Raw genomic sequence first — 139,477 nt, 5'->3', positions numbered from 1 at the left:
GGACCCCTGGCAGAGTTTCCAGACCCCTCATCAGTGCATCAGCAAACCCAGCAGAGTGGGGCATGGGGGGCACAAGCCATGGGTCACTGACCCCGGGGTGCCCCTCGCAGCCAGGACACCCTGAGGGTCCCCCTGGCACTGCGGGTGCAGCTGGGGCAGTGCTGGCAGCACCCAGCGGGTTTTGGAGCCCAGCTGTGTTTCAGAGCCCAGAGCAGGACTGACAAGCCTGGCACCTTCCCCTCCCTGTTGGCCTCACAGCCCCTGGGCTCGGGCATTCCGGGTGTTCTGCCTCTGTCCTGCACATCTCTGGAGAGCTCCCACTGCCCCACACCTGCCAAATGCTGTGACTCCGTGCTGGGGATGAGCCAGGTCACTGCCACCCGGGTCCCCACTGCCAGGGCTGCCCACGGTGCCAGGGGAGGGGACAGAAAGGGACAGTCACATCTGCACTGGCACACCCCACAGAGCACCTTACCTCAAGCTGCTTAGCCTTGGAGGGGTTACAGTCTCTGCACAGAAGATGTATTTAAATATGGGATTTATTTCATTTCCTGAGCAAGATAATCACTTCTAGAGCAAAACGTTGGAGTCACATAATTCTGTATGATGAAAACCCCGAGCTTATGGAAGAGGAGCTACGTGACAACCCTGGCAGAGGGCTCAGCCACGAGCCGAGCCCGGGCTCCCTGTGGCACCTCAGTGCCACCAAACCACCGTGACAACGTGCCCGTGTGCATTTCCCCCTGAGCAAGACAGCGAGCACTCATTAAATTACTTGCTCAAAATGCCTCATCAAGCAAATGTGGTTTAACACAGCTGCCTGTGACCACCCTGTGACCCCCCAGCCCAGCCCTGGGGCCACTGCAGCCACCCCGCGGCCAAATCCAGAGCCAGCAGGGCCAGGGCAGCAGGGCCAGGGCAGCAGGAGCTGCCTGGGGCTCTGCACAAACCCTTTCATGGCCCCAGGGCTGCACCCTGCAGGAGCAGCACAATGCACACCCCACGGTGAGCAGGATGGAAACCCTCAAAAAGGAATAAATGCTTTGTGCAGCCATGGTGGGGTCTGTGCAGAGCTGGAGGGGCTGTGGGGCTGGGCTCAGAGTGGGGCTGAGGGAGGAGCCCTTCCCTTCCCTTCCCTTCCCTTCCCTTCCCTTCCCTTCCCTTCCCTTCCCTTCCCTTCCCTTCCCTTCCCTTCCCTTCCCTTCCCTTCCCTTCCCTTCCCTTCCCTTCCCTTCCCTTCCCTTCCCTTCCCTTCCCTTCCCTTCCCTTCCCTTCCCTTCCCTTCCCTTCCCTTCCCTTCCCTTCCCAGCTCCTGCAGGGCCGGAGCTCCAGGGGCAGCCGGCAGCGCGGCTCTGGCTGCAGCCAGAGGCAGGAGGATGCTTCTGCAGCGCAAAAGATGAACGTGAATCAAGGTCCTGCAGTCTGGGCTGGGTGAAACCTCGTGAGCTGCTGCAGCCCTGGCCCAGCACGGCTGGAGCTGAGCACACTGATTGCTCCTTCCTTTTTTAAATGTTACCTTATAGTGGAGCTCCTTTGAAAGAGGATGCCAAGTCTGGCTGCAGATTCTGCTTCTCGTGGCTGCAGTCACAGGCTAAATTATTTACCCTCCTGCCATGGCAGGGCATTGGGACTGGGTGGGCTTTAGGGCCCCCTCCAGCCACAGCAGCCTGTGATTCCAGCAATCCAGGTCACAGTAACGATGCCAACCCAGCCTGCCTAAGCTCTTTAACTGAAATTCTTCCATGTGGAGAAAGGACAACAACTGAATTTAGCAGCAAACCTGCAGCAGTGCCCATGACAGGGGTGGTGGCTGCCCCTGGATCCCTGGAAGTGTCCAAGGCCTGGTTGGAGCAACCTGGGACAAGGGAAGGTGTCCCTGCCCATGGCAGGGGGTGGAACAAGGTGCACAACAAGGTCTCCTCCAACCCAGACCATTGTGGGACTCTGGGATCAATGTTGGAGGCGTTCCCTCTGCTCCCAGTGCCAGAGGGTCCTGCCCTCCCCACGGGCAGAGCAGCCCCAGGACCAGGAGGTGCAGCAGGGTGGAACAGCCAGTGCTCCCAGGCTGGAGACACATCAAAAATATGGTTTCAGCCTTCACGAGGAGAGCTTTAACCATGCTGGACACTTAGACAGCTGCTCGGTGAGAGTTTGCATGCCATGCCCTTGGATGGACCAGACCTCGGGGGATGGCATGGCGGCACTGAAACACTGCTGGCAGTGCCATGGGGCAGGATCCTACTCCAAAATCTGAGCCCTTGGAGCTTCTCCACCCCAAAAAAAGCCTTTCTCTTTTTTATCCAACAGCCCAGAGCTGGCCACAGCCCCCACATTCTGTCCGGGGCCCCAGAGCCACATTCCCCAAAGCCAGCACAGGCACTGCGGGCAGCAGCCTCTCTGCAGGAGTGGGAGAACGATCCCAAACCCCTGAATTCCAGACACAGGAGTGGGAGAACGATCCCAAACCCCTGAATTCCAGACACAGGAGTGGGAGAACGATCCCAAACCCCTGACTCCCAGACACAGGAGCAGGAGAAGGATCCCAAACCCCAGATTTCCAGCCTGCCCCCGTCACTGCGGCAGGACAGCTCAGGGCAGCCCTGCCCCATGCCGCAGCTCCTGGGGACAGTTCCCTGGGGGAAAGCTGCCCGGGGCCGCCGGGACAGCGGGGACAGCCCCAGCCCGTGCCCGTCTCCTCTGCCCGGAGCCGCTGGGCTGGGTTTCCCGCAGGGAGAGCCCCGGGCTGCGGCAGTTCCGTGCCCTGAGCGGAGGAGCGCTGCCCCCGCAGCAGGGCCGGCAGCTCCCAGCGGCTTTCCCGGGATTAACCCCGCTCCCGAGGCAGGTTCTGCTCCAGCCCCCGGTCCGGCCGGCAGCAGCGGCCCCGGGCGGTTCGGAGCCCCCGGGCGCAGCCGAACCCGCCGGGAAAGGCTCTTTTGGCTCTTTCTGATAACGCTGCTGGAAGCTGCGCGGGGAAATGAGCTGCAGAACAAAAGCCCGGCGCTTATCGAGCCCACAGCCATCACATTTCCGCGGCTTTCACATCAAAAACTCCATTTGCGTTTGTAATTGCACTTGAGGAAAACTGATCCAAATTCCCATTAAACGGTTTTTAGTTAAAAGGCGTCATTCTGGCAGGGTTTGAGCCGGGCTGGGGACACTGCCCCACCGGGTTCCTCTCTCTGGTGACACACGAGATTGTCACCTGCGGGACCCGCGGTAGCTCCGAGGGCTCCTGGGATGGACCGAACCTGGGGGTGTGACAGCTCCGAGGGCTCCATCCCCCGGGATGGACCGAACCTGGGGGTGTGACAGCTCCGAGGCACGCTGCCCTGCCAGCGCTCGGGATAAGGCTGGGCTGGGATCAATCCAGCAGCAGAGCAGCTGTGGCTGCCCCGCATCCCTGGCAGTGTCCCAGCCAGGCTGGACACCGGGATTTGGAGCACCTGGGGCAGTGGCAGGGGTGGCACTGGATGGGCTGGAAGGTCCCTCCCAACCCAGCCCAGGCTGGGATTCTGTGCTGCTCTAGATCCCAACTCCCATCCCATCCCCAAGCTCCCCAGGGTCCAAGGCCAGCCCCACCCTGGCTGTGGGGGCACCCCTGGCCCCAAGGGAGCCCCGAGGAGCTCTGACAACATTAAATAAATAATCTCCCGATGCACAGGAAGGAATCAGCCCTGTGAGGCAGCCCGGAGCTCTCCGTGTCTGACACGGAGGGTGGAACCCATCAGAGCCCAATCCAATTAATGGGCCGCTTGTCCCCGCGGAGACAACACGCCCCCACGGTGCCTGCTGCCCATGAGCTGCTGGAGCCCTGCTCCGGAGCAGGTAATTCAATTGTTCCATGCTATCTATTCCATTTCTCAGCTGACTGCAAGCCAGTGCCTCACATGAAGGGCTCCAGAAGTCACCATTATATTAATGTATCGTGCTACGCTGAGCACTTAATGGCCTTTAAGGTCCCTTCCAGCCCAAGCCACTCTGTGATTCTGCGATATCAGAACACTGAGAGCTGCACGAAGCTCCACGGCACAGTACAAGAGGGTTTTGTGTTTTACTCCCCCTGGGAGCCCTGACAGGGTATCCAGGCTCTGAGCATCCATGCCAGGCCTGCAGCAGAGCAGCAGCAGCACCTTCGGGCACTCAGGGCTCTTGTGCCAGCTCGAGGCCAAGAAATGATTTTCCCTTCTGCCATACTCGTGTTCTACCCAGGGCATACACAAAATGCACAATTGCCCCGTGTGCTTCGCATCACCTGATGGATAAATATGTTCCAAATAAAGCTCAGGCCAGGCTGTGTTCTTCGAGCTTGGCTGTGCTTGTTGAATAGCAGATTTCAGGCAATTATGAACATTGCTGTGTTATCCACACACGTCAAATCTCACCCGAGCATTGCTTGTAACAGCTTAGTGCTCCAAATTAACTTGTTTGGAGAAGGGCTGCTGAGGAGGGGGGTTTGGATCTGGGTAACACACACATCTCCAGCTGCATGCTCTGGGACACGCTGGAGCACACAGAGAGCAATTATGGAGCAGGAATTTCTGATTCTGTGATGTTAGCTGGCAGAGGGGCAGCACAAAGATCAGCTACAGCATGCTGTGCTGTTTGGGAAACTCATTTCCAATGAATCCCCATCAAAAAACTTCCTCCTCTTCTGGAATCCCTCAGTTTTCACCTCCTCCTACAGCCAAAGGAGGGACTTGGCCCCTCTGAGCAGCTCAAGTGTCTCCATCAGTCATTGTCTTATATAAGTCACCCCTGCATAATAAGCACTATTAAAAATACCACCTTCCCAAATTGCATTTTTCAAAGAAGAATTTTAAGTCTTCTCCTGAGAGCCTCCCTTTCAGCTGCAGCAGCATTTCTAATTATTAACATGAGTGACACAGGGTGTGCATCCCATCAGCTGCACACAAGCCCTTGCTCCCTGCTCCTCTCCCCCCCAGCACCCCCACAGAAGCAGGCATCTGCTGGAATCAATCCCCGAGGAGAATTAGCAGTCACCCAGGCCAGTGGTGCTGCTGAAACCCAGCAGATTACCCGGGAACCATCCTCAGCCCCATTAAATTTAATGGATCCCTTTCCCTCTGCCAGGCTGCTCTTGGGGGGAGGGATGGCAAACCTGCTGTGTCAGCACTCCCCTGCCTCGCAGTTACCAGCCCACACTGCTGGTTAAAAATCAGCATTTCAGGAGCTCTGGATCTGCTTTTCACCTGGGCAGGTGCAGGCGCAGCGCTCTCTGCCAGCCAGGAGCCTGGCGTGACTCTTTAGCTCCCAGATTCTCCTTTGCTCTTTTCACTTCCAGAATTCTCTGCAAAACCTTTTCAATTTTTTTAAGCTTTTTTTTTGGCCCACGAGGCAGGAGCAGGATGTACCTCAGAGCAGCACAATGTCATGGAACGGTTTGGGCTGGAAGGGACCTCAAATCCCCCTGCCAAAGGGACACCTTTCCCTGTTCCAGGTGCTCCAAACCCCAATGCCCATCCCTGGGCACTGCCAGGGATGCAGGGGCAATGCCGTTTTGGTAAATCAAGTGCATCTCTTCAGGTGACCTCCAGCCACTGCCGAGCACGTCCAAGCCGAGGATTTCTGCATTTCCCAGGCCAATGCTGGCCGGGCAAGTAGTCCCTGATCTCTGGGCACATCCCAAACATTGAACAGCCACTTTTGCGCTGGAAAGGCGCCCATTTAATTAACAAAAAGATTTGCAAGAGGATCATTACTTACTGCCAAATGCATAACCGCTCATTAGGCCCTCAGGGGAAATGAATAATTGCTCCTGCAATCTACAGATTGTGTCTTTTTCTGCAGTGAAAAGACGGTTTCCTCTCCCCAGCTGGGTGGGACACTGAGGCCTGGGGAGAACCCCCAGCCCAGCAGCAGCTCCCCCAGCAGCCTCAGCCCCTGGACCCCCCAAGGATCCCCATGTTCTCCACAAACACCTCTGGAAAAAGCAGCAGCCGTGCCCTTGGAATGATGGAAACACTGTGCTGGCTTCTGGAGCCTTTCTGGCACAGGGGTGAAGGCAGCAACTGTGAAAAGACGCTGAAAACAAGGAGCAGAAGGCTTATCAGGCAGTGACAGGTCTGCACAGGAGGTTTGTCCTTTCGTCCAGGCTCCCCCTCCCCGCACCAGGGCAGAGGCAGAAACAGAGGGGTGCTGCACTCAGCGTGGGGAAAGCCAGAGAGCAGTGCAAACACATCTCAGCTGAGTGCTCTGACTGCCTCAGACTGCAAAAAACCAAGTTCTGCCTCAAAGAGGGGCGCAAAGAGCAGCCCCACCTGGGCCGTGCCCACCTGGGCCGTGCCAGGCACAGCTGGCACCAAGGCTGGTGACACAGGATCCACTCTCCCCTGGCACTGAGCCCTGCCAGGGCCGGGATTTATCATCATTCCTAAAGGAGGCAGCCTTGAAATAAACCTACAAGCCACGGGAGGAGGTTTTGCTCCCAGATTTGCTCAGCACTTTGTGTCGGCGCAGCATCCGGCAGCATCCCTTCCTCAGCACATCCCAAAGTCAGCCCAAAGACTCCAGACAGAACCTCTTTTAAGCAGGCCCACGTGGCTGAGCTCCATCCCGGAGTGCAGCCTTCAAAGCTGTCTATAAATACCCGCAGGAACATCCCAGACTCCGGAGTCAGCCCCGTGCGGGAGCGGCTGCAGCGGCAGCGGGAGGCTCAGCAGGAGCTCCTGCCCAGGACCCGGGATGGAGCAGCTCCTGCCGGCCCAGCCCGGCCCCACGGGGGCAGCAGGGCTGGGGGAAAGCACCAAAAGTGGGGAAAAGCTGCAAAAAAAAAGTGCAAATTCCTGCTGGGCAGCAGCCGGAGCAGCCGAGGGTCAGCTGGGATCTGCTGCGGCAGTGGGGAATGGGGAGGGTAAAATGGCAAAATCTGCTTGGTTTCCCCAAAAAGCGAGCGCCTACAGCATGGGAACTTCCCACAGGAAGGTGGGAATGGCCCTGGAAGCAGCAGCACAGTGAGCCTGAGCACGGCTCTGTGAGGAGTTTAGGGAATCGTCATGGAATGGTTTGGGGTGGAAGGGACCTTACAGCTCATCCATGGGCAGGAGAGAACCCTACAAAAATAACAGAAACCCCAAGGAGCTGAGATCATCGGGAAGAGGGCCAGATGTGGGGAGGTGTCCTGTCACCACTGCACCAGGTAGCTGCTGGGCACTTTGGACAGGCTAAAAAAGAGTGAAAAACCACTTAGGATGCCTGGCAGGGACTATTAGAAAAGGGCACAGCTGGATGCAGCCCCACGGATCAATCTGCACGGGAAGCAGGGGAAACATTAAGGCTGGGAGATATGTCCCAATAAATATAATGCAGCAGCACTCAGAGCAGATGAGGACAGGATTACAGGGCAGGATTACAGGACCCCATCAGGAGCCCTCCTATATTTTGCCATCTAAAGATTAGATATTTTAAAGCTTCAATGCACAAAATGGGCCTCGCTGAGGAAGCCTGGAAGAGCAGCTATGGCAAAGGGATTAATCCCAAATTCCCCTCTTCTAGGGTAGCTCTGCAGGGGTGTAAACTCGGGGTTAAATCTCTCCTTGGTGCTCAGCACCTGGGATGCAGAATCACCCTTGGCTGATACCTGGTAACATCCTCAGCCTGCAGGAGTTCCAGCACCCACAGCGCATCCTGTGTCAGAGAGCTCCCCAATTCCTTTACAGAGCCTGGGAAAGCTTTCCTGTGCTCAAACCTGCTGTACAAAATGTCCTTTGCTCCCCCTGCCCCAGTTCCTGTGCTGTGGGACACGGTGAGTGACTGGCTGCAGGCTGTTCCTGATTTAACACATCTGTAATCCCTGTCCATCATCTTTCCCTAAGCCAAAAGCCTGTTTAATCCCCCAGGGCAGGACAATCCCATCCCTCAGACCCCTGCCAGAGCCCAGGTGGCTGAATCCCCTGGGATGGGATGGGATGGGATGGGATGGGATGGGATGGGCAGCCCTGGCCAAGGGTTTGTGACAGCTCCTCACAGCTCGCACGGCAGGAAAGGGAGAAGGAAATGGAAGAGGGAAAATGGGCAAGGAGAAAAGGAGTAAGGAAAGGGAACATCCTACAAGGGGCTGCCTGCTGGCCAGTCTCTGCATCAGAGTTTCACAATCCTCAATTGCCAGGTTTTAATTCGTTGCTTTTGTTGGTTAAGCAACAGAAGGAATGTCACAGACACTTTTCACAAAAAATCCTTTCCTTAGGATTTTTCCTCCTGAGAAGCTGAGAGGCCCCAGGAACAAAAGGTAACCAATGGTTATCTGCTGCTGTGGAATGCAACAGGTGCATCTGTGATTGGTCCATATTGGTTTGTTTGTAATTAATGGCCAATCACAGCCCAGCTGGCTCGGACTCTGTCCGAGACAGAAGCTTTGTTATCATTCTTTTCTATTCTATTTTTAGCTCAGCTAGCCTTCTGATGAAACCTTTTCTTCTATTCTTTTAGTATAGTTTAAATGTAATATATACATAAAATAATAAATCAGCCTTCTGAACCATGGAGTCAGATCCTCATCTCTTCCCTCATCCTGGGACCCCTGAGAGCACGGTCACAAAGAGGACAGTGCTCTCTTGGGATGGGCTGCAGGAGCTCAGGGGGACGCCCCAAGGAGGCTGTGGGTTTGCCAGGCATGCCTGCTCTTGCAGACACATGCACTCCTCTAAGGTTTCCCCCCCGAGCCCTGAGCAGCTGCCCGGGCTCACAGACCCCGCGGGAATCAGGAGGGAGCGGAACCTGGGCAGGCTCCACAGCCAGAGCCTCAGCCCGGCAAAGTGCGCGGGGAGGAGCTGCGCAGTGAACAAACACCTCCCTGGGGAGCAAAACACCAAATGTGCTCTGTGAATGGTGCTTCATCCGGGAGAAATTCTGGTATAAATGGTGCTTCATCCGAGAGAAATTCTGGTATAAATGGTGTAAATGGTGCTTCATCCGGGAGAAATTCTGGTATAAATGGTGCTTCATCCGAGAGAAATTCTGGTATAAATGGTGTAAATGGTGCTTCATCCGGGAGAAATTCTGGTATAAATGGTGTAAATGGTGCTTCATCCGGGAGAAATTCTGGTATAAATGGTGTAAATGGTGCTTCATCCGGGAGAAATTCTGGTATAAATGGTGTAAATGGTGTTTCATCCAAGAGAAATTCTGTTGTCACCAGAAACGAGCCAAGCTCAGGCACTGCTGCACTTTGGGCTCTTCTCTGACAGCAGAACTGGGCTGCACTGGCTGAAGCAATGAAAGGGAAAAGAGCTGATCAGCCTGCAAATGAACCGGCTCACAAGGGTTTAGTAAGTGTTCCTTGTTCACAATTCATTACTTCCCACGTGTAATTGAATAAATCCTAATAAAAAAGGAGCTGCTGCTGTGCTGGCTTCAGACTGGACCCGCGGAGAGCTGAAAGCACATCCAGGAGGCAGAAGAAGAAAATGCCCAAGCTCACAGTGAGATTGAAGAGTCCCTGGAAGAGAAATTCCCTGTGGGAGCAGCAGGTGGGAGCTGCTGGAGCATCCCTGCCCTGAGCAGAGCCCTGTGCCCAGCCCCTGTCCTACAGGATAAATCTCAGTAAGTTACAGCTGCTTCTGTCAGCTGTGAGCAATGTGCACACTTAAAGTGGAGCAGGGGCTCCAATCCATCAGCTTCCGCAGAAATTAAGCTTTATTTCCCCACGACTGATGGCTCTGCTGAATGAGGGAAACTCCACTGCCAAAGCCAAGAAACAGAGGTGCCTGAAGGAGTGGGCAGGGGCTCCTGCAGCCCCAGCTGCCCCCACACCAGCCTCTCATTAATTACATTCTTCTGTGGCTTTAAAACTCCCTCTCCATCCGTATCCAATCCTATAGAAATTTTCTCCCCAAGCTCTTTGCAGGTTTTTCCCCTGGGCTGGGCACCTTTTGGTGCAGCAGAACACAGAGGTAGAGAGCACAGAGAACACACTTCAGACAGGGGATCACAGCCCTTCGTGGGAGCACTCTGAGCCCACGCCTCTGCTCCTCAGTGAGGGGAAGAATTTAAATCGTGTCTGTGTGGGCTGACACCGTGGGAAGCGCAGAATCAGAGAGAAACCAGGTAAATGGGGATTTTCCTGTCCTGGAAAGGACACCAACCTTTTCAAACACAACTGCAAGGTGGGATTAGGGTCACCAGAAGGGGCAAAGGAATTTCTCATTAAAGGCTGTGGAGTTTCCAGGCCAGAAGCCCCGGTGAATGGGGGGATCTCTCTGGGGACAGCAGTGCTCTGCCAGCCCAGGATTTCTCCTGCCACAGCTCCAAGCACAGCAGCCCTGGGACGCCCATCCATGGCCCTGGGACGCCCATCCATGGCCCTGGGACCCTCTCCCATCTCATTCCCCTGCACTGTGGGCTCACTCCCTTTCTGTAACCCCAGCTTGCTCCAAGGATGCCCAGCTGGCCCAGCAGCACCCTGGCACAAAGCCCTTTGCTATTTCTGCTGCTCCTGACTCCAAAACTGCTCTTACTCATCCCTGGGCATTGTCACCAGATTTCCCCATCCAGCAGCGAAAGCTGGGACACGACTGAGCTGGATCCACAAAAACACCAGGCACGGTGTCTCATTTCAGTTTGAAGCTCACAATAGCCACAGGCAGAGATCAACCTCTTGGGAAAGCAAATGTTTCAAAGAAAATTTGCTTTTCTTAGAAGCAGACAGAACTTGTAGACTCTCCATGCAGGACATCATCCTTTTAAAGGGAGCCTCTCTGGGAGCAAGGCACAATGACAATTGCTGCACTGAGCACAGCAGTGTCTCTTCACCCACCAGCCCCAGCCAGACCCCCTGTCCCCAGGCTGCTGCAGCTCCTGCAGGGATGGCACCCTTTCCCTTTCTAACCCAAAACCCATGTATTTCCATCCTGAACCCAGCCAGGGGTTTGGACTCTCAGTCCATTTGCTCCATGAGGACAGAGAGGATCTCAGGGCTCAGGACCTGAGCTGGAAACTTCAGAGTGATTTTCCCCAGGCTGGAAGTGCTCAAGGCAGGGTTGGACAGGGCTTGGAGCAGCCTGTCCTTGTGGAAGGCATCCCTGCCCGTGGCAGGGGGTGGATGAGATGGACTGTCCCCCTTCTAACCCAAACCATTCCATGATGCAACACCACAGAAGAGAGACCAAATTCAGCGTTTTAAGAGAACAGCTCACAGGCATTCAGCTTTGCTCAAAGCCACCCTAATTCCCACAGCACCCACAGAAATCACAGAAGTCCCTGAGGCAGCCGAGGATGCTGCCAGCCCCCTGAGGTGTGCCCAGTTCTTGGTGGCACAGCCCAGTGCCTTGCACCTTTAACTCACGGTGCCATGGTGGCACAGCCCCCCTGTCCCCATACCTGTAGCCCATGGTGCCGCGGTGGCACAGCCCTGTCCCTGTCCCTGTAGCTCAGGTGCCACGGTGGCACAGCCCTGTCCCTGTCCCTGTAGGTCAAGGTGCCCCATACCTGTACCCCATGGTGCCACGGTGGCACAGCCCCCCTGTCCCTGTACCTGTAGCCCATGGTGCCATGGTGGCACAGCCCCCCTGTCCCCATACCTGTAGCCCATGGTGCCGCGGTGGCACAGCCCTGTCCCTGTAGCTCAAGGTGCCCCATACCTGTTGCCCATGGTGCCGCGGTGGCACAGCCCTGTCCCTGTAGCCCATGGTGCCCCGGTGGCACAGCCCCCCTGTCCCTGTCCCTGTAGCCCATGGTGCCGCGGTGGCACAGCCTCCCTGTCCCTGTAGCCCATGGTGCCGCGGTGGCACAGCCCTGTCCCTGTCCCTGTAGCCCATGGTGCCGCGGTGGCACAGCCCCCCTGTCCCTGTCCCTGTAGCCCATGGTGCCGCGGTGGCGGGCGCTGTCGCCCAGGGCCAGCCCCAGCCCGTGCAGCTGCAGGAACTTCTCCAGCTGTGTCCCCTCGGCACAGGGGCCGCGTGCCCCGGGCCAGCCGGCAGCGCTTCCCGTGCCCGCGGGGCCTTGCCTGCCCGCCGGGCACACACCCGGGGCGGGGGCATGTCGGTGCACGCCGCCTTGTACAGGTGCATGGGGACACGGGGCCACCGGGGCCACCACCGCGCTGGCACTGAGCAGCTCCCGCGGGGACAGAGCCCGGAGCCGTCCCTGTGCTGGGTCCTGGAGCCGTCCCTGTGCCGGGTCCCAAGCCCAGAGCCGTCCCTGTGCCGGGTCCCAGAGCTGTCCCTGTGCCGGGTCCCAGAGCCGTCCCTGTGCCGGGTCCTGGAGCCGTCCCTGTGCCGGGTCCTGGAGCCGTCCCTGTGCCGGGTCCCAGAGCTGTCCCTGTGCCGGGTCCTGGAGCCGTCCCTGTGCCGGGTCCCAAGCCCAGAGCCGTCCCTGTGCCAGGTCCTGGAGCCGTCCCTGTGCCAGGTCCCGGAGCCGTCCCTGTGCCGGGTCCCGGAGCCGTCCCTGTGCTGGGTCCCAGAGCTGTCCCTGTGCTGGGTCCCAAGCTGGGCAGGGCTGCTCTCCCAGACCTTCTTCACCCCACAGCACCCGGCCCCTTTGGGGAGATGCCCAGCATGGATTTTAGCCAAGATCAGCAATCTTGTTCATCTGCTGAGACCTCTCCTGGCCCGGCTCTCCAAGGGGTGAGGGCTGCTGGTGGGAATAGAGCACTGACCCCATTCCCCAGGTCTTATATTTAGATAATGAGAAATATTTGCCTGGGATTCAACCCAAGGCCAATAAACATACAGCAAATACTCTCCCAGGGTGTATTTTGGGCCCTGGGCTGGCCAGATGAACTCTGCAGGCATCTCCTCTGCAGCTCACGGGAACATCTTGTTCTGTCTCAGGGCATTGCCAGCTCTCACAGCTGGGGTTACCTGCTCTGGGAACTTCTCCAGCATCTGCAACCTCCTGGGGTGTGACAACTCATATGAACTAAATGATGATGTTAACAGTGATTTCACCACTGCTGAACAGCAAACAAAAAGGTGCTGGTTCACAGACCCACAGAATGGTTTGGGTTGGAAAGGACCTTACAGACCATCTCATTCCAAACTCCCCTGCCATGGCAGGGACACCTGCCACTGCCCCAGGCTGCTCCAAGCCCCAGTGTCCAACCTGGCCTGGAACAATCCAGGGATGGTTTTTATGGTCTTCATCCCAGAAGGGCCACAGTGACCTTTTCTGGTCACAGCAGACAATCCTGCCAAGGTTCATGCCACTGAGGCAGATGTTGAGACTCTTCTATTTTAAAAACTCACCCCATTTCAGCCCCAAATACATTAGAAAAATAAGTTAAATAATCAAGTGATGGATGTATCATGAACTCAACTAATCCTTAAATCTTTCAAAGCAGATAAAGAAAGACTGATCCCAGCCCCAGAATATATTTGAAAAGCCCATAATTCAATGTCACAGAGGGGAGTTTGGCAGGAGCAGTGGCATTACCCATTATTCTTGTGTCACTGTCACACCAGGGCGTGGGTGGCCCTGGGTGTCCCCGGCAGGGTCCTGCCCAAGGATGGGGGCCCTGTTCTCACAGTGCTGATCCCATGGGGGTGCAGGGGGATCTCAACCCTGCAGCCCGAGGACATTTAAGGGAGTGTCCCCGGGCTGTCCCTCTTGGGGCCCCGTGGTTCCTCCCCGCAGTGTAACTCCAGGGCTGTTCCTGTGATCTCTGCTGCAGCTGCCTTTGGTTTTACCTCCTGCCAGCCCCAGCTCATCTATAATGCAATAAAGGTGAACCAGCACTGAGAAATATCCATCTGCAAGCTCCTCTGAGTTCTCTGGACACAAGGGTTTTGCTGTTTGGAGGATCAGGGTTTGTATGGATCTTTAGAAACTCAGCTCTCCCAGAAGTTATTCCCCAGCCCTTTGTTTTTATGGCGCTGTTGGAGCCCCTGGGTGCCAACCACAGGCTGGAGGGGCTGGGGGGCACCGGGCCCAGAATCTGCCCCCTCCCAGCCCCAGACCCCTCGTGCTCCCCTCAGGTGCCCGTGAACACTCCTGCATCAATACCCGCTTGCTCCTTCTCCCAGTTTTACTTCCTTTTCCTTCCACTTATCCCATTCCTAATTGTTACTGTCCTGACATTCTAGTTCATTTCTTACCCAAGCACATCTGGGAGAGCTCGGTTTGTGCCGGGCACTGCAGGCACCCCATCCTGCCTGGGGCTGGGGAAGCTCTCGGCCGCTTCTCAGCCGGAATCCCGGCTGCCACCGAAGGGAGGTGGGGGAGAGCCCAGGGGAGGCGAAGGAGAGCCCAGGGCAGGCGAAGGAGAGCCCAGGGCAGGCGAAGGAACCCTCCCGTCCCCGCGGTCCCGGAGCTGCCCCGGGTGCGGCTCCCGGGGCTGGGCAGCATCAGCCGGGCCGTTCGTACTGCGGTTCCGATTTCAGTGAGGGTCTGACCCCGCACAGGAGATTAGAGACTCGCACGTCTAATTTCCACTAATACCAAGATCCCCTTATATTTTTTTAAAGGAGCAGATCAGATTCTGGAGGCTGCGACATTTAAGACTGATGGGATGAGAGATGCAGCCTCTGCAGGTTCCCCTTCCCTGGGGCTCCTTCCCAGGCTGAGCCCCCGGGCAGGGAGGGGGGACAGGGACCCTCCCGCCACCCACACGGTCCCTGCTCGACAGCAGCAACTTTTCTACTCTATTCAGACAAAACCACAGTCACCTGGGCAAATTAGAAACAAGGCTCAACAACCACGCACAGCTCGTGCTGGGGAAGTTCTGGGAACCAGCAGATAAGTTTGCAGGATATTCATCTCTGTACAGCGTGAATAACCAGAAAAATCAGACTCAAAGCCAAAGATCTTTCTATGATTATTGCTATCTCTGTGATTATTATTGTTGCTGCCGTTATTATGATTATCGCTGTTGTTATTGTGATTATTGTCACGATTACCCGGGCAGCAGCACAAGGACAGCGGGCAGGACGTACCTGTGGGGCATGCCGGTGGTGTAGGCGATGGTGAACTCGTGGGACAGCTCGCACACCCGCAGGTACCAGTTCATCTCCAGCTCCCGCAGCAGCGCCAGGCGCCGCGCCCGCTGCTGGGGCTGCCCGGGCCGGGCCCGGGCCTGGCCCTCCTTGCTGCTGTCGGCCGAGCTGCGCAGGGCTCGGTCCCGGCTGCCCAGGGACAGCACCGACTGCTTCCTCAGCTTCAGAGACTCGTCGGCGCTCTTGCCGCCCACGGTGCCGGTGCGCGCCGCCAGCATCTCGGAGCGAGCGCTCAGCCTCGGGTCATCCGGAGTGACCGCGGCGCTCCCTCTCCCTCCGCAGCCTCACGCCGGCCTCAGAGCTGTAATTAGAGACGTGCCTGCGGGGCTTAGCCGGCGAGGAGAGCCGCGACCTTCTCACGGAACCATCTGTGGCGGCTGCGGCGTGCGGGCGGCTCCGCGGCCGGGCCGGGGACGGTCCCCAAAGGCATCACCCCGGGCACAGCCCCTGCCGGCCTCGCAGCAGCGACGGCTTCCTCTGGAGGCTTCTGGAACACCCGTGCGGCTGCCCGGCGCCGTAAACATCGGAGGTGAAGCCACACGTGTCACCTTGAGGGCGAGCCCTGCCCCTCGTGGGCTGGCCCGGGCAAATTGCAGCGCGGTTCGTGCCCCGGAGCATCCCCGTGCCCAGCGCTCCCCTCCTCCGCCTCATGCAGCTCCTCGGGTGCCCCAGCCAGCAGGAGCTTCCATTCTCCACGGGATCCGTAGGAATTTGGGCATTTGGTCCCCCTTAGGATGAGAACGAAGCTCCGGCCGCTCCCGAGCAAGCGGTGTTTGTTAAAGGCACGAAAGGGCGGACACGGCAATCGCATTAATTCCCCTCTCGGGTCGGAAATGTAAAAGCTGGCACGGAGATTACAGCTCTAATCACAGCCGCCACTTCGGGAGCACGGGCACAGCCGTGTGCGGGAGAGCCAGAGCAAAACCCCTCTAAGGCAGCGGGATCTGAAAGCCACTGCCCCAAAAGCGCTGAGATCTCCCCAAAGCAGGGCCGTCACCCCCGTGCCCCGCAGGGTGTCCCGGCGCTGGGCGGAAGGGTTCCTGGGATGGGGCGAAGGGAGCTCGGGGGTCCCTGGTGCAGTGCCCACCCCCAGCAGGGCTGGCCCCAGCTCGGGATGGTTTTACCCCCGAGCCTGGAGGCTCCCCCGGCCCCTTCCCAACATCCATCCCAAGGCTCCAGGCTGTGCGGGGGCCCTGCCTGACCCCCAGCCAGTTCCCGGCAGGGTTTGGGTCCCCACGGTGACCCATCCCTGCCCTGCGGGTCCCCGCCCAGCCAGGAGGGACCTGCTGGGCTCTCCCCAGCCCCGGGGAGCCCCTGGGCCAGCCCCAGCGCTGCTGAGGGGTGCTGGGAGCCCGGCAGGGGCTGTCCTGCTCTGCAGGCACACACGGGGCTCGCTGTGCTGCCAGAGGGCTTACAGCACAGAAAAACCCTTTTTGGCTGCTTTTCCAGAAAACAGTTCCATCACCTTTCGGAACAAGTCCTACAAAAATTACCTCCAAGAAGAACTGGCGCTATCCAACCTGTTCAGCAGACGCGGCACTAAAACATTCACTGGAAACTTTGCAAAACTCTGGAAAAATGACTCAAACTTTGAGCTGTAAAACATTCTAGTTCTGTGCCTGATCCAACGTGTCTACCCTTCAAATTTAAAGTGCTTCACAGCAAGGAAAAGGAGTTTTTTTTCTGGAGTTTCCAGCAGCCTTTACACCAGCTGTGAGCAGCGAAGCAACACATACACAAGCTGAAGCCTCACGAGATCCTGCAGGTCCTTCCATGTGGAAGTTGGTTATCCAAAGCCAAATAAAGCTCCCAGAGAGCGGCATAAAGGCACACTGTGCTTCCCCAGCCTCCCGTGTTTATCATTCTGCTAACCACAGGGGCTCCCCGCTGCTCCCAGAGCCCTGAGTCTCTCTCAGGTGGACAAAGGAGAGCAGCTCCCAGAGCCCTGAGTCTCTCAGGTGGACAAAGCAGAGCAGCTCCCAGAGCCCTGAGTCTCTCAGGTGGACAAAGGAGAGCAGCTCCCAGAGCCCTCAGCCTCAGGTGGACAAAGGAGAGCAGCTCCCAGAGCCCTGAGTCTCTCTCAGGTGGACAAAGGAGAGCAGCTCCCAGAGCCCTGAGTCTCTCTCAGGTGGATAAAGGAGAGCAGCTCTCAGAGCCCCGAGTCTCTCAGGTGGACAAAGCAGAGCAGCTCCCAGAGCCCTGAGTCTCTCTCAGGTGGACAAAGGAGAGCGGCTGCCGGCGATTTGTCGCTCCGGGAGCGGCATTGTCGGGGTGTCGGGGCCGTTGTGCTCCGCGTGTTCCCTGCAGCGATGCTCAGGCCATTCTATAGCCCGGCCCGAAAGGAGAGCCCGGCTCGCCTTATAAAAATTGCAGCGCGATTGATTTCCTGAAAGCAAAGCTGCCGTGGAATGCCGATACTGGAACCCTCGGTGCCAGGGCCGGGGGCGGCTCCTGGGGGCACAAACGCCCCCAGACCCCTCCTGCTGCCGCAGCGATGGCACAGGACCGGGCGGGGATGCTCCAGGGAGCAGCGCTTCAAACGGATCCCTGCTCGGGGCTGGGGCTCCTCCTGCCTGCTCTATTCCTGCTGTATTCCTTCTTCTAGGCAAACATCTGTTCAAGTATTATATATTAAACCCATGCATTTCTAACTTGCCTGTCCACTGTATAAATGTAGAGAATCGTGTTTAGGAGCTCCCTACATGTAGTTCATTATGAATTATAAGTGATTGTTATATTATTTGTATGATATTATAGAACTGATATTTATTAATAAATTGCGCCGGGGTTTGAAAATTTCTCTGTCTTTTCTTAAAACGCTTTCTAAACCTGATTTTGATTCCAGCTGCAGGCCCCAGAGCTGGACACAGGAACCATCTCCTGCCCAGAGCTGTGCCCTGCATTTTCAGGGAATCCAACACAATCCCCAGCTCCTAGAGCCGAGGGAGGCTCGGGAACACCGAGGGGTGCAGGGGGACAGAACAGCCCTAAAAGTGCTTTGAACCCCCCAGGGCTGCTTGTGCCACTGGCTTTACAGCAGAACGTTTCAGTAACTCCCAGCCTGCAGCCCCCAGGATCAGAGCTCAGCATTAATCCATTTTCCTCTGGCTCAGGAACCCTTTCAGCCAAACCTCCTGTTTTCAGATGTAAATAAGAGCAGCTTCTAAACCCCCTGCGGCAGCTGTTTTCTGCTCGGGGGAGCAGGAGGGATGAGCGAACGCACTGCACACGGGGCCCTTTCAAACCTGGTTTGGAAATCTCCTGAGCAGTTTTCCAGCTGGATGTGCCATTCCAGCGACACCTCTGTGCTGGCCAGTGTGTGACCCCACAATGTCACACACAGGAAGCCCACCCTGACCAACATAACTTGACAGAATGAAGGAATGGTTTGGGTGGGAAGGGACCTCAGAGCCCCTGCAGTGCCACCCCTGCCATGGCAGGGACACCTCCCACTGTCCCAGGTGCTCCCAGCCCCAGTGTCCAGCCTGGCCTTGGGCACTGCCAGGGATCCAGGGGCAGCCCCAGCTGCCTTGGGAATCCCATCCCAGCCAGGAATTCCCAATTCCCAATCTCCCATCCATCCTGCCCTCTGGCAGTGGGAGCCATTCCCTGGGTCCTGTCCCTCCATGCCTTGTCCCCAGTCCCTCTGCAGCTCTCCTGGAGCCCCTTCAGGCCCTGGCAGGGCTCTGAGCTCTCCCTGGAGCTGCTCCTCTCCAGGTGAGCACCCCCAGCTCTGCCAGCCTGGCTGTGCCCCATTCCAGAGTGAAGGAATGCAGGACACACAGTCTGACCCTGCAATTCTCCAGTAATTCCACTAAAACACACTCACAGCTCATCCTCCCTTAAAATGCTCTCAGAATCCCCCCTGCCCTGCACGTCCCACACAGATCCTGCCAGGATCTGCTCCCCCCATGTTCCCAGCTCTGTGAGTTTCTTAATTAGCCAATGGCAGTAGTGTTATAATTGAAGGACCAATTAGCTCCAGCTGGATCATAACTGTCTATAAAAGCAGCGAGTTTCTTAATAATGATTTCTATAATAAAGAGTTGATCAGCCGCCTGTAAATCCCAGAGTCAGTGCCAATTATTGCTCATTTGGGGATGGCCTGCTGTGACAGTTGCAAAGTTATGTATTGCACTCTGTGCCAGAGAGCCACTAGCACACCCCTGTCACCCCAAACGCCAGAGCAGCCCCCAGAGCTCCAAGCTGCCTCCCTGAAGGGCAGCAGGGCACGACAGCCTCATGAGCCCATCTGCTGAAATTAAATCTGAAGTGGAAGTGGCTCTCTCCAGCCTTTTATCTTCTGCAGTAATTTCTAGATGTGATTGTGGGGCCAAAGGGCAGTCCCAGCACACCCCAGTGAAGAGGAGAACTCCTGGCTGTGTTAATTAGCTCGTTTTCCCCTCTTTGCTGAGTTCAGGGGGGTCACTCATGAGCAGCTCTTCGGGGCTTGCTCTCAGCTGCACCCAGCAGTGACCAGGCACCCCGTGATGGGAAAGGGGAAAGTTTTCCAGGGCCAAGGAGAGCCCAGGCACTCGGGCCTCTCTGGAGGCGCATGGGCAGAGCTGAGGGAGGCCTTTGGGCCCGATGGTCCCTGAGCAGCTCAGCCAGCACCACAAGGTGCAGAAGCACCCACACGCTCTTTACTTCTCTGCACGCATTTCACACCGAGGGCTGAGCTGCTGGAGCTGGGCAGGTGAGGGCTCCAGGATGGATTCAGAATGATGAATTCAGAATGAATTATGGATTCAGAGTAGCCCTAGCCATGCTCTGAGCAGTGCATTCCCTGCTGGGCAGGTGAGGGCTCCAGGATGGATTCAGAATGATGAATGAATGATGAATTCAGAGCAGTCCTGGCCATGCTCTGAGCAGCAGGTGAAGGCTCCAGAATGGATTCAGAGCAGCTCTGAGCAGTGCATTCCCTGCTGGGCAGGTGAGGGCTCCAGGATGGATTCAGAATGAATGATGGATTCAGAGCAGCCCTGGCCATGCTCTGAGCAGTGGATTCCAGGCGAGGGCTCCAGGCTGGATCCAGAATGTTCATTCAGGATGGATCCTGTGCTGGGGGCTGTGTTTGGGGCTGGCAGAGCCCCAGCTCTGTCTGGAGCTGCACCCAGGAGCAGGCAGGGCACACGGAGCTGTCCCTCCACCCCAAAGGCTCAGCCCTGCAGCCCGTGGTGCCATTGCCATGGCAATCAGCACCACACAGGGACTAAAAATAAACCCCAGCTCTGCAGAGCACCGAGATCATCCCGAATGAGCCCTGAGTCAGCCCCAGCCTGGGCGTGTGGGTGCTGCTCCCTGCTGCTGCCCAGCCCAGGGCTGCCCCCTCAGCCTTTCCTTCAGCCTGGCCCAGCCCCGGCTCTGCCCCTGAGGGTGCCCAGGAGCAGGTGGGCATCACTCCAGTGTTCACCCAGGAAACCTCCTCTTTTCCTCTAGAAGCCCCAAATTCCCCCAATTCCCGCTGCACTCCCGTTTCCTGAGCAGCATCCCCCTCTCCACACCACGGAACCCCAACAGCTGGGCCAGCCCCAGCCCTCAAAAGGGAAGCTGGGCCCTCATCAGTGACTTGCCCCAGGTCACCTTGCCCAAACTGTGACAGAATTTCTGCAAAAGCAGCGCTGGAAGCATTTCCCAGGGGTGAAGGCTGCTCGAGAGCATCGTTCACTCCTGGGCAGAAACCCACAGGAGCCACCAGGGCAGAGCCACACCCTGTGAGGAGCAGACACCCTTCCCCTTGATTAACCCACCACTCAGACCCTCTCCAAAGCTTCTTCTACCCCACAACATTTTTTCCCACCCTAAGTAACATTTAAAAAGGGAAGAAATCCTGCGAGCAGCTTTATATAAATCTCTGTATTCCCAACCACATGGGAAAGGAGAAATATTCTCTAAAGAGCTCTAATGGGGCTCTTGAGCAGATATTTAAATCAATTACATCCATGAAAACAGCTTCCTCAACCCAATACAAATTCCTATTCATAATATAGTTTTACACATAAACCCTTAAAAATAATAAAAAAAGAGTTACAAATAATAATAATAATAATAATAATAATAATTTAAAAAAGAGTTACAACAAGATTCAAACATAATATTTTTATTTGTGGATAAAAATTAAGGCTCACAGTACTTTATCATTTCACAAGCAGAAAAATGTTAAAAATTGAGACTGATGGGGAATGCCCCCAATACAAATTCCTCTAATTGCTGACATGTTTTACTGAAGACTCGAGGTGAACAATTGTACAGGGCAGCTACAGGTATCAGTTTGTAAACTAGGTGCTAGATAGAACTGGCTCTTGAGAAATGTGAACAGAGTGTGATGTTCCTCTCCACTCTGGCTGTCCAGTACACAGGGGCTGCACAGAAACACCCAGAGCTGCTGGGGTGAGCACACCAACCTCCCAAACCAGCCAGAGCTGCTGGGGTGAGCACACCAACCTCCCCAAAACACCCAGAGCTGCTGGGGTGAGCACACCAACCTCCCAAAAACACCCAGAGCTGCTGGGGTGAGCACACCAACCTCCCAAACCAGCCAGAGCTGCTGGGATGGATGAGCACACCAACCTCCCAAACCAGGGCTGCAAGGCATGGCACAGCTGCAGGCAGGGCTGAGGGGCACAGACTCCACTCCCATGAGACATTCTGATCCACGGTGCAATGGTTTACGCCTAGAATGTTCAGCACCCAACTTTCTGAGCTGAGGAAGGGCAGGGGGTGCTGCCCAGCTGCAGGAACACAGAGGGGAGCAGCCCAGGGGCTCAGGGATGGTGACAGAGCGCAGCAGACGTGGTGCCCAGGGTCAGCATGCAGCTCCAAGGACTTTGCCAGGGAACTCAAGCCAGGAGAGCTGCAGGGCTGTCCCAGGGCTGTCCCTGCTCCCTGCAGCCCCAGCCCTCACTGGGAGCACGTTGCACCCCTCAGCACACCAAGTGCAGCTGCACAGGGACAGCCTGGGCAGAATGCAGCAGGGGCTGGGCTGCAGAGCTCCCGGGATTATTTGCATTATTTTTAGTGATTCCCTCAGCTTTGCTTGTTTGCTGCTGTCAAGGCAACACAGCAGCCACGAGGACGAGCCCGTTGCTGTGAGAACTGAGGGGGTTCTGCCTCTCACCAGGGATTCAGCTCCTGGCTCTGCACCCTTTGCAGTGAGACACCACCCAGCAACGACAGCAGCTGGCCCAGCCCCTCCTGCCAAAGCTGAACGCACAGAACTCCACTGGGAGCCCCTGTGAGGTCAGCCCTACCTGCAGGCCAGGTGCTGCCCCGGCAAACCCCCCCTGCAGGGTGCCAGCAGGCACAGAGCCACCCTGCAGCACAGGAATCAATAATCTCTGACATCACTGCAGCTCTGAGAGGCTGTGACAGCTGTGGGTGCACATCACCACCCCCTCTGGGAAGGAGGTGACTGACTGAGCAGTTCAGCTCAAGCTGCCCAGGCTGCAGAGCCCTCCTGGAGCAGGGCTGGGGGGAGGCAGAGCCCCCCTCCCCAATTCCTGCCCCCGTGTCCCCAGCAGCCCTGGGAGCACTGGCTGGGACATGGCACCTCCTCCCCTGGTGCAGAACTCCCCTCAGTGACACAGGCAAGAAAACACATTGACACCAGCTGGGCATTTCCTAGGAGCAGAAATTTCCAAACCCCATTTCCATAACGTGTAGGCAGGGAATGTAAGAGCAGGAAAATGTGTGCCACCAAAAATACAGAACAAACACTTTCAGTATGATTCCAGTTCACAAATGCAGGCAAGGGCAGAAAGGAGCCACAGCCATGAAATACTGCATGTTACTGAACAGTTCAAAGCAAGTATTTCACCCCATAATACTGCAGTGATCTCACAGCTGAACAAAACACAACTGCTTGAACTGAGAAACCAGGGATAAGAGGGGTGGGTGCAAATTCCAGCTGCCCCAGTGGGAAGGCTCCTGGAACCTGCCCAGGTCAGAATCCAGCTGCTCCTGTCACAGAGGCTCAGGGGGATGGAAATGGCTTTGCCTCAGAACACCAGAAAGCTCCTGTCCAGCAACCACCTCCAATTATTGCTTCACTACCAGCAGCAGGACCGGAGTGACAGGAGGGGCTGCAGGGCTGGGGAGCTCACCCTGAGCAGGGCTCCACACCAACACCTGGGATGATCTCACAGACTGAGCTAAGCACAGCACACCCCAAAACCTGCCAGAGCAAAGCTGCAGAACAGAAACCATCACCAAAACCCCTGGCAGAGCCAACCTGCAGAACACAAACCATCACCAAAACCTGCCAGAGCAAAGCTGCAGAACAGAAACCATCACCAAAACCCCTGGCAGAGCCAACCTGCAGAACACAAACCATCACCAAAACCTGCCAGAGCAAAGCTGCAGAACACAAACCATCACCAAAACCTGCCAGAGCAAAGCTGCAGAACACAAACCATCACCAAAACCTGCCAGAGCAAAGCTGCAGAACAGAAACCATCACCAAAACCCCTGGCAGAGCAAAGCTGCAGAACACAAACCATCACCAAAACCCCTGGCAGAGCCAACCTGCAGAACACAAACCATCACCAAAACCTGCCAGAGCAAAGCTGCAGAACACAAACCATCACCAAAACCCTGCCCAGGACAAAGCTGCAGAACAGAAACCATCACCAAAACCCTGCCCAGGACAAAGCTGCAGAACACAAACCATCACCAAAACCCTGCCAGGAACAGAAACCATCACCAGGTGCAAGGGAAGCACAGGGCAGCGCTGGGACACAGGAGGCACAGCCCAGCAGCTCTGCCTTGCCAGCTGCACGCCCAGGTCTGCCTCCTGCCAGCCCAGAGCCACGGGCAGGAGGAGCTGGGAGCTCTGCTGTGGCCCAGAGGGACAGACACACGGACAGGCAGTGCCAGGAGAGGCCAGCACTGCTCCCCCTCGCTGCCATGCCCAGGAGCACAGAGCACGGGCACAGCACACACAGCCGCTCCACGACTCAACAGCACCCACCACTGCATTTGGCAAAATATTTATTTATAATAAATCCGTCCCAAAGCGGTTGGTCACAAAGAATCAACTCCTCTTACACGTCCGGGCTGTAACAATGCTTTTGGTAGAAGTAAATAAACTGCTTCTTTCTCCACAGTGTACAAAAACAAAGAGACACCGAAACGACAGGTAACAGGACACGGGGGACTCGGGGCACTGGAGAGGCAAAGGCAAAGCAGAGGGGCCTGGCTGGCAGCGCTGGCACCGTCATTTACCCGTACAGCCTCAGCCCTGGCTGGGCAGCTGGTGCCCTGCAGCAGCTCCAGTCACTCTTTCACAGTACTGCATGTCAACACTGGGAATGGTTTCTGATATGGTTTAGACTGCACACAGTACTTGGATAGGGAAAAGGGAGCTACTCCCACTCCGTAGTTCCGGGGGGCTTCGATGTCAGGTCGTACATCACCCGAGAGATGCCAGGGATCTTCTTGATCTCTGCCACCATCTTCAACACCACCTGTGGGGCAGGGGAAACAGAGTATCAGGAAAACACCCTGTGAGACAGACCTGATGAAAATCTGTCGCCCTGATTTTTTAAGACTTTCCAAGCCTTCTGATGTTTGCATTCTTCTAGCAAACTTTCTCACACACTTTCTGTAAATAACTTGTTGTTTTGCATTCTTTTATAAAAGAAGAGAAATCTGACAGAGTGTTGATTTGTCCAGTGTCATTGGAGAGGTGGCACTGTCACCCTCCAATCCACGGTCACTTTTAGAAATCTGTAACTGTTAAGAGTCAGAAAATAAACCCCCTCTTTTCCACCTTATGAACAGTGGTATGTGCACTTGTGTTACTTTGTGTCCTATAAATGACAAAAATCACCCTGGAAAAGCTGGAGGGCAACCTGCTGACACCAGTTGTGCTGGACAACACAGCCTGTTGGGACCAGCACATTGCCACTAGGTATGGAATAAAATAACTGGAAGAAAACCTCTGCTTTCCTGTGAGAGTCATCCTCCAGAGCTCACAATTAATCCATGTCAGCTGCAAGATTCCAGGGGAGAATTTGATGATCCTGAGAAGTTCAGCTTCCCTAAAAACCCCCCAGTTCCCAACACCACTTACATGAGCTGCTGTTCTGTTTATAGTGAAAGCACAATTTAACACTGCATTGCTCTGCATAGAAAAACTTGATTATTTCCCCCATAAATATGATTTATTTATTTATGATTATTCTCTATAACCTCTATCACTTAGCCACCACACTACCACCTATCCTTAAAATGACCATTTTTCATTTTGAAGAATGCAGGGTTTTGTTTGGGGGTGGGTTTTGTGGTGTTTGGTTGTTTTTAAAGACAAATGAATCCTCATTTTATACAGTGGGATAGTAGTTCACATGGCAACCTGAGCTGTTCTTTTCATGGATAGACTGCCCTACAGCAGAGGACTTCAATTATATACAATTACTAAACAATGCTCATATGCTCCTGAAGTGTGTTTAAAATAAAAGGTCAGTCCTACTCCTACAGTGCATTCCCAGAGGGACAAAGTACTTGACTGGCCATGGATAAAGTTAGGGAAAAAAGAAAAAAAAAAGCTTGAACCTGACTTTTAAGTCCCCTTAGTGACCTAAAGAGCAAACAGGGCACTCAGATGATAAACTGCAAGTTCCAGTAAAAGCAGAAGTGCCAAAGAAAAGTAATTCCTGAACTCCCAACGTCAGAAAATTTCCAATTATGATGCAAAAATTAACTCCAAATCCCAGGAATGGCTGGGGTACTCTTTCCTTTTAACTGGTTGTATTTTAGCTCAGCTCTGCTGGAGAGCCTTGGAGTTGTCATACCCACCTGCCAGCCCTTCACTTTGTCAGTTCTTCTTCCCAGAACGCCACAACTTTTTAATGATTATTTATAACAGAGAAAAACAGCAATAAACTCAAGGTGAAGGCAGCAGGGGTGAGAGGAGAGTGCAGTGAGCAGGGGCTGAGGGGAGCAGGGGCTCAGGAGGGGAACAGGAGCTGGAACACCAAGGAACAATGAGTGCTCCAGGGATGAGCTCCCTGACTTGGGAATATGCATCCGTCCAGAAGAGGCCAGCACAGAAAAAGATGTATTTCTGTGTTATTTCCACCAGAATCACCTTTTGTGCTCTGTCCAAGATCATCTAGCACCAAAACCAAAATACAAAACACACTGCTGTATTGATATGCAAATATCTCATGGGATAGACATGAAATAAGTTATGGTCAAAGTATCCACACTGAAATCCACATGGGGCTTCCCCAACATTTCCCAAATGTAGGACAGATCAATATTTAAAAAACCATCAATTCTTATTTTTCAGCAGTGCTGCAGGAGAAGAGCCAAGGTGCATTCTGTGCGTTGTGATGGGTGCACACAGGATCCTTCCTGCTGGGATGCCCTCACCTCCTCGGGCACCTCGCTGCCCGGCGTGGCGGCGATGCCCGTCATGAAGTCGCTGGTGATGAAGGGCCTGATGACCACTGACCTCTGGCACGAGGGCTGCTTCTGCAGGGGGTCCCGGTCGAAGTGCAGCGGGGTCAGGATTATTGGCATCTGGCTGATCTTCCCAGCATAGCCTGCAGCACACACGGGGCACGGTGACACCAGCTCTGCACTGCTCCCACCTGCGCTTCCCGCTCGGAACCACGAGTGCTCCTCACCCTGTGGGGTCTGCTCCCTCATCCTGTGGGATCTGACCCCCTCACACCCCATGGGATCTGCTCCCTCATCCTGTGGGATCTGCTCCTCCATCCTGTGGGGTCTGCTCCCCTCACCCTGTGGGATCTGCTCCTCACCCTGTGGGATCTGACCCCCTCACACCCCATGGGATCTGCTCCCTCATCCTGTGGGATCTGCTCCTCACCCTATGGGATCTGACCCCCTCATCCTGTGGGGTCTGCTCCCCTCACCCTATGGGATCTGCTCCTCACCCTGTGGGATCTGACCCCCTCACACCCCATGGGATCTGCTCCCTCATCCTGTGGGATCTGCTCCTCCATCCTGTGGGATCTGCTCCCCTCACCCTATGGGAGCTGCTCTCTTCACCCCGTGGGATCTGTTCCCCTCACACCCCGTGGGATCTGCCTCACCCTGTGGGAGCTGCTCCTCCATCCTCTGGGATCTGACCCCCTCACCCTGTGGGAGCTGCTCTCTTCACCCCATGTGATCTGCTCCCCCAACCCCATGGGATCTGCTCCCCCCAACCCTATGGGATCTGACCCCCTCACCCTATGGGATCTGACCCCCTCACCCTGTGGGATCTGCTCCCCTCACCCCCTGTGGGATCTGCTCCCCCAACCCTATGGGATCTGACCCCCCTCACCCTGTGGGATCTGCCCCCCTCACCCTGTGGGATCTGACCCCCTCACCCCTGTGGGATCTGCTCCTCACCCTATGGGATCTGACCCCCTCACCCTGTGGGATCTGCTCCCCTCACCCCCTGTGGGATCTGACCCCCTCACCCTGTGGGATCTGACCCCCTCACCCTGTGGGATCTGCTCCCCAACCCTATGGGATCTGACCCCCTCACCCTGTGGGATCTGACCCCCCACCCCCTGTGGGATCTGCTCTCCCCGGTCCCACAGCAGTCGTGCAGCTCTACAGCTGCAAACCAGCACTGGGAGAGCAGCTGCAGCTGCCCCATCCCTGGAAGGGTCCAAGGCCAGGCTGGACAAGGCTTGGAGCAGCCTGGGTTAAGTGGAAGGTGTCCCCAGGGCCTGGAGCAGATGATCCCTGATGTCCCTTCCAACCCAAACCGTTCTGAGATTCTATAAATTGCCACTTGAGATGATCCTCAGCCTTTGCAGGCACGCAGAAAAATCCCAGCTAATCTGTGTTATCCCTGTAATTCACTGTGAATCAATGGAAGAGCCACTTTCCTTCTGACATAACATAAAACCAGGGGGCTTTATCAGTCCCCATTTCAAGCCCAATAAAGAGATATTCCCAAATAAATCTTTGAAATATTCTTTGAACTAGTCTTTGAAATACTATTCTTTGAACTAGTCTTTGGAGCACACAGGAGACAGCTCTCCCGCATCCCTTGGTGGTGGGCAGGTAACTCCAGACAATCCCCTTTCCCTCATTTTCCAACATCTCCTCCTGAAAGGCAATGCACAGCTCCCCAGGTTCCCTGTTTCAAGGAGCTGAAGGTCCAAAATGCAGGTGTGAGGAGCTCATGGTGCTCAGGCTCCCTCCCTGTGCCAGCCCTGGCCTGAGCTGCTGCACAGGGAGCTTTTCTCACTGAGCCACAACTCCAGGCTTATTTTTAGGAGCAATTCATTCACACAGAGCCAAGTGTCACCAAAAGTTAGCGAGGCACAGCTACAGCTTTACCAACACAGCCAACAGTGTTATCTCAGCCTTTTGAGGTTAATTCTGTACAAATTCTGTTCACACAGCTCTGCAAACTGAGTATGGATCCTCAGACAGAGGGATCTGCTGTAACTTGATTTATAGCAGATACAGGCAGGGCTGATGCAGTGCTTCCCACACAGATCACATCTCCAAAGGTAATTAAGTAAAAACCTGAAGAGGCTGAACCTCAGAACTGTTTATTCCCAGGCTCTGCCCGTGCAGCACATCCAGGGGACCCCCCACTCCCTGGCTGTGCAGGGTTGGGGTTGCAGCTTTGACTGCAAGTTAAGAAATCTGAAACCACCACAGGCTGTGAGCATCACCCCCATGAGAAACCTGGCATCTGGGCTTTCCCCAAAAACAACACCACTTAAAAACTGTGTCAAGTCCCTTCACCTCAGGTAAACACTGAACTCAGCAAAGAGAAGGGATTTGGGTGACTGAGCTGCCTGCCAGTACTTTTTGCACAAGTCTGCAGTGAAGCACCACAGCTTTGAGCTTCATGATGTGTCAGAAGCAAGTCAGTCCCCAAAATCCCCTAAAATTAATTCCGGGCCTTTGGCTATCAGCTTCCACAAATTTTCACTGCCATTCCACTAACTGATCACTTTTTTGGACTGCCATTCCACGAACTGATCACTTTTTTAGACTGCCATTCCACTAACTGATCACTTTTTTGGACTGCCACTCCACTAACTGATCACTTCTTTCGAGATACCAGCTTGCAGATTTTGACAGCACCACTCTGATGACACCCAGTGGGTTTGCAGGGGTCTGGAAACACGGGTGTGACCCCCGGGATGAGGTGCAGCACCTACCAGACTCCCTGAGAATGTTGTGAGCCTCGAAGTCAGCTTGCCGTAAAGTGCTGAGGACTCCTGTGGTCAGGAAGGTGGGGGTGACATCCGTGGGGGGCTCCTTGACAGGGGGGCCAAACACATACACCACTCTGCAACACACAGAACAGAGCTCGCTGCCTCCAGCTGCTGCTGCAGGGCAGCACAGAGCTGGGAACAGCAGCAGGCTTCACTCTGCTCACAGCTCTGAACAGGAAAGCGCCCACCCCCCATTAAACGCTGCACCTCGTTGCTCATGAAGGCCTTCAGCACGGGGCACTAACTGCAATTTATAAATCTACAGAAGTACACCTGCAACAAAACATCTTCTGCATTCAGAGCAGTCACATCAGCTTCGTGATTTTAATGTCATTCCTTGTGTTTCAGAAGCTGCAGGAGGAGCAGCAGAGTTGGAGTGGCCTCGTGCATGGATCCACCACGCGGTGTGTGGGCCTGCAGACGCAAACCAGGAGTACCTGTCTGAGGCCCAAACCACACAGATCTGCCAGTTTGTACTGTGCATTTCTGTGTGGAACGCAAAGCCAGCTGGGCAGGAGCCTCCTCAGCGTGCCTGGAACAGCAGAGGAGCCTGCAAAGAGCCTGGGGACAGCAGAGCTCCCAGAGCTGTGGGACGGTCAGGAGGGCACTGCTGAGCCCAGCAGAGCTTACAGAAATCAGCAGTGCTCTGAAGCACAAACTGGCTTTTATTTTCATTTTCTGACACACTCTGGAACTGCACAGGCAATCCTGATTTACGCCTTCTTTTGTCCCCTCTGCACTTCATTTAAACAGGTGCCTTGCAATTCCAGGTGTCACCTTTCAGAGTAAGAGCCCTGTCAGTAGGTGTCACTTATGTGAGAAAATGAAGTTTTGCTATAAGCAATTCTAAGCAGCTCTGGCAGAAATCCCACAGCCAGGCAAGGAGGGTATAATTCTCCAGAGCTGATTTTGTGTCTAAGCACCTTCAGCTGCTGGAGAAGTCATGGACTCGAGTGGGCAGGAAATGCATCCTCAGAGAGCTCGGCTGAGATCAAAGTGCCCTGCTTTGGAGCCCTCCCTGTGCATGAGAACTGACAGCCCCTCACAAATCCCTTCCTGACACAAAGGCAAACCAAAGTGCCGCACATCACAGCTCAGCCCCAGCCTGGAGCCTTGCAGAAGGGATTTGCATAAATTATAGTGGTGCTGCCTAATCCAAGGATATAGGCCAGCAATTTCTTTTCAAGCTGGAAATAAATCCATATTTTGATTCACTGTGTATTTGTGACCTCTGTATGATACACCTGTCCAACATATAAAAATATCAGACACCAGATTAAACAGGGAAATGTGTGCACATGCTAAACTTCCACATACGAATCAGACAATTAAAAATAAAGGTAGATCCATACTCACCTGTTGATGTTGTGGCACATGCGTGGTATGAGCCTGGCAAGGAACATCAGGGACTCCCAGTGTGGGGCATCCTTGCTGGAGATGCCACAGACGTAGCTGTAGGAGCGACAGTCACCCTGGGGGACACAACAGCCACACTGAGCGCCAGCCCTGCTGCCAGAGCCATCACAGCCCCTCCTGCCCCTCCTGCAGCTGACAGCAGCACAGCTGGGACAACACCTAGCACACACTGAGCTGCTGCCACCAGTGAGAGACTCGGTGGGTCAGAAAATACACAGCGAGACGAGAGAGCTGTGAAAGGAAACATTCCGGCTGGGAAGACTCATCTACAGTGCACAGTGTTGGCATTTTGGTGGCAAAGCACAGAAATTTGGTGACACTGCAGCCTGAGGCAGTAACCAAAGCTGACTGCAGAGAGCCACACGCAGCATTAGGCAGGTGAAGATACAATCCCTGCGCCTGGCTGTGTCTGCCCCACAGGCAGGGAAGGGGACCCAGCTGCTGCCCAGGTCCCAGGGCCCCGCACTGCTCCAGCTCCTCCCTTCCCCAGGAGAGGGATCAGCACAGCTCACAGTACGGAAAGGGCAACAGGCAGCCCCAAAGTACCAAAGTGGGGTTTTACACAGGGCAGCCGAGCTCTCCTGAGCCCGGCTGGGGCCAGCAGGGTGACAGCAGAGCTCAGGGGCTGCAGTGACCCCCCTGGGCTGGACAGTGCCCCCAGAGAGTCCCTGGCACCGAGCTCAGGGATCCCAACCCGGCCTGGACCCACCAGGACAGGGCACAGCCCCTGCACCCACCAGGGCGGGCTGGCACATCCCCTGCACCCACCAGGACGGGCTGGCACAGCCCCTGCACCCACCAGGACGGGCTGGCACAGCCCCACCAGGACGGGGCACAGCCCCTGCACCCACCAGGACGGGCTGGCACAGCCCCTGCACCCACCAGGGCGGGCTGGCACAGCCCCTGCACCCACCAGGGCGGGCTGGCACAGCCCCTGCACCCACCAGGACGGGCTGGCACAGCCCCTGCACCCACCAGGATGGGGCACAGCCCCTGCACCCACCAGGACAGGGCACAGCCCCTGCACCCACCAGGATGGCTGGCACAGCCCCTGCACCCACCAGGATGGCTGGCACAGCCCCTGCACCCACCAGGATGGGCTGGCCGGCCCTGCACCCAACGGACAGGGCACAGCCCCTGCACCCACCAGGGCGGGCTGGCACAGCCCCTGCACCCACCAGGACGGGGCACAGCCCCTGCACCCACCAGGACGGGGCACAGCCCCTGCACCCACCAGGACAGGGCACAGCCCCTGCACCCACCAGGACGGGCTGGCACAGCCCCTGCACCCACCAGGACGGGCTGGCACAGCCCCTGCACCCACCAGGACGGGCTGGCACAGCCCCTGCACCCACCAGGACGGGGCACAGCCCCTGCACCACCAGGACAGGGGCACAGCCCCTGCACCCCCAGGACAGGGGCACAGCCCCTGCACCCCACCAGGACGGGCTGGCACAGCCCCTGCACCCACCAGGACGGGCTGGCACAGCCCCTGCACCACGGACAGGGCACAGCCCCTGCACCACCAGGACAGGGCACAGCCCCTGCACCCACCAGGACGGGCTGGCACAGCCCCTGCACCCACCAGGACGGGCTGGCACAGCCCCTGCACCCACCAGGATGGGGCACAGCCCCTGCACCCACCAGGATGGGGCACAGCCCCTGCACCCACCAGGACAGGGCACAGCCCCTGCACCCACCAGGATGGCTGGCACAGCCCCTGCACCCACCAGGATGGCTGGCACAGCCCCTGCACCCACCAGGATGGGCTGGCACAGCCCCTGCACCCACCAGGACAGGGCACAGCCCCTGCACCCACCAGGACGGGCTGGCACAGCCCCTGCACCCACCAGGACGGGCTGGCACAGCCCCTGCACCCACCAGGACAGGGCACAGCCCCTGCACCCACCAGGACAGGGCACAGCCCCTGCACCCACCAGGACGGGCTGGCACAGCCCCTGCACCCACCAGGACAGGGCACAGCCCCTGCACCCACCAGGACGGGCTGGCACAGCCCCTGCACCCACCAGGACGGGCTGGCACAGCCCCTGCACCCACCAGGATGGGCTGGCACAGCCCCTGCACCCACCAGGACGGGCTGGCACAGCCCCTGCACCCACCAGGATGGGCTGGCACAGCTTCCCTGCTGAGCAGGCTGCATTCCCAGCCCTGCAGCTGCACAGGGGCTCCCCAAGCCTGCCCAGCTGGAGCAGCCCTGTACCTGCACTCCCACAGTTTTGATGGGCAGCAAGAAGGCATTCAGTGAATGTAGGCTGGTGATCTGCATCAGCTTCTCCTGGTCCTCCTCACTCGTGCACGCCTTCACCCTCTGCAGCAGCGTGTGGGGCTGCCAAGGATGCAGAACCAAAACTTAAATACATTAAATTAAACACAGCTCCCAGCCCCTCAAACACAACCTGCACAGCACAAATCAAATTGTAATTTAAGTAACTGTTTGCTTAGTCTACATTTACCCCTTGGAGCTATTTAGAGCATAGCTCTCATCTGACAATTAAACATCAGCTGAGGCACTTTTCTGTGATTACACTGAGTTTGAAGCTGAAGCTCTCCAAGGCCATAGGGGAAGCTCTGTTCCTGTGCTCATTTTCTCCTTCACAAAGCTGCACTTTCCAGTTTTATGGCACCACAATTCCCTATCTTTTAAAGGAAAGGCAGATGGAAATCCCTGCCCTTCAGGATTTACCAAAAAGGTTCTGGAAGTTGTTTTGAGCTCACACCTCAGAGCAGACCCCAATAATGCCTGGCAGCCACCACAGGGGTCAGCACAGTTAGATGTGGAAATCAAACATCAGCCACTGGAAATTCCAGGGTTTGGATCAGGGCACCTGGCCAGTTCCTGGCTCCTGCACTTGCATTTACACACCCAGGGATTTTGGGGTGTGCAAACCTAGAATGTCACAGCTCCCTCAGGGAGGGAGGGAGGACCTTCTCCTGTCACTGTGTGATCTCATCTGCACAAAGTTTAACTACAACAGGATTTGTTTATTATTTGAAAGGTAAATAAAGTTCTGTTTTCCAGGAATGATTCAAAACACTTGCAACAGTCACAGCACTAAAAATTCCACTGTACAGTTCCAATGGAGCTGCACTTGGAGGCAGCATTCCTCAAGGAGCACAAACCAGCCCTTTTAACCTTTTAGCAGGCTAAACCTCCTTTTAACCTTTTAGCAAACTAAACCTCCTTTTAACCTTTTAGCAGGCTAAACCTCCCTGCAGGTCACTACAGAACCAACACTCAAAATTAAAATTTAGGATTCCCTTACCTTCTTCACACTGGCAGAAAAATCTGCCACTATTTTCAAGATGTTGTTTGTTTCTGGGAAGTCTTTGCACACGTAAGGTTCCTCAGCACAGATCACTCTGATTGCTAGGCCAGGACCTGCAAAGCAAGGTTGAAAAGATATTATACCAAATAACAAGAAGCTGGGTTCAGCTGGAAGTGTGGAACAGTGAGTCAGTCACTGAGCTCTGTGCATTCTGCCATTCTATCTAAGCTTCAGCTGTCTAAACACCCTCAAGGACAGAAAGAAACCAACCCACAATTGCCAGCTTTGCTGTTTTCTAGTGTTGGAAATGTTGAGTATTTACTTTCAAGACAGCAAATGCCCCTTGGAAAGGCAGTGCCAGGCCATTATTCCAGCTCAGATCCACGTGGCAGCTCAGGCAGAGCTCACCGCACTTACTGAGAACCCCCCCTTTGGCTTCTCCCACCAAAGCCAAACAAAGCTCAACAATAAAACATTATGTCTATTTACCAAGCTGCTCTCAAGTTATCTTTCCTGAAAGACTGTGCTTAAATGAAAACCTAAATCGATTTTTTCTGTGTTTAAAGATCAGTTTCATACTGCAGTTACTCTGGACCTGCTGAAGAACCCTGCTGTGACCCACCAGCTCCATACCTGGGAAGGGGTGCCTGGACACCAGCTCTTCAGGCAGACCAAGCTCCCTTCCCAGCACTCGCACCTCATCTTTGTGGAAGTCTTTCAGTGGTTCTATTACTTTACCCTAAAAAAGAAAAAAAAAATTTAAAAAGAGGCAATTTACACTCCAGTTCACATATCCAAAAAAAAGGCTCAAATGTTCAGGTTCTGGCACCTAAACTGGCCTGACCTCACAGCACCAGTGCCAAGGATTCCATTAACAGTGGAAAGAAATCCCATGTGAATGCGGGCTTTGTAGAGCAGCTGCAGGACAGAGGGTGAGACCAGGAAGCCCCAGGTTGTGCCAGAAGAAGCTGTGGCTCCAGCAGAGCCGACAGAGCTGTAAGGCCAAGCTGGCTCTGCCTGCAGGAATTCAGACCTTTCTTGTCTCTGCTGGATGCTCAGGCCAACCCCACAGCCCTGAAAACACTTTGTGCAGAGATCAATACTAAAAATGGGATTATTAGTTGTCTCCTGTGGGGAGTTGGTAACTGAGCACCTTCCACCAGATTGCTGGGTGAGGTCCCTCTGCTGTGCTGGTTCTGAGTATAATACACTTAGAGAACTCATCATTCCAGTGCCAGAAAACCAAACCAGGCAGCCTCCCACCTTTGCTCAACATGCTAACACTAAAGAGCTGGGCACAGAAAAGTGTTTAAAGGGCTCTTCTGGACTGCACATAACAGACCCTTGCTCTGTTTATCTGATAAACAGAAGAAATGCAAGAATTACAAATGACAATGGGCTCTCAGGGGCCTTGTCACAGCCAGGTACCATCAGTGCCAGTGCCAGTAGCAGAGTTGCTGGTTTGGGTGCTGGGTGTATGGCAGAGGCAGGGGCAGGCAGGAGCAGCAGAATCCCTGTTTTGGTGCTGGCCATGGCAGTGCCAGCAGCAGAATCCCTGTTTCGTGCTGGCCATGGCAGAGGCAGTGCCAGCAGCAGAATCCCTGTTGTGGTGCTGGCCATGGCAGTGCCAGCAGCCCCGGGCTCACCTCCTCGCGCAGCTTGCGGATCAGCTCGGTGTCGTTGTGGTGGGTTTTGATCACCTCAGCCTTGCCACTGGCCACCAGGGAAGCACTCTCGATCAGGTCAGGCCTCAGGGTGCCCTGAGCAAGGAACACCTCCTCGGGTTTCAGGTTCATCTCCCCGATGACCTCGTTGGCAATCTGCAGGAGGGGCACAAGGAGTCAGAGTTCCGGCACTTTTGGGGCTCTCAAAGATCTCAAGAAGGAATGAATTTTACAGCAGGGAGCTGGAAAAGCACAACCAACCAGCAAACTCGTGATGCCACTGTCCCACTGCTGAAACACTCCAGTAACCCCATCTTGTGTTGAGCAGAAAATGGAGAAAACATCCCCAGAGCACAGGAACATCAGTGCATGTTAAATATTCTCCCTGTCTTCCCCAAAGGCTTCTGGGGTCATCCACAGCTCACAAAAACACTCACTAATTAGCCACCACCACTGATTAAACACTGAAAGATGTACCCAGGAACCACAGTATTTAAAAACTTCAACCAAACAACAAATAAACATTACCTTAACAAAGGTGTCACCGATAATTTTCCTCTTTTCTTCAGGACTTGTAGTCATATTTAAGGTCTTGCTAATTCTTTTACGTGGAGTTCTGTCCTCGTCTGAGATGGGCAGAGTTGTTGTGCCATTATAGAACGAATGGGCTGCATTCACCACTGCAGGAAATCACAGGGATTTGGGTTTTTTACAAAATCAATAAAGATTTTTGTGCAGGTTACAAAACAGAAGCTTCACTTTATTGCTTTAAAAAAAACACCCCAAAAATAAAAATAATTTCCTTTGACTATTAACTGCATTGAATAGGGCTGCTCAATATCTCAAAAATTAATTTTAACAAGAGGCTTTTATTTCTCTTATTGACCTATTACTTTTACCATATTGTGAGATTAGGCAGCCACATGCAAGTCCAGTTCTTGCTTCCCTCTCAGATTATAATTTACTTGCTTTAAACTGTTTACAGACAGTGTTTCCCCAAGGCCTTTCTGCAACCAAAATTAAATGATGCACTATTTACTCATGCTACATTATGCCACTTAATTTAGAGAGGCTCCCAACCCAGAGATCAGCTGGGAGGCTCTCTGGCATCCTTCACCAGCACTCAACTCCCTGACCTACAGAAGGAGCACTTGCAGCAAAGGGATTCCCTCAATTTGCTCCTCTGGCTGCCTGCCAGAGCCCAGGTTTATTGCTTCACAGACTGCAAGAATAAGACATGGATTTTCTACTAAAAAAAAAAATAAAGATAAATGTAGAAAAATGTGTTTAGAATGAAGCAGAGGGCACTGCAGCCCAGGCTGCACTGTGCCCGTGGGAAGCACTGCTCACCCAGTGCCACAACACAGGAGAGCCCCTGGGCAAGGCAGAGAGCCCCAGGAGAGGTGGCTGTGGCTCAGGAGGTCACCAGGGAGCACAGAGCAGCTCGTGCTGCTGGCACAAACTTGTCTTCTCTGACCTCCTCACACCTGAGGTACCAAAGAACCTCTGAGCCTTCTCATCAGCCATGTCTGGGCACTGTCTGCTCTCTCAGTGAGCTCCTTCACAGAATCAAAAAGGCTGGGAAAGACCTCCCAGATCACTGAGTCCAGCCTTTGATCAATCAACACCTTGTTCTCAAAAGGTCACTCCAAATCCATTACAATGCACCTCTTTCAAAACAAGAAAAAACGCTTTGAGAGTCATTTTGCCTATACTAGCATTCAATCACCCAAATGAGCTCACAGGTGACAAAGAAAGAGACTCAGGATAAGAAATGAAGCCCAAAGTGTTAATCAAGATACTGGGAAAAATGGAAATGCAGTGAGGTCTGTGGCAGCCAAACAGGATCAGAGAAATGACCAAGGCACAAATCCACTGCTCTGCAGTGCCTCACCTGCACAGACACCAACATCTGAAGAGATGGGGCAGCTCACTGTATGCTCCCATCACGGAAACAAGGCCTAACACACCAGGTTTAGATTCTGTGCCCAGGTTCAGGTGGTTCCACATCACCAACCCCGCCTCGGTACCAGAGTCTGGAACAGCAGCTCAACAAAACCCGACCCTAGGGGTGGATTCTGGGAAAACCAGCACAAGTACCAGCGGTGGAAGGAGCAGGGAGCAGGAAGGGGGTACCTTTGACGTGGATGCCCAGCTTCCTGAGGGCCTCCTCCACGGCCTGGCTCTCCCTCTTGCGCATGAAGCCGTTGTCGATGTGCACGGCGATGACCTGCTCGCGGTTCAGCGCGCGGTTCAGCAGCGCCGTGCACACCGTGGAGTCCACACCCCCGCTGAGCAGCACCTGCAGGGACAGAGCCCCCCTGTCACAGCTGGGCTGGGGCCAGGGGGCCAACACAGCACCCGGGAGGGGCCAACACAGCACCCACCTGCAGCGAACAACACACTGCCCCAGCTGCGCCATGTCACAGACATGTTTTATGAAAAATCCTTTCCTTAGGATTTTTCCTCCTGAGAAGCTGAGAGGCCTCAGGAACAAAATGTAACCAATGGTTATCTGCTGCTGTGGAATGCAACAGGTGCATCTGTGATTGGTCTCATAGAGCTGTTTCTAATTAATGGCCAATCACAGCCCAGCTGGCTCAGACTCTCTGTCTGAGCCACAAACCTTTGTTATCATTCCTCCTTTTTCTATTCTTAGCCAGCCTTCTGATGAAATCCTTTCTTCTTTTAGTATAGTTTTAATGTACTATATATCATAAAATAATAATCAGCCTTCTGAAACATGGAGTCAACATTCTCATCTCTCCCCTCATCCTCGGAGCCCTGAGAACACGGTCACAGCGTGGCTCCCCCAAAACCTGGGCGTGCAGCACCCAAACCACCACAATTCTCCACATCAACCCCAGCCAGCCCCTACTGCAAGCCAGCCCCCAGCTCTGCCCCTACTCACCAGGACCTTGGAGGAGCCCACTTTGTCCTTGATGTCCTGGATGCACTGGAGCTCCCTGTTCTCCACGGTGAAGGTGCCGGGGCACCCTGCGATGTCGTAGAGGAAGTTCTTCAGGATCATCTTCCCATTCACCGTCAGGCTCACCTCAGGGTGGAACTGTGCCCCATACAGCTTTTTAGACTCGTTTGCTATGCCTGGCATACACAGCAAAACAAAAATAAACTGAGCTGGAACTGAAGGCACAGCCAAGTCAAGCAGGAGACTCAAAGCGGCTCTTTGGGACTGGCTAACTCCAGTGGCTTTCAAACCCCAAATTCTAATGTCCCACAATTTCCTGTGACAATCTCTGTGTGATGTTAAAGCCCTGTACCTACATTATTTCAGTACCTACATTATTCTTGCTCAGTTGAACATTCATGCAATATTAAATACAGTAACAAGTTAATAAAGCTTTAATAATTAAACAGGGCCTGACTTGTACTGTGACAGTGCACAGCCCAAACCCCACTGGCACTGCACACCACAGTGCAGGTCTCCCTCTCCCCTGCCTTAAGGGCACAGGAGATTTTATTTCTAAGACAAACAACACATGCATGCTTCAAAACAATATAAACTGTATAAATAATGCTAATTTTAACCACATTTAAATCAGGACCGTTCCTTTTAAAGTCTATTTCTTTATAATCACGACAGCTTGACATACAAACACACTCCAGAAATTGTTCAAAACAAGGGCTATTACTCTGCTCCCATTTAGTTCTAACTCCTCTCTGCCATAATTCTTTACTTTACCAAACACTATCAGAAGACAAATTCAGGATAAAATAAATACCTGCTATGATGTTCCCAGACTGTGCCACCACTTTGAATCCATCAGCCACTTTATCCACACTATCTCCATGAGTGAGGAGCACAAGCTCTTCCTTCTGAAGGCCTCTAAACCAGGATTAAAAACCAGAATCAATTCAAGAAAGAACAAAGACCTAACTCTGTGCCTTTCCAAGAGATGCCCTGAGGGATACCAACAAAAGCACATCTCCACAGACCAGGACATTTGAAATGTCTGCAGGATTTCCTTCCCAGGAACAGCCATCTGCAGCTTTGAGATGCCATCCCTGGAAAGTGCCCAAGTCTCTGTCCAACACACCCCTCCTGCAAGAGGGAACTGACATTTATTCTGAAGGGTTTGTGGGTTTCCATCAGGAAACTGGGAGTCTTGCTTTTTATTTCAACAAAGTGAACTTTTCTTGCTCAAAACTAAGTGTTTTCAGGACAATTTGGGCACATCAGACAGCTCTGCAGGAGCCCTAGAGGGAAGGTGATAAAACTGGAACACCAGGGATGAGTAAACTGTCAGACTTTTCACAAGGAACTTGAAAGCCATCCACAGAATTATCAAGAAATCTATCCTGGTTTATAAAAAGGAAGGTAGAAGAGGAATGGGTTTGGATTTTCTGTGCCCTTTCCAAAAGTGGATGGGCACCAACAAATACAAGAGCAGCGCACAGCAGGAGACAAGAGCTTAACTCAAATATTCTCAGATCATGGTGCACTTACAGTGTCTCAGAGAAGACTCTGAAATAAGGAGGTTATACAATATTCCCAGCAAATACACCTGCTTTTTTAGAGTCAATTGGAAAGTTATCCCTGAGTATTTGTTTCAGCGAGTAACCTGCTTATTTGTGACCACACTTGTAGAAGTTTTATTAGAAATTATCAGCTAATTTTGCTCTTTAAAAAAAAAAATAACCTTCCCCTCATCCAGACAGCCCTTCCCAGGCTGATAGTGCTTTGATAAGTGGAAATGTGTGTGCACCTGAAGAGTGAGCAGGTGTTGTCCAGGGTGATGCTGAACACTCCGTCCTCCCGAACGCTCTTCTTGTGCACCGTCCCTCCAAACACCTTGTTCATCATCTGAGAGCAAAGGGATCCATCAGAAAGCACCTCCCCACCCCTCATCTCCAAACACCTTGTTCATCATCTGAGAGCAAAGGCATCCATGAGAAAGCACCTCACCCCTGCACCACCCCACCCTTCACCTCCAAACACCCCACCACATCCCACAGCTGTAAGAATTCCCTTCAGAGTTAATCCTGGCTCTGTACTGGGCTCGTTCCCCTCTGCCAGCAGAGCTGGGGGCACTGCCACACACAGAGAGCAGAACCCCCCAGGCAGAGATTTGCAAAATTATGTATATTCCATAGTGTGCAGCCCCTTCCCTCAGAAACGGCTGCTCTGCAAACCAGCTGAGTACCTGAGGCCACGTCAAAAACCTGAATTTATTCCCTTGGTTTTATTCTGGGACTAACCCTGGACAAACCAAGATGCAGGAGCAGAAGTCATGCACCTAAAGCAGCCCTTGTCTCCCTGGAAGTTGGTTTTGCTCAGCTGGGATCCACCAGATCCCTGCAGGACCACCAGTGAATCCAAAGGGAAGTAAGGGTTATTTCTTTCTTTGTGAGGGAGTGTTAAGCACACCGAAGAACTCTGCTAGGAACAGCCCATGCCTGAGACACCGCTCCACTTGTTTCCAGGAGAGGTGCCTTTTTCAGCACCAGCTGGGCAGAATTAATGAGTGACTGACAGGCTATATTTACCCTGACAAAAACAGGGAGTGTGGAGCTCAATTCATAGCTCTGCAGCAAAGAAAAACCATTTATGCAACTGATCCCACAGTGGTTTGGGTTGGAAAGACCTTAAAGCTCATCCCATCCCACCCCTGCCATGGCACGGACACCTCCCAGTGTCCCAGGCTGATCCAAGCCCTGTCCAGCCTGGCCTTGGGCACTGCCAGGGATCTGGGGACAGCCACAGCTGTGCCAGGGCCTGCCCACCCTGCCAGGGAAGAGCTTCTCCCTAATCTCTAACCCAAACCTGCCCTCCTTCAGTTTAGGGCCATGACAGGGTAAGGCAGAGCCAAGAGGAACACACAGCACGCTCAGCTCATCAGTGGATGCTGCTGTGGCTCTGCCCTGGCTGCAGAGCAGCTCCTCCAGCACTGCCCCTGCAGCCCACACACAAATGAGGCCTGAAGGAGGCTGTGCACAGGCACACTTCATGGCTGCACTGGCTCCTGGACGTGTTTCCCAGCCCCAAGGACCCTGTGCTGGCCCCCAACAGCACCTGCATGCCATAGCAGATGCCAAGCACTGGTTTTCCTATTGTGAATATGGCTGGGTCGAACCATGGTGCATCTTCTGCATACACAGAGTTTGGTCCTCCAGATATGATGATGGCTCTGCAGACAGAACAGAAGAAATCATTAATCCAGTTACACTGGTTACCTTGAAATCTATTTACTGTAAGCACTGGCACTGCCTCATACCAGTCTTAGAACTGATGCTTTCTAACAGACATTTTAACACAAATATCATTACACATAACTTGATTTTTGCTGTCAGACCCAGCAGGTTTTCAGGGAGGGATTTGCCCAGTCTAAACAAAGTCAAACATAAACCATCATAAAAAGTGCCTGTATTTTATATTTCTCATTGCCAACCAGCAGCTATGAGAGAAGCAGGATGGCTGGCACAAATGTAGAGTATTAGCACCAAGATATATATTTTTATATATGTATATATATACACACAATTTATCAAGTCTGTGACATCTGGAGGAGACCTGCAGTCAAAAAAAAAACCGAAATCCACTCCCTAACTCCTAAATCTGCTGAAAAAAAGTCCCTTCATCCATTCTGGTTATGCAGAGATGGCATTAGCAGCAAGCTGAGAATTACAAGCACAATATATATGATCATGTAGGGTTTGGAGCTAACATTTCACACTATAAAAGAAAATTAGACCATCTCAAAGGGGAAGAGAGCGTTTTTGCAAACCACAGTGGTTTACAGGACCATGAACTGCAGAAGCACCAGTTGGGCAACACTTCTGGCCTGGTCCTGGGACGGAGCAGGGCTGTACCAGACCTTGGACTCAGAACTGTTTGTTTCACAGGGAACATCAAACTTGCTCTGAGCCAGAAGTGCCAAACCAAAGCAGACAGGAGCTGCACAAATGGGATTAACAGAGCAGAGTTTTTCTGGCTCTGAGCAGCAGGAGCTGTGCTGCCCACTCCTGCCTGTGCCACCAACAGGAACAGCCCTGCAGGACCAGCCCTGGCACCAAGGCCACCTGCAGCCTCTCAGCCAGCAGGGATGGAGCTGGAAGGGGCAGCATTTGTTCCCCTGCCTGCTGGCATCTCCAGGCCAGCTCTGGAACCAGCACAGCTGACGTGGGGGCAGTTTTACACTGAGCCACTCTGAAAGCTGCTCCCTGCAGCTCCTGCACAGGCACTTCTGCTCAGCCTGGAGACACGGTGCGTCTCCTGACCCTGGACTGCCATGAAGAGCCTGAACTCTCTCGGGGGCTGCTGGTGCTCTGGTGCTCCTGCTCCAAATAACTCCACACACAGAAGCATCTGCTCAAGTGCCAGATGTACAGAACACTATTTAATATTAATTAGAACCACAGAACATGCTCCTGGAGCTCAGGGCTGTGCCCATTCCCTGGGGAGCCCGGGCAGAACCTTTCCCTGATCTCCAACTCCCCTGACACAGCTCCAGTGCTCCCTGAGGTTCTAGGAAGGAATTGAAGGAATACAGCCACACCTACAGCCTGAACATTCTGATGAGAAGTCAAAATAGTTACACACTCCTCTAGTCAAAAAGCAGAGTCTTAAACACCTGGGTTTTTTCCATACCTATTGAAATTTGACATAATACAGAGAGGTCTGCAATCTGTCCAAGTACTGAAGTAAAAAAAAAAAAAAGAGTTTAGGCTGAGAGAAGGACTTGCATCTTCTCAGCTGTGCAGGAGAAGTCAGAACCTGCACACGATGCAGACTGTGCCAGCTTTCCTGCAGCACTGTGTAATTTCCCACACATTTGTCGGTGTTGGTATGAATATCCCTTTCTCTGGTTTACCCTAAACCCCTTCCCAAACAACCTGACCCAGCTCTGGAAGGCCCCTTTGCACTGGATTACAGGCCCCTCAGGAACACATAAAAACACCCAGGGAAAATGTGTGCTTTGATACCCCCAGGTCAGGACTCCTGCCAGAGCCCAGCCTCAATCCAGAGCCAGGATATTGTGGGAAATGCTCATGCCACGTGGGTGACACTTGTCACTGGAGAGTGCTCTGACCACCGAGGAGCTGGCTTTTCAAACCCACCACGCAAACATGATTTAGCAAAGTGCTGGCTCGTGCTGCCAGCTCAAAGCTCAGCACGGGTGCAGCTCCTCAGCCATCCCATGTTGAGCTGCAGCTGACTGCGCCCAGGACATGGAATATGCACCAAAGACTGCAGTGAAACCACAGACTCAGTCTGACAGTGGCCACAGCTGTTGATCTGTTGGGCTTGCTGACTGACACTGGACACAAACAGGTTTTGTGGACACACACACAGTTATTGACCAGCCAGGGTGACCTGAAACCACCACCCTAACCTTGGGAAGTGACCTGGGGGAAGAGGCTCTGCCACATTTCGGAAAGCAATTATTTGCAATGACAACTCCCACAGGTCTAATCCCAATACTCTGAAAAACTTTTCAGCTGTTCTGAATTCTTCCCACTGCAAACCTGCATCAACACAAACTATTTACTGCTTCACTAATTATCACTGATTGGAAAAATGCACTTCTGCAGTACTGTGTTATCTGTTACAGAGCACAACCAAAATCCCATGTGCACCACATTTCTGGATTTGTACCAAACTGACAAGTAAGTACAAATCTTTGGTGATTTGTAGACTTCAGGGCATTTATTCTCCACACACAGAAGAGATGTGTATCCTAGAAAGCCTAACAAAACATGAAAAATTAATGTACAAACTACCAAGTAATTGTGAGACCTTTCTTCGCTGCAAACAATGAGTGGCAGTGTAAATTAGGGATTTTTTTAGCTGCTTCCCAGGAACATCTGGCACAATTTACCACAATACCTTCACTGTCCATCTTAGTTTAATTAAAAAAAAAGTAAAGTTAAAAAAATTTTAGAAGCCCACAAAAAATTCAGCAGGTAAAACAGCAAAATCATCTACGTTTTGGCAGATAGTTAAAATGCAGCCTCCTGAATGATGCTCTGCAATTGAAATTATCAAAATGACATTAGGAAACAAATGTCCAAAAAGGCATGGAGAGACAAATGTACAAGATGGATCTCTGCCCAAGTGTCCCCAGCACAGCTCAGGTGTTCCTGTGGCCATGCTCAGATGAAATCATTCACACCATTGGCATTAGAGTGTTGTATACAGGCAGAGATATTATAAAAGAAAGGCTTTATAAAATCAGGGCTTAAGCCTGTTGCTTCTTCTAAGTGTAGCTAACCAGCTGGCTTGTAAGTTCCCAAAGAATCAAAGAAATAAGAAGCAGTTAGCACAACAACCTATTCTAGTAAGAAAAATAGGTTGCACCTGTAATAACAGATCTGTCCCATAAAAATTCACAAAGAAAAATGTAAACACCTAGGTGAAGAGAGAATCTTAGAAAAATCTAAACGCTGAGATGAAAAAAGAATCTTAGCATGCACACAGAAAAACACCTTTGAACCAATGAATTGGGCAAGAAAACTACCAGGCACTTGGAGCTGGACACAAGGTCTGTGAAAACTACATAAAATGAGTTACGTGAATAACGAATTGGCTTTTCCTATGTGGAGACACAGAGTCCTGTGTGCTTTATTGCAACATCAGAGCTACTGCCCAGGAGGTGAGGATGGAACAGAGAGCAAGGAAGGGCCGAGGAGGTGAGCACAGAGCAGAGAGCAGGGAAGGGGAAGAGGCAGGGGAAGGGCCCAGGCAGCGAGCACTGAACAGAGAGCAGGGAATGGCAGGGAAGGGCCGACGTACCTGAAGCCCTGCTCACGGATGGCGAAGGCCGGCGTCTCCAGCGGGAAGATCTCGGACTGCACGAAGAGCTCTCGCACGCGGCGGTCGATGACCTTGCCGTACTGCGCGCCCGCGTCCAGGATCACCACGGCGCCCTCGTAGTGGTGCTGCCCATCCTTGGGCTCTGCCCCGGCGTTCTCGGGCTGCCAGCAGTGTCAGAAATCACAGAGTCACCCACACCCACCCAGCAGTCCCATGGAACCACCGAGACACGAGGCTGGAAAAGGCCTCTTTGAGTGGGCAGAGTCCAGCTGTCCGCCCAACCCCACCACCCTGTCACCACTGAACTGTGCCCTCAAGTGCTGCTTGCATGTATTTTAAGAGCCCTCTCAGGGATGGTGACCCCGCCACTACCCTGGGCAGCCCCCCTGGATGCTTTACAAACGTTTCTGCCAGGAAATGTCTCATGATATCCAGCCTAAACCTTCTCTGGCTTTACACTGACAGCCCATTGACTAAGCCAGATCTCTTTAACAACTAACATGTGCAAGGCTTTGCTAATTAGCTATGCTAATTTATGATAAAAATGACAAAGACCGGCCAAGAAACTTCAAAATGCAAAAAAAGGAAAAAAAAATCTTCACGATTATAAGGACCAGTTGAGGCACTGGCAAGATAAAGGTGCTGGGCACCAGCACAGAACATCCACCCCAAGCAGACACACAGACATCCCCATCCCCCAAACCAAACAGGGCACAAATTAGGGAAGAAAAATGCTAATGATCTAATGAAGGCAGAGCTTTCCACAAGCAAGAGCTCATACGCCCTGATCACCATCTGCAGCCTCTCCATCTCTTTCCATTTGCCAGTTCCACATGAACCCCAGCACAGCCCATGAGAACTGAGAGCAACAGCCCTTTTCTCAGGCACAAAATCAAACAAAAAATGTTTTCCCCCCGTCATGCTGGCTCATATGCTGAACTTCACTTGACATTACCTCCTGGAGAGAATAAAAAGGGGAAATTGAGAACAAATGTCCCTGCTAAATGATTAAAAAAAAAAACAACCAACACATTTTGAGCGCAGCATTTGAGCAGACTGCACATCAGAACAAAGCAGTGGTTCCCTCTGAGCCCCTCACACCTGAACTGCCTGGCCAACTTCAGCCAAATCTGAAAGAGCACTAAAGTACACAAGGCCCAGTTTCCTCATTAAACAAACTTGTGGGGAGAGCAGCTATTCCATGGAAGGGTCCTTATCAGAGCACCTCCAAGGAAGAATCAACAGCCATGCTCCAACACCAAAAATCTGCTGCCTAAAGAATTGACTTCTCTCAAGGTGTTCTTCCCCTGACTTAAAGCTTACCCTGTCCATGCCAATGCAGCTGGGTGAAGGACAAACTGGGAAGGGTTTTACTTTGGCAAACGCTGCCTCCAAACACCTTGGAGCTTCAAGTTTTACTGACAGCAGGTTGGAGTGGTTCTGCTGGTTTGGACCAGGCAGCAGCACCTCCAACCCAGGATTTGTCTGTGCTCCCATCACTGCTGCTCAGCCATGTCCACCTGGGGCACGAATTCAGCCCAGAGCAGCCACAGGTGACTCTGGAGAGCATCATCCTGCTGGGACACAGCCTCCCAACAAACACACTGGAAACGTCCAAAGTTCACACCAGCTGCAAGAGGTTTTATCTTAATTAAAGGACATAAGTGGGGGAAAAATAGTGCTAAATCCCTCAAAAGCCTAAATCCAGGTTAAACTCAGATATTTAATTTTTGCCCTTCAGCTGGCAGCCAAGTTGCCTGATGGGGAGCTCGTAATGACATTTAGTCCTGGGTTACACAACAAAAAGTACACATGCTGGAAGAGAGCAGACTTTAGCAGCCTCACCAGAGCTGTCCTCCCTTCCAGTGCAGGGAGGGAATCACTTTTACAGTGATTCTGGGCATTTCACTCGGCAATTTCTAAATTAGCAGCTCTTGACAGACAGACCCCCAACATCCTTGTGCTTTCCTGAGCCCATCTTGGGGAAAACACTATTCCTGGCAGTGCTATGTTTTTATTTCAAGCCTTTAACTGTTTCAGGAGCAGTAGGTTGTGTCATTTAGGGCCAGAGCTCTGCAGCCCCTTCACCAAAAAAAGACTAAACAGAAGTTACTGTTGGTGTCAGCTCAGCTGGACTGATAGCCAGGCATCCACATCTGTAGCTAATAAATAAATAAATCTGGTCTTCAGTGCCCTACCCTGAGATGCTTTGGGCAGGCAGGTGTGGTTAATGGGGGCATGAGCAACAGTTATGGGGGAGACAGGAGAGTGAAAACAGAAAGAGCCTGAAGTTACATCAGGAGTAGCTTGAGGAGCACTGTTAAAGCAGCATAAGTTGGTCTGTGTCCTGAACCTGCACCTCCCTCAGACCCCAGCAGAGGCAGGACAGCAATCCAGACTCCTCTGAACTCCCCAGACAAGTAGAACTGTAAGGGGGCTCAGGACTAAGAGAGCCCAATGTACACCACCATAAATCACAGGCAAAAAGAGGAAAGGAAAAAGGGCAGAAAAGTCATCACAGGACCGGGCTTTACTTATTGAAAGGCACAGTTGCAAGGCTAGGGGTTTTAAACCCCCATTTACCACGGGAAACTTCACTTGATGAAATCCCAAAAGGAACAGATGCTGTTCGTGCGCAGCCAGCACGGCAGCTGAGCTCTGCACACCAGGGTGTGCCAGCTGATTTAGAGGACACCAGACAGCCCAGCTCCCGCAGGGACAGACGGGGCTTATGGAGCCAGCACCCCCTCCTGCTGGCGGCTGACAGTCTCTAATGAAAGCTCCTTTTCCCCCTCAGTACAGGTAGAGCTAGAGCTCCTTGTCTTCTGGTCAATTCACACAAAATTCTGGAGAACATGCCGGTTTTGAGAGCTCCTGTGGGAGCTGCTCTGACACCTGTCCCAGGCGGTCCAGGCCCTGGGGCAGAGGCACCACGCTGCTGTCCCCAGAGCAGGACTGAAAACAGGGCTAAAACCTTCTGCACACTGAGAGAAGAAGGTGTCTATTCAGCTAACTCAAATCACAAGTCACCTGAACACCACGGACCCGGCACACGGCACCAAGGTGCCACCTGAGCCGTGTGCTCACCCCAGCTGTGCTGCCAGCCTCATGCCACCACCTCAGCTCCACCACGCTAACACTGGAGGGCAAAATCTTCCATCACTGCTGTTCTTCTGCATCCAAAACAAATAATTCCGAGTTCTCTGGTGAGCTGAGGTAGAACTGGAACCAGGCTTGGGTTACCAGCCACAGACACCACAAATCCTGTTCCTCACATACCTACCTAGTGCCTTAAACGGAGTGTGCAAGCTCCTAGTAGCCCACTTGTGCAGAATCAGGGGATTTTTCAGCATTTCACACACCCACATGCTTGCAGATTGGTCATTAATGCAATTTATAAACCACATTTCCATACAGACCAGTTCCATGCTGGAGTACTGGAAAGCAGCAGCAGTTCCTCTGTCCGAGCCCCCGGCCCTGAGCTTTCACCCACACTGGTAACGCCTGGTAAGGACAAGCCTAAACCAAGAGCCTTGATCTCGCACTTTCAAGCCAGCACAGGTTTTACAAGAGTTTAACTGTTTCCCTGTGGTATTGAAATTAAGCAGGTCTAAGAACGCTCACTCACATTTCACAGCATAACAGGAAAGCAGCTCCCTCAAACTCAGGCCATCCCCAGGAGCGAGACAAGAGCCCCCAAATCTTTCTATCAGGGAAGCCTTAACAGACAGGTGTCGGTGGGCTGCAGGGAGCCGGGCCCTGCACAGTCTGCTCTCGCTCTGCAGGATGAGCCGGAGCTGCACACCCCACGGCCAGGAGAACCGGAGCTGCACACCCCGTGGCCAGGAGAACCGGAGCTGCACACCCCGTGGCCAGGAGAACCGGAGCTGCACACCCCGTGGCCAGGAGAACAGGAGCTGCACACCCCGTGGCCAGGAGAACCGGAGCCCCAGGAGCAGCCCCGGCCAGAAAAGGAGCCTGCGACCACGGCCGGGGAAAAACGGGCCAGAAAACTCACACAGGGACGAAGCGAACACTCAAAAACCCCCCAGAGGCACAGCTTCTTACAAACGAGATACGGAGCCGAAAGGAGGGAGGAGAGGAGCAGCCCCGGCCAGGAGGGGAGGTTGCGAACACGGCCAAGGGAAAGCGTGTCAGAAAACTTACACGGGACCAAGCGGGCCCTCAGAACCCGAGCGCCCGAACCCGCCGAGGCACGGCTTTTCCCAAACTAGATAAAGAAACCAGAACAAGTCTTTTATCCCGCTACAGCAGCGGCTGGAGGCAGCTCGGTGGGAAGGTGCATTATCAGAAAGCGCTGGAAGTTCCCGCGGCACACGGCTCGCTCCATGCCCCGCTGTGCCCGGCCCACACGGACACGCGGCCGCAGCGGGACACGGGCGGTGCGGGGACAGCGGCGGCAGCCGGGCCGGGGCTGGGAGCCCTGCCCGTGCCGCTGGACGAACCGAGCCCCCGGCCCCGCTGCGAGCGGGGACACGGCCGGGCGGGGTTAGGGTTACAACAGCCCCGCTCGGGGGGTTAATCAGTTAATTAATGAATTAGCGCTCTGCGAGCAGCCAGGGCTGCGGCTGCGGCGCGGGCGGTCCCGCTCCCCTCCCGGGCCGAGGGGCCCCGCCATGTGCCCGGCCGGGCCGGGCCGGGCCGGGCCGCAGCCCCGCGCCCCGCGGCCGCAGCACTGACCTTGGTGTCCCCGTTGCACAGGGCCATGGGGGCGGCGGGCCGCGCGAAGAAAGGGCCGCGAGGAGCCGCGGCCGATGAGCTAATGCCGCCCGCGGGAGGAGGAGCCGCCCGGCACGGCCGCTCCGGCGGAAGGGGAGGAGCGGCGGCGGGGTCAGGGGCGGGCCGGGGACGCGGCGGGGACACGGCCCGAGAGCCCCGCACCCCCGCGGGGTTTGGGCTCCGACAGCGCATTTTGCTCGGTTATCGGGGTAAAAACAATCAGAGCTTTGCAGTGAGTGGGGTTTTGTGCGTGAGCATCCTGTGGTACCATGGGATCGCTGGCTGCTTTGGGTTGGGAGCTTAAAGCCCATCCCGTCCCACCCCCTGCCGTGGGCACGGACACCTTCCATCGACCAGGTCCATCCTGGCCTTGCACACTGAACCTGCTGTGCCTGCTGGGTGAATTCCCCAGCGGACACCGGAGAACGTGACTGCAGCCGTGGAACCCCCTGGAGAGGTCCCGGGGCGGTTTTGATGCCTTTCCCTGAGCATCAGTGCAAATAGAAGGAATGAAGGAATTCTGGTTAAGGAATTCTGATTGTGCTGTCAGGTTCCAAACAGTTCTGACATGAGGCTGATAGAAATGTACAGGTTTTGTTCAAAATCGGGGTTTCTTGTCTGTTGTTTTTTGGGATTCATTTGTGTCATTCTTTTACAGTTCTATTTACATTGGCATTCAAGCAGGGTTATCTCAGAGCACATGGCACAGGATTGTGTCCAGACAGATCTGCAGTATCCACAATAAGGAGACTCCACACCCTTTCTGGTCTCTGTTACAGTGTTCGCAGCAAAGATCTTCCTCTTGTCGAGGTGGAACTTCCTGGGCTCAGTCCCTGCCCGTGCTCCGGTGCCATTGCTGAGCCCCCGTAGCAGAGCCTGGGCAGAGCAGAGCTCTGACCCTCCCTGCACCCAGGGACAGCCATGGCTGAGGGCCCTCTCGAGGCTGAATAGCCCCAGCTCCTTCAGCCTTTCCTGGGCACAGAGACGCTCCAGTGATCCCCGATCCGCATCCGATCCCGGTTCCCGTTCCCGGTTCCGCTCCCGCTGCCCCTGTCCCGTCAATCAGGGTCAGGGGGCGTTGTGATGCATGACGTCACCCCCGTTGCACCAATGAGGCGCGGCCACGCCTGGCCCGCGCGGGGCGGGGCCGTTCCCTCAGCGCGGCGGCGGCGCCGGGGCCGCTCCGGGCCGGGCCGTGCCGTGCCGGACATGGCGCCCGCCATCGCCGCCGAGGAGGGTGGCCGGCAGCGCCGCGCCGCCACCCGCCAGCACAGCCTGGACCTGACGGGCGACCCGCCCCCCGACGGGCTGCCCGGCGACACCGAGGCGCTGCTGCCGGCGCCGGCGCGGGCGCGGGGGTACCGCGCGGAGCTGGGCAGCATCCTGCTGCTGCTGGTGCTGTACGTGCTGCAGGGCATCCCGCTGGGGCTGGCGGGCAGCGTGCCGCTCATCCTGCAGAGCAAGAGCGCCAGCTACACCGACCAGGCCTTCTTCAGCTTCGTGTTCTGGCCCTTCAGCCTGAAGCTGCTGTGGGCGCCCTTGGTGGACGCCGTGTACCTGCGCGGCTTCGGCCGCCGCAAGTCGTGGCTGGTGCCCACGCAGTACGTGCTGGGGCTCTTCATGATCTACATGTCCACGCAGGTGGACGCGCTGCTGGGCGACGGCCACGGCCGCGGCCCCGACGTGGCGGCGCTCACCGTCACCTTCTTCCTCTTCGAGTTCCTGGCGGCCACGCAGGACATCGCGGTGGACGGCTGGGCGCTCACCATGCTGTCCCGGGAGAACGTGGGCTACGCCTCCACCTGCAACTCCGTGGGGCAGACGGCCGGCTACTTCCTGGGAAACGTGCTGTTCCTGGCCCTGGAGTCCGCCTCCTTCTGCAACAAGTACCTGCGCTTCGAGCCGCAGCCGCGGGGCATCGTCACCCTCTCAGGTACGGCCGGGTGTGCAGCCCGGTGTGCTGGGACAGAGCCAGAGTGCGCTGCTTTGGAGGGGACCAAATTGATTCCCACGGCAGGGACACCTCCCACTGCCCCAGGTGCTCCCAGTCCCGGTGTCCAGCCTGGCCTTGGGCACTGCCAGGGATGCAGGGGCAGCCACAGCTGCTCTGGGCGCCCTGTGCCAGGGCCTGCCCACCCTCCCAGGGAAGGATTTTTTCCTAATTATAATGGTTATATTTTCCTCAGGATGCTTCTTCCCTGTGCCTGGACCCCTCTATGGTTTGATGCTGGGAACCAAACAGGTTTGGTTTGTCCCTTGCCCCGTGGGAAAGCACAGCCTGCTTGGAGGCTGGCAGAGCCCACTGCTGCATGCACTGTACTTCAGATTTTTTTTGGGCTAAAGTGTGTGGAAAACCTGCCTTGTCATTATCTTGGCTGACTTAAGCACTGTGGAGGAACTCTCTTTTTTTTTTCCTCCTGGTTTAATGGCCATGGACTAGATTACTCTTTAAGAAAAGCAAGCCAAAGTCTCCATGTGGGAAAAAGAAAGAGGGGAACAAAAAAAAAAGATTCTTCCAATATGATATTTTTCACAGAATAAAAGTGAAAGTGTTCAGGGTTGAGCATGTAGCCAGTTTCTGAAGGAAGGCCTTATTTTAGGGGGGGATTTGCTTTTTCTCTTTAGCTAATTAGATGGAGTGTGGTAATCCAAGCATAACTGGCTGTCAGTGGAGGGATGTTTCTGATTGCTGGGGTTTGGGATTTTTCTCAGTAAGGTTCTGTGTGGTGGTTGATGTTAGGGACGTTACCCTGGCGATGCTTGAAGTGCAGCTGGTTTGGTTGCAAGGTTGCGTGAGGACAGGAAATGCGGGCACCATTCTGGCTGCAGCCTCAGGGTGACCCTGGCGGTGAAGAGCAGCTCCCCATGGTCTCAGTCTCTGCTCCCCTCGCACTGATTGCCTTGCCTGTGCCATCTCAGATCAGGTATATGCCAGAACAGGCTGGAATTGTGTGAAGGGGAGCTTTGCCTTCTGTCCTGCCCCTTCCTCAGGGATGAACCAGGACAGCAGTGTCCACACCTGCTGTGCTTGCCTGGTCTCTGCAGCAATCACCACTGCTAACCAGTCCTCCCCTTTGCTCCCTCTGCCAGCCTCGTGCCTGGCCTGTGCCAAGGAGCACAGAGTGGCCCTGCAAGTGTCCCAGCTGGTTCCTGGCTTTCCCTGGGGCTGTGCAGCTCCTGGGCTGGCGTGTCCATCCCGCTCACTGCAGTGCACACTGACGTCTTTGCTGCTGATGCAACTTGCAGCCACTGCTGTTCAGGCAGCTTGGCTTGCCTGTACTTCCCTCACTGCCCAGGGTTTTGGTTGGTTGGGGTTTTTTCCCCTCAGGGCTGTTTGTATAAATGAGTTTGTTACTATTACAAAAGTGCTGTTTTTGAAAGATATTATCCCCAAACCCAAACAGCACCAATGGCACCTCCTTAACCTGCCCTGGTGTATTGATGTGGGTGGAGTAAGAACAGCAAATAACTGACACTGTAGTTGCCAGTATATGGTTTTTCAGATGGTAAAACTATAAGAAATTTCTGTTTCTCAGTCATGTGAGTGGCATTTTGTTGTTTCCCTGGAGCAGCTGAGAGCAGCAGGAGTAACCAGCTCACCAAGGAGCACAGGGGCTCACTGGTCCTTGCCCTGGCTGTAATGGGCTCGTCATGAGCAGGTTTGGGCAGGTAAAGCAGCAGAAAACTTCACTGCTGGAAAAGGTGAATGTTCTCTGCCAGCTCAGATCTCTGAGCACTTTTGTTGTAGGCTGAGCCCAGTGCCAGGGAAAGAAGAAGTCAACACTCCATGATCCAGAGGGTAGCACCCCAAAGGAGCTGGGTCAGGGTTGGTTTGGATAGCAGGTCAGGTTAGTTTGGATATCAGGGAAGGTTCTTCCCCCAGAGAGTGCTGGCACTGCCCAGGCTCCCCAGGGAATGGGCACAGCCCCGAGGCTGCCAGAGCTCCGGGAGCCTTTGGGCAGCACTGCCAGGGTCGTCCTGTGCCAGGCCAGGAGCTGGGATGCTCCTTGTGGGTCCGTCCCAACTGAAGATATTTTGTGATCCTGAGTCAGCTTGGAGTTGTTGAGAAGCAGCAGCAGCATTCATTGTTCTCATTAACTTCAGGAAATGATATGGACAAATGTAAACCCATCATCAAACTCACCAAACCAAAGGCTGTGCTGGGCTGTGTCAGGCTCAAGTGCCAGAGAAGGAAACAGGAAAAACCCTTCTGTGGGCTGATTGTCCTGGCACGTCCAGGGGTTTATTTAGCACTTGCTCTTCAGGTGACTTTTATTTTTTTAAAAGCAGGGGAAGCTCCCTGGCTGGGTTTGTGATTCCTGCCTAGTTTGCCTGTTCCAGGGGAAGAGAGGGAAAGGGAAGGACAGGGAAAGAGTGAACACAGGACAAAGGTGCCCCTTAAAGGCCTCCCCCACTCACCTGTGCCAGGGACTGTGGAGTACCCCTCCTCCTGGGAGGGGATCCTGGGTACCTTCTTCAGGTTGTTTTCCAGCCTGATCCATCTCTGATCTAGTTCAAAAACTTGTCTTGCCCTGTCTCAGTGGTTTGTTTTGTTACTAGCAGTGTGGCTGCAGAAACAAAATAGGGATGGGGGAAGCAGCAGTGGTGGGACCAGAAAGTTTGTCCTTGAAATCCCTTATGTAAACTCTAATTTCAGAGTTCTTCTGCTTGTAGCCTGCTAGTGAGGTTCCTTGCATTTGAAAGGAAATGTACCTTATTTTTGTGTAAACGGCCTACAGCCTCAAAAAACCCAGTTTTTCTTGTCTGAACTGCTCTCTCTCTCTATATATATATATATGGTGGGTTTTTTCTTTTTTCTTGCTTTGCTTTGTTGCTGATGCAGCCCCTGCAGTGCTGTGCTGCAGCTGACAGGGCTGGCCTGATCAGGAGCACTCATGTGATGATGCTCAGAGCTATTTCTATCCCCATCCTTGCACTGTGTGTCTCTCACTGCAGTGATAATGCTCAGGGTTATTATTAGAGAACTGCTCCTCTACATCCTTTGTAGCCAGCAGCTATGATTAGTGAGACTCTCAGAAAATGCATCTTTCCTTGAGAATGTCTGCTCAGGGCACCTTGTGTTTTTAAGAGAGAGCAATCTGACAGCGTTGCTTGTGAGGTCATGTTTATTTCAGGAAAAGGAAAAGTAGTAGAAATGATGTGAGGAGCCTTTTTTCTGTTACCTTGGGAATGGTGGGACACACCTGGAGCAGTCCTTGCACGTTTCCTTCCCTGCTGTGCAGGAGAAGCAGGCAATGATTGATCAAACCTTTGTCTCTGCCCTTTCACCAGCCCTCACTGCTCCGGCTGGGTTTCCTGGAGGCTGCTGGGGCTGCTCCTGACCAGGAAGAATAAAAGCTGCTTCTGTCCTACCCCCTGCACAGGCTGAGTTCTTTCCTGCCCCTGTCATAGAGGCACAGGATAGGATGCTCTTGAACTGGCCATTCACTCAATCAGAAAGTACTCTCTTGGTGGGTTTTTCCTGCCCCACATCCACGATTTAGCAGATACTGATCTGCTTAAAGCAGAGCACTGGAATGCTGCCAAGGATCCACTTCGGCCAGACAAATCTGAGGACTCCTTACAACTCTGTAAAAACTTTCCTTGGGCCATCTTCACCCTCCTAAATGCCTGTTTCCTACAGGTGGGAGATGGATATTAGATAGGGCTGTAGAGCTGAGGCACACAGTGGTTCCCTGACTGCAGGGTAAGGGAGGAGCTGGCAAAGAGTTCTGCCTCTGGAGGTTCTTCCCTGTTTTCTATTACATGTGGTTTTCCTCCTTTATCAGCCTGTAGTGGTTGTGTGAGTAATCCTTCAACACGTTCATTTTTGCCTCTGTTCCTCCTCCAACATGCTCTCTGTGGCAATAACCCACCAAGCAGCAGGGAGGTGACCTGGTTTGCTCCAGCAAACACCTCCTTGCAGAGGAGGGCAGAGCTGTGTCACTCACTGTATGTAGCTCTGTGCTTGTGGTTTGCGTTTGCTGCTTGTTTTTATTCCACTTTGATTATTAGGTTTATATTCTACAACTGTCAATCATGGCTGCTACAAAGAAATTTTTATTTTATTTTCACCTCCAGATTTCCTATTTTTCTGGGGAGCTGTCTTCTTAGTTACCACTACATTGGTTGCCTTTTTGAAAAAGGAAAACGAGGAGCTAATACCAGCAAAGGAAGAAACAAAAGGCATCACTGACACATACAGGCTGCTATTCTCAATAATCAAGATGCCAGCAGTTCTTACTTTCTGTCTCTTGATCCTCACTTCAAAAGTAAGTAAATAGATTTAAGAATTGTTAAATGCTGGCATCAGAGTCTGGAAGGCTGCTGAGTCCCCGGGATGTAACTTAGTTTTGCTGTTGGCTGTCACAAGAGTTGTGAATTTTCACATGAAATTCAAGCAGAATGGGTTATCTCATTGTGCTGAGCAGGGCTGTGCAGCAGAAAAGCTTTGTGAGAGCTTTTGTGTTTGACACAAGCATTGAAGAGAAGTTTGGTGGCAATGTGGTATTAAAGTACATTTTTAAACAGGCTGTGTAGCCTGCAGTTAAAAGGGCAGAAAATGTTTGTTTTTAGCTCAGAATCTCCAGCTCTGTCCGAGCTGGGTTTCCATGGCTGCTAGTTGGACACTGAGGATGCCAGCAGCAGGGAAGGCACAGGAATGAATGGCAGTGCTACTTAATGTGCCTGGAATAGTTTTGGCTGTGATGACAGTAAAGAGTGGTCAAGTGTAGAACATGCAGAACTAATCTGGAAATCAAATCGGGGCAGAAGTGACTTCAGTGACAGTGTGTTCTGTATCCCATTTCTCAATTTACGTGATAGGGAGTAAATTGAATTTCTAGCCAAACGTGCTGTTCTCCTCAGCTTATTTTGTCTCCCTGACATTGCAGATTGGGTTTTCAGCAGCAGATGCTGTAACAGGACTCAAACTGGTGGAGGAGGGAGTCCCCAAGGAGCACCTGGCTCTGCTGGCAGTTCCAATGGTTCCTCTGCAGATCATCTTGCCTCTGGTTATCAGCAAATACACAGCGGGCCCCCAGCCCCTGAACACCTTCTACAAAGCAATGCCTTACAGGTAAAGCCTCATTTTAGTGGAACACAGTAATATGTGCGCTCAGTTTGTGTGTTCAGATCACCTGTAGGGTTTTGTGTGTAACTCTCTGACTTCCAGGTCCAAAGAAGTGTGTCAGGATTGTCACAGTGAGTTGAACTATCTGGTTCATGCAGTGTCACTGTGTGGAAGCATGGGATGTGCATGTACAGCTGCATTGGAGCAGTGCTCTCCTGTTCCTAATTAACAATGTCACTGCTTGTCAAATATTTGATACCTAATTCTGAGATAGAAATAAGTGTAACTATTCAGATCTAAACTATTTTAATGTACTCTCTGTGGTTGTTCAGTGGTTGCTTTGTGTTGAGGAACCACATGGGAAGAATTACTTGGAATGACAAATCATCTTTCTCATCCCTCCAGATTGCTGCTTGGCCTGGAATTCGCTTTCCTGGTGTGGTGGGCTCCTAAAGTAAAGCATGAAGGAGGATTTCCTGTCTACTACTATGCTGTGGTGGTGCTGAGCTATGCTCTACACCAGGTAACAGTCTCAGTGTGGGGAGGGGAAATGCTGTTCCCTGTCTTGTCCTGGGTCACACTGGAATCCCTCCAAGCCTGACCTGTGCTGTGTGGCAGGACTGACTTCTAAAACTCTTGCCAGTGTTATTCCTCCCTATTCCCTGTGCTCCATTGGACATCATCTGGGAGCTACTTTGAATTCTCCATGTCTGCTGTAGTTCCCCAGATTCCTTTTTCCCCAGACCCAGAAGCTCAAAAGCACAGAGGAGCCGGAGAAGCCCCAGAACTGTGCCTGAGCTTGGTAGGCATACTGATGGTTGTGCAAACAAAGTTATGTGATCCTGGTCCTAGGAAAAAAGCTCACTTGTTGGAGGAACATCATAATGGATCTGTTCCAAAGACTTGGGAAACAAGCACCTGATACAGTGTGGTCTATGGATCAGAGCTGGAATGCAGGGCCTTGAGAGGTGATTTTTAAGTGCAGAAGGGTTGTGTTTAGGTGCTGTTTTAGCTGGCTGATTGTATTTCAGTTTGCTAACCCATGTCATGCCAGTGCATGTGAGGCTGGGTCTGTTGCAGCATGACTTGAGACGAGCAGCAGGGCCACTCCCCGAGTTAGCACAGGGACAGGCTGCAGGAGGAACTGCTGCTGCTGCTGCTGCTGGGATCATTTTCCAGTCCGTGCTGCTGAGCTCAGGGGAGCTCTCAGCAGGGTTGTGCTGGGGGTTTCAGTCCTGTCTGTGTGTGTGTCTGTGTGTCCCCAGATCACCCTGTACAGCATGTACGTGGCCATCATGGCCTTCAACGCCAAGGTCAGCGACCCACTCATCGGGGGCACCTACATGACCCTGCTCAACACCGTCTCCAACCTGGGCGGCAACTGGCCCTCCACGGTGGCCCTGTGGCTGGTGGACCCCCTCACAGTGAAGGAGTGTGCCGGGGCCCAGGGCCACACCTGTGCAACTGCAGCGGCCACAGAGGTGAGCCTGGGGCTGGGGAGTCTCTGCTCAATGGCTCAGTTAAATGGCTTCCTTTGGGAACCTTCACAATGTACAGCTTGTGCTCACAGATTCCCACTGATGGAGCTCATTCTCCTGTCTGATAAAATCCAGGCTGTTAGCACCTGTACACTTAGTATAAGCACCCCTTACCCAGGGTTTGCAGCTGCAGAGTAGTGAGCCCTTTGTCCCCATGCTACCTGGAGGAGAAGCAGCAGACTGGTGCCACATTCTGTGCAGCGTGAGGAGCCTGTAGGTGTGGTTTGAGTCAGGGGCTCTGTCCTTGGCAGGCTCTCTGTCCCTCCCCAAGGCCCTCCATTTCTGTGGTAGGTTTTTCTTCCTCCTGTCTCCCTGGAGGGTTCTTATCTGCCTGCCTTGATACCTTCTCCAAGATGCTGCTCTGCTCTCTGATTTTGGTGTCCACTTTCCCCATGAAATCAAGTGGGACTGGCTGCCTGCCCAGTTCTGGGAGCCTTGTGGAAGAGAACAAAGAACTTGCTGTACACAGATCAAACAACAGGACACAAAACTGCTGGGAAAGCAACATTTCAAATTCACCTCCTCACAGCAAATGAGACATTTGACATGGCTGAAGAGTAGAAATGTTTGGGGGTTGTTTTTTTTCTGTGCTTATGACTGAGATTTATTTCCCTCCTGAATGCCAGGATGCTCTAGGATGTGGAGGTTCTCTAAATGATCAAAGTGTTCTGGAGTCCATCATTACTTGTCTGAACTGGAGTTGCAGTTTTTGTTGGTGCAGAGGGGAAACTGCTTCTGTAGCAGATGCTTTCCCAGCCTCTTGCTCATTAGCCTGTCACTAATTAGATTCCTTGTGTCTCAGCCTCTACTGAGCTTGAGGTCCCTTCTCCTTTGCCTCACTCCTCTGATCTTTTCTCAGATCCTCCTGGTTGGTGACATTCCACCACCACCACCACTCCCTTCTTATTCCTAATCTGATCTTGACATGTCTCAGAATAATGAACATGCTGGCAGAGCCTCAGCTCAGAGAGTTGATTAATCCTAGGATTAGAGCAGCGTTGAAAGCCAAACAATAGCAGAAACAATCCTGGGCTGTACAATCACCCTGTGAATGCTGGGGCTTTGTCTTCCAGTTCAAAACCATCCTGGGTGTGTTTCTCCTAGACACAGAATCATGGGATGGTTTGGATTGGAAGGACCTAAAAGCCCATCCAGTGCCAGCCCCTGCCATGGGCAAGGACACCTTCCACTATCCCAGCTTGCTCCCAGCCCTGTCCAACCTGGCCTTGGACATTTCCAGGTCTGGGGAGTCCACAACATGGATGGCTAGAGAAAAAAAATCATCTTTCTCTGTGAGGTTGGGAGCAGTGGTTGCACCTGCAGGCCAGCACGGACAGCGGGGCTGTGCCTGTTTGCTGGAGTTTGCCCTTTGGGCTGATGTGCTCCATTTCCCACATGTTTAGGGCAGGTTTGGTACTTTGTTACTTTTCACGCTGCTGATAAGCTCAAAAGCCTCTCTGACCAACTGCATAGGAAACAAAGAGTAAAGAACTCTATTTAGTCCTGCCCAGGAGCAGGGAGACAGCTCTGCAGTGCTGTGTGCTCAGTGCATTCCCTGTGCTCTGTTTCAGCTGTGCACAGCAGCTGGGGGCTCCTGTGTGACCGCCCTGGACGGGTACTACGTGGAGTCCATCATCTGCGTCATCCTGGGCTTTGCCTGGTGGTTCTTCCTTGGACCAAAATTCAAAAAGCTGCAGGACGAAGGACAGTCTTCGTGGAAGTGCAAGAGGAGCAATTGATGCACTTAGGTGTTGGATGGACCAGCAAGGTGGTTTTAGTTTTATTACAAAGACGTACCCCATAATCAGCACCCCGGAATCTCGGTGTTCTGTGCCACGCCAGATCTGCGTGGCCGAGGCAGGGCTGTGTGTGGCACCACTGCCCTCCCCACAGCACAGCAGTTCAGAAAGGAATGGCCAAAGCAGCACCTCCGTGCCCCATGCTTACCCCTGACTCCAGAGCAGCTGGTTCCATAGGGCACCTCTGGGAAAGCTCCTGGTGCCATGGCTGTAGAGGCAGCAGCATTGCCAGCTGAGTGCCAGCTTTTATTTTCACACAGAAATGATCTGACAGGGCAGCTGAGCCAGGAAAGGATGCCCAAGGCATTCTGACTTGGAGGTTAAGCATGGTACTGTGGAATTCCTTGTGGGAAGATCAGTGTGAGATGTCTGTGGGCTTTGCTTCTCACTTTCTGAACTGTAATCGCGCCTCAAAGGATGAAATGTTCCGGAGATTCTTTTAAATGTATTTTCTGGCTTTTATAAGCTTTAAAGATTTATAAGAAACTATTTTTATAAGCAAATTACATTTGTTTAATTTATTTCCGCTGTTTCAAGGCAGTTTGATTTACGTTCAAGGTAATTTCTTGATGGCAAAATGCTGTAAGGTAGGGCTGGAATAACGCACAATCCTCTGAGCCTTGAGTCCTGCAGCTGGAGCTGGAGGTGCTTCCCAAGGGAGGGCACATGGGCCTTTGGAAGGGGTGAGTTGATAGGGGAAGACCAATCCATTGGTTTTCCAAAGTGTATTACTAAAATTTGAATATTCATTCTCAAAAGCAGTGGGAGCACCAAGAGTTCCCCCAGGCAGGGTGAGAAGAGTGAGGTGGTGATGACAAAGGTGCCAAATTCCCAGGGAGCTGGTGCAGGACTCGCCCTCACATCAATCCAATCCAACAGGCACAGTCCTGTGGCAGAGCTGCTGCAGAATTCACTGCTGGTGCCATGTGGTGGAAACATCCCCGCTGGATTTGTCTCACTGAGCTCCCTCCTGAGTGCCTTAGGGACCCACAGGTGCTGGAGAGGCACTCGGACCCCGCTGGGTGTATGTGGAACATTGGTATTAAAAAGGAAAACTATTAAACATCCCTTGCAAAGGTGCACGAGGTCACCTGCCGCGTTTCTTGTCAATATTTGAGGGACTGGGCCAGGAGGGGTTTGGGATCTTCTGCTGCGGTGTGTTTTGAGGAAAAGTAACCCAATACCACCTCTGGAATGCTTGGGGGTGGGTGGGTGGGTGTACAAAGGGTCTCCTTGGCATCAGGGGTACGGAGGGGACTGGCAGAGGACACTGTGACCTTGTGCTTCACTGGACACTGCCTCCTGTTCTCTGTCCCCTCCCTCGAGGAACACACCTCACAGTTGGCTTCAAGCACAGCAAAACCACTCGTGCCAAGTGAAATCACATGGATTTTACTGCCCAAGCCCCATGTCTTCCAGTTTCCCCTCTGCATAAGAACAAAACGTAAAAATATATCAGATTTATGTCTGCCGCTTTCAGTCCCTGTCCCACCAGCTCCACTGCATTAACTCTGTGAGGCACTTCAGTTCCGTATCCCCTCTGGAACCATGGGCTGCTTATTGAATTACATCTTGCATACCTAGAGGGGTTGTTTCAACTTTTCTGATTGGGAGGAAAAACTTCAAGTGCAGAAGCTGATAAATTAAATTTGCTGTGCATTAGATTTGGGTTTTACTTTGCAAAATTTTTTCACTATTTCTAACGGTGCCAGTGAAACTTGTCACTTATAAAGATGGGTTAAGGATTAACTCAATCAATAATTAGATTATCAACAATATCAAAATTGCACATCAACTCCAAATGGGTAGGAATAGATATGTTACCTTAAATAAATAACTCTGTCCTTTTTTCAAACTGGTAAAACAAGTTATGGATTAGTGCTTTTAATTTAAGTACCTATTTTGGAAGTTGGAAATGTTGCTGCTGTGCCAGCCCCTTAGCAGGCTGCTGAAGAGCACCCATAAAATTTTGATCTTGCTACTTTTTTTCTACCAACTCGGTTCAAAAGTGGTTTTTATTTTTGACATTAGAATTCGTACGAACTTTAGCATTAAAAAACCAAACAAACAACAAACTCCAAACCAACAAGAATAACAAACCAAACAAATTTGAAATGCCAAGAAGAAAGGAACATCTGAAGGGTTGGAGGAGGTGTGGTACAGGTTTGAGGAGCTCAATGCAGAGTTCAGCCTGGAGAGGAGAAGCTCCAGGGAGAGCTCAGAGCCCTGGCAGGGCCTGAAGGGGCTCCAGGAGAGCTGCAGAGGGACTGGGGACAAGGGATGGAGGGACAGGAGCCAGGGAATGGCTCCCACTGCCAGAGGGCAGGATGGATGGGAGATTGGGAATTGGGAATTCCTGCCTGGGATGGGATTCCCAGAGCAGCTGGGGCTGCCCCTGGATCCCTGGCAGTGTCCCGGCCGGGGCTGCTCGGGGCCGGTGTCACTCTGTAGCACAGTGGCACCGGGCGCTGTTCGTTCCCCGGCTCCGTGGCACGGCGGCACCGGGCGCTGTTCGTTCCCCGGCTCCGTGGCACGGCGGCACCGGGCGCTGTTCGTTCCCCGGCTCCGTGGCACGGCGGCACCGGGCGCTGTTCGTTCCCGGCTCCCGCGGGGGCGCTCGGCACGCCGCGATGTCGGAGCGGGGCGGCGGCGGCTCCGAGCGCGCCGCGCTGGCCCTGGCCCGGCTCTCCGAGTGGGCGGACGCGCACCTGGGGCTGCTGCGGGTACCGGGGCTGGGCGGGCACCGGGGCTGGGCGGGTACCGGGCCGGGGGGGCCCGCTGGGCCCGGCTGAGCCCCGTTCTCCTCCGCAGGGCCTGATCGCCGGCGCGGCCGTGGCCGGGGTGCTGCTGCTGGCGCGGAGCCTCCGCGTGGTGAGTGCGGGGCCGGGCCCGGGGGATGCGGGGGAGCCAGGCACGGCCTCCCAGAACCGGGGGGAGCCCGACACGGGCCCAGGGGATGCGGGGGAGCCCGGCAGGGCCGCGGAACCGGGGGGCGGGAGGCGGCACGGCTCCAGAACCGGGGGGCCCGCCACGGGCCCAGGGATGCGGGGCGAGCCCAGCACGGCCGCTCAGAACCGGGAGGTGGGGGAGAGCCGTCACGGCACGGGCTGGGGAGAGCCCGGCCGGGGGAACCGGGGGCAGTCCGGCACGGGCCCTCAGAACCGGGGGCAGTCCGGCACGGGCCCTCAGAACCGGGAGCAGCCCGGCATGGCTTCTCAGAACCGGGAGCAGCCCGGCACGGCTGCTGGGAACCGGGGGCAGTCCGGCACGGGCCCTCAGAACCGGGAACAGCCCGGCATGGCTTCTCAGAACCGGGAACAGCCCGGCATGGCTTCTCAGAACCGGGGGCAGTCCGGCACGGGCCCTCAGAACCGGGGGCAGCCCGGGCCGGCCCCTCAGAACCGGGGGCAGCCCGGCGCGGCCCCTCAGAACGGGGAACAGCCCGGCACGGCTCGTCAGAACCGGGAACAGCCCGGGCCGGCCCCTCAGAACCGGGGGCAGCCCGGGCCGGCCCCTCAGAACCGGGGGCAGCCCGGCGCGGCCGCTCGGGCCCGCGGCGGAGGGGCCGGGCCTGCCCTGCCGTGCCGTTCCGTGCCGTGCCCGGCCCTGCCCCACGGCCGTGGCTCTCCCGCCCGGGGCTGTTCCGGTGGCACCGCCAAAGCATGCCCGTGTTTTGTTCTGGAGGCTCCCGCGAAAGGCTGACCACTCCTCAGTACTTGACATTATTTATATATTTTAACAAACCATCAGCATTCACTGCTTACAAATTCCGTGACTTTTCTGTCAGTTCGCACTCGGCCCCTCTGTGTCAGCTGTGTGTGTGGTTTCTCGTGCTGATCAGCCCCAGCCCTTCCCTCCGCCGGAGCGCGGGGTCCCTTTGGCCCCGGTGCTCAGCGGTCAGTGCTCAGTAGTCGGTGGTCAGTGGTCAGCGGTCGCGCTGTCCCCCTGCTGGAATTGCCTTTTCCCCTAACGGCTCAGCCCGGCTGCCTCCTCGGCTGGTGGCTCCCGCCCAGACAGCCCATTCATCTTGGCATTGTCTTCCCTTTTCCTTAAAACTAAAGATTAGCCAAGCGTGCAAGGTTCACAATGCGGTTGCTTAATCATAACGGTCCTGCTACAGCTACTGATTAACAAGTGAAAAAAAGCCAGCAGTGTTTGATTCAGATCCTGAGGGGCTCGATATCGCTGTCCTGTGGCATCTCCGCGGGTGCCTTGTTCTCGCCTGTTCCTGAGGCCCCTGGGGGGAGTGGTGACCCCTTTGCCTGTCCCACTGCAGCTCGAGCACCCTCCCTTGTCTAAACACAGCTGAAACAGCCTCTTGCCTCAAGTATTCTCTGTCCTTCCACACGCAGAACTGCTTCTGAATGGTTTTAAACGTCACACAAACCTCCCCTCGCTTCCAGGATGGTCAGGGCACACTGGGCTAACACCACACTGCTCACTCCTGGAGAAGCTCCACGAGCAGGAGCCACCGTGCTCCCACAGGGTTCCAGCTGCTTCAAAAATCACAGTTACCTTCATCTTCCCCCTGCACAATTCAAAGTGATACAAGAGAACATTTGTGTGGTGTAAACATCCTACCAGAAAACCTGAACTACAAATGTTGCCAGAATGCTTTTTCTCTGTCTTTTTTTTTTGGTTGGTTTTGACGCAAGGGCCTGTGAATGCATTAACCTGGCTGGTGGAGCAAATGAGATCAGCTTTGAACAACTTTTGTTCCTAAAACCCTCCAGGTTTCCTGCCTGCAAGGTCCCAAATTCCCACGTTCCCAGTGGGAGGCCCTGTGGGCCGCAGAGGGGGAGGTTTGCGGAATAAATAGCACACAGGAGGCACAGCTTTAGTTGTGGTGTTTTGGGGGTTTATTTCCCAGCAGTTGTACAGCAGTGCTCAGTGGGTTTCACAGCTCTGTAGGTCAGTGCTCTGCTAAGGCCTCTTACAGTGAGACCTCAGTGTCTGAAATTTCTGGGGTCTTAATTTTTTGGGGTCTCATGCGTCCTTCTGCCTCACCCCAGACCTGTGGCTGCTCCATTCCTGTGCCACAGCCCAAGTCTTTGCTGCTGCTCAGCTTGGTTTTCCTGTGTGATCACATAACCATCCCCTTTGGATCCTCCCAGGCTGTAGTATCAAATTTAATCTTCTTGTGATCTTCTCAGAGCTGTTCACCTGCCTTTGTCCCTCTCCTGGTTTCCTCCGGCATGAAAGGCGGGGTTGTTTCTGCCCTGCCTGCTCCGCCTTTGTTTTCAGCGTGTCTGTCCTCTGGCTTCCTTTCACCCCTCTCCCAGCCCCATTCAGGCTGCTTCTAAAACACTCTTTTCTCGGGGAATCAAATGAACTTCAATAGGCATTGCTCAAAAAATGGCAGTTTCTGTTCTTTCTCTAAACCTGGTTTTTATGTCTGTGCCGACGTCGCAAGTCCCGTAAAACAGGGAAAAGGGTAAGTGTGGAAGAGGCTGGCACAGCTTCTGCAGCTGATCACTATTAAATATATATCTATATTTACTTGCCCATGGTGTGTAATGATAGAGGTGAAATTTCCCAAACTATTTTGAGACGTTGGATATAATGTGGCTGTAACTGCTCTGTATTTTTTCTTAAAATTTTGTCTTTCTCTTCCTTCCATTAATAGACAACGAAATTCACAAATCCTTTGGAAATACCTGTGGAGTTTGTAGAAAAGAATGTGAAATTGAGAGGGAAATTACATCACATCACAGAGAAGGGCCTGGAAGTTGAGCACATTCCCATCAGCATTCCTTTCATCTCAGCCATCCAGAGAAAATGTGAGTAATGAGGAAAAGAGTGTGAAGAGCAAGGGCAGAAATGAAATGTGCTGCTCTTAGAGTGGCTGCAAGCTTGAGAGGAAGGGCTGAGGCACATTTCCAGAGCTGCCTTTTGGTCTTTCTGTGCTTTGCAAGTGGGAAACTGGGAAATAAAAGACATGAGGAGACAGAGAGTTTGTCACTACAGTATTTGTGTTAATCCTTACAGTTACTATGATATTTTCCAGCAGCAGAAGTAAGCACTCAGGCAGTGTGTGAGAAGCAAGCACTCAGAGCTTGCACAGCTCATCTCATTCCTGGCAAAAAGCCTCTGTTGGGATTGTGCTTTTCTTTGCAGACACCATTTTTTGGGGACAGTTTTTCTGTCAGAAACAAACTGTCCATCAAGTCCATGGCTCACACTGGCCGTGCAAACACCAGCAGGTGCTGATGCTTCTGCCCCTGTGGATGAAAGATAGGGACTGAGAGTGGGAACAGATCTTTTTCTTTGCATGCACAATAAACCAAATTATGAATTAGGCAGCCTTGAATTGATATAATTTTTTTTCCCTGAAGAAGAAATGAGACCAAATTCCTGTTTGCTTTGAGGAACTCAAAGGGATTCTTTTAGTCCACAGGAATCAATTCATTCCCAGCAGCTGAGGGTCTGTGCAAGGCTGAGCTGTGCCCCAGCAGCACATGTGTCCCTTTCCCTTGCAGGGCAGCCAGAGGGGCTCCTGCTGATCCGCCTGGCTGGGGTGGAGCTGGCTGCAGGTGGCACAGCCTGGCTGCAGCGGGAGCTGCTCCCCAAACAGCCCCTGTGGTTCCAGCTCCTGGGGAGGGACAGCTCGGCCCTGGACTGCCTCGTCCTAGTCCATAAGGTAAGGAGACACAAACACTGGCTCTTGTCTGCAGCTTTAGATGTGACTGTAGTCACACAGTTCTCTCAGTGCCTTTAACAAATGCTATTGTTTATGATTTATCATCCTTGGTGTGAATTTTAAATGTTGCACTTGCAAATCTGATTGCAGGAGCAGTAGTTTTTCAGACTGATTCATGGCAGGAATGTGTTTCTCTGCCAGTGCCAAAAAGGCATCTGCAGTTCTGATTAGCCTAATGTTTGTTATCCAGTGTTCCCTCACAAATCCCTTGCATTATAGAATCACAGCATGGTTTGGGTTGGAAGGGACTTAGACCATCCAGTCCCAGCCCATGGGCAGGGACACCCTCCACTATTCCAGGTGCTCCCAGCCCCAATGTCCAGCCTGGCCTCGGACACTGCCCGGGATGCAGGGGCAGCCACAGCTGCTCTGGGCACCCTGTGCCAGGCCCTGCCCACCCTCACACTGGAGTTGGGTTTGAGGTCACCTGGATTCCTCTTCACTTCTAACTTCTCCTGCCAAAGTGCAGATACAGCCATGAGTAAAGCTTGTAACTCTGAGGGAGTTCACCCCAAACCCCAAATAACCCTGTTTCAATGGTGAATATCTATTTATTGTGGTTTTTCTAGGGTGGATTTTTCAGCATGTGCTTGAACGAAGAGCTCCTGAGCCAAGGGCTGGCCAGAGCAGCCCGGATTGAGGGGCTGCCTCACCACTCCCGCCTCTACTGGAAACTGCACAAAAGGCTCCTCCGGGCTGAGTTAAAGGCTGTGAAGAAAAATAAAGGCATATGGAAGGAGCAGAGCTACTCTGAAAGAGTCCAGGAGCGCATAAGCAGCAATAAATTCCTGCAGAGGCTGAAACAGTTTGTGAGCTGGGTTAGAAGCTCTACTGAGAGGTGAAAAGGTGGGGAATGCAGCTCCCCACGTTGGGATTGGTGTATGTTTGTGATCACAAACAGTGCTGTGATGTTGAGGGTCCCTGCCTCAAACACAAACCCCACAGTTCATGGTTACACAGAATAGAAACCCCCAGTCCATGGTTATTTAGAATACATCCCATATCATAACCCCCACGGGACTGAAGTTTAGTAGCAGTGTGCAGGCCACCAGTGAAAATGTTCTGATGCCAAACTTCTCCACAGTGATGTCCTGAATTAGTTGTCCAGTTTCCACCTACTGAACTCCTCCAGGCTGTGCTGCCCAGTGCACCTTTGAGGGGCAGGGTCCCTTCACACCCCTGTAATGTGCCACTGCTGCCAAGCCCACACTCGACACAAACCCCATGTCAGGCCTTTACAAAGCTCGTGGGATGGGTTTAAACACAACCTTTTGGTTTGAATTCTGTGCTTATGCTATTTTTGGTGTAATTTGTGGTTTAAAACTCATTCATCTTGATTGATGGGTTGCATTGTTAGTGATATAAAAGGTGATTTGTTATGGTTGATCTTAAAAAGCTGATAAGGTTGTAATAACTAAAGTTCCTCAGGGGAAAAACATCACTTGATATATCAAAGAATATAATGTCAGGAATCCAAATATTTCAAAGACAACTTTCATTTGAAGAGGAAAAATCTGTTTTTTTTCCTGAAGGTTCTGTATCTAAAATTAGATGAATATGAAACTTTAACGTGAAATTTGACAAGGAGGATCAGACTGCTAAGAAGTTGAATTCTTACTTTATTTTTGATACACATGTGAAGTATATGAGTGTATTACTATTTATGTTGTAAATATTCTCAGAATAAAGATTGAATTTCTCAAGTTCATTGTTACATGTTTTATACACCCAGCCCTTGACCCTTGTTTGACCTCCCACAGTCCCAATATTTATTTAAAGTGAAGTGTTTTACAGATTTTCTTTCTTTCTGTGTGGTTGCTTTCCAATGAAACACTGGGGAGAAGAGTGGGGGACAAAAAACCCTTAATAACTGAGCGCTGCTTATCTGGCAATTAGTTGCTGCATCAGCATTTTCTCTGCTGACTTCAGGGCAAAGTTGTGACTCTTGAGATCCTTAAAAAAAGCCAGTTTCCTTGGGTAAGAATAGATGTGAGTGGTTCTTTACTCCTTTTGTTCTGGTCCTCCCAGGGTGAGGCTGGTGCTAGGGAGCAGCGAGCCATGAAATACCTGCAGTGTGTTGGAACCCAGTGTGGGGCAGAGGGGAGGCAGCTCCGGAGCAGCAAACCAGGTGTTTGTGCCTGCTTGAAAATGGAAAACAAGAAAAGTGAGATCCCGGGTTTATGCATAAGACAGTGGAGGGCTGAGCCAGCCACCACCGTGGTTCTTGGAAGTGAAACTCATCAGGCAGTCAGGGATTTGGGATTGGCTGTGGCACCCTCCAGAGTGAAACTCTTGATTTTTAACCCCAAACTATGCATTCAGGCTCAGCAGCAATCCACTCCTGGGGGTTTATAGGTGTTCCTATGTCTGGGAAGTAGGAGGAGGTTTTCCAAGCTGGGCATAATTGTACACTGATGATTTATTTTCTGTAATTAAATATAATTCTGGACTTTGCACTTCTGTTTTGTAGATGAGTCACAGGAGGATTTATCACCAAAATCCACTGTAAAGCTGAGAGAAAAGTCTCAGGAAGCCACATGCTACATTTCTAGCAAGCAGAGGTGAGGTGTGGGCGAATGTGAACAGAGTGTGTTGTTCCCTCACATGGATTTGGGGTTGCAGTGACAAATGATTTCTTGAGGGTCAGGTCCTGCAATTGTTTGTTAATGCTGTTTTCCTTATCATGCAGGGCTTATCTTTAAAAAAACCCCAACCCACCAGCACACCCTCCCCCTCAGAAAGAGCCCAATTCAGTTCAAAGCTGTGCTTTCCATCTGTGCAGGGCTTGAGAGGTTGCAGATCCTGTCTCTGTGGGAGGCCTGGCTATTGGAAAAGCAGTAATAGGAGCAGAGACAAATATCTCTGCAGCACCCGGCAGGGCTGGCTGGGGAGAAGCAGCATTTTCCCCCCTACATAAACCCCCACGGCTGCCTCTCAGCAGCTCCATCCCTCCCTTCACCCGCAGCAGTGCCCAGCAGAGGGTTTCCAACAGAGGAGGCAGTTCTGTGACTGGGAATAGGGACAAGAATTAAACTGTTTAGCACTTAGCACTTGTGCCTTTGCTCTCCCACCTCCGAATGTGAGCATTGCAACATCTTCAAAAGACCACAGGCAGTGAAAGGAGAGACCCGGCCTCCAAATGGCCCAAGAAAAATACCTCCGACACTGCACAGACTTTTTATTGCTGGTGTGGCATGTCAGGCAAATGGCAATAAACATCCCCGGCCCCTCGGAGCCCACCGGCTGCGCGGGCACCGGGCTGCTCTTTGCATGCTTTGGGAACAAACTTCTGAGCAGGGCTATTGTGATAGGAGAACGGGGAAGGGCTTTAAACGAGGGGAGATCGGTTTAGATCGGATTTAAGAAGGAATTGTTTTACTCAGAGGGTGGTGAAGCCCGGGCACAGGGTGCCCAGAGAAGCTGCGGCTGCCCCATCCCGGGCAGTGTCCGAGGCCAGGTTGGACACGGTTTGGAGCAGCCTGGGACAGCGGAAGGTGTCCCTGCCATGGCAGGGGTGGGGTGGGAGGGCCGGGGGTCTCCATGGCACCCGCTGGGCGAGGGGCCGCCCCGAGGGGCCGCTTCTCGCTCTGTTCCCATCGCGTCCCACCGGCACCGCTCCCCGCGGCTCGGACGGGGAGCTCGGTGAGCCCCGCCGGGAGGAGACTCTGCCGGGCGGGCGGGGGTCGGGCCGGGCAGCGCTGGGGGGAGCGGCTCGGGGGGCTCAGTCCCGGCCCGGCAGCGCTGAGGGGAGCGGACCGGGGGGCTCAGTCCCGATGGTGCTGAGGGGAGCGGACCGGGGGGCTCAGTCCCGGTTGTGCTGAGGGGAGCGGCTCGGGGGGCTCAGTCCCGATGGTGCTGAGGGGAGCGGACCGGGGGGCTCAGACCCGGCTGTGCTGAGGGGAGCGGCTCGGGGGGCTCAGTCCCGATGGTGCTGAGGGGAGCGGCTCGGGGGGCTCAGTCCCGGCTGTGCTGAGGGGAGCGGCTCGTGGGGGCTCAGTCCCGGCCCGGCAGCGCTGAGGGGAGCGGCTCGGGGGGCTCAGTCCCGATGGTGCTGAGGGGAGCGGACCGGGGGCTCAGTCCCGATGGTGCTGAGGGGAGCGGCTCGGGGGGCTCAGACCCGGCTGTGCTGAGGGGAGCGGACCGGGGGGCTCAGTCCCGATGGTACTGAGGGGAGCGGCTCGGGGGGCTCAGACCCGATTGTGCTGAGGGGAGCGGCTCGGGGGGCTCAGTCCCGGCGGCGCTGAGGGGAGCGGGCGGCGCTGCCCCGCTGCTAGCTCGCAGCGCACACACAATGGAGCAATGGAGCAGGTTGAACGGGCTCGGGACCGCGGCAACACCGGCGCTGGATCTCGGCTCGGGCCGCCGCAGCCGCTCCCATGCGGACGGGACGCTCCGCTCCGCTCTACCGCGGCCGCTCCGGGTTTCGGCAGGGCCCGCGGCGGGGGCGGGCCGCGCCGGGCCGGGCCGGGCAGGGCGGGCGGCAGCGCTGGGGTTTGAACGGAGCAGGTTGTGCACCCGTACCGGGCTGGGGCTGTGCGTGCGGCCGTGGCGGCGAGGCACAGCACCGCACCGGACCGCACTGGACCGGACCGAGCCCGCCCCGGCGGCCGCGGTGAGTGAGGGCGGACGGGACCCCCGAGCCCCGTCCCCGTGCGCGGCGCCGCGGGCGCTCCTGGCGGGACGGGACTGTGTCCCTGCGAGCCTCCGCTGGGCTTTCCCATGCGGTTGGTGCTGGTTTCTCCCGTGTTCGCGGCCGGGGCTGAGGTGGGGGTTTGCGAGCTGGAGTTTATTTTCAGCCCGTTCCACAGACGGCTCCGCGTGCCCCGAGCGCTCGCTGTGCCGAGCCGCCGCGCCGGGGCTCTCCCGGCTGCCGCCGCCGTGCCTCGGCCGTGTTTGTGCTGCTGGGCACGGGGAGCATCGCCGGGACGAGCTGCAGCCGCTCCCTGCCCCGCTCGCCATGTGCCGGGGCGGCGCTGCCCCGCGGCGGTGCCAGGGCAGCGCCTGGGCCGCGGGCCGGGACACCGCAGCGAGCTGCAGCCGCCCGGCTCGGCCCAGAGCAGCCCAGCCCGTGTGCAGCGAGGCTCAGTGGAAAATCCCGACCCCCTGAGCAGCGCAGGACAGCAGCCAGCAGTGGGAGCGCGCCTGTCCCCACCTGGGAGGTGCTGGGACGGTGCTGAGAAGAGTCAAACCTCTTGCTGGATTGAGTCCTCCCTAAAAATACCTTATTTCTAATTACCTGCTCCATAAGCCATTTTTTTAAAAAATGATAAAGTAGGAATTAAACTCCATGCACGTTTTGTTGTGATTCAGCTACTCCGTGCAATTCTGGGAACTTCAACTCCAGCCGGCCAAAAAGTGTTTTAGAAGAAGTGTTATTAAATTCCAGGGAGAAAGATATAAGCCTTATCTGATGGACCAGTCATAGGCTCTTTGTTTAGAGTGTGCTTTAACTCCTGAGTTATAAAACACAATGTTTGCCTGTTTTCAGGGGGCCCTCCTGCTTTAGTTGTCCTTGGGACTTCTGGCCCTCATGTTGCAAAACTTAGGAAATGAAAGAAAAGTTAAGGTGTTTGTTCTGAAATGTGAAAGAATAATTGCAGGTAACAGTACTGAAAAGAGAGGCAGGGTTCAACCCTGCAGTGAGGCACCTGAGTTAAGATAATGTGAGATATGGAAAGAAAAGCCAGGCATTTTGCGAGGTGAGAGGCAGCATAGTGCATGCACGCTGTTAAAAAGTCTTCCTGGTTCTTTAAGCATCAGCTCCCTGCAATAAGTTTGAGAGTGCTACTTTTATAAAATCTGTTTTTAACTCTGAAGGATGCTCTTTTCCTACATTTAAAAATGCCCGTAGGCTGTTACAGAAAGAAATCTTGAGTTTTATCAGCTGAAGATGCACGATTTGTGAGAAATGATCCATTCACGGGTGCTTTCTGGTCCTGTGCTACCTATTGTCTATAAAACCGGGGATCAGCTGGTGGGTTGGGATCAAGTGGCGCACAACTCATTATTTTAACAATAGGGGCTCGGCTTGGGAGGTTGCCTAGGGAATTGATTTAATGCCGTTGTCCTTTCAGCCGTTGAGGCGGGTGTCCCGCCATGACTTTGATCAAAATCACCGGTATTTGAGAAGGAGAATAAAATTTTCACTCCAAAAAAGCAAAGGAGAGGTCACTCGCTATTAACAGCTCCCAGTTTTGCATGAGCTGATCTGTAATTTAAAACACTGTCAAGAAATACCCGTGACACTAAAACAGTTTCATGAGCATCAAAATGTAGAACGAAAATTAGTCCTCTGTTCAAGATTTGGCTTCCCCTTATTTCTGGGAAAGGCTTTAAGCTGTGTGTTTCTGTTGGGTCTATAAAATAATCTTAATATAAACGGAACAGTTTTCCTTTAATGAAATCTGAATAGGCTGAGGTTTTTTCTAAGGCATTACCCAAGATCCAATTCAATTTAAATTGATAATGTTGATGGCACAGTCAGGGCACAGCCACGTGGGGTAGTGTGGTGGTGTGGAGATTCGTTTTGTTTGTTTGCTCTGGGCTTTTTAATAACTTTAAACAAGCTTGAGTGTTAAAACAAAATCAAACTCTCCAAATTAGGAAAGTAAATGTCTATTTCCAGGTCTGCTGGAGACCTGCTGTACTGTCTGCAGTAGGAGAGCATTTTCTGCCTGTGCCTTCAGAGGGGGTGAGCCTGTCGGGCCTGATTGCCCTGGGGGCTCTTACAGGAACTCAGGAACGCAAGTGTGACCCTGGGTGCTGCGGGTGTGCTGGGCTCTGTGGCAGTGAGGGTGCTGTACAAGGTGTGCTGGGCTCTGTGGCAGTGAGGGTGCTGTACAAGGTGTGCTGGGCTCTGTGGCACTGAGGGTGCTGTACAGGGTGTGCTGGGCTCTGTGGCAGTGAGGGTGCTGTACAGGGTGTGCTGGGCTGTGTGGCACTGAGGGTGCTGTACAAGGTGTGCTGGGCTCTGTGGCAGTGAGGGTGCTGTACAGGATGAGCTGGGTGCTGTACAGGGTGTGCTGGGCTCTGTGGCACTGAGGGTGCTGTACAGGGTGAGCTGGGCTCTGTGGCAGTGAGGGTGCTGTACAGGGTGTGCTGGGTGCTGTACAGGGTGAGCTGGGCTCTGTGGCAGTGAGGGTGCTGTACAGGGTGAGCTGGGCTCTGTGGCACTGAGGGTGCTGTACAGGGTGTGCTGGGCTCTGTGCCACTGAGGGTGCTGTACAGGATGAGCTGGGTGCTGTACAGGGTGTGCTGGGCTCTGTGGCACTGAGGGTGCTGTACAGGATGTGCTGGGCCCTGTGGCAGTGAGGGTGCTGTACAGGATGAGCTGGGTGCTGTACAGGGTGTGCTGGGCTCTGTGGCACTGAGGGTGCTGTACAGGGTGTGCTGGGCTCTGTGGCACTGAGGGTGCTGTACAAGGTGTGCTGGGCTCTGTGGCAGTGAGGGTGCTGTACAGGGTGTGCTGGGCTCTGTGGCACTGAGGGTGCTGTACAGGGTGTGCTGGGCTCTGTGGCAGTGAGGGTGCTGTACAGGGTGTGCTGGGTGCTGTACAAGGTGTGCTGGGCTCTGTGGCACTGAGGGTGCTGTACAGGGTGTGCTGGGCTCTGTGGCAGTGAGGGTGCTGTACAGGGTGTGCTGGGCTCTGTGCCACTGAGGGTGCTGTACAGGATGAGCTGGGTGCTGTACAGGGTGTGCTGGGCTCTGTGGCACTGAGGGTGCTGTACAGGATGTGCTGGGCCCTGTGGCAGTGAGGGTGCTGTACAGGATGAGCTGGGTGCTGTACAGGGTGTGCTGGGCTCTGTGGCACTGAGGGTGCTGTACAGGGTGTGCTGGGTGCTGTACAAGGTGTGCTGGGCTCTGTGGCACTGAGGGTGCTGTACAGGGTGTGCTGGGCTCTGTGGCAGTGAGGGTGCTGTACAGGGTGTGCCGGGCTCTGTGGCAGTGAGGGTGCTGTACAGGATGTGCTGGGTGCTGTACAGGGTGTGCTGGGCTCTGTGGCAGTGAGGGTGCTGTACAGGATGTGCTGGGTGCTGTACAGGGTGAGCTGGGCTCTGTGCCACTGAGGGTGCTGTACAGGATGAGCTGGGTGCTGTACAGGGTGTGCTGGGTGCTGTACAGGGTGTGCTGGGCTCTGTGGCACTGAGGGTGCTGTACAGGGTGTGCTGGGCTCTGTGGCAGTGAGGGTGCTGTACAGGGTGTGCTGGGCTCTGTGGCACTGAGGGTGCTGTACAGGGTGTGCTGGGCTCTGTGGCAGTGAGGGTGCTGTACAGGGTGTGCTGGGCTCTGTGGCAGTGAGGGTGCTGTACAGGGTGTGCTGGGCTCTGTGGCAGTGAGGGTGCTGTACAGGGTGTGCTGGGCTCTGTGGCAGTGAGGGTGCTGTACAAGGTGTGCTGGGCTCTGTGGCACTGAGGGTGCTGTACAGGGTGTGCTGGGCTCTGTGGCAGTGAGGGTGCTGTACAGGGTGTGCTGGGTGCTGTACAGGGTGAGCTGGGCTCTGTGGCAGTGAGGGTGCTGTACAGGGTGTGCTGGGCTCTGTGGCAGTGAGGGTGCTGTACAGGATGAGCTGGGTGCTGTACAGGGTGTGCTGGGCTCTGTGGCAGTGAGGGTGCTGTACAGGGTGTGCTGGGCCCTGTGGCAGTGAGGGTGCTGTACAGGGTGTGCTGGGCCCTGTGGCACTGAGGGTGCTGTACAGGGTGTGCTGGGTGCTGTACAGGGTGTGCTGGGCCCTGTGGCACTGAGGGTGCTGTACAGGATGTGCTGGGTGCTGTACAAGGTGTGCTGGGCTCTGTGGCAGTGAGGGTGCTGTACAGGGTGTGCTGGGTGCTGTACAAGGTGTGCTGGGCTCTGTGGCAGTGAGGGTGCTGTACAGGATGTGCTGGGCCCTGTGGCAGTGAGGGTGCTGTACAGGGTGTGCTGGGTGCTGTACAGGGTGTGCTGGGCTCTGTGGCACTGAGGGTGCTGTACAGGATGAGCTGGGTTCTGTGGCAGTGAGGGTGCTCTACAAGCACTTTGGTGGCGTTTTCCTCGTGGCACGGCAGATGCAGAGCCTGCTCTGAGCAGCCGCGGCTGTTGCACTGGGAGGTGTCAGAGGCACTGGCCAGCAGCCAGCGGCTCCCTGGGCAGCGGATTCACTGGTTTGAACCTGTGTCTGTGGGCTGTGCCAGCGACAAATCTGGTTTTGTTTCCCAGCCCAGGAGCAGAAGGTGCTTCTGGTGGAGCCCTGCGGGGGTCAGCTGGTGCCAGACTGATCTAACGGCCAGCAGGGAGCTGTGTGCTCTTGTGTACTCCTTCGGGTTTGTTTTCCTCCCTTCTTGTTTATTTTAGGAAGCTGGAACTGTTTTCTGTAACAAAGGTGGCTTTCTTGTTCCAGTCTCCACTGGTCACGGCGGGCGCTGTTGTTACTCCAGAGATCTGAGCTTGCCCTCTGCTCTCCTGACTTTGGAGCCTTTTGCTGCTCATCTGACACCACAGAAGGACTGTCCAGGTGTACCTGGGCGCCTGAGAGTGCTGTGGAGCACAGATCTGAGGGATGGCAAGGCAGGGTGGGGGATGCACAATGCGAGGAGGTATCTGACACTGCAGATGGGCACTCACAAAGTCCCCCAGGGGCAGCGAAGTGCAGGGAAGCGGCAGGGAGAGGAGGGCAGAGTTTGGAGCAGAGGCCTGTTGCAGGGCTAGAAGAAGCAGGGCACAGGGTGCTGAGGATGCTATGTGCCCTCGTGGAGGCTCAGTCAACCACTGGAGGATGTAAAGCCATTCCAAGTGTGCTTGGTGTGCGTGTTACAGGTCTTGGCATGAGGTGCCCATGTGAGTCTCTTCAGGCTGAAGTAACTCCGGGCTGCTTGCAAGAAACTTCAAGTGGAGACAGGCAGTGGTTACGAGTGGTGTGTGCTCTGTTACAGATGTGATTTATTGGGACTGACACGGAGTTCCTGTTCCTTTGCACACCAAGTGTGACCCAGAGTGTGGCTGGGATGGCGTGGGTCACACCAGGCAGTGCTGAGCCCCACCAGCTTCTCCTTCTTTGCTTGGCTGTTCTTACACCCACAGGTGAAAAAAAATAAGGGAAGAATGTTAGCAATTACCAAGTGTGTTAATTGATGTTCAGCACAGAGGATCTTATGGTGTGAAATGCCCACTCCTGGGGGAACACACACACACTGGTAAGTGGCCTGGTACAAGGTGCAGGTCATCCATGTCCATGCCTCAGACGTGGCTGCATTGGCACAAGTCCTTTCCAGGTGTCCTGTTCTTATCTCCACAGTTTAGCACATTGTGCGTTGTCTCTGTACATTTCAGATTTTCATTTACAGAAAGACTCCTGCATTCATTTGCAGTTTGAAACTCTCTGTGCAGTGAACCCAAACCTGATTTGGATTGGTGAATGGGTGTACAGAGCTGGCAGAGGCAGCAGAAAGGTGTGCAGAGCACTGAGGTCTGTGTAAGGAAAAGATGGAAAACTCTCACTGATATTTACCCATCCCATGTCTGGTGGGATGAGTGTTACCCTGGACAGGGTGTGCAAGGCAGGTGCCAGCTGAAGCTGTGCCTGCTGAACCTTAGAGGCAGCAGCACCCTGCCCTCCTGCACATAATTCCTTAAAGAGAAGAAAAACAAATTCCATCTAGGCTTCTCGAGGAATGGGGAGCAAATGCTAATTCCCTTTCAGGGTCCGTTGCCATGGGGAGTGGGTTCAAATCCTTTCTAATGCCTTCCTCAGCAGCAAGTTGTGCTGACACATGCTTTTCATGGCTCCCAGAAGGAGTGGGGAAAGGACTGGGAACAAAAGCTGCATGGGAATGAGCGGCCCCGGGAGCAGCAGGGGCTGCTGTGGGCTGGCTGGGCTGGCACAGGTAGAGGTGTCCTCTGCACAGGGAGCTCAGCCCCGTGTCCTGCCTGCCTGGGAACGTGTGTGCCAGACCCTGGTCTGGTGCTGTGCAGGGAGCCCAGCCTGTTCCTCGTGCTCCTGAAGAGCAAACCCTGGGAATTTGTCCTCCAGCAGGACCCAAACTGGTGCAGTCAGGGTTGGGCTGAGCCTCTGTGTTCATCTGGTGAGTGATGCAAGATGTATTTAGTGCTCTACTGGGGGAATAGCCAAAATAGCAGATTAAACCCAGTAAAAGTTTCTAAAAATCTGCATTTTCAGTAAGTCTCATCTGTCTAAGAGCATGCAAGTGCAGTATCTGCATCCCAAACTCTGTTGTGACCTTTCCCCTTTGGTGAGACATCTCTGAATTCTGAGTTTGCAGTAGCTCCCAGGGAAATCCACAGGATGTGTTTCTGTGCTCCTGCTCTGGCTTGCCCCTTCAGACACCTTTGCTGCCCGCGTGGTGCCAGCACAGCTGTTCTGACCTCTTGGCACATTTGATTAGGGAACTCATCTGTCAGAAAAATAAACCAAGCAAAAATCTCTGCTTTTGTTCCTCCAGACCAGTTCCTAGAGAAATAAGAAAAGGATCCCATACTGGATGGTTTTATTTTCTATTGCCAATCACTGTTGATATTTTTTCCATGTTGGTAATATTTATGGTTACATATTAGCTGTTCAAAAGGGATTGTAACACTGAGGATATTTTTTAATCTTTTTGTTTCATACAAGATGCTTTAACTCTTGAAAGTAGCCATACATTAATGACATAGTTAGTGCCATAGGTAGGTAAAACTTTGTTTTGTAAGTATGAAAATGATATCAATTTGTTGGAAAAAGTCTTTTTGTGTCAGCAGTATGGAACTTCCATCTTGTGTGCCTCGCCTATTCTGCCTGGCTCCCATATGTGTAACTTTAGCAATGTTTATGCAAGTTATTTTGAGTGAATGATGATATTTGATTCTGATTGAAGTGGAGATTTGCACAGATGATGTGTGGAACCCTTGGAGCCTGGCTTGTGTGACAATTAAATCTAAATCTGCATGAATTTAGACCAGCTTAAATGCTTAGCAATATTTGGGTGACTGTTAGTGGCTTAGTGGAATAAGAAGCCCAAGACTGCAGATGGGTGGATGCCCCATAGAATATTGTCATATTAGGCTTTTATAATCTCTTCAGATTTGTGCTTTTTAGGTCTAACTATGGCTAAGCTTTTCATCCAAGAATTTCTTTGGTTTGTGGGTACTGTTTCAAAAAACCCAGCCCCTGTTGTGCAGAACAGGTCTCTGAAGTTTGAGGGCTGTTCTACCAGAGTCGTCACTTTGGTTAGAAAGTAAAAACCTGGACTGGGAAGTTCCTGTTGGTGGCTACTGATTAACTAGGAGAGAACCTGCAGCATATTTTAATATGGTGCAGGGGAAGGAAGCTGGTGAGGGCATGAAGTTTCCTGGTTGCATGTTGTGGTGTGAACAGAAATGCAAATAACCTCTCTCCCTGTGGTCAGTACTGTTATTCCTAATGCCAGTGTAACAAAGGGCTGAGCTCGGGGGGCATGTCCTGGGGAAGTGTCTGTGTGCTCTGCAGTGTGCTTGCCCAGCTGCTGAGTGCTGATGGCACCTTGGGAACAGATGTAGAGCTTGATGGGGAACATCTCTTTATTGAGCTAAGAAACTGTAGGGAAAACCCAGTGATCCCCTGTGGGCAGCCCTCGCTCTGTTCCTGAGGAGAGCAAGTGAATCTCTTGCTTATTCTCAAACTGAAGATAAAACACTTCACTTCCTCCCTTCTAGTATCACTGAAGGTTTGTTGTGAAGCTGAATTGCTTAGGTTTTCAATAACCACTTCAGGATTCTCCAGAGGAAGTTCAAGTGGTATTTGTCCTTTGGTGTTTATTTTCTGTTTGCAGTGGCTGGGAGGTGGCTGCCCACACGAGGTGGTGTCATCAGAGATGCTGCATGCCCCCACCACAGTCCCAGCTGCCACACTGAAGCCCAGCCTTTCTTTCTGGACTCTATTCCTGCTGCTTAGTGCCAGCCAGATGGTCTGTCCTCCCTCCCACACTGAGATCTCTAAAGCTCATCAGAGGGCTCTGGCCATAGCTGGGCCATTGCGGCATCATTTCCATCACAGCATTATTTCCACCACACACTTGGGGTGGCCTTTGTGTGCCTCTGGATTGCTCTTCTCATTTCTTACCTATTTTAAAATTTATATTGTTATTTTGTTGTACTTTTCCTTTATGTCAGTTGGAGAGCCCAGTATCTCTGAACTATTTTTCATGCTAAAATTTGTCATTAATAGGCACAAGCTTCCAAAATCAGTAGCCCACTTATATTCAGTGTTTTCTGGACTTTCCTTTAATTACCAGGAATATGAACTTTATACACCATTTAAGGCTAAGGAAAGGAATAATTTTTTTTAAGTCATACTTCCCATGGGTGTTCAGATCTGAACTCTGAAAGTGGAGCTGTGGTTTGGTCCGAGGGAAGTGGCAGTGTCCTGCAGGACCTGCCCTGCCATCAGGAATGATCCCTGCTCCTGGGGCTGTGGTGTGCAGATACACATTTGGGTTGTGCTGCTGCTCTCCAGAACAGGTCTGTGCTGAGCCTCTCCAACAGCCCGAGCTGGGAAGGGTTCAGAGAGCAGCTCAGCCTGCAGCTGCTGGTGGCAGGGCTGTGATTCCCTGGAATGAGGGAATTCTCTGCTTCCCTGCACAGTGCATGGGCTTGTTCTGTGTGAGAGGGGAAGCTGCAGAACACAGGGGGGGTCAGGCTTTGCTCTTGGTGCTGAGTGTCTTGCCATGAGAAGCATCTCTGCCAACCCAGGCAGGGCATGTGCATCCTCTGCTGCATTCAGAATGCCTCACACATTCATTTCCACTGCTTTTAGAATCAAATAACTTCATAAAGCATGTGTAGAATGAAACATTCCTTGTGAGGAGTTTACCCAGTTTCTGATGACAAAGAGGAGTGTATCTCTTCATCTCATCTGTCTGTATCTGCACTGTTTATTCATGTGTGCACACGTGAATATAAGTTAACTTATAAGTTAACTTATTCCTTGTATCCAACTTTGAGCAATATCAGCTTACTTCTATTAATAACAAGCAATACCAGTTAACTGATACTGCTCAAGTTATTAATGGAAGTATCCTTCCATTAATAACTCTCTTGTAAAGTACAGCTCTGTACAACTAATCAAAGCTCTTTGGAAAAGTGTCTCTCATGGAACACAGTGCTCAAAGCACAAAAATAAGGCAGCTGACAGGTTTAATGGAAATGAATCAGCTGAAATAGCAGATGCAGTTCTCTCAAGGTGCTGTGTTTCTGCACAGCACATAATGGACACCTTGCTCAACTTCCAGATTAACACACTTTATCCAGATACAAAGTAGGTGGATTCCTGACACACTGCCCTAGCATCTCTGCTCTCAGGTAGTGAAGCACCAACTGTTTTACCTTTTGGAATGAATGTGGCAGGCTCAGGGCTGAACCTGCAGGAATTTTCCTTATTGTGAAAATGATACCCCATGCTGAGAAACCTGCAGAGTGGAAAAGTGAGGAGTGTTTTCAACTCTCCCTGAATTGGCCGCTTTATCAAGCTGGTGTTGAACTCAGATTTATATCTGGTCAGGATTTTGGTAACTTTTTGCCAAAATAGCTTTGTTGTTACAGTCCTAATTAAACCTAATTATATACTTATGGACACTTTTTGGCTCTGATAGTTTATTCTACGTGTATAAAATAAGTGGTACAGGTACAGCCTGCATTTTAGTCAGTGGCATAGACAGAATGTCCTTTTTCTCCTGTATTGAAATGATGCAAATTTGTATATAGTAAGGTTCCTAAGTGTGTGCTCCTTTGAAACTATGGTATTTGGCCCAAGTGTGGGGTTGGTTGGGATTTTGTTTGTTTTTTTTTTTTGTACTGTAGGGTAAGGCATGATCTTGGCTGGGCTCTCCTGGAAGCCTCTAAAACAAATAACTTTGAGAACTATCCAAAAAACTGCTGGTGTTTCTTGGGGAGGTTTTCTTGTGGGAAGTTTGTGCCAGCTGATGCAACCCCTTGGGGAGTCTGCCTTCATCCCTGATGTGCCCGGGAGAACCTTTGTTCCGAGGGGCCACCGTGGTGTGGGAGAACCCTTTGTGCAAGAACAAAGGAGGATTGTATCAGCCGCGGCCGTGAGAGGGAGGGGAGGGGGCTCAGGGGCTCTTTCAGAGGCACTGCAGGGCGGTATTGACAGCCACATTTCCCTGTAAATCTCCCCTGTGGAACGGGAGAGATCTGTGTGGGAGCTGGGCGCGAGATAAGATCTGCTTTTATTGTGTGCAAATTCTTGGAGGTGAATATTCGATATGGTTTCTTTAATTAAAACACGATGCCTCCTGAACTTCTGTAGCCTGAAGCAAAAAGCCTGGCCTAGGCTGGACTAGGTGGTGTTATTCCTGTGCTTTCAACGTAACTAACAGCTTGTGCCTTACTACTTAAGGCAGAGGGGCCTTAGTGCAGGCTGTAAGGAAAGCTCGGGGGTGGGGAGGGCGAAGGAGCAGCAAATGTAGAAGATGAAGCCTGGCAGAGGTAGTGGGTATTGCTGCTCGGGCTCCAAAGTTGGGAAAACATGCCTTTAGTGTAAACAACGCACGGTCCATACCCAAAACACACCCTCGGCGGAGCCTGGGGACGGTTTCAGATGGAGCAAAGCACAAACAGGTGTTTGTGGCTCCCACCTGCAGCAGAGCATCCAGACCATGCCTGCTGCTCCTGCACGGTGTCACACTGGGACTGCCCTGTGGGTCTCCAACGCTTGCAAGTCAGCATCAGCATTGACACTGCGACACTGAGGCTGCACGGGGACAGGGAAATGTTCTCCAGGTCCTGCTGTTCCTTTGTTAGCTGGCTGCACCCCAGGAATGGATTGTGGCTAAATTGGTCGCTAAGGATCAGAGGAGTCCTGTTGGCTGGGATTTCAGATTATTTGCTGTCCTTTTTGTTTTGAGTGAAATGGATCTGTGTCCCTTCACGTGCTGTGGTGCTTCATTTGGGGGTGGGTTTGTTACTAAGGCCCCGGCAGTAGTTTGGTGAGGAGATTGGGGTGGCAGTGTCCTTACATCCTGCTAGAATTGCTTGGATAAAGACAGTTGGAGTTGTTTGTGCCAAGTGTGGGCGAGCAAGCAGCTGGGTTGACCAGAGTGAAGGTGGGAGGGAGATAAAATGGGAGAGCAAAGTGGGCTTGTAACAGGAAGGGGTGTCTGGATTGCTGAAACCAGAACCTGAACTTCATAAAATAGCAAAGGGGGAAGGAGGATCCAGTGAAAGGATTTGGTGTCAGGACAGGAGATTAAGAATTCCATGGCTTCAAAGAAGTATGAAATGCTGGTGTGTCTGCCTGTAGCCGTCAGTGTTAATTTTGGGTGGCTGATGTAACTGCTCCTCCCCAGGCTCAAGCTGCCTGTCCACGGGCGATTTCATCCCAAGTGCCTCAGGCCAATGTCTGCCAAGGGCAAGGGCACAGGGGCCCTGCGTCCTCATAACTCTGCTCTGGTCTCAAAATCAGGGGGTGATTACCTCTGAGTCACCTTTTTAATTACTATAACCTTCACTTGGGGAGGATTTATAGTTCTGTGGTTTTGTCAGATGTGTCTGTAGCCTGTTAAATATGGGACAGCATCACTGAATGGATTAAATTGATCACGTCTCCAGGCCCCACAGTGCCTGCGGTGGCTGGGAGGGGTGATGGTGACAGAGGTGACAGAGTGCCCATTGCTCTCTGCAGCACCCTGGGAGCTGCTGGCTGGTGGCACAGCTCTGGCTCCATCCAGGTGATGTGTCTGTGCCCTTTGCCTGGACGTCCATGGAGATGGACACATTTGGAGAGCGAAGAACTACCTTTGTTGTCATCTTTGAGTGAAGCCAATGGAACGTTTTGCATGAAGGGCTCAAATAACTACAGTGACAGCAGTAGTTGGGGACATTTTTTGTAAATTAAGCCCCACTTACCCATTACCGTTTCCCTTGCAGGGTCAGAGCCTTTGATGGTGAGCGGGACGCTGCCTCACGATGAGTTACTGGAGTCTGGATAAGAAAAGCTGCCTGCAGTACTGCCGGCACTTCCTAGCGGACAACGGCGTGTTCCACGGTGAGTTACGGTTGTTCTGCATTTCGGCTGTCGGTGTTTCCTGCTGCCGGCCGTGTCTGACATTCTGTATCCCCGGGGGTATCTCCTGGGGATGCTGCTCCGGGGAGCGCGGGGCCGAGCCCCGGCCGTGCCCGCTCCGTGCGGGGGCGCTCGGGGCGTGCGGGACCCCCGGGAGCGACGGGGGAACGGCGGGGCTGCGGCGGCACCGCCAGGGGGCGCTCCGGGACCGCCGCCCCCGGTACCGGCTCCGACCGATGGCCCCCGGTCGGACTGATGTGCCCCGGTACCGGCTCCGACCGATCCTTCCCGATGCGACCGATGTGCCCCGGTACCGGCTCTGACCGATGTCCCCCAGTCTGACCGATGTGCCCTGGTACCAGCTCCGACCGATGGCCCCCGGTACTGGCTCCGACCGATCCCCCCCTATCCGACAGACTTTCCCCGGTACTGGCTCCGACCGACCCCCTCAGGGCTGCCAGGGCTGGGTCTGACCGATTCCTCCGGTACCACCGATCTCCTCCGGTGTGGCCAGGGATGAATCCCCCCGGGGCTGCCCGGCTGGATCTGCCAGCATCGGACCGTCCCCCGGTTCCCGTTCCCTCGGACGCCCCCCTGGTGCTGCCGGGGCTGGATCCGACTGATTCCACCAGGTCCCACCGCTATCCCCCGGCGCTGGGTCTGACCGATGCTGCCCCGGGGGCAGGCAGCGCTGCTGGGCTCCGGTGAAGCACCGAACCCCGCAGAGGAGCTGCAGCTCAGCTGGTGGCAGAGCTGTTCGGGGTTGGTGCTCCTCGTGCTTTGGGTGACACGGGCTGGGGGCTCCAGCAGGTCTGGTCTAATCAGACAGCTGGACCCGTCTGTCTGCAGAGGGAGTGACTTCCTAATGCTGCTCTGAGAGGCCCACACCTTGTATTCTTTATTCCCTTTGAGGTCAGTAATTAAACCCCATCACTGGGGCAGATTTATGGTACTATTAATAACAGCAGCATGGAATGGCTTTGAATTAAAGATAGAAATACTCGTCTCATTCAAAGCAAAGGTGATTTTTTTTCCCTGTAGAACATACAGCTCCATTTTCAGTGTGTTTGTCAGGACTGGAGAGGTTTGCAGCCCACTGTAAAACAAACTGTATCTGCATTTTTGTCACTGTGGATATGTCACCATTGATGAAGTTAATGGCTTAGTGGGAGAATTAATCATTTGTCAGTCTGTGAATCTTCCTAATGAAAGCCAGTTCAGAGAGAGTCCCATTTTTCCCTGTACTGCTTTTTTCCTTGCCCGTGAGCACTTCTAGTCCTATTTGGGACACCAGAAGAATGTTAATAACTTTCTGTAAGTAAGTCTGACAGTGGTGTTGTCACATTAATTCGTGTGTGTTGCACTTGGGACTTGTGTTAGAGAGAAAGCGCTGTCATCTCCAGGCAGAACCATTCTGCTTTTCCAATGAAATGAATTTGTTCCTGGGATTTATCAGGCCACTCATGTGGTCCCACTGGTTTTGGTGGGATCATACTCCTTCAGAGCTCCCTCTGACCTTGTGGAAGGGAGATGCTCACCCAGGTGCCCCTGGGCACTGTGGCAGTGTTTTGGTGGATGCCTGTTAATCCCTGCTCTTCCCAGGCAGCTCCCTGCTCTCCTGCACCAGTGTGTGACTGGAACAGCTACAGGGCTGTGGATTTGCAGCTCTGCCACTCCAGAGTAGTGAAAGAGGAGTCTGGTCCGTGCTCTGAGACCTGAGGTGTGTTTCAGCTCAGAGCAGCCCCTCGCCTTTGTCCTGCTAATGGTGCAAAGGCTGGATAATGATCCATCAGACAGAGTCCAGCAATCCATGAACAGCTATTGAGGGATGAGTCTGCAAAGTGATAATCATCTACAGCCCAGGGCATAATTAGCAGGAATCCTAGACCAGGAAGATTTCATGGCCTAATTTCTCTGTCTTTGATTGATGACCAGAAAAGATTAACTATTTTTCCCTCACAGAATCCATCAGGGCTTCCCATTTGTCTCCTTTAACCTAAGCAAGACTGCAGAGACAGTTCCTTTCCCTCTGAGTGTATGGAGGGGCTGAATTCCCCCCGAACAGTGACAGAGGTGACAGTCCCACAGCATGGGTAAGGAGGTGTGCATGTCCCAGGAGCTAGCATGGTGTTGTGGTGCTCCAGAGAGGCTGGGCTCCTCCAGGGCTGTGCTGGTAATTCTGGCTGCTCACGTTAACCAAATGCACCCTCACTGGGAGCAGCGGGGCAGTGGCATCAGGGCTGTCTGGAGTGATTGTCTGGAATTGAACCTGTGAGCTGGAGGAACTGCTGCACCTTGGGGCAGCCCGGGTAAAAATACCCCACGGGGCCTGTTGGTGTTCTTAAAAACCATAGGAGTATCTTTAGAAGAACTGGAAGTGTCTGCAGAGGTGCCAGCTGTGTTCATCTCTGGTGTTTTCTTCACAACCTTGTGGCACCTGCATTAGTTTAAGCACCTGAGCAGATGGGGTTCCATTTGTTCACCTCCTGCTGAGGAGTTCAAATGCAAGAACTCATGGACTGCATGAACAAAAATGCTGAAGCTCTGTATCTATTTGGAGCGGTTTAATTGTTTAGTGTAAAAAACCAAACCCCCAAAAGACCACCAACAAAACCCCAAACAAAACCAAACCTCCCCAATAAAACCAAAAGGAAAAAGGCTCAGCTTGCAGCAGAAGCACCCAGCTGAGCCTGCAGCCCTGTTGCAGTGCAGTGCCCCTGCAGCAGGAGCACAGCCCCGTGGGTTGCAGTAGTGTGGGATGTCACATCCCTGGAAGTGTTCAAGGCTGGAGGGGGCTTGGAGCACCCTGGGGCAGTGGAAGGTGTCCCTGCCCATGCAGGGGGTGCAACAAGGTGAGTTTTAAGGTCCCTTCCAAGCCAAAGCACTCTGGTTCTGCGATCAGCTGAAGGAAGATGCAATTTTGAGCGCTCAGGAGTAAGATGAAGGTGTCGGTGCCACAAGGCCCAGCCTAGTGCAGTTCTGGGCAGCAGCAGAGGGGAGCTCAGGAACAGGGAGAAGGATACAGAAGGGGAGATGAGATGAGTGAGGCTTGTTTAGTTTGGGGAATCAAAGATAGAGAGGGGATGTGAGTGCTGGCTCTGAGTGCATTGCAAAAGGAAAGCTCAGAGAGGAAAAGGCTTATTTGAGCTGATGGGGGAAGTTGGCACCAGAGCAAGTTGAAAATTCTCCACAAGTATATGAAACAGGCCCAGGAAAAACTAAGGTATTTTGAGTGGGAGATTGGCAGGTTTTGGAAAAATTACAGCATTGTATTTGTGCTCTTGCTCTGATTTTGTAAATGTGATTAGCAGGCAATGTATTGACTAATGGGACATAAGGCTGGCAAACGATCTGTGGTCCCAGTTCAATCCCTGTGTCCAGTGAACTTCAGCTACGAGCAGCAGAGCTCCCATTCCATTCAGGAGATGCTGCTGTACATGGATCAGGCTGCTCTCTGCTGGGTTTTAATGGTGCTTTGAGACACTTGCAGGCTGTTAGACAAGAAGTATTGATACACAACTGTGGGGCTTTCCATGGGGCTCTGGTGGGTTGACTTTAAATAATGACTGAGATTCATGTGTGTAATGAAGTACTGGGTGCATCCACATTGCCTAAGGCTCTCTCATAATTTTATAATTTTATTAAGAAAAGCTGCTAATGGCTGCATTTGCAGGATATTAAAATTCTTATCTGTTTATGTCTGAAATTTTTGGTTACAGAAGTGGAGGTTGCTGCTGTGCCTTGTACTCTGGGGAGTCTTATCTGCCCAGAAGCAAAAATGTCAGTTTTCTTCAGCAGCAGCAGCAGTGAGATACAGCAGTGTGTGTGCACGCAGAGAATAACAGACCAGAGACAGGGGCTGGGGGTGAGCTGTTTTAGCAGTTTCTGCAGAACAGAGAAGACAAGCAATTAGAATGTTTGGAATAGCCTTGAGGATTTGATGAACCCACTTTCATTTCCTTCCTCTTGCAAGCAGTTCCAAAATACAGACTACAGCATCCCTCTAGGCTTGGAAGAAGAGATTTTTTTTATTATTTTTGCAGGGGTTTTAAGCTGTAAATGTGCATCATGTTTTGTTTGTTTGCTGGCAGTAACAATGTAGGAATGGCTGTGCTGTCAGAGCAAACATCCATTTAACTTTGCTGCTAGATGGTCAGGGCTAGAAGTATAAAGGGAAAAAAAACCCCAAGTGTACAGAGCTGCCTTTCCTGTGGCTCCCAATGCCTCCCAGTCAGCAATGTGAGTACTCCCCCAGCCAAAACTGATCTAGATAATTCCAGTTTTTTCATTACATCTGATAGTTTTATTTTTTTTTCATAAGATTTTTGGAATTCATTTATGCTTGTGACCATCTGTGGGAGTTAACCCCAAAACTTGTGGTGGTTGGTGTGGACCCTGTGGCTGGAGGGAAGCAGGGATGGAGCAGGTTGTGTTTCACCTTGGAAAGGGAACTGCCTGGGAGGTGTGAGTGGGTCTGAGCCTGACAGGTGACACAGGTCCTTGAGTCGTGTTGGGCACACCCTGGTGGCTTTGGCTGTCCAACATCCTGATGAGGAAACCACGGAGAGCCTCTCCTTGCTTCAGTGACCTTAGACTTCCGTGCCCAATGAGAACAGAAAATGCCTTCTGTTGTCCTTTTTTATGCAGTCAAATGGCCTGTTTTGGTTATTGGAGCACAAGAGTTTTGGGGGAGCAGTCCTGGAGCTTTGCCAGGTTGCAGAAATCCTTCAGGCCTGATGTTTGCTGATGGGCAGTGCTCTATAATTAGCTCTGCTGAAGCCTCGTGCAGGGCTGGGGGCACAGCTACAGATGCCAGTGTGGGCTGCAGGATTCAGCCTTTTATCTGCAGTCACTTCAGCTGGAGCTTCAGAATGGTGCTGGGAAAGCAGAACGAGTTGGTAGTGCAGGAATTTGTGTTTGGGTTCATGTTCTGATTTATGTGAAATATCCACAATCCATTCCTTGAGACAAACAGATGTAAATGGAAATGTGTTTGCAAGAAGAGCATTAAGGAATTAATGCATTGAAGTCTACTGAGGTTTAAAAAGGGCCTAAAGTGCCTGAAGAAACCCTCTGTGCTTTGTTCAAGAGCTGTGTCTGTCTCTGCATCTGTTAATGAAAGGAGGAGTCTCATGTGGGATCTGTCTCCAGACAATGTTTCAGCTCCTTGTGTTCCAATGCCAAGTTTTTTTCTCCTTTCATTTTTGTGTGTTTCTCAGCTTTCCATAGAACCATGTCTTCATTAACGATAAATGAGTTGATAAAAGCTTTAATCTGATAAAAATGACAAGTTTTCTGTGCAGCTGATACAAAGTTTTATTCACTGCTGGCTGACTTTTCACAAGGAGATTGTCTCGCAGTTCAGATCTAAGATTACACTTGGAAGATGATTATGAAGATGTTGTTATCTCCTTATTTCATTATCTATTCCCTGTAAGAGGTGTTAGTTCTCTAATCAGCTTTTCTTGCTCTTTAGCAGAATTAGGCTTTGTGCTGATTTCCAGCTATTTTGACAGTGATAAAGGAAAACCCAACGAGCTAGAAAATGAACCTTCCTCTGACGCTGTAATTTCCAAACTGTTAGCTAAATCATATTCTCATTTATTGGAAAATGGATATTTTTGCAGTAGAACTTGCAGGGTTGTGTCTCTGTCCAGTAATCTGAGCCTTGTGAGGTGTGGGCAGGAAACCTAAGTGGGAAAAACAGGGGTGGAGGTGAGGCTGTTACTGTTCCTGCCAGACCTTAGCTCAGGACTGTGCAACACCCCCAGGACAGCAGTGATGGCTGAAAAGATCCTGTCTTACAGTGATCCTTGATGTCAATCAGCTACAGGTAAAGGGAAGTGAGTTTTTTGTTCAGAAACCTTGTTTGTCACCATCACCTCTGGGGCTGTTGGAACTGTGTGGGCTGTGGCCCTGCAGAGCATCCCCACAGGAGAATGAGCCTGGGAGCCCTTGGAGCAAGGGAAAGCCAAACCAACTGACAGGCCTTGGGATTAAATGCAAAACCTGGCTTGACACCGAGGAGTTGTCATGGGGATCGATTTTGGAGTTTTTTTTGAAGTTGAATAAACCTACAGGTCTTCTTATACCATTTGGCACCTGTCAACTGAATTACATAACATCTTCATTTGTTTGCTGTAATGTTCTTCTAACCTATATAACATGCTTGAATTTCTAAAGACATATAGCATTTAGGCATGTCTGGTTTTAAAAGGAAGCTTATTTTGGAGACAAAATAATGAAGAGTGTATTGGTGATTGTGTAAGGTTTCTTACAGAGCAGCTGTGGCATTGAAGGTGCTTGTGTGGGGCTCGTCTTATAATTAAAAGAACAGTAGGAGTGTGAGTAATTTGCATTTAACACATTATCAAGTGCAATCTGATATATCAATAATTAAACTGTACAGCAGTGACAGTTTATTTTTTGTTGTTGAACTGCATAATTTCAATGCACTGGTAACTGTCTAGAGGCTTCACAGTGGTGGTTTCAGCCATGAACGTGGTGGGCTGAGACCCAGAGCTGGGGTAATGCTGTGGCTGCCCCATTTCCCTTGCTCTGCCCGGCAATGGGTGACACTCCCTTCTCAGAGTGGGACTTGTGCCACCTCCTGCCATCCCCTCCTGACAGCGCTGTTAGAGCCACAGCTGAGCAGCCCAGAGATCCTGCAGTGGGTCTGGGCTCTTGTTTCACACTCCAGGGTGCTGGACATGGTCCATGGATACCCCACAGAGTGCTGAGCTCTGTCGTGGGGGCTGTGGGAAGGCTCTCTGTGCTACCAACAGCTAAGAAATAATGATTTCTCAGGAAGTAAAACATGTCAGCTCCACTTGGATTTTGTCTCCCATCCCACCGAAGTTCTGCGGGCATGTAGAACTATGAGGGGTGGGTTTTTTGAGTGGTTTTTATTTGTTTTCCTCCTCTGTCACGTTGTCTCTCATGTAACTTTTTCCTGGCCTGTGCTTGACAAATTCTGTCTCTTTTATTGCTGTCACAATGTTTAGGAATACAGCTGGGAATTCCTTTGGTGTACTGATGTAAATGTCACAGTGGAAGAGCCAGCTGAAGAGGGAAAGAATTAGAAAATGCAATAAATGAAAGATGTGAAGCATTGTATGTGGAGCTGACTTCATTCTTGCTGTGCTTTCCAGCCCTGTGAGCCCTTGGGCTCCGTTGTAAGGAAGTGCAATTTATGCAAGTCTGAACGCTTCTGCCCATTGTTCCACACTGCCTGTAACCCCCTGATTTCAGGAGCACGGGGTGCTTTAAACCAGCCCAGGGTTTCGCCAGGGGCACAGGGCTTTCTGTAGCTGCTGGCAGAGCTGGTGCTCAGCACCTCCCGGGACGTTCCTGCTCCTTGTTCCTTGCCCTGCTCGGGGATGCACAGCCGGACCCGAGTGCATTTGTGCCGCAGCTGGCCTGTCCCTGCAGGGTGGCTGTTCCTGGAGTTAGGGACAGTGGGACAGCGGCAGGAGGAGGGGCACAGAGCCAGAGCAAAGGCCCCAAAGGTGCTGGGGGCTTCTCCTCTCCGGCTGCAGATGCGGGGGGTTCTCTGGAGCGGGCTTGGATTTCCCCTCCCGCGTTCAGCCTGCGTCACTCCGCCGCTCCTGAGCCGGAGTGTGGTAATCCCTGCCCGCCCCGCTGCCCGCGGGAGTCCCGGCGCTTCCCGGGGCCGGCCACGCTCCGAGCCCGGAGCCCTTGCGGTGCCCGGAGCCCCTTGTGAGCCAGGAGCGCTGCGTGTCCGGGGCTCGGAGCCCTTTGTGAGCCCGGAGCGCTGCGTGTCCGGAGCCCCTTGTGAGCCCGGAGCGCTGCCGTGCCCGGAGTTCTTGCGGAGCCCGGAGCCCTTTGCGGAGCCCGGAGCCCTTTGCGGAGCCCGGAGCCCTTTGTGGAGCCCGGAGCGCTGCCGAGCCCGGAGCCCTTTGTGAGCCCGGAGCCCTTTGTGAGCCCGGAGCCCCTTGTGAGCCCGGAGCCCTTGCGGAGCCCGGAGCCCCTCGCGGAGCCCGGAGCCCCTCGCGGAGCCCGGAGCCCTTTGTGAGCCCGGAGCCCCTTGTGAGCCCGGAGCGCTGCCGTGCCCGGAGTTCTTGCGGAGCCCGGAGCCCTTTGCGGAGCCCGGAACCCCTTGTGGAGCCCGGAGCGCTGCCGTGCCCGGAGCCCTTTGCGGAGCCCGGAACCCCTTGTGGAGCCCGGAGCGCTGCCGTGCCCGGAGCCCTTTGTGAGCCCGGAGCCCCCTGTGAGCCCGGAGCCCCTTGTGAGCCCGGAGCCCCTCGCGGAGCCCGGAGCCCTTTGTGAGCCCGGAGCGCCGCGGCTCCCGGCGCTGTGTGCGGGGCCGCGGGAGCAGCGCCGCCCCGCAGCTGCAGCACGGGCAGATGCTGCCGGCTCCCGCGCAGCCTGCGCTCCTCCAGCGTGAGCGGAGTGACCTGCTCTCCCCTCTGGATTTGTGCTATGGATCACCGAGGTTTCCTGGCTCATCCTGAGGAGCAGTGCTCGGCTGTGCTTCCAAGGATTGCTTGGCTCTGAAGACATGAAGATCAAACTGAGCCTTTCCCGAAGGGGGAATTTCCATTCTGCTTGCCAATAATGCCCGAGTTACAAATTTAATGGCAGACCTTGAAGTATATAAAAATTTAAGTCCAGAAAAAGGTAAGGATGTTTGAGTTTGGAATTGCCATAGGATGAGCTCATAGTGTGTCTGGAAATGGTTATAGAAAAATCAGGTAACTTAACCCGTGGGTTTGGTAAATTGCAGTGTTGATGTGGACATTGTCGGTATAACAACTGTGTATCTATTCCTGAATGTTTAATAAGAAAACCTGGTGGGTTTGTATTGACTTGAAAGTCAAGTCAATTTCTCTATGAAAACATGTAGCTTGTGTTTGAGATACTGCTCTTTTGATGAGAACAAACTGCACTTCTGTGTTAGCCTAAATTATACAAATGTGTTTGCCTTGAATAAAAACATTCTTGACCTTTTCATCTGTTGGGAATTTTGCTGTGGCTTTCAGTGCAGAAGAGTTTGTTGGTTTTTTTTAGTAGCACTTATAAATAGTATAACACATTTGCAAGTGGTATGTAAAATTTGAATGAAAGCACAGGATAAAAGATGTCTTTCCAAGAATTGCAAGAGATGGCACAAAAAAGAAGACATCTTGAATAACTTTCTTCAGTATCTTGTAGTTTATAACATCTAATTTTTTTCAGTTTAAGTCAGTGCTGAATGGAAAGTGGCAGTTAGCTTAAGCCTCTAAGTGGATAGAGAGTGAATGCTGTAGAGAGAAGGAAAAATCATGGTAGACTAAAGTTAATTTTTATATTTTGCTCATTCTTAAGGATGTTGGATTATGTTTTTTTAAAGAAAACACTTAGAAAATACATTTAGCATAAGAGCTTTCTTGCTAGAATTGTGTGGTACAGAAGAAATTTTTGTGACAAGACTGTCTGTAATTTAAAATCAAACAAGCTAATCTGAAATAAAGCCATCAAAAGTCATGCATTATACTTTGAAATATCATCTTTCCTGTTATAAGATGTTAGAAAATTTCAGGGCAGTGTTGGCAGTTGATACTTTTTTCCCCTTTGTATCTGTCACGGTTGATTTTAATAGATATTTTTTATCTGCTGGAAGTCTCTGGGAATAGGCACAGCTATTGTATAAAAACCAGAGCCTATTTTAGGCAAAAGTGAGTTATTTGAGGATGGCCTGCGGGGAGGGCTGCCTGTGCTGGGGCTGCTGAGCTGTGGTGCCAGAGGCTGCTGGTGTTGGGTACCCAGAGCTCTCCATGGAGCTCTGGTGGCCGTGGCTAAAGGAGGGCAGGTGTTACTCCATCTGCCTTCCCAGGTGCTGCAGGTAATGGATATGGCCCCACTGAATAATTCACAGCAGCCAGCTCTCCTGGAGGGGCTGGAACAGGCCTGCAAGGAAAGCATCAGGTTCAAGTTTTGAATCTCATGGCCCTGTATGTGTGGGTAGGCACGTCCCACAGCAGAGAACTCGGCTGAGGGTGGAGTTCTGCTCCTGGTCATTCTGCAGTCCCTTCCTCACCCAGATGTGACAGCAAGGCCAAATTCCAGCTGGTCATCCTTGGCTGTGGCAGTGCCATCTCTGTGTGGGGAGGGCAGCCAGGCCTGTAGAGCAGTGAGTGGCTGTCCCTGCTGTCCCCGGCTGTCCTGGGGTGTCCCTGACACTGAGGTTTGAGGTGGAGTCATGGCTGGGCTCCCCCTGTAGCAAGGACAATGGCAGTGCCCTGTTTGATGTCCTTATTAGTGCTGCTTTGGGACTCCTGTGCCTGCAGCTGTCCAGGCAGCTGTCCAGGCACTGAGTGTAGGCTCTGGAATCCTGGAATGTAAGGGAATTAGCCTGGAACAGCAAACTGGTCTGAGTGGATATGGAAGGCACCAGTCTCCTGGGGAGAACTTGGCCATCCACAGGTTTCATTCCAGTAACAGCTTAAATTGTCTCACCATTAAATGCACTCACAAGAAGTTAGCACATGCACATGGCAGCTTTGGCAGGTGGAAAGCCTCCAGATGGTTTGGTGTATCCTGAGGAGGTTGCCCAGTGTTGCCCTGAGTGCTGCCTGACCCGAGTGTCACAGTGGGGCACCACAAAGAGTCCCTGCATGGCCCTGCTGAGGGTGCAGAGGGTGCTGGAGCTGGGTGCCGATGGCTCCTGGGGCAGTGTCTCACCAGCTCTGCAGAGGATGTGGCTGGCCAGGGAGTAACTGGGTTATGTGCTTGCTAACTGCTTAGTGTTCATGGTTTTGGTGCTTATGAATGGAATCTACTCATTTCAGTAAATCCACAGAACACTGACATGGTGTTAGGGGAAACGTTGTGGTCATTCATTTTTGTCATTTGCTGAAGAACTGCTGTCTTTCCAAAACCCTGGGGCATAGACGAGAGTTGTTGAGGTAACTCCTTCAGTGCTTAGCTGGAGCCTGAGCTGCCCCAGTGCCACACTGGGGGCAGTGGTGGCACACAGCAGCTTGGGGACACCAGGGGCTGCGAGCAGAACGTGCTGACAGAAACCTCCCAGCCCTGTCCAGCACTGAGCTTGCTGCAAGGGGTGTGTGTGTGCTGATTGTTCCTCTTTCCTCCAGCAGCTGATGCCTCAGGGAGCATGTGCTGCTCGTGTCTCCTTGCCTGACTGAAGGGGAGCTGTGAGGAGCCCAGGCTGGCTTTTCCCTGGCTGTAGGGCAGGGAGCTGGAGCTGTGCTGTGGCAGGTTATCAATGCAGCAGAGAGCGGGCTCACAGGTGTTCCCACGTTACCAACAGAAACATTGATCAGCCTGGAACTCAGATGCATAAAGCAGCATCATTTTCAGTAATAAAATCACTTTGGTGTTTGAGACTGTCAGTTCATTGTTTGCCCACAGATGAGTCACTGTCGGTGACTGGCACCGAGGTAATTTAAAATAGAATAGATAAACATGTTTCTTTAGCAAAGTGACTATTTCTGAGGAGGGTGAATAAATTAGTTCATATCATCTGTTGCACTGCAGTCTCCATTCATTACTTTTAAAGGTTAATTAACTTCACCTTCCATTCTGTTCTGCTTTTTCCCCTCTTCCTAGTCTCTAGCCGAGCCCCAGATGTGGCTTTGTTTGGTGGCCTGGAGGGAAGCAGTGCTCCTCCAGCCTGGCCCCAGGTGCTGGGGACTGGATCCCCCTCCAGCTGCTCCTGTGCCCTGCCATGAGGGCACTCCTCTCCCAGCCCGTGGTGCTGACAGGGCTGAGGTGCTGCCACACGTGGCTGTTTGCTGATCAGTCTGCAGACACCAGAGCTGACTGCTTGCACTGAGGCTGGCACAGTTCATCCTCTGCACGTCTCTGTGTGGGCACAGGAGCGAGCTCTAGGAAGGGCCTTTTGGTGGTGGGGGGTTTTTTCCCCTATTTTTTGTTAAATTGGTGAAGTTAAGTGGGAGGTGTGACATACAAAGGGCGGTGTGGTGAATGAGGACGCCTGCCCTAGCTCAGTGTATTGTGGTGGTAATTGTATTTGTTGCATCATACAACACAGGGAGGCTGAGAACAAGATCTAATTCAATGGTGTATGATCCTTATTTATGTATTTATTGATTTTTTAGAGGGCAGATATGGGATTCTGGCAGAGAAAGAGCTCGTGGCTCACTGTTCTCCACCTCTGCATCCAGAGGCACAGCTCCTGGGGTGCTCAGATGCTCTCTGCTCTCGGCTCTCTCTCCCTTCCAGGCAGGGAGGCCTCGAAGGAGGAGCCCCTGGCACTGCAGGGGTGGCTCAGCTGCAGTGAGGGAGGCATTGCCCTCCTGAGCAGAGATTCCCCAGCCTGGGGAGCCCTGGGGTTTCCTTTGGGGACATGGGCACAGACCTGGGGATGGTGCTGGTGCTCCATGCCATGGTCACACAGGGAGGGTCCTGAAAGCCGCCCTGGATCTGGCACAGTGACACCACACACCTGTGTGCTCCCCTTGGCAGGGGCAGCAGAAACTCTCCTCCTCCCTGTCTTCCCACCTCCTGCTTTTTCCACTTTCTGGAGTGTCATAATCGACTGCTGTGCCCTCCCTGCTGAGGGATCCTCGAGGAAGAAAGAGGATTAGGATGTGCAAACTTAACTGTGTTTGCTTAATAAATCTGTGCTCCTTGTTCACCCCATTGATGTGACAATGTGCCTTGGCGCTTGGCCATGGCTGTGCTTAAACGATTGTGCTTTTCAGTGTTGACAAAGGATTAATTCCACAGTCCTAATGGAAAACGGTACAGTCCTCAGCCATGCTGTGCTGCTGTGGCACCAGGGCTCTCACAGTGCCCAGCTCTGGTGGAGTTGTTTCTGAAGAAAGGATGAAACCTGGGCTAATTGCTTGAAGATAATAAGTGGAACTTTGCTGAGCTGGCAGAAGGAGGGCTCCTTGGGCAGGGCTGGAAAACATGCATTATTCATCGTGTCCAGCAGGGCAGCACAGCCCCTGTAAAAGAGGCAGTGGCCGGACATTTCTGCACTGCACAGTGCTCTGTGAAGTCTCAGTGAGGCAACAAAGCTTGTCATTAAGGACCATTCAGGCTCTTTTTGGATTATACTGTAGTGGCAAGCTTTTGTTTGTATCCTTCTGGTTCCTTTCTGATCTCTAAGAGCAGAAGAGGAGGGGGCCTCGGTCTGGGAAGGAGCTCTGGGTTCTCCCATGGCAAGAATAACTAAGGCTTGTCAGGGATCAGCTTGAAAAGGTGAAGAGCAGAGACCTTTCACTTGTAATGTGAAAATAAGATGAGTTATTGGTCGTCCTGGAAGCACTGAGCCCGCAGTGTCAATAGGGGAGGCTGAAAGAGCAGTTACTGTGAAATACACGTTACTCAGACATGACTTCTGGGAGCTGCTGCTCCCCGGTTTTTGCATTTGTTTTGGGTTTTTTTGAAAGAAAAAAAGAAACCACCAGACAGTTCCCAGACTTACAAAGAGCTGAAACATGCTGATAGATTTCGGCTGTGCTTGGGGTTGTTTCTCCATTCTGGATAGTGAATGGTTTTGCCCTTAAGCTTCACCCCTTTTTGTTTGCATGTTATTTAGTGACTTTACAAGCACAAGCTGCTTCCCAGAGTTAGTGATTTCCTTTGATTAGACACCATTCGGTTGTTTTGATTAGTCTCAACTTGTGTTTGGTTACTTGTGTTGATGCTCTGCCTCTCCAGGGCTGAGATGAATCGCCTGTGCCCTTTTCAGCCTCTGGTGTCTCTGCTGGTGCTGTGTGGCTTCCTCGAGGGTTTCTTGGGAAATGCAGAAATGTGAGAGATTGATTGTCCATCTCATGTCCATGGCCTTCCCAGGGATTACCATTAAACCCACTGTAAGAAGCTTAATATGAAATTCTGTGAGGCTGGAAGAGCTGCTGCAAAGCAAATTAAACTGGCATGAAACATGAGCTGTGGCTATTTAAACCAAACCCCAATCCTGCCTGGGCCCCTGGAGTGCCCCAGACCTGCATCTGCCCTCTGTGCCCCCCAGGCTCTTTGGCTGTTATGTAACCCCCCAACAATCAGCACCCTGATGGCATTAGTGCTGCTCTGTGGGATTTAGATGAAATGTGCTCTCTGGGAGGACCTGGCAGAAAATGGTGTTTAGTGGCATTACTGGAAGGGCAGACTTAGTGCTCAGGATGGGGGAATGATGCAGGACAGGGCACGAGGAGAGTGCAGAGAGCTGAGAACATTGCAGGGTTCTGGGGTTTGCTTTGGGCTTGGGTTGGATCCAGGGGATTTTCACTGCTGGGACAGCACAGTGCAGCTGTCTGTGGGCTCCAGTGCAGGCTGGGGGCTTTTTGGGAAGGACCTTTCAGATAATGAAATCCAACCATCAGCCCAGCACCACCACAGTGTTCAGCACTAAACTGGGTCCTCAGCAGCCACATCCACTCGTTTTTCACATGCTCCAGGGACAGTGACCCCACCACTGCCCTGGGCAGCTGTGCCAGGGCTTCACAGCCCTTCACAAAATACACAGAAGCCCCAAAATACTGAATGCAGGGGAGAAGAGCTGCTGCTGCAGTTAGAAAAGTAACTCCTGCATTTCATGGGTACCTTTTATCTCGTCAAGCTTAATGTTGGCTTAATGCAGTTGATGCCTATCATTCAGAAGCCCAGTTTATAGCCTCTTCCATAATTATACTTCTCAGTGTTTGGTAATGCTCTTTATACCTTATTTAATCTTTTTGTTTTGTCAGATGGCTGTAACAGTAAGTCCATAAAAGCAAGATGAGACCAGACCTTTTGTCATTTGGTTGCACTTTGAAATATTAATTTCTTAACATACAGAAAAATAAAAGAACTTTTTGTGGACAGCAATAAAAATTTGTTTTGATCTTTAAGTAAAATTATCTGTCTCACAAGAGGGGTGAGACAGATAATTCCTTTTGCTGTATACTCTTGGCAGTAGAGTTGTGCTGCTAATGCAAAGGTAATAGTGTTTTCTTGAATAACTAAACCCCAAAATATAGTAGCAAAGAATAGCCAGGATATTTAGTTAATTTCAGAGAACATGTTTTATGGAAGGGGGTGTTTGTTTCACTGCAGGGATGTGCCCTGTATAGCAAAATGCTCTTCTGGTTGCTGGGAAATGCTGCTCAGTGTAATGTCTTACTTCCCCAAATAATTTCCTTCTGGTATCGACTGCAGGGTCCTGCACACCCTGAAGTCCTTGTGGTGAGGCACAAGGGCAGGCAGAAGTGCTCTCACCAGTGTGACTGCTGGGATTAAATGAACTTTAAACCAGAGGAATTCCCAGCTCCTGGGATGCAGGGAACAGCCGTGGCTCCGAGCCATGGGGGTTTGTGGGGATCCTGGGGGCTGGTGCTGGGCCATCCCTGGGTATCAGAGGATAACCCGAGTGCATGGGGACGGAGGGTGGCACGAGGGGACGGAGGGTGGCGTGGGGATGGAGGGTGGCACGAGGGGACGGAGGGTGGCGTGGGGATGGAGGGTGGCACGAGGGGAGGAAGGTGGGACGAGGGGACAGAGGGTAGCATGGGGATGGAGGGTGGAACAAAGAGATGCAGGGTGGCACAGGGACGGAGGGTGGCACAGGGACAGAGGGAGGCACGGGCTGGTTTGGGGATTAGTGCCCTGGAGCGGCCGCAGCTGCCCGGCAGTGCCAGCTCAGTGGGCAGCCAGAGCAGCGTGGGCAGGGGCACCCACAGAGCTGCCGGGCACCCCGGCTCTCAGGGACATCCCAGGGCTCCATGGGATGCTCTGCTCCTGGCCTCAGAGGCCTGCCACGTGCTGGGCACCCCAGAGAGGGTCGAGCTGGCACAGACGGGTTTGTGTCTGGTTTACCCTCGGGTACAGAAGAGCTCCTCCCGTAAGGAGAGGTGTGTGTTAGGAGTGATTCTCGTGGCTGAGATAAATTAAAAAGTGCTATTTGAATTCAGGTCTGTATTGCTTTAAAGGGTTATTTTGGGAGGAAGAAAAGTAGACTGGTCTTTCATTATTAAATCCTGTTAAACTCCAGCATGTCTGTTGGGATGATTTTAGACTGTCAAGTTTGCATAACTCTGCAAACAGAAGTGAATGTAGTTTTCAGGGGTTTTTAATTTTAAATTAAAGCTTCAACTATCATAGAATCATGGAATGGTTCACCCAGTTCCAGCTCTCTGCCATGGGCAAGGATACCTTCTTTATACATTGCATAAGCATCATTTTTTATTTAAACTTCCAGATTAATTTTCTTTGATCTTGTAACATAAACTCCATTGTGTTCTAGTTTAATTTAATTCATTTTCAGACTTTGAGCAAAAAATGCACAGCTAGTCCTTGTGTTAGAAGAATATCTTTTAATGGGAATCATGTCTCGCTTCCCCAAATTTTAATCTATGTCTGCATTGAGGAGCTGCTTCATTTACTCTGTATTCCTGGTTTATCTACAGGATTAGATGTTTTTCTGGAACCAGCTTCCCTATTCCTTAGTGAAATCCTTCCTGAACTGCTCTTCTGGAGCTTTATTCTGCCCTGCACTGCTCAATACCTTCCCTGATTCAGATGCTAATGTGTGGTGTCTGGCAAGGGACCGGCATTAGCATACTGAGAATAGATTTGAAAAAGACCTTTTTTATTTGCGTGCTTATATTTTATAAATAGCCTGAAGGGGAGGATGGGGTGTTTTGTAAATGGTTTGCAGAGCTGAGATCCAGTGGGCTCATGATTGCTGTGGCATTTCCATTACCCCAGTCCCTTCTTGAAAGTGGAGCCTTTGTTATTAACACCTACACAGCAGGAATGATGCCATGAACTCTCTTACATGTTTACTATTCTTTAAATGTTTGCATTCTCATGGTACTTCCTTGGAATTGGGGAGGTGCAAGCAGCAAAGATGGCGCTCCCCGGGGCACTGGACCTGCTGCAGGTGGGGTTTGGGAGTGCAGGCTGTTGAGATATTGGGCAGGAACTGGGTTTCTTCCACTTTGTAAAGGAAAGTGTTTTAAAATCTATTCCCTGTGACCGAAGTGTGCCTGAAGCATGAATGTGACTGCGCCCATAACAATTCCAAATGTGATGTAGAAATGTTTAAGCAATTGAAATGGTGAAGAAGGAACTGGATTGCCTTTTATAGTTTTTGTTTTCCCCCACAGTTTTGTTGGCTGCAGTTACCTGACTGTGGCCCATCCTCTGCTTTTCTTGTATTGAATAAATGTGATCTTCTCCCTTCTGCCTTTTGCTGGCTGTCCTCAATGGCATCTCAGTGAAACCAGGCTTGGATTTTTTCTCTGACAACTGAGCTGGTGCTAATAGAGAGACTTATGTGAGAATTAGTTCTTTTTGTAAGACTTTCACCAGTCACTGCTAGCCTTAGGTGCAAAGAAGCAGATTTTCTGTGTTGAGTAGCTTGTTGCTAAACCTCTTAGTGAGCTAAAGCCCTGCTGGAGTGATCTCTCTGTTAGTGAAATCGGAGGTGCTGGTGGTGTGTGTGCCAGGCTGATGGAGCAGGGCACGTTTGTGTACCCACACTCAGAGGGGTGAGTACCCTCACTGCTGTGCTGCGACAAGTCGTGTTTGTCTTGGTAGGAATCCAAGGCAAACCTGACCTAAACTCAGTTCCACAGGGAAAGGCTGGCTCTGCCAAGAAAAGGCACTCCTGTGTGGATATACATAGGGAGTTTTAGAGACTATTTTTGCTTCAGTGCGTCTTTCTTCTCTCAGATTTGGGGTTTTCCATCCCTTGTGGTGTAAATGTTTGTCTTCCTGGTACTTTGTGCATCTTCAGATAGATCCAAGTTAATGCTGCCCCAGCCAACATGTGGATATGGTCTAACATCTCCTTCTGGCTTGATTTATGCCACATTTGTGGTTTATCTTAAAGCCCTTCCAAACTCACCTTCATTCAGTGTGTGCTGATCCAGGGGGTGCCATTATTTATGGACATAATAAAGGACACATTTATTGCACTCACGTGATGCTTTCAGAAGAATTTGGTTCTGTTCAGCTCAACCTCAGTCCCCTCCTTCCTCCAAGAAAGAGAACTCAGGAAAAAGACTCCTTCTGATGGGGTTTATTCCATGTGGGGTTTGCCTTGCCAGCTGCTGGTGAGTGAGGGAGCCAGGGGAGGTTATTCCAGTGCCAAGGGCTGTTCAGCGCTGGTTTGCTCAATGTTTAGATGCTGCTCTGACTGCCTGTGAGCGTGTCAGAGCTGTTGGGAGAATAAATAAATAAATCCCAGCTCTGGCAGAGGAGTGGGAGTGTGGGTTAGCCTGTGCTATGACACTGAGGAGCACTGGAGAGAGAAGTGCTGGAGAGAGGAAGGGTGATAAGAAATAAAGACAGACCCAGAGAGTTTATTTGGGAGCCAGCCAGAGTGTAAACAAATCACCCAGGGAGGTGAATTTGGAGTGATACCAAGTGAGGAGAGGCTGTGAATGGATAAAACCAGAAGGTAATTTAAGAGCATGGATATGTACTGAGATCAAGAGGAAATCTTATCTTGATCCTTGTGTTTGGAAGGCTGCAGGAGGGAGGATGGGAAATGGAAGAAATGGGTTTATTTTAGTCAAAACACAGAGGAGGAAAAAGCCTTATCATTCGGATGGGACGGGTGGATAAAAGGAAATCATCCCAGTGTGAGTTGTAAGGTCGGTGGCAGCATGGAGAGGGTGTGAATGTGTCTGTGCTATTCTGTGAGCAGCTCTGCCAGTGTCACAGCATGAGGGACAAACTCCAGGGCTACTGAGCCCAAAGGACTGCAGGGTTTGAATGAGGATCTCACCAGTCCAAGTACATGGAGTGCTGGGGTTTAAATTACAGCACTGTGTGCAGTAATAGAAAAAATGTAAATAAGATGAGCATGAAACAACTATAAAATGTTTTCCTTCAACACAGACGAAAGTTTTCTTTGCCTCCTTTGTTGTGAGGGTGTTCAGACAGATGAGCTGTTCCATTTTCCTGTGTGCAGAAGGTGGCAGTGAGGAAGGAATAGTCTCCCAGCACTGCCCACTTTCTGTCACTGGAGGCTCAGGTCAGAGCTGGGGTGTGCCTGGCAGCCATGGCATTAGCCATGGCATTAGTGGGCGAGGTGGCCGTTCAGCTGAATTTGTTCTGCTCTGCCTCACAGTTGAAAGATGCATGAGCGTGATGCAGTCTGGGACGCAGATGGTGAAGCTGAAGAGTGGAACCAAGGGGCTGGTCCGTCTCTTCTACCTGGACGAGCACAGGACCTGCATCCGATGGAGGCCCTCCCGGAAGAGCGAAAAGGCAAAAAGTAACCTCCTCATATTTCTTCTAATTTCTGGGGCAGTTCAGTATTAGAGTGGGACTTACAGAGCCACACAGGGGCTCGGGGGCTGATGGTGTCTGTCTCCTGTAGCCTCAGCCCTGTGATGTTCTGGGCAGAGCCTCCAGGGCAGCTGGCACTTGGCACAGCCATGGCAGGGAAACCTTCAGTCCCACAGGGCTTTGGGATGTGAAGATGTAATATTAATAAAGTTTAATATTAATCAGCCTCCAAGTCTGAATAACTCAGAATTGGGAGAAGCAGGAAGAGGCTGGCTGGCTGTCCCAGCATGGCCTTTGGTTCCCTTTCCCCCCAGTTGTCATCGACTCCATTTACAAAGTCAGCGAGGGCCGGCAGTCAGAGATCTTCCACCGCCACGCCGAGGGCAGCTTCGACCCCAGCTGCTGCTTCACCATTTACCATGGCAACCACCTGGAGAGCCTGGACCTGATCACGTCCAACCCCGAGGAGGCTCGCACCTGGATCACGGGGCTCAAGTACCTCCTGGCCGGGATCAGCGACGAGGACTCGCTGGCCAAGCGCCAGAGAACGCACGACCAGTATCCTTTGAGGGGCCAGCCCTCCTCCTGGGTCATGTCCCTGCCTTGGTTTCCAGGCACCTCAGCACAGCCTGTCCCTTCTCCTCCTATTGAGTGACCAAAGCCCTTCCACTGATTGCGATGGAAACCTGAGCAATGGGTTTGACATGGACACTTCTGTGTGTGATAAACCATGGGCTGTGCCTTGGGGACTGGATCAAACTGCATGGGAGTCAGGGGATAGGCTTGCATTTTGTAATGAATTCCTTTTTGAAGAGGAGAACCAGTTATTTCTAGTTATCTCAATACCTCAGTAACTCCTGGCCATCTCTGTTGCTCTTGTGTAAGTCAGATGCCTGTGCCTTCCCAGCCTCCATTGTTTGTCAGGAGCACAAATCCTTAAAGCTCTTAAATGTTTGTTGTAGCCCAGTAGCCAAAGTGAACCTCATGTTCTCTGAATATTTTCTTCATGTGCCTTTTTTTTCCCAATAGTTTTTTTTCACAACAGTGATGACTAAAATGTTATACGCAAAGAACACTCTTCCCCCAAAAACCAAACCCCAAGGCCATCTTAATTAAAATTGTAACCTGTCTGTTCTTCTGCCTCATGGAAATCTCCAGTGGTACTCCTGGAGAATATACATATTTCAGGTATTTTTAATTTATATCTGCCGTGTTTGATTCTGATTCACAGCAGGCACAGGTCCATTGGGGTAGTATTGCATGCTCTGTTGCACCTGTCCTCAGCTTGCTTTATTTAACCATGGCTTTTCTGAGCTGCTCCTGTCTGCTGTATCTTCTCTCCTGGTGAAACATCACTGCAAGTCCTGTTTGTTTTATCCAGTGTGGCAGCTGGGAGCCTGCACACAGAATGGCCCTGTCCCACTCCCAGCTACTGCAAGAACTTAGCAGGAGGTGCTGAGGGATATTTGTGCAAGGAGGGGGTGAAAGGTGCTGTTGGGAAGTGAAGCTCAGGTAGAATGAAGGGACAGGTGGAAGAAGATCCCAGAGTAAGCCCAGCAATATCTGAAACCTTTGGAGCACGTTCTCAGAGGAGGAACCAGCACCAGAAATGGGAGTGCAGAGGGGCTGGAGCTGTGAATAATTGCCATAAACCAGTTGTGGTTTTAAGCATTTGGCTGAGCTGTAGTAAGGGCTGGGGCAAAAGGGTTCTTTCCTGAGCTGCCCTGCCTCCTGTCCCTGGGGAGAGCCCCTGTGTGCCTGTCCTTGACACGCTGGCAGCTGGGTGAAGCAGACCTTCGAGGAGGCTGACAAGAACGGGGACGGGCTGCTGAACATCGAGGAGATCCACCAGCTGATGCACAAGCTGAACGTCAGCCTGCCCCGCAGGAAGGTCCGCCAGATGTTCCAGGTCTGTGCCTGGGCCACCAGCTAACATCCATTTCTGGCCATGTCCAGGGCAGGATCTGCAGCCTGGGGCCAAAACCACAGCACTCACAGGCTTTTCAAAGTCCTACCTTTTTGTAGGCATCAGAATGTTGTTTCAATGACATGAAGCACACAGAAAAGTAACCAATGTTACTCTTTCTGCTGCACTGTTGGTTTCAGCTCTGTGAACTGAACTGTTCAATGCTGGCATTGATGGACAATGAAGTTACTCTGTTGCCACTGAAATATTTTTTATGTCCTTTATGGAAAATTATTGAATAGAAACTGGCTTTATGCAAGTAATTAGGTTTTCTTTAACAACTTCCTCATATTTAGCCATTCAGATTTGATTGATTTAGAATCAATTTTTTACTTCTGTTGTCTGAAAACAGCTCCCATTTTCCACTAGTCCTTGTGTTTACTGTAGGAAAGGAAAGATAAGCCAAGGACATAATGGAGAGCAAAAAAGTAATCTTCACTTTTCTAAACCAATACCAGCTCAAAGCTGGTTTGCTGTAAAACATGGGAAAGTTGAAGAATCTTCTATTCTTCATAAATTCCCCACTAGAGATGCATCTTTGGAGTCTGGAGTTACTCCCAAAGACCTGGAAACTGGTGGGGTGGTGTTGCAGAGATTAGTTTGGGTTCTACTCGTTCCCACAGATTATAAATGTCATCTAAGATATGTAATAGATCTAAAATGATTTAAAACCCCATTCAGCACCATTTAGCTGAGAATTCCTCTCCTCTCAGCTGACTTGCTGTGATAGGAGTTTGCAGCTGCTTTCTGCATGGAGACCCACACAGTGCCTGCCAGCCATTCTCCAGAATGTATTCTTTGTTTTGAAAATCCAAAGCAATCCTCTTAGGCAGATGTTCACAGGAAAAAGCTTGTGTTAGTGTGTGCTAAGTACTGTTTTCTTCTCTTCCTACCTCTGAGGAGAAGCAGCAAATCAAGCCTGGAGATGCTGGGTGTATGTTTTGGTGGGGAGTCTCAGTTGTCCCCTCTGCAGAGTGCTGCTGGGACTGAGAGTGCTGCAGATTAAATAATGTGCATTGAAGACTCTGACATTGTCCTGAATGGTTTAAGATTGTTGTTGGGGAAGCCTTGTTATGCCTCTTGCTGTGTTTTAATCCAGGATAACTGCAGGGCGTACAGGAGGGCAAGAGATCAGAATAAAGCCCAGGGTGAGCCTCTTTCTGGGGGAAATAAATATGGAATTAAAGAAGGAAATTAGAGTTTCATGGGGAATCTGTGGCTTTAGTTTAGTAATTGTTTTCACCAAAAACCCCAGAGATGATGATATAATTTTTCCTGTTAGGATTTGTGTCTGAACAGTCTCGCAGACTAGAATTTACTACCTTTCTGTTGGTGTACACAAGTCCTGCTCTGTTTTATTCCCTGATTTCTCCTGTGCTGAGCATGTTTACCTGAGTGTCGTTACCTCTTAGGAGGCAGACACAGATGAGAACCAAGGAACCCTGAACTTTGAAGAATTCTCAGTGTTTTACAAGATGATGTCCTTGCGTCGAGATCTGTACCTGTTGCTCCTAAGCTACAGTGACAAGAAGGATCATCTCACTGCTGAGGAGCTGGCCCAGTTTCTGAGGGTGGAACAGAAGGTAGGGCAATATCTGCACCCATGTCTATGGCCATGCACTTACATTCAAGTTTAGGGAAAGGATTTTATGGAAAATATTAACTTGGGGCAGAGGACAAAGCACAGATGGGACAGAAGAGAGTTCTGAAGGTTTTACTGTTTTTTGAAATGCTTCTAGAAGGAGTCTGAGCTGCTTTGGATGATTTTTGAAGTGCCCAGGATAGTGGTGTGAGGGGGTGCTCAGGGACCTGGAGCGGGAAGAGGAGCACGTGGCAGAGGTGGGGGAGATGCCTTTGGGGTGCACAGGGGCATCAATGACCTGCTGATGCAGCAGAGCCCTGGAGCTGACTGTCAGGTCTGGCATTGTGCATCCTCTCAGCGCTCTGTGCCCTGCTGAGAGCCCTGTGTGGGCAGAGCTGTCTGGGGAGCTGCTCTGCTCAGCACTGCTCCAGCAGCAAACCACAGACAGTGAAAGCAGCAGCTCCTGCAGGTGAACCTCTTGGCTGGGCAGGCTGGAGGCACCTTGCAGCCCTGTGCCCCTTCCCAGTGCCCAGCACTGGGAGGTCAGGGAGATTCCTGAATGTTCCCAATGCCAGCAATGCCCTGGGGCAGGGCAGCATTGCCCCAAAAGCTGATTGTGCTCCCAGCCAGGAGGCAGCTCCCCAGTGCCCTCAGCACCCAAACAGCATCTTGGTTTTGCTGGTGTCTGGATGCTTGGAAATCTGTGGACAGTCTGTTCTGCTCCATCTGCTACTCATTTGGCAGGATATGAAACACTCTGCAGCCTGAGGACACAACAAAAGCGGGTTGGGGTTTTTGTTAGCTTGCTAAACTGGCTTCTTTTTTAGGAGAATCCCTGTTTAGGAGAGCAACCCATATTATTTTTAGTGGAGTACTCTAAAGTGTAACAAAAAATGAATGGCCAAAGTCATCAGCTCTCAAGCTACAATTAAAAAAGCACAAATGTGTGGACTTTTCCCCAGCATATGCTGCCTTGGACTAGATTAGACATTTCCATTCCTCAAGCACATGAGAACCCCACACTGGACCAGCAAGGAGCCATGGGGGATAATGGAAAAGTTAATTTGAGCCAGCTTGTACCAGAACAGGGCCTGCTCTGAGCAGTGTTTGCAATCAAACACCAGCCTGAGCAAGGATAATCAGTTGTTTTTTCTACTGAATTGTTCTTTTTTATTATCCTGTGTAATTCTTGAAGCGTCTCAGGATGGTTGGCTTAGCTGGGACAGTACAAACAGTGAACTGGATGATGGCACATGAAAGGTGCCCGAGGTTTGAGAACCAGTATTGTCTTCCTGTGATGTTGTTAGTGGAGAAATGAAATCCACCCAGTCCTCGTTCTCCCTTTGGTTCTCTGCAACTCAAGGCAGTGAGGAAAGATGAGATGGGAGCTATTCCTTTCCTTTAGTTCTGAAGGAAATATAAGTGAATACTTGTAAGTGCCCCACAAATCAGTTAGAACCTCAGCTGGGGCCTAGCTGAAGCTGTTGACAAAATTCCTATTTGTTTCAGAAAAGCTGCTGTTTTTCATTTCAGAATGTAATTATTTCTCTCCTAGCCTGTGTATTACAGTGAACTCCCTTGGAAGTAATGAAATCATAGGAGTGGAAAACGCATGAAAATGAAATCCAAGCCTGCCAAATCTTTTTGCATGTCTAAGAAGATTATATTAAAGAATATAATGTCATAGTTCTCATTTCAGCAGTATTGGCCAGTACAACTATTAAGGCTGCTAACCAGCTGGTTTTAATCTTGAGACCAAAATGACATAAGTTTTAATTGATGGCTACCTCTCACTCCTGTTTGTCTCCTCCAAGTTACGTAGATTTTCACATGCTGGTAAAAATGAGTGTACCTCTACTGCTGTTTTTGTGCAGATGAATAATGTGACACCAGAATATTGTCTGGACATCATACAGAAGTTTGAAGTGTCAGAAGAAAACAAGAAGCAAAATGTTCTTGGGATTGAAGGTAAAAGTTTTGTTTTCAGAGTGAGTTTTCTCTTGCCATGCTGCAGTGGAGTGGTGGAAGTGCTTTGATGGTGTTTTGGTGAGGCTTTTGCTGTGCCCTGGATCAGCAGTCGGGAGTGTGGGAGCGTTTTGTGAGTCAGGGGGGAGATGTGAGTAGGTGTGGTGAGGCAGCAGCTCTCGGCCATCCATCACAGCCATCCTCAGCAGCAGGGCTGGATGCCTGAGGCTGCGGGGATTTATTGCTCACTCTTACAGAGCTGTCCTGCACCATGCAGTTTATCTACAGCCTGCTCCCAGTGAGGTAATGAAAGCAAAGTGTTCATTCTGCCTGGGCTCTGGGGGTCTGGGGTCCTGCACAATCCATTCCTTTATGCTTCTGTGAAATAAAGTACAGATAGTTGCATTTTCATTGGGCTTTAATACCTGATTCCCTTTGCTTGTGAAAGCACTTGTAAATTGTATGTTTATTCAGAATCTAATTTAGTATCAGATCAGCCTCAGAGCTGGGATGAAATAGATTAAAAGCCATGTTGTGTTCCTTTGCCCAGAAGGAAGCTTCTGTAGAGCAGCATAATGTACGTGGTGATTTGGGGAGGGGGGAAGAAGGAATTTTCCTCCTCATGGTATTTAAATCCTGGGTATGGCCTCCCTTCAACAAGCTTCTGATGTGACCCAGGGCGCTGCACTCAAACTGAAAAAAGGAAAGTAAAACAAACAAGCTGTGACACTTAAACAATATTTCTGCAAGCATTCCTGCTTCTCTTAACCTACTGCTGCAGCTGCTTTTATCTCTGAGCTGCTTTCAGGGCTGGTATTGTTTGCACCATCCTTTGCAAATATTTTACATGTTTCATTCTTAAAGGAGGTATTTTTAAAACTTTCTCTGTACAGTGCTGCTCTATTTAGAGGGTTATAAATGAAGTACCATCTTCTTGAATAAACTTGCAGGGGAAAGAAAATTGTGAAGTGAAGATTATAGGTCAGCGCCTTGGCTGCTGATGCACGGCTCTGCTTTGGGCAGCTGCTGCCTTGTGTGCCCCCATCCGTGCTGAGGGCACTGCCATTCAGAGCACAGGAGTGCCACCAAGGAGCTCTGCTGAAGAAGGCATTTGTGTGAGCCAGGGTGGCCTCCCCTGTGCCCTGGAGTGCACGGCCACTGTCAGAGGCTCAGCTCTGGGCGCTCAGAGCGCTCTCCCTGTGCCCGCAGGCTTCACCAGCTTCATGCGCAGCCCGGCATGTGAGGTGTCCAACCCGCTGCACCGCCAGGTGCACCAGGACATGCAGCAGCCCCTGTGCCACTACTTCATCGCCTCGTCCCACAACACCTACCTGAGCGGGGACCAGCTGCTCTCCCAGTCACGCGCCGACATGTACGCGCGCGTGCTGCAGGCCGGCTGCCGCTGCGTCGAAGGTGGGCTGCATGGGGGCTGCAGGGGGCTGTAGGGGCTTGCAGATGGACTGGCTGCATGGGGCTGCGGGGGGCTGCGGGGGCTGCACAGGGGCTGGCTGCATGGGGCTGTAGGGAGTTGCAGATGGGCTGGCTGCATGGGGCTGCATGGGGGCTGTGGGGGGGCTGCATGGGGGCTGGCTGCACAGGGCTGCACGGGGGGCTGCAAGGGGGCTGGCTGCACGGGGCTGCATGGGGGCTGTGGGGGCTGCATGGGGGCTGGCTGCACAGGGGCTGCACAAGGGGCTGGCAGCACAGGCCTGCATGGGGCTGCACAGGGCTGCACAAGGGGCTGCAAGGGGGCTGGCTGCATGGGGCTGCATGGGGGCTGCACAGAGGCTGCACAGGGGCTGGCTGCACGGGGCTGCACAGGGCTGCATGGGAGCCTGCAAGGGGGCTGTCTGCACAGGGGCTGCACGGGGCTGCACACAGGCTCAGGGCCACGCTCCCAGCAGTGATGCTGGGCTGCCTCAGGCCCTTTCTGACCACTCCAAACTGGATTTTTCTGTTGGGAATGATCACCTTGGGCAAGCATCACAGGCACCAGAGAATCACAGAATGGTTGGAAGGGGTTCTAAAGATCATCCAGCTCCAAACCCCTGCCATGGGGAAATGTGGGGATCACACTGGATTCTTGTTTAAGCTCTGCATGATTTAAATAATAACAAAACATTAGTGGTTTTATATTGGTATTAGTATCTTTCTTTTCCAGAAATAAATAAAGTCTTTTGGCAAAGTTAGACTCAACATTCATGTTTTATGAATAGCATTACAAAAGGTCATCTGGAAAAAATATTGTTAATCTCTATTTAAAAATTAATTAGAGAAAATGAACCTGAGAAAACTGGGTGATTGCCTTCTGCAGATCAGCTCGCCAGAACACTCAGCAGTGATATTTTCCTTGACCTCAAAGCTATTGCAGCTACTTCAGAGCCCAGGGACTAGCTCTGCAGCTTTCTCCTTGGGAAGTTTAACTGCCTGTAGAGGCAGCAGCAGTGATAAGATTGGTACAAATTCAGGGTACAGGCATTCATTAGGAAAAGCATTCTTGTGCTGGTCCATTCTGCATGTGCTGGATTTGATGCTACCCTTCATACAGTCAGTTATAAAGCTGTAAGTTAAATTGGGAGTGGGAAAAGACAAATTCTTTTGAAATAGTTTGTCTTCAGAATTAAAAACTGCATTCCTGATGTAGCTGTAAACATTATTTGACCTATTACACCTTTGTAGTTTTATATATTGGGAAAAAACTCAGATTAATACAAGGGGGAAAACAGTTCTAGGGTGCAGAATTCTCATCTGACCTAGGAAAAGACTGTCCTGTTAGTCTGAGCTCAGCTGGCAGGTCGGGGGAGATGGAATGGGAGGTGCCATGCAGGAGTGAACGTGCATGGCTGAGCAGGTGAGCTCTGCTGGCAGCAGGAGCACAGGAATGGGTGAGATTGGGGCATCTCTTAGTGTGTGGCTTTTCTGGTCTTAACAGTGGATTGCTGGGATGGCCCAGATGGGGAGCCAGTGGTGCACCATGGCTACACCCTGACTTCCAAAATCCTCTTCCGGGACGTGGCAGAAACCATCAATAAATACGCCTTCATCAAAAACGAGTAAGTGTGGAGCCAGGTTTGCAGCTACACCTGATTTCTGTAGTTAATCCCACACTGAAAACAACCATCAAGCCCAGGAAGTGCAAATATTCCTTTAGGCACATCAGGGTAGATTCTGTTCCTCTCTTTATTGCCCATGTTGTGTTTATTGTTCAGCTGCACAAGCTCTTCCCATCAACCGGGGGAGGGAATTCTGCCTAAGTTGAACCTTTTTGTGCTCTTGAACTCAGTAAGGCTTTGGACAGTCTGACACTGCTGATTATCTTTCAATAGAACTTCCCGCTCACATCCACAGGGAAATTCTCCTGAAAAATCGATCCTGTGATGTTCTCTACCTACTGAAAACACTTTATTTCAGCAGAAAAATTGAAAAGCTGTCATGTGTAGTTTGAGGAAATACTGAGGTGTGGGGTAGTGTTCTGAATCTGTTTTATTTGCCACGGTGCTTTATAACAGTTTATTATGAAAACTGTGGATTTTACCCATATATATACACACACACAAAGAGTAGTCTCAAATCATGAGTGGGTGTTGAGGATTATGAGTAGTTTAAAGAGAATAAAAGGAAAATACTTACTTTTCTTTATTTAAATAAAAAGCACCCAACAGTGGATTTGTGGGAAAAAAAAACACCAAGCCCAAAAGTTTGGTGTTATTGATGAGAAGTACAAGGTGATACTTTCAAAACTAAAGGAGGTGGTTGGGGTTGATGTGGGGTTCCTTGTTATAGAACCCTGGGGCTGCCAAGAGTTTAGAAAACAGTGGGGCAAATCTGTGCAAGAACTTGGCTGTTGCATTCCCAGGTGGGTGGTAAGAGTGCAGGGGTTGTCTCTGCACACACAGCTCTGAGAGTGTCTGGGGCTTTGTTTCCAGGTTTCCAGTGATCCTGTCCATTGAAAACCACTGCAGTATTCAACAGCAAAAGAAGATCGCCCAGTACCTGAAGGAGATATTTGGTGACAAACTGGACTTGTCATCCGTGAGCACTGGAGATCCCAGACAGCTTCCCAGCCCTCAGGATTTAAAAGGGAAAATCCTAGTGAAGGTAACTTGCTGCTGGGCATGTTCAGAATGCAACAAAAGTCAGCTTGTGATATTTATTGTAGGTTTTCTTTGGAGGACCAGTTCATATCCCTTTAGCATCTAAACATTATCTGACAGTCTTCCCTTGGACAAAGTACTTTGGAGTGATAGAAAAGTGAAGCTTTGCTGCCTTTCCCCTCACCCAGCAGGGAGCTGCAGTTCATGGGATGGAACTCTGTTCATGGTTCATCTGCTGTGTTTATGGGAGAAGAGCAGCTCAGGAGGAGCTGGAGGAGGCCCCAGAGCTCTGTGCAGGATTAATTGTGTGAGCCTCTCACTCCAAACAGATTTGCTCTGAAAGGAATTCCAAAGGCCAGGATGGATAGAACAGGGAAGAAGCACAAGGCAGACCTTTGGGAGGATGATTAATAGAGTTCTGCCCCATTAGATTGTCTAATTTACTTGGACACAGGGGGGCAATTACTTCTGTGTGAACTCTCAGGATACTCTGGCTTTCCCCCTGTCCTTGGCATCAGTGTGGCTGCAGGGATTCTCAGTTTGTCTGATGTTAGTTTGAACATGCTGCAGTGCACAGTACAGAGCTGACCCTAAATTAGGAGCCCTTTGAGTGCTCAGCCATGATTTTGCATTTCACTGCATCAGTTTTCTGGGGTGGCTGCTGGTTAATGAACTGTGCAAACACAGTTTGGTGTTTGAGGGATCCACAGGAAATCATGTGGAACATCACTCCTGCAGAAATCCCACGGCACTGCACTAAAGGCAGCAGAGGCTGGGTGCTCTGGCTCTTACCTGAACTGCTGAGCTGCCTTTTCAGCACGTCTGAGGCTGTCATTGCAGTGTGATCCTCCAGCTCTCACTGCTGGAGCCCTGTGGGTGCAGACTGCTGTGGAGCTGAGCTGCTTTCAGAATGAGAAATTTTATCTGGAGCATCACAGGATCCCTGCACAAAGCCCTGTCTCCCATCCCCTGCTCAATTTAAGCAGCTCTGTTGGAAAAGATAAAATCAGATTTAGGAATCAGTACCTTGTTGAGAAGTAAGCCAGCTTCTCATCTTTTTGCTACTGTTTTTGCTCTTTTTATATATTTTCCTTTGAAAGGCAGTATTGATTCACTAGCCAAGCAATTTCAAATAATGGCATAATTTTCATCCTGTAAGTATATAAAGAGTCATTCTGGTTACACTCAGGGATTTCAGCCAGTGTAAAGGTACCAGCATGAAGTGAATTTGACCCACTCATTAGCAGCAGCATTATTAATTTCAAAATGCAGCCTAAAAATCAATCCTCTGCATTTCTGCAGAAATCTGAGTGTCATTCCTATCTCCCACTGATGAAGCAGGTAGGCTGAGAACATTTCTGTGCACAGGAGCAATATCACAGAAGTTTAGTAGGTGATTTATTTAGGAGCAGATGGTGAAGCAAGAGGAGCAGACTGGATGCACTAACTAACACTGACCACATTTATTGGGGCGTTTTTTCCTCATTTTAGGGTAAGAAGTTGCCCTGCAGCCTTGGAGCAGATGCTGAGGAAGGAGAGGTTTCAGAAGAGGACAGTGCTGATGAAATTGAGGACGACTGCAAGTTAAAGCCCTGCTTTGTATGTGCACACAGGCAGTTCCCAGCGTGTGACAGCTCTGCATCTCTTACATGCACACTCCATGTCCTACTTACAGCTGTTAGCAGAGTTTTTCATTCCTAAGTTTTTAATTCCTGTGTCAGGTTCATGCTGCTCCACAGGATTCATTTTTACTTTAAGTGCCTTATGTAAGAGACTGGTTTGAGTCTGTATAGTCTGGATGACTGTTAGCAGGAATCACTTCCTTTTTCACTGTTTGGAGCAGGAATCTAATGCTTAGGGTGTCTGTAAGTGCATTAGCTGGGAATTCATGCTCTTCTGAAAGAGAAGGTAGGGCTTGTGACAGCTGTGGGGCAGAGAGAGCCCATGGCCAGGCCCTGGGCATCTGTGGGGGGACTGTGAGCTGAGCTGGGGGGGCTCAGGGGAAAAGGAGAAGGGAAATGGCAGTGAAAGCCACAGGCAGAAAGGGCAGGATCAGGCAGGATTGTGCAAGGAGTCTTTCCTTGCACGGGGAAGGAAATGGGAGCACTGTGTGACCCTCAGTGTGCAATGGGATGGACACAAACCCCTGCTTGAGCTGGGTTTCCTGGTGTCTTTCAGAGCAATGGTGCAACTCAGCACCAGGTGGAATCCTTCATACGGACGAAACTGGAGTCTCTGCTGAAAGAATCCCAAATCAGGGACAAGGAGGATCCTGACAGCTTCACTGTGAGAGCCCTGCTGAAGGCAACTCACCAGAGCTTCAGTGTGAACCTGAAGCAGGTACGTGGGCTCTCCTTCACAGCCCCTGTGAGGAGTGCACAGTGCAATGTGCTGCAGACTGTTTCAGATGAGAGAGCCAGGAACTGAGGAACTGGATGCAAACTCCAGGGACATTAAATACAGAGTGAATTTTCTGTGGAGATGTGCTTGCTCTGGAACCAGTGTCACTGAGCTCTTTTCTGGGAGTTACTGTGTAATTGATGTACCAGAAAGGGAGCAGTTGGGTTTTTTCCTGTTTTTTTTTCCTGGTCATTTATTTTTTATTCATTACTGGTCTGCCTTTGATTTTTCCCAAATAATTGCTATTAAAAGAAGTAAAAATCTGCTAAAGATTATTTCTACAAGTTAGAGAGATTTCCAGCCTGAGCTCTAAGCAAATCTCTGAACACAGGTTATTGATTTTGCTGGGCCCCCAGTGCCCTCATCGTCATGAAAGCCCAAAGCGAGTCCAGCTCAGCCCTGAACAGGGAATAGCTGGAGTTCACAGCACTGAAACACTCACCCAGCTGAAATGCTGGGGGAATATTCTTCAGTTTTGTTTTGCTCTTCAGAAGATGAAGGGCTGTTGCTCCTGACAGAAGAAGTGAGATGCTGCCAGGAGTTATCCAGCTGATGTCTGGGGGCATGGCTGGGAATGTGGAACTCAGCCTGCAGGCTGCCTATGAGAAGTCCACATTTATCTGCCAGGAGATTCTTTTTCCTCTCCCTTTTCCCTTTGTGGCTGCTTTCAAGAACACTCAGATGTCTTGGCTTGTTGTTATTTGCCTGGTTTTGCTAGACTGCTTTTTCTACATGGTTTGTTGTTTTCTTGAGTGCTAATGTTAGTATTTTTCTTTACAGTTAGATGATTCTAAACTCTGAAGCGTACAAAGAAATTAGAAAAGTCCTGTAATGAGATTTTGGATTTCAATTTGTTCACAGATCAGACTTTAATTCACTTTGTCTCATTTGCAATAATTTTATTTTCCTAATAGTGAGCCAGGGTGACATACAGGAACTTGTATGAGGTTGAAATGATGCCTTTTGGAGGCTATAGCAGACTCTTTAAAGACATTTCTGAAGGTATTTAGTTATGCTTTTTATGGCACTTTTTCTGCACAGAACTTGGACCCAAAAGAAGGCGGAAAAAAGTCTCATGGTCGATCATTAATGGGCAACTTCAGCAAACACAAGGTGAGTGAAATAAATGAGAGCTGAGGTTGCTGTTCTATGACTGGCAGCGTTCCAGAGACCCTGGCAATGTTTTACTGCTCCAGACAAGCGTGGTGGGCATGGGGGCAGTGAGGAGGGAGCTTCTGTGATTACACTTGGTGTCTTAATCTGTTCAGAAGATTGAGAACCTTTAAGATGAACAAAAACTTCTCACGTGGCTAAAAGATCACATGGAATTGCTGATTTTCTGATCAAACCTGCAGCAGCAGAAGAGCAGCAGAGACAAATGTCTTGGCATACCTTGTTTTCCAGAGAGCTGGCAGTGCCTGGTTCAGTCAGGTCCCAGTTTTTGCTGAGCCCCACCCTGGGCAGGGCCGTGCTGGCACTGTCCCTGCTCCCAGGGGCTGCTGTGGCTGAGTGCTGGCTCTGGGCTCCTGCTCTGTGCAGATGTGTTCTGCCTGATCTCCTGGCTTTCATGTCCTGCTTATGTTTGTGCAGCTGCTGGGCTGGCCTGCCTGCTCTGCTGCTCCTCAGGAGTGTCTCCATGGCCAGGCAGGAGCTGAGAGCTCTCATTTCACAGCTGGGCACAGAGCAGCCCCCACAAGGGGCAGTGCCCGCGTGTCCTCCCGTTCCCATATCCTGACACATGTGCTCGTGTCATCTGCCTCCCCTATTGCCACACTCCCACAGCACCCTGAGCTTGGATTTACAGCCTCAGCCTGAGCTGCTGCAGCGGCCAGCTCCCTTCCTGCTGCAGCCAGTGGGAGCTGCAGTGGGTCACTGAGCAGAGAGGCAGCTCTGCAGCCCAGCCAGTGAGAGCTGCAGTGGGTCACTGGGCAGAGGCAGCTCTGCAGCCCAGCCAGTGGGAGCTGCAGTGGGTCACTGAGCAGAGAGGCAGCTCTGCAGCCCAGCCAGTGAGAGCTGCAGTGGGTCACTGAGCAGAGGCAGCTCTGCAGCCCAGCCAGTGAGAGCTGCAGTGGGTCACTGAGCAGAGAGGCAGCTCTGCAGCCCAGCCAGTGGGAGCTGCAGTGGGTCACTGAGCAGAGGCAGCTCTGCAGCCCAGCCAGTGAGAGCTGCAGTGGGTCACTGAGCAGAGGCAGCTCTGCAGCCCAGCCAGTGAGAGCTGCAGTGGGTCGCTGAGCAGAGAGGCAGCTCTGCAGCCCAGCCAGCCCCTGTGCCACCAGCAGCCCTCTGCCCCTGCCCTCTGCTCTCCATGGTCAGGGCTGCACCGAGCTTCGGGACTGAGAATCTGAGCACTTTTTTATGACTAAGAGACATTTCAAATAACTTAATCAGCCACCAGTCCATCTGCCCTGAAGCCAGCTAGGAGCCATCAAAATTCCCTAAGCAGACAGTACCAGGGCTCATGTTTACACTTCAGTTCCAAGCTTGCATCAGTTACAGTGCTCGAGTTTCCTTCAGCACCTTCAGCTCAGTGCACGTTCCCCCTCATGGGTACCTGTGGTCCCTGAGAGTGGGCACTGCCCCTGGCACCCTGTGCTTGCTGCTGGCCACACAAATGCTGGGAATGAGGTGTCACAGGCAAACGTCAGCCACTGGAATCTGCTGGTTCTGCTGAGGGCTGAAAGTCTGTCAATAATTTAATTACTTCAGCTAGTTATCCTAATGGATGTAGCAGGTTTGGAAAGCCCGTTCATTTCATCTCTGGTGAAAAAAATAAGAGTATATATAGATTTATTTTAGAAAATAGTGATTGTATTGTAGACTGAGGCAACAGAGACATTCTGTAACTGCTCCCTGATGCCTTTCCAGCTGAAGGGATCCCTGGGAAGACTGGTTACTATTGATCTTTTTGCAGATACAGAATTATCCACCCAACAATATTGACACATGACATTTTCAGCCAGCTCTTGTGCCAAATGAATAAACGCTTTAAAAACTGCTGGGGAGGTAGAAAGACACTAAAGCTGGCAATTCCTGAAAGTTAACTGCATGGAACATGCTCAGTGCAGACCTTCAGACTCCAAAGTGAACCATGCAAATGATTTCCAATACAGTCAGCTTCATGTCAGCACCAAACACAGCAAATTGAATTATGTCCAATGGGGTGTATGACAAGAGGAGGAAAGAAATCTGCACTCAGTGAGCCCTGTGCAAAAGGATGAGGAGCTCTCAGTTATATTAATTACCTCTTGATGAGAAAGGGATTAAGTAACTCTCACTTGAAGCTGTGTTTAGCATTACAAAAGATGTAATGTTGAAATTGGAAACTGTTAAATCATAGGTGCTTATGAAAAAAGGGGATTTTGAGGTTTTAATCTTTTTATCATAGCTATTTTCTTTATAGTGTAATAATTTCACTGAAGAATCACTTCAGTATTTGTATGTGGCTCAAAATGGAGCAGGAAGATGATGTTTGAACATTTTGCCCAGACTGTTCACACCTTCACTAATGAATATGTTTAATTTTCTAAACTGGGGGGAGGCACAGGTGGGCATAAGCAGTGCTCTGTATATTTAGACCCTGCTGTGTGTTGCTGTTTGTTAGACAGGACACAATCCACCGGGATTTCAGCAGGAGCAGTGCCCTGGAGCCAGGGGAGCAGCTTTGTCCTCTGGGGCTGGGAGGGAGCAGGGCAGGTGCAGAGCACAGAGTGGCTTGTGCTGGGCAGACGCTTGGCAGAAATAACACCCTGGGGCCTGGCTGGGCTGGCAGCACCCAGAAATGACCCCTGAGGCCTGGCAGACCCAGAGCTGCTCGTGCCCACAGCTGGAATCCCTGCCATGGCGTGCTCTGTGCTGCCTTTCCTTCTCCACAGCAGGGCAGCTCTGCCGGCCCAGCCCCAGGGGTCACTTGTGGCCCTGGGGCTGCAGAGCCCAGCTCAGCCTCCTGCCCAGCCCCAGCCCCAGCCCCAGCCCCAGTAAGGGAGCCCCCAGTGCCTGACCCTGCCTGGCTCTTTCCCCACAGAGAGCTGCCAAGGCAGCAGCCAAAGCCCACAGTGCCTCGGACGATGAGGACGGCCAGCAGCACCCTCCGGGCAAGGAGCTGGGGCAGCCCCACAGGTGAGCTGGAGCCCCTCAGGTGAGGCCAGGGCTGTTCTGTGCCAGCAGCGTGTGAGGCTGTGCCAGAGCAGGTCCCGTGTGTCTGTGTGTCACGTGTGATGTGTCTGTCACACGTGACAGCTGTCAGTGGGTTTGCTGTGAGCCCTGTGCTTTGGCTGGGTCACCTGTCACAGGCTGCAAGCAGCAGTTAACTGCACAGAAGTGTGACAGTGCCACTGCTCATGGAAAGGTGCCAGGCCCTATTTCACCTGCTGCAAAGAGAGCAAACTGTGCAGGTTACAGAACGTGCATCACAGCCCAGGCAACTTTATTGCATCTGAGAATGGAAAAAAAGCAATCAAAAAAGTGCCCCTGAGAATGTGTCTGCTCTCACTGAAGTGCTCCTTGGTTTTGTCTAGAACAGCCATGGTGCAGCTATTTCTTTCTATTTTAAATGAAAAATTTTGTTTGTGTGGATGGGCTGTGGAGGTAGAGGGAAGCAGTCATCCCAGAACCCCCTCCAAGGAAGTTTGCCTCACAGGGTTCCCTGCTCACAATTCTTCATTTCCTTGTTGTTGAAAAGAACAGAAAGGGGGATTGCAATACACCTTCAATCCTGCCAGTGCCCGTTTCTGTTTGCTTTCACCCAGCAGGCTGGCCCGCCGCAGGAAGACAGTGAAGCTGTGCCGGGCCCTGTCGGACCTGGTGGTGTACACCAACTCCGTGGCAGCCCAGGACATCGTGGATGATGGTACGGCTGGCACAGGGCTGGCACGTCCCTGTCACCGTGAAAGGAGGGGCTGAGTGCTGCGGTTAGGGTGGCACAGGGCTGGCACGTCCCTGTCACTGTGAGAGGAGGAGCTGAGTGCTGCGGTTAGGGTAGCACAAGGCTGGCATGTCCCTGTCACTGTGACAGGAGGGGCTGAGTGCTGCGGTTAGGGCAGCACGAGGGCAAAGCCAGAGCCCAGCAGGGCACTCCCTGCCTGGCAGTGGCTCCTCTGGCCCTGCTGCCAGCAGAGGATGTTGCTGCAGGTTCCCCAGAGCTGCCATGGCTGGGGGTCTGCAGGAGGAAAGGCCCCAGCAGGAGCTCTGGAGCTTGAGCTCTTTAGCTGGAGCTCTCACTTGGCTTGCCTTTCAAGTGTGCAGACTTGAGGGGAGGACAACAGACCCTCCTGGAAGGGGGAGCTGGTGCCCATCAGTTACCCAGGGTGCATGATTTGTGTAAGATGAGACAATCTGTCCTGGAACACTGGACTAAATCTCCCGTTGCCCTTGATGAATACCCAGGTAATGAGGTCTGGGCTCAGGCCCATGCCCTGGGACTGTTTGTCACCTGTCTGTTGGTTGTACCATGGCACACAGGCTCCACAGGGAATGTGCTGTCGTTCAGTGAGACCAGAGCCCACCAGGCAGTGCAGCAGAAGGCTGAGCAGTTCATGCTTTACAACCAGAGGCAGCTGACCAGGGTCTATCCCTCAGCCTACCGGATCGACTCCAGCAACTTCAACCCTGTTCCCTACTGGAATGTGGGCTGCCAGTTAGGTAGGAGCTGCATCAAAGGCTTCCTTCCCTTCTGTGGGTATGTGCCTAATAATATTATCTTTATTAATGGCACCCCGCTTCTCTCTTTCAGTGGCCCTAAACTACCAGTCTGAGGGACGTGTGATGCAGTTAAATGAAGCAAAATTCAGGGTAAATGGCAACTGTGGTTATGTCCTCAAACCTCAGCAGATGTGCAAAGGTAAGGTTCAGTGTAGTTATCACTGTAGCTGCCAGGCCTTTCACTAAGTGTCCTTCACAGCAAAGGCACAAGAAAGAAAAGTGCAAACTAATCTAGAATCTCTCATATTTCCATACACTCACAGCTCTTAGACTTGTACCAGTGCGCAATCTCTTACTGTGATCATATATATATATATGTATATTTTGAGGTCTTTGCCTTATTAACATGAGTTTAAAAGAAGAAAAAAGGGCCCTAGGTTGACCAGCTGCAGGAAAGCAGAGCAAGCTCTGCAGTGGCCCAGGAGCACTTGGTCTAGCTATCAAGGGCTTGGTCTAGCTCCGCCTTGGAATCACAAAACCAAGGGGTTCTCCACTCAGAAGAGGTTGTAAGAAAGAGGAAGAGAATTTTAAAATTACTGAGCAGCTGCTCCATACTCATAGTTTCTCATTTCTGACTGAATTAGTCTGTCTGTGTGTATTTTGGGGGGTGATATTTATTATGTGTATCTTTTTCCTTACAATCTCATTCTTGCCATCTTTCAGGCACATTCAACCCCTACTCTGCTGATCCACTTCCTGCCAGTCCTAAGAAGCAGCTGATTCTGAAGATCATCAGTGGGCAGCAGCTCCCCAAGCCTCCTGACTCAATGCTGGGGGACAGAGGAGAGGTGAGATGCTCTGGTGCATTCCAGGGGAGCTCTGGCAGTGACAGGCAGTGTGTGACGCAAACCTTCTCCTTACTCAAATACACCAGTACATTTCAGATATTCTCAAGCTTTTGGTCACTACATACTACACTTCCCCCAGCCTGTATCCTCCTCATGATGTTTAAGAAGTGATTTGTTTTGTATTTTAAAGGGTGACTTTTATGAAAATTAGTCACAGCTGTCCATAGCTCTTGATGCAAATCATACATCAACATGGACTTCATGGAACCAATTCCCATGATAGTGCTGCTTGAAAATTCATGTCAATCAAAGGGGTTTGAATTCTCATATGAATTTAAATCAACTCTCTCCATTAATTTTTTAATAATTCACCTTCATTTGTGTGGCTTGCTTTTAAAATCTTGTGTTTTTGAAAAACAGATAATAGATCCCTTTGTTGAGGTGGAGATTATTGGGTTACCTGTTGACTGCTGTAAAGATCAGACCAGGGTGGTGGATGACAATGGTAAGATAATCTAAGTAATTTCTTCTTCTTAGAGTAAAATATTAAATAAGTGTAAGCAAATTAGTGTCTGTTATTGCTTTCTAAATTGCAAAGCATCTTATCTGATGAAATCAAATGATTGTATTTTAACGAATTATTTCTGCTTCCCAGACAGAATTTCTGGTGAACAAGTTAGAGGTGAAGGGCAGGAGTTGTTCCCCACATTGTCTTTTAACCAAATTGTTCTTAAATCTCCTTTATGCAGAAGTTCAAACCTATCTGTATCTATATCTGTATCTATCTCAGGGCTAGCCTGGGTATCCCTGCCAGCTCCCAGGCAGACCCATTTTGTTTTTAAAGCAATCCTAGAGGCAGATCTGTCACATTTAATGACTGGCATGATGGAATTGTCATTGCTGCTGCTGTGTCCCGTGTCCTTGTGCCCTGTGCCTCCTGGAACTGAGGCAGGCACTCGCTCTGGCCCTGTTTCCCACAGTGTGTCCTGTTTGCCCTGCAGGGTTCAATCCTGTGTGGGAGGAGACCCTCACCTTCACCATCCACATGCCCGAGATTGCCCTGGTGCGGTTCCTGGTCTGGGACCACGACCCCATCGGGAGGGACTTTGTGGGGCAGAGAACTGTGGCCTTCAGCAGCCTCGTGCCTGGTGAGTCCCCCTGTTCTCCTGGGTGTGCAAATCCACCCTCAAACCCAAGGAGGACGGAGATGATAGATTTTATAAACCTTTATCTCTGTGACTTCATGTGAAGCTTGGACAACCCATTTGTTCTCTTAGGGTGCTTTATGCACCATTCCTCAAAGGAATTTGGTTGTCTGTGCTTTTGGAAATTACTGCTGGTGTGTTTTTTATAACTTGGATGCAATTTGTACTGGCGCTCAGAAAACCTGTGAGAACCCCAGAGAAGTTTACTAAAGGCACCAGGTGGCTTCCTATGTGTACATCACTTTTATAAGCAGTCATTGCTAGCTGGGCATAAAATGCAAACTGCTGGTTCTGGGTGGAGGCTTGTGTGGAAATATTCCTATTTCTGTTTCCCCAGGCTATCGCCACGTGTACTTAGAAGGACTGACAGAAGCTTCCATATTTGTTCATATAATCATTAATGAGACCTATGGAAAGGTAGGTACAGCTGGAAATTTACATCTTCCTTCTGATAAAAATGGATTTAAATGTAGCCCAGAACCTCCCAGGATCTGTGCTGGAGTGCCCAGGAGGCTCAGAGCGTGGGGGGTTCCTTGCAGGAGATCAGCCAGGAAAGGTCACCATACCATGACTCCACTCTTGCTGTGCACATACTTGCAGATGTTCTTACTGTTAGCACCTAACAATTATTTTGTCTAGGTACAGGAGGTACATTTTTTCAGTGTGCTAAACTGATCTTATTTTGCAAGTAGATCTTGAGAACTGTAGCTGCACCAGAACACAATATTGACAAGCTATTTTTAGTGGCTAATTTAATTAATTTAAATTAACCTAATTTATTTTTAGGTTTTAGTGCGTAGATTTTGCTTTTCTACAAGTTTGCTAATTTTAGAATGTTTTTAAAGTGAAAGTGAAAGCACAGTCCTTTTTCTGTTTTCAGCTGCCTTCCTTAGCTATTTCCATCTGGAGATATGCAGCACAAAGAAATTAAGGCCACGTTCAGCAGAATGCTAAAGTAAAACAGCACTGTAGCAGTGATTTAAGAAACAAAGATAAGCACAAAACCCTGACCTTTGTGAGGTTTGAGGTTGCGGAGGACACTAAGCCCTCCGTCTTTGTGCCTTCTGAGAGGATGCAGAGAATGTCATGACAAAGATGAACCCAAAGTTTTGCAGCACCCACAGAAAGCTCAGGGGAACAGGGAGAGAACAGCAGGGAGAAGGGCCCAGGGCTGAGGTTTGCTCTTGTCCAGATCCTCTCCCAGCTCCCCTTCCCTTCTCCTCTCTGATCCCCTTGGATCACGAGATGGGATCTCATGTGCACATCTGGGCATATCTGGGAGATCACATCCCTTGGGGATGGTTTGCAGGGCCTGTTTGGCTGCTGCCCTTGTAAGAACAAATCTGCTCAAGAAAACCAGCAGTGTAACTCCAGAGGGGAGGCAAGGGGAGCAGGAGGGGACACTCATTGGGATTCCCTCTCTGTCCCTGGGTCCATTCCCCTGATGCTGCTCTGAATGAATGATGGCTGCACTGCTGTTTCTCATAGGCTGACTTTGCATCTGTGAGCGAGGAGATCTGCTCAGTTCCTGGGGGACACATATTCAACTAAGAAATAGCTTTAAATGGTTTGCTGTAGAGTGGTTCTGTTTACAGCTGATGTACTGTTACCTTATTTGCTTGTGTGGCAGTCTTGAAAACATTAGCCAAATGGATTTGCATTTCTTTTTGCCTTTCAGTGGAGCCCTTTAATCCTCAATCCCAGTTACACAATAATGCACTTTCTAGGAGCCACAAAGGTAGAGCTCATTGAGCATGCACTTTGCACTTGCTGGGCACAGACTTTCCAGTGGTTCCCAATCGCATGATCTGCAACTGCCAAACTGGAACCATTCTCCATGCAGGCTCTGAAACATCTGAATATTGCTTTGATGAAACCCATGCATAGAAAACTCCACGTTCATGTGCAGCCTGTCACTGCCGAGCACTTCCTAGAGCCTTGTCAGGTCCCATTAGGAGGCTGAGCAAAGCTCTCTGGTAACTGTGGTGGGCTGCCATCCTAATGAGGAGAAAGGCAGGCATGCATGAATCCATGGAGACCCGTGCTGGGAGCTCCTTGCTCAGAGTAGCTGTGAGTGGCTTGGTGTGAATTTTTGCTTTGCTGCGTTTTGAACTTTGCCGTCATCGCTCATCAGCACTGTGAGAGCAGCCCTTTGCCCTGGGAGCGAGCGTGAGCTCAGGCAGGCTGTGCTGTTGTGTCCCTGCAGAGCAAGCAGCTGATGGGGCTCCGAGGGCTGTTCTCCAAGGCGCCCAAGGCGGGCACGGCCGAGGCCAGCGGGCACCACGTGCGCAAGCGCTCCATCGGCGAGCGCATCCTGCGGCGCACGGCCAGCGCCCCGGCCAAGGGCAGGAAGAAGAGCAAGATGGGCTTCCTGGAGGCTGCTGAGATGAAGGACAGCGCCTCGGAGCCAGCAGACCTGAAGGACAAGGAAGGGGTGCTGCGGCGGCCGAACCGCCCCTCGCAGGCGCGCCCTGCGTCCATGCCCGTGGACAGATTCCTCATGGTGGAGCTGCCCTGCCCAGCAGAGGACACTGCCCAGGAGGCCGAGGGAGAGGACAACACATCTGGTAAGGTGCTTCCAAAATTACTTTTGGGGAATGGTCAGGGCTCCCCTCACCTCTTCCAAGAGTACCTGATTTCTAGCAATCATTAAAATCAGTATCTATTACACCAAGTTTACTTCTGTAGTTCCTGCTTCATTAAATCTCCAAAGGAGTGAGTCACAGAGCTCAAATCTGGCATAGAAAGACAAGAGGATTTGTGGAGAAAACACCCAATATGTGTTTTTCGAGGAATTCAAACCCTTGCCCCTGTGAATGCTGCCTGCTGGTAGAAGATCCAAACAAAATCCTTGTACTGTAACACTTTGCAGTAACCACATGTTATAAACCAGTCTGGAGTCCATCTACTCGATGCTTTTGACTCAGCTTGAAGCATGCATCTTGTTTTCAAGTGTTGTGTGTTTTAACAGAGCTGTTTTGTTCTGTCTTTATTGCCACGCTTCTTTATAGTACAAATGTGACTAGGAACACAGCTGAAGGTAATGCCACGTGCAAGCTATGATGTGGTACCTCATTAACATTACTTAACAACAAATATTACATCACCTGCTTGATGTAATAGACATTCCAAGGAAATTTCAATGAAGTGCCTGCAGTTGTATTTTTCCATTTATTCATGTCACTCAGATAATTTGTACTAAACCTGCACAACCTCATGATTAAGTTAAGTTCTGTCACAACTGTATCTAGTTTTGCGTTCTCCATTTGTCTGTCTAAGGACAAAATAGCTATTGATAGACAGAGCAGACTCTTGTATGCCCCTAATATGTCTCTCATTTAATTTAGCCAACAGTGATGACAATACAAATGAGAAGGAAACAAGCTTGAAAGAATTGGGTTTTCCACATTCGGAGCAAAAGTCAAATGCTTCAAATTTAGCATCTCAGTTCAAGAAGGAGAATGACCAGAGGGATTCTACAGCTGCCTGTTTAGTACCACCTCCACAGGAGCAACCTGAACATTTGATTTTTGCAAATGGTGTAGCTCAAGCAAATCACCTTGTGGATTACCAGGAGAATAATCTTTCTGATGGAACTGTCCCCCTAACGCAAGACTCTGACTCTGAACTTCCCACAGAAAAATTACACCACAAAAACTGTGCAGACTGTAAAAAGGAAGATGACACAAAAGGATCTAAAGAAGGGAAGATCAGTCTCATGGGGACTTCTGTTTCTCAGAGCACAGAGGTGGAGAATCACAAATGTGACACGAAGAAAAGCAGTGCAGCACCTCTTTCCCCTTCTTCTGCCATGTGCTCTGAGAGCCCTGACTGTCACTCCACGGTGGCCCTGCAGGACAGTGACATTTCTCACCTCATTGATGAAGTCTCTCTCTCGACTGAGAGCGAGCTGGACAGCGCTGTGTCCACTCTCATCGGGCAGCTCGATGGCACAGATGAGCAAACTCCCCTTCCCCCTGTCTCCAGCCCCCACGGCAGCAGCAGCCAGACCCCCAGGGTGGGGAATGCAGTCCCACATGTGTTTGCTGCAGACCTGAACAGCCCCTGTAGGCACAACTTCACTCCCACAAAATCCAACAAATCCTCTTTATTCTCCACTCCGGACACAGCCATGTTCTCCAGCCTGGAGGAGGCAGAGTATTCCACATACACAGTTCTCCATGAGGCATCTCCAGCTTCTGAATGTAAGAGCCACAGGGCATTAGTTTGCAAGAAAAGGTTAAATAGTCTAGAAAGTAACTTGCCCAGTTCTTCTTGTTCTTCATCCCTCTCTTTGCTGAATGCAAATCCCAAAAGGAATTGTGCTACAAAGTGTGGACCAAGCTGGGAAGCCCCCGAGCCTGCCAGTTCTTTTGGGTCCAACAGCCTCGTCTTTGAGGAGGTGCTGGGGCACCCTGTCCCTGGAGAGCACTCGGCCAGCAGCAGCCTGCTGGAGCTGGATGGGGACCGCCAGGAGCTCCTGGTGACCGCCCGTGAGTACCGACGGGAGGACATGAGCCAGCTGGCCTCGCCCGTGAGCCTGAGGCAGAGGCAGGAGCCCGGGCACGGCGGTGACAGGAGCTCTGGGAGCAGCTCCACCGGGCACGGCGGTGACAGGAGCTCTGGGAGCAGCTCCACCGGCGGGGACAGGACCTCGGGGAGCAGCTCCACCAGCGGGGACAGGACCTCGGGGAGCAGCTCCACCAGTGGGGACAGGACCTCGGGGAGCAGCTCCACCGGGAGCAGCTCCACCGCTGCGCCCTGTGCCGCTGCCCGGCACCGCTCCGGGACCTGCGGGGCTGCAGGGAGCCAGCTGGCTGTCCCCGCGTGTGAGAGCGCTGGCGGTTCGTGGCAGCAGCCCTCGGAGAAGCACAGGGCTGCCGTGTGTGCCCCCCAGGCCGGCTCAGCCTGCCCGCTGCGCCCAGGGGCTCTGCCGTTCCCCACACACCCGGCCATCCAGCACAGCAGCCCCTGCAAGTCCAAGAGCCTGGGAGACCTGACCTCGGAGGACATCTCCTGCAACTTTGAGAGTAAGTATCAGTACATCAGCAGGAGCTTCATCTCCTCGGGCCTGAGGGACGGCAAGCTGGCCGCCATGCAGGGCGTGAGGCCGCACTCGACGGACGCGCTGACGGAGCAGCTGCGGAGGCTGCTGTCCCCGGAGCAGGAGGACGGCCGGGAGCCGCTGTGTCCCAGGCAGCCGGACGAGGACTGCCCGCGGGCCCTGGTGAGGAAGCTGTCGTCCCGCAGCCAGAGCCGGGTGCGGAACATCGCCAGCCGCGCCCGGGAGCGGCAGGAGGCGGCGGGCAAGCCGCGGCCGTGCGGCGGCAGCGCCGTGCCCGGCGTGGTGCTGCGGAGCAAGGCCCCGGGGCCGCCGCTGGCCGCCAACCGGCACTCCACGGGCTCCTGCATCGGCCGCTACCTGCGCGGCTGCCCCGGCGAGCGGCGCGGCGTGCCCGAGGGCGCCTGCTCCGCGCTGCAGCACGGCTGCGGGGAGCTGCAGCACGGCTGCGGGGAGCTGCACGGCTGCGGGGAGCTGCACGGCTGCGGGGAGCTGCCGCTGCCGCCCGGCGCGCAGGAGCAGCCCGAGATCTATTTCCTGCTCCGGCTCTAGGCACGGCCCGGCCCCGGACTGCTGCTCTGCAGGGGTCCAGGAGCTGCTGGAGCCCACAGGGTATTTCTGAACGCAGTGTAATGCCAGGGAGTCAGGGGTGGTTTGACGTGCCCCTCCTGCCAGGGCTGAGGGAGGCAGGAGCTGCTCTCCATCCTTAGGGGTGCTGCTGATGGAGCCCGTGTGCATTTGTAGCGTTCTGTGTCTGTCATGCCGTGCTCCAAAGCCTGACATTGCACTGAAGGCAGTACTGGTTTCCTTGTGTCTTGTCCTCCTGCTTGGAAAAACACTTTTGGTGATCACTTTTGGCCTTCTGTGAGGATTCTCCAAAGCACTGTGGTGTCTGGAATGCTGGACTGGGGCTTGCTCGGCCCAACAGGCAGCATCCCTTCATTAGCATCACTTGTTCTGAATTGTTACTATAAATTTTACATGTTTTCATGTATGAACTGTGAGTCTGCAGCAAATGGTTTGTAGAATTAGGGTTAGTCCAGATTTGTGAGTCCTGTGTAGATTTGTCTTCTGCCCTCTCTACAAAGTGTGACAACAGATGTCTTCCTTTTTGGTTACTGTGTTGATTTGGGACAGAGTGGAATGTGGGAGTAATTCTGCTTTTATGAATGAAAACACTCAACTTCTGCTTATTTTGTTATGTATTTTTGCTGTTGGTTGTGTGAGTAGCTTTGGTACAGTAGATCCATTTTCTGTATATTTGTAATTTTATTGCTGAATTGTCGACAGTCAGTGGAATATTTAAACAGACATAGTAGAGTGACTATTTTGACTGTTCACCTTTTTCTATGAAGGCTGAAAGTGAATGGGGTGAAGGAATCTCAGACACCTAAAGCTTCCCTGTCGGGAACAACATAGCTTTATTTTGGTTGGAAGATACTCTATGCCTTTGCTGTAAGTTTTTCTGATATGTCAAAGACGTACCTTTTACCTCTTTCTTTTGTAATGCAGAGTATAATTATTCTTGAAAATGTCATTAAAATAGATTTTTAAGCACTTGGTTACATGTTTTCTGAAAAAAAAAATCCATCCAAATAGATTGGTGCTGGATCCAGCAGCAGTTAGTGGCTGCACACATCTGTCTTGGCAGGAGGTGCAAGGAGGGAAGGTCCTTCATTTCACAGGGTGGTTCTTGGCTGGAGGTGGCAGCTGAGCTCTGGTCTCCCTTCTGGATCAGGAGCCACACTTGAGTTTGTCTGACTGTTCCACTCAGGCTCTAACAGCAGAGTGGCTGTGGTATCACTTGGGACAGAACAGTGGGTTTTCTAAACAAAAAGCATTTTTCCATGGAGGACCAGAACCAGACACTGGATTAACCCCTTAAGCTTTGCACCTGGATTTCTCATAGCCAGGATGCAGTTCGGGAGGTGTGACTGAGGCCTAGCAAAAGTGCCTTGTAAGGAAGCAAATGAGACGATCTCCATTGTGGGAGGTGGAAAAACTTGCTTTAATTGGAATTAATTTAGAAAAATTGTATGGTGCTTGCAGGAGGTCAGGATAGATTATTGCAGCAGTGTTTTATCACATAATCTCTTATACTCTTCTCTTAATTTTAGAAGTTAATCCAGATGGGGACAGTTCTTTGTGTGACAGTGACATTTGGCTAATGGAGCAGGGCAGGGTTTCTGTAGTGCAGCTGAAGCCAAATACACATCAGCCTTCATATGTATATATATAAAATATTTCTTCAGTTTTTAGTTTAAATGAACAAGCTTTGTTGTCTTTCATGGAGTGGAAGCAATACAAACAAATGCACCTGCTGCCAATCGAGCTGCTCCTGTGGGGATGTTCCTGCCATGAAGTGTCCTGGGGTACCTGAACCACCCTGCTGATCCTCCTGTGCCCAGGTGATGTGTGTTACTGGTGAGTACTGGTGATGCCAGCCCCCAGCTGGCACTGTGGGACACTGTGGGGCAGAAATGTTTGTGTCACTGTGAATCGGTGCTGCAGCAGCAATTTGGGGTCCCAGAAAATCCAGCCTGGGGGGTGACATGCTCCGAGCAGCAACTCCAAAACTCTCTGGAAATGGGACACTTTGGGAGAACTGCAGATGCCTCCTTCTCCTGCTTTGTGCCCTGGATCATGAGCTGAAGGGACACTGAGTTCAGAAATTCAGCCTTGAAACTCTGGGAACAGCTGGTGTGTGGGTCCCAGCAGCACTGTACAGAGCCAGGGGTTTTAGACTTTGGGTGGGACAGACCAGCAATCTGCACTTCAGACATCTAGATGGCCACTCAATTTTAGTCCTCTCCCAAAATTAATTAAACTGTCTGAACAAGGCTGCAGCTTGTTGAACATCCATCTAGTGAAGACTTTTTTGGTGCAGAATGTGCACCAACGCAGAATAAACAATCACTTCAGCCTAGTAAAGGCTAGTGTCTCACATCCTGGGTTAGCAGGCTTAAATTGCTCTGCTAATTCATGACAGAAGGCATAAATTAAGCTGTTCAAGAATCTGCAGAGAACAGATGCGTTTGGAATATTACTTTTGAGAAATTATATATTTTCTAATTCAAAGCCAGGAAGAGTGTCCAGTTACATTTATGATTGTTTACTGGAATATCAACAGCCCCTGCTTTAAACAGTTGTACAGAATGTTCCAGGTGTCAGGAGCCATTCCACATCCCTCACTCCTGCACAGGAGCCCCTGCCCTGTTCTGATGCTTTGGTAGGAGGGCTTTCATCCTGAGTTTCCCATTTGCATCTTAAATAAGATTAAGGTATGTAAGAATAAAACATTTTGTGAAAGAACAGCCAGATTTTCACCCAGGAGCATGTTGGGTCAATTTTGTTCTTGGACCAATGCTCATTTGGATTTGTTTTGATAAGATTTTAATGCTGTTCCTTTTTGCAACAGGGAAAATCATGCAGGACCCTCAGTCACATGAGACAGTGGCACAGTGATTACACTGATTACAGATCTGCTTAGACATGCAGGAGGAGAAACAAATTGAATTTCTACCAGAGATTATCTTTTAAAGTCCTGTGTTGGTTGAGACAGAAAGAAATTAAAATGAACAGTGCCTGGCTGGCCTAGTTGAGGTGGGATTTTGTGCATGTAGAAAGCCATGAAAGTGGAAATATCTTCTTCTGCACGTGACTTTTGTGTAGCTGTGGACCAGCCAGGGGAGTTTGCAGTCGGGGTGCAGCTGAGTTACCTGGGTGCAGCTGAGTTACCTGGCCTGGTGTCTGCTCCCAGCGCTGGCCTGGCAGATGGGCATGGCTCTGTTTGTGTGACAGGGGAGGGATGCAGGGAAGGAGGGAGAGCAGCTGCAGTGCTTTGTTAGTCCTTGCTTTAGGAACAGTTGGGGGTTTAGCATGAAACCCTCTGCAGCAGAGCCTTGCCCTGGCACTGCTGCAGTCCCAGCTGCGTTTGGAGGGTCCAGCTCCAGCCTGAGCTCCACAGGCTCTCTGCAGGTGGAGCCACATGGATTTGCTGCTCTGGTTCCATGCGTGCGTGTGTGCAGTGAAAACACAGGAAAGGGATGCTGAAAAGGGAGCTCGAGGTTCTGAACAGCCTGAATCTCACTGGCTGCTTGGCTGGGCACTTGCAGATGAAGATAAATCCCATTCTTCCTGGTGGGTGCATTTAAAAGAAATGGGGACTGCATATTAGACTTCGTAATGACACAGAAATAGTTCCTTCATATTCAAACCAGTCAGGCCTTTTCCAAACCCCACTATTCTCTGGTCTAATCCCAGCACGCAGGGAACGCAGCCATGTACAAAGTGACACCAGGGGTGTCAGACAGCCCCAAACTTTGGGTGTGGTGCAGCCCTGTGGCTGTGAGGAGGGCTGTGCCCTACTTCCTTGAGGAACCAGCTCGCTGGACCCACTGCTCTGTGCAGCTCCACGAGGAGCAGCAGATTCCTGGAGAAGCTGGGATGGATCAAACATTGCTGCAGCACTGGGTGGGATTTGCAGCGTCCCCTTAGGACCTGCCCTGGGGCACTCGGCTCCCCAAGGCCTGGGGGTGGCACTGATTCCCCTGCAGCTCTGCTGCTCTGCTCCAGCCCCTGCTCCAGGCATTGCTTGGGTGGGAATTAAAGCGCAGCTGGGGGCAGGCTGCAGCTCCCCAGTGCAGTCAGACAGTATTTATGTGATCCCATTTCAAGGAGTAATAGACTAAAGGAAGCACATTTTTAAGGTAACAGATGTCTGGAAGCAGATGATTAATTTGTGCTGAGTTTTCAAGCACTCATTTAACTTATAAGCTCTTTAAAGTGGATTTTTTAATTTAGTGTTTCACGTCTTAAACATTTATAGTCAAAATCTTATTTCAGTTAAGGATGTGTTTGTCTAAAGTGATACTTTTAAATTCAGTGAAGTTCTGCAAATGAACACTGCTCAGAGAACAGAATATGAGGAGTTGCAGAGTGCTGCAAGTCATGTTAATTTGACTTTCTTATTTCCAAGGCTGGTAACATTTTTTCAGTAACATGGAAATTCAGCTGCATCCAAGAGGATCCTCGTGCAGGGCAGAGTTCAGCAGGATGAGGGAACACAACTGAGTGTTAAATTTGGGTGCTCTAGACAGTTTGAATCCAGTGTAACTGGTGCAATGGCTGGAGTTTCCCCAGGTGTGTGCTGGGGTGGGGTCTGTTTCTTGTCTGCTTGTCCAGGCTTGGTCCATCTAAGGCTGTTCCCAAGGCACCAGAGATGGCAGTTTGGTTTAAAGCATGTGTCATGTTTCTTGTACTATTTCATATTTGATTTCCAAACAGAGGTGATGCTGAGTGAGTAAGATGGTAATTAATATTCTTGTATTTGTTTTGTCTTGGGACTAGGATGTTAAATATTCAGAATGTGCCTGGCCTTCTAAGGGTGGGGGTGCATGTGCTGTTTGAATTAATTTAGATAAGCAGTAGTGATATTGGGCTGAACCCCACCTTTCTGCTGTGGCCTAAGCCTCCTGGATGGATTTGGGCTCTGGCTGTGTGCACAGGGTGTGCACGGGGACTGTTATTAATTGAGTGCTCGTTAGCTCTCTAAAGCTAATTGAGAGGTGGAGCTGTGGGAGCACTGGGGCCATGCAGCCCTGGTTACAGTGGGATCCTTCCCCAGCCAAACTGAGAGAGAAAACTGCAGAGGATTTCATCTTTCGGCATTTCCCGAAGCCAGCGTGTGCTTCCACGAGAGAAAACAAAATTTACCAATCAATGCAGTTTTTAATTGGAAGGATAAATCCTCAGCAGCTCCTCTGGTCTGTGTTCCAGGCACGGAGCTGAGCCAGCCTTGCAGCAGGAGTGCTGCTGGCCTGAGAGCAGCAGCGAGGGAAAAGGGCTGATGCACACCTGCCCAGGAATTGCCCCTTTGGTTTCCTTGCAGAAAAGCCCTTGTTTTGACCCAAAGGGGTGTTCCTCCAGCAGGAACTCAGGCCCATCCATCAGCAGGCCCTGCTGTGCTGTAGGTCTGTGCTGGGAGTGGTGCCGAGGGATTCAGTCCAGAGCCAGTTCCTCTCTCTGGGATGGGTTTGGCAGCACCTCCTGCTGCACATAGTGGAGTTGCTGAAAACTCAGCAGGAGGAATTCACACAGCAGGCAGGCCCTGTGCTGCTCTGATGGGAGCTTTAAACAAGGAGTAACTCCATGTGTTTGGTTTCAGGTATATAATAATCTAAATCAGGCCAAAATTCTGAGTTGGTGGTCATTCACATCCCATATATTTTCATTTGTTACCAAGTGGAAGGATTGTGGGGAGTGCTGGCAGTCCTGCAGTGCTGATCCACCAAAGCCTTCCCAGGCTCAACAGTCCAGAGGCTGCAGCTGCTGGATGTATTTCTGTTCATTTTTTACTGAAATGGTTTTAGAGTTAGTCAAACCATTAGTGATTGATTGGTGAGAACTGGAATGTGATCTCCAGTTTGGATTTCCCAGTCACTTTTCCTGAGGCATCTCCTCTGCAGGAGGGACAGGAACACAGCCCCTTGGAGCTCACCGTTTTCACCCCCAGCAGAATCCAATGGCAGCCTCCTGCTTTTGCTGAGGAAATCATTCCACCAGCTGTTCTCTTGCCCAGCAACTTTCCTTCAACCTCCTAGCTGGACCAGGATAAACAATGATGGAATTTTGTTAGTTTCTTGAAGTTTCTTTGTTAGTTTCCCTTGAAGTTTCTCTAGCATTTGTTAGTTTTTCCATTTCATTTCCACTTCTTCCAAGGAAGTTACTCCAACTTCAGCAATGATTTTTGTGAACCAATGATCAGGTTAATTTGTAGATTTAAAAAAAAAAACATGTTTAAATGGATACCTTCTCAGAGGCTTTCCTTCCCTGGCTTTTCCCAGCCATGCTCCTGTGCCTCCTGTCCCTATCACTTTGTGGGGATCCAAGCTGTGGGTAACATTGGATCTGTGCAGGCTGCAACAAATCCTGTTTGTGTGGGACCAGAGACACAGAATTTTCACATCTCCCCACACCAGGACAAACCCTGGCTGCCCTCAGATGGTCAATTGCCTTAATTGACTTCTCATATCTATTAACAGATCTTTAATTAATCTTCCACTCTTACCTTCAGATTTCTCCCCAATCTTTCCCCATGTGCGAGACGAGGCGATTTCTATGCACAGGCTGTGCACTGAACAGATGGATCTGACAGCAATGCCATATTCTCCCACCAAAATTGACAGGATAATAAGTGGAGATCTTGTTAAACTTGGCTGTCTTACCATCAGTGCTTGTTTGCTAATATTTCACAGCAAGGCAGACTGGCTGACAGGGCTTTGCTGAATGCATTGGCAGCAGCCTTTCTGAAGCTTAAAGAAATAAGGAAGAAAAAAGGAGTAGGGATGGCTGGAGACCTTTCCAAGATCAATCCAGAGTATGATGGGGAAGCTCAGGGGCTGGGGGAGCCCAGGGCTGCCCTTCTGGCATGGATGTGACCCTCCTGCCAAAGGCTTTTCCATCCAGGCAGCTCCTGAGCTTCCCAGAATTACACACAAAGCTTTGTTTGGCAAAAGCTGGAGCCTCTCCAGACCATGTATCCCTTCAGCAACTGCAGCCTCTCTGCTGAACTCTGGGTCTGGCACACCTGGGCACACCTGGGCACACCTGGGCCTGGAGGGCTCAGAGGCAGCAGGAATGGACTGGGGGTGGCAGCAGCAGCAGGGGAGGATTTGACAGAAACCCCTTGGGTTTAACTTGGCCCCCTGAGCCACAAAACACCTGCTGGAGCTGGGCACAAGAGCTCAATAGCTGCCAGACAGACACTCGTTAAAGTTTAATTAATCACTCAGACCGTGAGCGCGGATCCAGCTCTGGGGCTGCACACCCGGGTTCTGTCGCTGTCCCTTCTCTGTGCCAGTGCTGCCAGGGACCCTGAGGGTCTGCAGAACAGATTGGCACAGCTGTGGTGCCACCCTGCTGCCTTGGGCTCTCTGGGAGTGTCTGAGTAACACACAGCTCCTCCAGACTGAAACGAGCCTTTGCTTTCCAGGGGACAGTTAAACCTCAGTGTGTTTAATAAACCTGTTTGGACATACTTAGGGGTGTCAGGTTGGTAAGACTCAATGAAGTCATGTATTTATTCTCTGGGGTCAGAATTTGTCTGGAATTTTTCTCCTCCATTTCTCATGTGTGGCTCCCCCTTTTTTTACTATTTCATGCTGTAGACAAAAAATGGTTTGTTTTTTTTTTTTTTTGTAGCACTGGGCTGCCCTTGTGGCCTCTCCATGTGGCATCCCTGGCATATATCACTGTTCACTGGTGAATGTCACTTCTCACTGGTGACTTTATTATGTTGTCAAGACTCACTACACCTGTTGATCAGCAGGGATAGTAGGAAAACAAAAATATCTGTTAAAGCATTCAGCATCTTTGGGAGCCAGAGATGCGTGAGCTCTGCTTGGTGGCTCATGTGAGGTCAGTGCCCCTCCACCCTGGGAACACATCTCTTGCTCATCCTCATCCCAGGTGTGGGCAGGAGGAGCCAGAGAGGATCTGGCCATGTGGCAGTAGAGATGAGCTTTGAGTCACACCAGGTGAGCAGGGTCAGTCCTTCCCTGGCTCCATCACAGCTCCCACTGCTCCAGGACAGCAGTGTGGGGAGAACTGGGCTCTCTGGAATGTCTGGGGATTTCGTTTGGGCTTTGGAGTTTGGCTCTTTGGGCTTTTTTTTTAATGTGATTCAGAGGCTTTGTTCTTTGCCCTTTTATAAATGAAACAAATGCCATCTGTGCTGGAGGAGCTGCGGGGTGGCTTTGCTCTCCTTCCCTTCTGTGTGCTCAGCCTGAGGAGCAGCTCGGGCTCCGGGGCTGGCTCTGACCCAGGGTGAGACTGGAGCCTTCCCCTGCGGCCCCAGCTGATGGCAGCGGGCTGGGGGCTCAGGGGGCTGGGCTGGGCCGGCCCTGGGGCTGGGCTGGGCTGGGCTGGGCTGGGCTGGGCTGTCCCTGGGGCTGGGCTGGGCTGGGCTGGCCCTGGGGGCTGGGCTGGGCTGGCCCTGGGGCTGGGCTGGGCTGGCCCTGGGGCTGGGCTGGCCCTGGGGCTGGGCTGTCCCTGGGGCTGGGCTGGGCTGGCCCTGGGGCTGGGCTCCGGGGCTGGGCTGGCCTGGGGCTGGCGCTGGGCTGGCGCTGGCCCTGGGCTGGGCTGGGCCGGCCCTGGGGCTGGGCTGGGCTGGGCTGGCCCTGGGGCTGGGCTGTCCCTGGGGCTGGGCTGGGCCGGCCCTGGGGCTGGGCTGGGCTGGGCTGGGCTGGCCCTGGGGCTGGGCTGGCCCTGGGGCTGGGCTGGGCTGGCCCTGGGGCTGGGCTGGCCCTGGGGCTGGGCTGGGCTGGCCCTGGGGCTGGGCTGGCCCTGGGGCTGGGCTGGGCCGGCCCTGGGGCTGGGCTGGGCTGGCCCTGGGCTGGGCTGGGCTGGGCTGGCTGGGCGGGCTGGGCTGGGCTGGCCCTGGGGCTGGGCTGGGCTGGGCAGCTCTGGGGGCTCAGCCTAAGGAGAGCCAGGGCAGTGTCCAGCAGCAGCAAGGGCAGTGTCCAGCAGCAGCAAGGGCAGTGCCCAGCAGGAGCAAAGGAGTGCCCATCAGCACCTTGTGCCCAGGGCTGGAGCACCCTGGGGCAGGATGTGCAGGGTGTGGGGTCATGCCCCACTGGGCTGTCGGTGGGGTGCATCCTGGGCAGGGTTATTTTTTCATGCTGGATGGGAGCATTTAAGGTAAGATTTGATCATTGTTTTGCAACTCCTCTGTAACCATGGAGACCAGGAGCTCCCTAAAGCAGAGCAGGAGCTCTCGAGGTGCAGCTGGAACTCGCTCAGACATTTCTGCCTCTTTTGGCCCCTTGTCAAATCCTTTTGCTGTCGGGAAACTGGAACAAAGAATCAGAGCAGCACCTGCAGAATATTACACTTCAAATTAAAGTTCAGTGGGATAAATGTGAGTGGATCTGCATTTGAAAACGAAGGGTAACTCAAAAGCTCCTCTCTCACAGCCCCTGCTCTGAACATGGAGGGTATATGCCAAGAAAATGAGCAGGTACAGCAGATCTCTTCCTTCTCTATAAAACAAAAACAAGAGGACCTGTATCTGGAAATGACAGAAACTGAGGAGGTGGAAAAATATGATGGAAATATCTCATTAGTCATATCTATTTGAATCTGTAAACTGTTGGATAGAGATAGGAAAGCTCTGTCATCTGATTTCCCATGATTAATTGTTCCCACTGTGACAGGATTGCTTTATGCCAGGTCCAGCTTGAAGGGGAGAGCTCTGATGGATCAGTGCAGTGAAGCCTGACTTTGTTTAGCATTCCTGCATCTTGAGCTAATTATTTTGCTAAATGTGCACACAGTCCTGCCTTAGTTTTGTTAGATGATCAACAACTTTGTTGTCATCCTTAGTTCCTTACACTCATGTTCAGAGAGCAGAATTTATTTCCTCAGCATTTGCTTTATTGAATTGCAGTGTGGTTAATCTTGGGATATGGCAGCAGAGAAAAATGTTGGGTGTTTTATTTCTGTAATTCATAGTAGAGGAGCTCAGTTTCACTGCTGCCTGTGGCTGGTGAGTCCCCCAAAGAGCTGGGGTCAGTGATTTCAGTGTCCAGGGCACATCACCGAGGCAGCTGAGCTGCCCTGGCCCAGCTCCCAGCAGGAACTTCACCTCAGCAGTCCTGGCTTCCCTCCATGGAGGGAAGTAAACCGAAGAGAGAATATTCCTGGATGTGGAGCAGATAATTCTGTGAAACAGCAATAAAGCATCCCTTAAGGAGAGCCCATGGATTCCTGCTCCTGTCCTTCGCTGAACTTGTCCAGCAGCTGCCTCCCTCCCCAGGCTGGGAACGCCCAGCGCCCTTCCCTGTGCCAGCAGGACATGGGGGATTCTGCAGCAGAGAGTGTTGTACTGAATCCCAAAGGCCAGGAGTGTGCAGTCTGGCTGGTGTGCAGCAGGACTGTTCACAGCTCCCTGGGTGTGGCAGCAATCCCTCCCTGCAGGGACCCCGAGTGCAAAGATGTGCTGGGAAATGCATTTGTGGCAATGAAAATTCATTGATTTGTGGTGCAACGAGTTGTCACATGTCAGGAGCACGAATAATGGATATGGATGAATTTTAATAGGACTTTTAAAGTTATCTGGAAACGATCCTGGGTCGCACTGCAGTTCTGTGAGATTTCAGCCCACACAATCATCATCTCCTTCAGAGAATTGTTATACATAAAGTTGGAGTAGCTATGGGGGAATTGTTTTCTTTTCTCTGTATTATACAGAAGACTGAATTTAATGACAGGAGAGGAAATGTCAGAACTAAATAAATGACTAATTCCTTGCAGCAGTAGAGCTGGTGCCATAAAACA

The 139,477-nt window shown here is 51.8% G+C and overlaps 4 protein-coding genes across 7 annotated transcripts; 3 read left to right on the top strand and 1 right to left on the bottom strand.

The window, feature by feature from the left end:
* Window positions 1–21,056: 21,056 nt before the first annotated feature.
* Window positions 21,057–50,121, bottom strand: GMPS (guanine monophosphate synthase). 3 transcript variants are annotated; one of them, XR_004060960.1, is made up of 17 exons: window positions 49,993–50,121; window positions 45,271–45,452; window positions 41,551–41,665; window positions 40,244–40,341; window positions 39,260–39,363; window positions 38,428–38,621; window positions 37,653–37,818; window positions 36,045–36,196; window positions 35,499–35,672; window positions 34,486–34,591; window positions 33,850–33,965; window positions 32,787–32,912; window positions 30,506–30,621; window positions 29,093–29,223; window positions 26,322–26,494; window positions 21,390–24,409; window positions 21,057–21,349 (listed from the first exon to the last, which is right to left on the bottom strand). XR_004060960.1 is itself a non-coding variant. In XM_030954422.1 (16 exons), the coding sequence occupies exons 1-16, from the start codon at window positions 50,017–50,019 to the stop codon at window positions 24,308–24,310; spliced, it is 2,082 nt and encodes a 693-aa protein (XP_030810282.1). In that variant the 5' UTR covers window positions 50,020–50,121; the 3' UTR covers window positions 21,057–24,307. The 3 variants fall into 3 exon arrangements, 1 of the variants encoding a protein (XP_030810282.1); XR_004060961.1 differs by having other exon boundaries at window positions 21,057–23,118; window positions 23,203–24,409; XM_030954422.1 differs by having other exon boundaries at window positions 21,057–24,409.
* Window positions 50,122–51,225: 1,104 nt separating this feature from the next.
* SLC33A1 (solute carrier family 33 member 1) lies at window positions 51,226–61,595 on the top strand. 2 transcript variants are annotated; one of them, XM_030954314.1, is made up of 6 exons: window positions 51,226–51,964; window positions 56,113–56,303; window positions 56,925–57,109; window positions 57,509–57,626; window positions 58,369–58,584; window positions 60,213–61,586. In XM_030954314.1, the coding sequence occupies exons 1-6, from the start codon at window positions 51,241–51,243 to the stop codon at window positions 60,378–60,380; spliced, it is 1,602 nt and encodes a 533-aa protein (XP_030810174.1). In that variant the 5' UTR covers window positions 51,226–51,240; the 3' UTR covers window positions 60,381–61,586. The 2 variants fall into 2 exon arrangements, with proteins under 2 accessions (XP_030810174.1, XP_030810175.1); XM_030954315.1 differs by lacking the exons at window positions 56,113–56,303; window positions 57,509–57,626 and having other exon boundaries at window positions 60,213–61,595.
* A 1,475-nt stretch (window positions 61,596–63,070) lies between these two features.
* C9H3orf33 (chromosome 9 C3orf33 homolog) lies at window positions 63,071–68,843 on the top strand. The gene is made up of 5 exons (XM_030954629.1): window positions 63,071–63,163; window positions 63,252–63,311; window positions 66,067–66,220; window positions 66,920–67,080; window positions 67,710–68,843. The coding sequence occupies exons 1-5, from the start codon at window positions 63,071–63,073 to the stop codon at window positions 67,980–67,982; spliced, it is 741 nt and encodes a 246-aa protein (XP_030810489.1). The 3' UTR covers window positions 67,983–68,843.
* Window positions 68,844–71,621: 2,778 nt separating this feature from the next.
* PLCH1 (phospholipase C eta 1) lies at window positions 71,622–128,692 on the top strand. Its single transcript, XM_030954628.1, has 23 exons — window positions 71,622–71,752; window positions 84,028–84,145; window positions 103,221–103,367; window positions 103,696–103,939; window positions 105,161–105,290; window positions 106,760–106,930; window positions 108,804–108,897; window positions 110,104–110,307; window positions 111,827–111,947; window positions 112,821–112,992; window positions 114,480–114,587; window positions 115,167–115,328; window positions 116,430–116,501; window positions 119,410–119,504; window positions 120,137–120,234; window positions 120,846–121,025; window positions 121,117–121,224; window positions 121,749–121,873; window positions 122,294–122,378; window positions 122,875–123,021; window positions 123,416–123,495; window positions 125,285–125,645; window positions 126,426–128,692. The coding sequence occupies exons 2-23, from the start codon at window positions 84,067–84,069 to the stop codon at window positions 128,690–128,692; spliced, it is 5,250 nt and encodes a 1,749-aa protein (XP_030810488.1). The 5' UTR covers window positions 71,622–71,752; window positions 84,028–84,066.
* The last annotated feature ends 10,785 nt before the right edge of the window (window positions 128,693–139,477 follow it).

This window comes from Camarhynchus parvulus, chromosome 9, assembly GCF_901933205.1.
Source record: "Camarhynchus parvulus chromosome 9, STF_HiC, whole genome shotgun sequence".
NCBI classification, from domain to species: Eukaryota; Metazoa; Chordata; class Aves; order Passeriformes; family Thraupidae; genus Camarhynchus; species Camarhynchus parvulus.
The sequence above is the reverse complement of the archived record's forward strand: the minus strand, read 5'-3'. Positions and strand labels throughout refer to the sequence as shown.

Bases quoted from the DNA above. Each gene is read 5' to 3' on its own strand.
- GMPS (XM_030954422.1), bottom strand. From the start codon at position 50,019: ATGGCCCTGTGCAACGGGGACACCAAG. The intron at 37,819-38,427 runs GTGAGTAGGGGC...CTGTCCCTGCAG, and splicing joins TGGGCTCCTCCAAGGTCCTG to GTGCTGCTCAGCGGGGGTGT. The intron at 33,966-34,485 runs GTATGGAGCTGG...CTTGCTTTGCAG, and splicing joins GTCCAGGCACCCCTTCCCAG to GTCCTGGCCTAGCAATCAGA.
- C9H3orf33 (XM_030954629.1), top strand. From the start codon at position 63,071: ATGTCGGAGCGGGGCGGCGGCGGCTCCGAGCGCGCCGCGCTGGCCCTG. The intron at 66,221-66,919 runs GTGAGTAATGAG...TTTCCCTTGCAG, and splicing joins CTCAGCCATCCAGAGAAAAT to GGCAGCCAGAGGGGCTCCTG. The intron at 67,081-67,709 runs GTAAGGAGACAC...TGGTTTTTCTAG, and splicing joins GCCTCGTCCTAGTCCATAAG to GGTGGATTTTTCAGCATGTG.
- SLC33A1 (XM_030954314.1), top strand. From the start codon at position 51,241: ATGGCGCCCGCCATCGCCGCCGAGGAGGGTGGCCGGCAGCGCCGCGCC. The intron at 51,965-56,112 runs GTACGGCCGGGT...TTTCACCTCCAG, and splicing joins GGGCATCGTCACCCTCTCAG to ATTTCCTATTTTTCTGGGGA. The intron at 57,110-57,508 runs GTAAAGCCTCAT...TCATCCCTCCAG, and splicing joins TACAAAGCAATGCCTTACAG to ATTGCTGCTTGGCCTGGAAT.
- PLCH1 (XM_030954628.1), top strand. From the start codon at position 84,067: ATGAGTTACTGGAGTCTGGATAAGAAAAGCTGCCTGCAGTACTGCCGG. The intron at 110,308-111,826 runs GTGGGCTGCATG...TGGTCTTAACAG, and splicing joins CGGCTGCCGCTGCGTCGAAG to TGGATTGCTGGGATGGCCCA. The intron at 116,502-119,409 runs GTGAGTGAAATA...CTTTCCCCACAG, and splicing joins GCAACTTCAGCAAACACAAG to AGAGCTGCCAAGGCAGCAGC.